Here is a 138752-nt window from a genome sequence, read left to right as displayed (position 1 = left end):
CCAAGAGCAGCCAAAGATTCTATAAGCAAGTGTATAATGTAGTTGAAAGAAAATGGACCTTGGATCCAGTGAGACTTAGGCTCAAGTTTTGACTTCACACCACTCACTGCTGTGTGTTTCTCAGCAAGTTGTTTCAGCACTCTGCGCCTCAGCTTCCTTAACTGTAAAATGGGGGTAACAGGGCCTACACTGCATCAATGCCTGTGAAAACAATGATTTCCCACCTTATAATTAATAACACATTTTTCCCCATTGTACTTCACACTTCAGCTGTTCTTGTGCTCTTTGATAAACTCTTGGTGATAATCTGATTCTCCTTGGTATAAGACCAATACCAGCATGTGAATTTTATATTAAAGGGTATGATATATAAAAACAAAACATAAAAATAAAACTTTGATTAATTAAAAATAAACAGCACTTACCATCGAGAATTATTTTAATGATTCCAGATAAAGAATATAAAATACTCAACATAATGTTTGGTATGTGCTAAGTAAAATATCTTAGCTATTATTATCAGCCATCTCAGGAATGTGAAGATGCTTTAAGATCATTAAAGGGTTCTTCACAAGGCCAGTGATTATGGGGACTGCTGAAGATCAAGTCCAGGGAGCTGAGTGCTAGGCAGGAGAGCAGCCCGAGAGCCCCCACCATCCCCTGACCTCCAGGATGCAGCAATATGGAGAGTATCTAGATGCAGATAGTGCTTTAGTATATTTTCCCCCATTATCTGCTGGGATCCCCGCAGCACCTATGGGGGTTAGGCAGGGAAGATATTATTATCCCTATTTTATAGATGTGGAAACAGAGGCCTTGGGGGAAGGGAACAATTTGCCCATGGTCACATGCTTATAAAAGGTGAGGCCAGGCCTAGAAACCAGGTCTCCTGACTGCAAATGTATATAGAAATTAACAAAGATGGAATTAACAAGGGGTTGAAAGAGCTTAGAGACTCATCTCATGTTTCTCAGGTTTTCTTTTACTTTTCATTCCTTCCCTTAATTGTACAAATATTTTTAGGAATTTCTTGTTTCAAGAAGAATGATTAAATAATTTCTTTTCTTTTTTTTTCTTTTTATTTATTTATTTATTTATTTTTTATTTTTTTATTATACTTCAAGTTTTAGGGTACATGTGCACATTGTGCAGGTTAGTTACATACGTATACATGTGCCATGCTGGTGTGCTGCACCCACTAACTCGTTATCTAGCATTAGGTATATCTCCCAATGCTATCCCTCCCCCCTCCCCCCACCCCACAACAGTCCCCAGAGTGTGATGTTCCCCTTCCTGTGTCCATGTGTTCTCATTGTTCAATTCCCACCTATGAGTGAGAATATGCGGTGTTTGGTTTTTTGTTCTTGCGATAGTTTACTGAGAATGATGGTTTCCAATTTCATCCATGTCCCTACAAAGGACATGAACTCATCATTTTTTATGGCTGCATAGTATTCCATGGTGTATATGTGCCACATTTTCTTAATCCAGTCTATCATTGTTGGACATTTGGGTTGGTTCCAAGTCTTTGCTATTGTGAATAATGCCGCAATAAACATACGTGTGCATGTGTCTTTATAGCAGCATGATTTATAGTCCTTTGGGTATATACCCAGTAATGGGATGGCTGGGTCAAATGGTATTTCTAGTTCTAGATCCCTGAGGAATCGCCACACTGACTTCCACAATGGTTGAACTAGTTTACAGTCCTACCAACAGTGTAAAAGTGTTCCTATTTCTCCACATCCTCTCCAGCACCTGTTGTTTCCTGACTTTTTAATGATTGCCATTCTAACTGGTGTGAGATGGTGTCTCATTGTGGTTTTGATTTGCATTTCTCTGATGGCCAGTGATGGTGAGCATTTTTTCATGTGTTTTTTGGCTGCATAAATGTCTTCTTTTGAGAAGTGTCTGTTCATGTCCTTCACCCACTTTTTGATGGGGTTGTTTGTTTTTTTCTTGTAAATTTGTTTGAGTTCATTGTAGATTCTGGATATTAGCCCTTTGTCAGATGAGTAGGTTGCAAAAATTTTCTCCCATTTTGTAGGTTGCCTGTTCACTCTGATGGTAGTTTCTTTTGCTGTGCAGAAGCTCTTTAGTTTAATTAGATCCCATTTGTCAAAATAATTTATTTTCTAGGACACAGCTGTGAGCCCACAGCTGAAGACCCTAATGCCCAGCGCTATGCAGGGAGGGGTCTGCACTCTTCTCTCTAGCCTGACCACCATCAGCTTCAGCCTCTTTTAAGGAGCTCCTTTTGAGACAGTGGGCAGTGCTGGAGGGCCAGAGTTTCCTTTTCTCCTCAGCAGAAGCTTGCAGTCCTAGAAGAAGCAGGTAACTCTTCAGCCAGAATAAAGATAATGCAGAGAGAGAAGTTGGTTGTGGTGATTGTTAGTTCAGGCTGGAGGAAGGAAGCCCCAAGAAACAGAACATAAAAAAGGAAGTTGGACAGGGTCCAGAGTGTAGAGGTGTGGAGAACAGAATAGACAATGGCTACACAACTGTATCTTCGGTGTTTCATTTCTTTAAAAATGTGATTTAAGTATTTCAAAATACTAGAAATCAAGAGCTAGGGAATGGGTACACTCTCCATATTTTGTTTGCTTAAAATGTTTGTAATAAAAAAATTCACATCAATTCCTCAAAGTAAGTTTTGGAGGAAGTATTTGGGAGTAATATTTTCTGTTTTTGCTTCCTCTTTTTCTCCATTTCTGTAGTTATTTTTATTAATATAAGCTGTCATTTATTGATCATCATATTATAAATTCCTTGTAATTCCCCCAGCAAGCCTCTTGTCCCCATTCACCTGATCAGGAAGCTGAGGCTTAGGGTCACATAGTTAGAAATGAGTCCAGGAAGGATCTGAGCCCAAGTCTGGTGACTGGGACATTTTTCCATTGCACAGTTTAGTCTCTCGCTGATGGGTCTTGAATAAACGAGAGAGGTCGAAGATGTTCTGCTGGTAAACTGGGTGTGGTCTGGGTCCTGGCTGCCCAGGGAATGTTTGATCTTTTCACTTTTCCGGGAAGACACGTTTCTGTTTGTGCTTGCTCATTTGGGTGGGCCCTACTCAGTTTCTTTCAGGAGAAGTTGCCTGTGATGTGTACAGTTCTGCTTGGTTTTTGTGGTTCGTCTGGATTTGAAAAGTGACTGCAGTTTCACCTTACAAGTGTGTGTCATGGTTTCATTTCAGAATCCTGCCCATCATCTTCTTTTCATAGTGTCCTTGTTCTGAATTGCAAACCATAAATGGCCTCCTTCTTATTCTGGTCTCTTCATCTAGGGGCAGTCAGCTTCTCCTGTAAGGGCTTTACACTCTGGGGAAAGCCAGTAAAACACTCAATGACTTTTAATTTCACTGGGCGCAACAGCTTCCGGAGAGATTTGGCAACAAATAAAGAGAGATTGGGAAACCTTCTCCCTACATTCCTGAGGCAGCCACAATGCTCGAACCCCACACTGATGAGTCACGGTGCTTCCTTTCCCAGAGCTGGCCCGGTGATGTGTGATGCCCTGTTAAGGGGGTGTGGAGGTGTTTGCTGTTTTTAACCACTTTCAGCTGTCCTTGAGATACGGGCAGGTGGTGAGAGGTCTTAAGTGGGCTGCTGCTACTGACAAATTCGTCTGCCTTTCTGGACAGTCCTGATCCAAGTGATGCTCCTTAGAGTTATCAAAAGGGGTCTTAGAGGACATGTATTCCAGTCTCCCACCCAAAGAGAGGTATCTCAGAATGCTAAACAGGTGCTTGTAGGCTACCTGTGATAATGAAACATCCTTACCTCCCCACAAGACAACCCATTCCAGTCCCAAGCAGCTTTACTAAGAAGTTCATCATAATTAAGGAAATTCAGTGCCTCTGTAATTTTCACAAACTGATCTAAATTTCTACTCTTGGAGCAAGAAAGAGTAAGTAATGTTCCCCTTTCACTCCTTGATTCCTCAGGAATTTGAAGCCAGTTCTCCTATCCCCAGACTTTCCCCTTTCCTGCTCTCTCCCTGCCTCTTCCATTGCCTTTCTCTAGTGGAACGTCCCTATCCCGTCATCCTTCCTCCTGTGCCAGCCTCACACCCTAGGTGGTGGCAAGCACCATCTCCACCAGTGGCCCAGCCCAGCAAATGACATTATGAGAGATACCAGCAGAGGATTCTAGGGAAGCTTTGAGGAGGTTTTACTCCTGTTGTCTTGCCTGTCTACTCCCCTGTCTAGGAAGGCAGGAGTAACCCTAACAGCCCCTTACCTATCTATCAATTTCCTCTTTTCTAGGAACAGATGGTTTCTGGGCAATACTTACAATAAATATCTACACTGTATTGACAGCCTATTACCAGCCAGCAACTCAACATGTGTTTCCTCTATCCCTATAACATCTGAAGGGAGTGGGTTTTGTTATTCTCACTTTACAAATAAGGAAACAGGCAGAAGGGCACTTGTCTAAGAATACACAAATAGTAAATGGAACAGCTGTAATTCACATTCTTTTCTAAACATATTTTAGAGACAGGATCTCTCTCTGTTGCCCAGGCTAGAGTGCAGTGATGCAATCATAGCTCACTACAGCCTCAACTCCTGAGCTCAAGTAATCCTCCCACCTCAGCTTCAAGTAGCTAGGGCTTCAGGTATGTGCCACTGCACCCAGCTCACACTCCTTTTTGCCTGGTTCTGAGAGTATGCATTTTCTGTGACATCATGCTGCTACAGACCATATAAATTTCCTGAACCCAACATGTTTAAAACTCCAGCATGGTAGTATAGAAGTTCACTGGTATACAAGTTCAAGTTATACCCTAACCTCTCTTACTCATGCTGAATCAGAACATCAAAAATGGCCTCTCAAGAGAATCCAAGTAAGGATAAGGCTTTGATTTTATCCAACAACTTACTACCTTTAGATTGTATGGATAGTAAGTTTTGCTATCTTCTCCTTTTGGGAAGACAGACAAGTATTATGGACACTGCAGATGAATACAGTACAGCCTAATGCAGGTGAATTTTGTTTTGTTTTGTTCAAAACAAGAAAGCAGGACAGAACCTTTCAGTCTCCCTGGTAGAAGATGCTCTCCTTAGCTCTTGTGCTGCCCCTCCCACAGACATTAATACCCAAGCTACATCCCTGGCATGGCTTACCCTCCTGCTCCTCCCTGCGCCTGTTCCTGTCCATCTCAAGACATCTCCAGTCACATCGGTCCAGGGCTGAGTGTGCTAAGGGGCTCAACTGCACTCCTACTCTCAGCCGTTATGAGTCACAAGACTCACACCAGGGATGGAAGTAGAGGCGAGGAGGAGTGGGAGAGAGGAAAAGTTCAGAAGTCTAGGAAGAATGAGGCAGGCAGGAAAGAGGAGACTTCATTGTTCTCTAATTCTGGGATGTGTAGGCCCAAGACAAAGGGCAAGAAAGTCCTTGTTGTTCCTCTGACCTTAGTGGGATGTAAGAAAATGGATTAATTTCTTTGGATTCATGTGAGAAGTCCTGGCTCTGTCAGCTGATCTTCAACTAGCATCTTTCAAAGCATGACTGATGGGAAAATGAGGACTGCCCTCAAAAGCTTCTCCGAGATCATGGGAGGCTGCCAATTGGAAGGTACCAGAAACCAACACAACTAAATGGCTCAGCACCCTGAACCTCTTTCCCCACCCACACTAATGATTTTTCATATACTTTCCAGCCTTCTATTCATCCGTCTCTTCAGCCAGGCAGGCAGGCAGGCAGGCATTCTCACCGAGTGCCTCCCAGGTGCCAGGTCTGTATTGGGCTGAGGAGGTACAATGGCAAGTTACACCTAACCCCTGGCTCCATGGAGGTTACAGTGCACACAGCAACTACCACCTAGTGGAGGTTTAGTACATATTTGTTAAATAAATAACATGGAAACATATGAATAACTACAATATGGATTTATAAACCATATCTCCTGTCCTCTCCACTTATACAGATGATTTATATAGTGTTGCAGGATACATCAGTAGAAAAACCTCACTGGCTCTTAAGGTTGTCTGTTTTTCTCATTTTTTAAAGGTAATGAGTATGTAGCAATTTGGAGGTGGGAGCAAATACAATCCAATAGATAACATTTGCATTTTAAAAGGCATCTGAAATAAATAACATTTAGGCAGAAAAGACAACCTAAAGAGATAGCACATGAGGAAAAAAATCCAAATAAATAACATTGAAGAATGTTAAGGCTGGAGATAGCCTTCCAAGAAAGCTAGTCCAGTAGTTCTAATCTGTTTTGAGTCACATAATCAATTTCTGAAGACAGTGATAGATTCTCTCTTCAAATAAATGCAACTGTGCACAAAGACAGTATATTTTGCACAGATTCCAGTGTCACAGACTCCCTGAAATTCATTTCAAGGACCTTCCTGACCTCAGTTTTAAATTTCTGGTGGGACTCATCACCTTCGTCTCACTTAACAGGGACAGTGAAATGACTTGCTCAAGATCATCAGCCAGTTAGTGAAAACATTAGGCAGTTTGGTCTTAAGAAGGAACTCAGAAACCAGTTGCCTGAGTTCAAATTTTGCCTTTGCCATTTACTAGCGATTTGACCTCAATACATCATTTAACCTCCCCCTGCCTCTATTTGCTCATCTGTAAAATGGGGATAATAATAGTTAACCTACTTCACAGGGTTATTGTGAGGACTAGGAATTAATCTATGTTAAAAAAAAAAAAAGTTGGAGCAGGGGTTGGTTAGCAAACTTGTTAGTTAAAGGCTAGATAAACAATTTAGGCTTTGTGTGCTAAGGATCAAAATTCAAGATGAGCCTGGGTGCGGTGGCTCATGCCTGTAATCCCAGCAGTTTGGGAAGCTGAGGCGGGCAGTAGCTTGAACCCAGGAGTTCGAGACCAGCCAGGCAACATGGCAAAACCCAATCTCTACAAAAACTTTAAAATTTAGTCAGGTATGGTTGTATGTGCCTGCGGTCCAAGCTACTTGGGAAGCTGAGGTGGGAGGATCACTTAGGCCCGAGAGGTCGAGGCTACAGTGAGCCGTGTTGGCGCCACTGTGCTCCAGCCTGGGTGACAGAGCAAGACCCTGTCTAAAAAAAAAAAAAAAAAAAAAATTCAAGATAATTATGAAGTACTTATATAATTATTTAACAATGTAAACAACATCTCGGCCAGGCTCGATGGCTCACACTTGTAATCCTAGCACTTTGGGAGGCCAAGGAGGGTGGATCACTTGAGCTCAGGAGTTTGAGAACAGTATGGACAACATGACAAAACCCCATCTTTAAAAAAATCCAAAAATTAGCCCAGCGTCGTGGCATGTGCCTGTAGTCACAGCTACTCGGGTGGTTGAGATGGGAGGTTGGCTTGAGCCCAAGAGGCGGAGGTTGCAGTGAAGTGAGTTGTGATTTTGTCCAGCCGGGTGACACAGCCAGACCCTGTCTCAAAATTTAAAAGTGTCTCAGCCCATGGACCACACAAAAACAGAATTTGGCCAGTGTAGTTTGCTGACCCTTAGCTTAAAGCAGCACCTGGCACACAATAAATGCTCAATAAATGGTAGTTTCTATTATCCAAATCAGGGCTCTTCTGATTGCTCTGAACTGCTTATGCTCCATGTAACATAAATAACAGGAAACAAGGTGCTGGCTGACCAACTTAGCCAACCTGTTTGTTTAGACACAAGCCAAAGTTACCAAGATGTAACAAGTCTCCATGCTCCTCCCTGTATCAGAGCCTTCCTATTCGTGTCCTGCTCCAGTAGGTAAAGCAGCCAATGCTCTAACTGTTCTCAGGGAAGCCTCAAGTCAGGTGCCATATGAAGGCAGGTGGGAGGAGCTGGAATGGTTTCTGGGCAGAGGTAGAGACCGGAGAAGGAGAGAGGGGCCCATCCCACAGCTCTGAGGTGTCCCAGACTCTGGAGCACTGTGCTATCTTCCAACTGTGGCGTCCTGGCCACATCCTGCCTCTTGTACCTGTAGAAGGCCAGTTCTGTCCATCAGCCACCTCCTGCTACTTTAGAGCAGCCCTGCCTGGGGCAGATCCAGACATAAATTCAACCACAGCTCTGAGTTAGAAGGGACCCCATCATCTACTTCCAATCACCCCATTTTACCAATAGGAAAATTAAGGCCTGGGTTGGAGAAGTGACTTGCCTGAGGCCGCATAGCAGGCACAGTTATGCTGGGATTAAAAACCCAGGCTCCTGCCTCCCAGGCCAGTGCTTTTTTCTTGCCTGAATTCCTGCAGGTTTCTCTTTGGCGCATAATGGAAATACCAGCGGAGTTTTCTGGTGCAGTTTTTTATGCTTATCAGAGAGCAGCTGGATTTGACGTAGATACAGCCCTCTTCAGAGGGTATTCTCTTGTTTATCAACATTCCTTGAGCTCCTTCTATGTGCCAGGCTGTGTGCTGAGCACAAAAGATGAAGAGAGCCAGTGTCTTCTTTCAAAGACTCAGTTTACAACTGGATGTGATTATTGTTTCTCATTGGTTGGTTTGCATATTTGTTTGTTCATTCAACAAACATTATTGAGCACATACTTTGTGTCAGGCATGGCAATAAATGCTGGGACTAAGCATTAGTAAAGCCTCTGCCTTTGCAAAAATTATGATCTAGTGAGAGAGATACACAATAAATGAAATAAACACAGAATGGTATGCACATAGGTGTTTGAAAACAAGTTCTCCAGGAGAAAAAAGAAAGTACCCTAATTTGTAGCCTTTGGTGATTTTCAAGTAGCTAGTCAATGGTGAAGTCAGGATTTGAATTCAAGCAACTGGTGTCTGAGTTCCTTCTTAAAACCAAATTGCCTAATGTTTTCATTAACTGGCTGTGTGACCTTGAACCAGCCATTTCACTATCCCTGTTAAGTGAGATGAAGGTGATGAGTTCCATCAGAGATTCTAAATTGAGGGCAGGAGGGGCCTTAGTGTACTCTCCCTGTGACCAATTTCAAGCTGTCAACATGGTGTCACTGAGTGCCAATTTGGGAGTGATTCACACAGCTGGCTCTTGCAGCCCCATATTGCATGGGCCCTAGACAGATGACAAGTGCTCTGAAGGAAAAGAAGCAGGTTACAGGGTGGGAGAGGGAGGGAGGCTGTGCTATCTTAGATTGGCTGGTCAGGCAGGTCTTTCTGAGAGGCAAGATTTGAACAGAGACCTGAATGAAGTAAGGAAGCCAGATATTTAGTGAATATTTAGGAAATGAGCATCCCAGGCAGAGGGAACAACACGTGCAAAGGCCCTGAGTCAGGACTGTGCTTGGCCCTTTGAGGAACGGCGAGACCAGTCTGCAGTGAACACAGGATTTAGGGGAGCACACAGAGGGGGAATTTGAATTCAACAGGTATGCGCAGCAGTAGTGAGGGCAAGAGTTGTTAGCTGGACAAAGGGATGATATTTGCAGGGTATCTTAAAACACGAGGACAGGTTTAACCAGAAGGGTTGGAGTGTGGGCAGAAGTGGAAAGAGAAGAGAGCTCTGGAAAGAAAGAATGGTGTGAGCAAAGGTGCCAAAGGTTGGAACAGAGTAATATGGCTGGGGGATTGGGAGCATATGGCCAGTCAAACCTGCACGGGTAAGTGAGAGCCACATTGTGAAGCTAGTGATAGTTTTTCACCCGGGATAGACATATAGGCAGGCATTTGTGGAGGATAAATTTGACAGGGAGACACAAAAGGCAAAGAGGCTACTCTGGAGGCTACTGGTACAGGATAGAAAGGATGGATGAGTGCTTGATTTAGGGAAGAGAGAAAAGGATGGACGTGGAACAATAACCTCATGTCTCTGTAATGATTTACACTAAGGGCTTTCATGCATGCCATTGCTTCTCACCTTCACAACAGCCCTGCGAGGTACATGGGATATGTGGTGTGGTGGGTTCAAGATGGTGACAAATCTTTGACACTCCTCCCTTCACTTCCCCTTGAATCTGGGCTGGGCCCATATCTCATTTATAGCTAATAGAATGTAGCAGAAGTGACACAAAGGGACTTCCAAGGCTAGGTCACAGGTAACCATTTTGTTTCTGCCTTGGCGTCTTGGCATGCATGCTCTATGGGAAGCCAGCTGCCTTGTGAGAAGTCTGACTACTCTAAGAAGAAGTCCCAGCTAGAGATGACACATGGCAAGAGAGGTGTCCAACCAGCGTCCAGACTTTCAGCCTTCCCAGCCCAGGTGAGTAAAAAAGCCACCTTGGACATCAAGCCCAGTCAAGCCTTTGGATAAGTCCAGCCCCAGGGGCCTCTGACTGCAGCTGCGCTAGACCCCAAGCAAGAACCACCCAGCTGAGTCCAGTCAACACGAACCCTGAGAGGTAATAATTGTTGTAAGCCATTAAGGTTTAGGGTGGTTTGTGATGCCACAATAGATAATCACAAGACACCTGATATTATCCCCATTTTAGATGGGGAACTGAGGCTCAGGGAGATCACGAGGGCTTGTCCAAAGTCATATGGCTAATAAATACTAGAGCCAGAGCCAAAATCCAGATGTGCTGACATTTATAACTGTTGTTTGGACTCCTTTCTGCTCTGTCATTACCATCCTCTCCCATGCCCTGGGCCCAGAAAGGTTGAGGAGGGAGGGAGCCAGCCATCTGAGTCTTTTGGCCAGCCCAAAGGAGAGGTCTACTCATGCCATTTATAGCAGCCCAGTTCTCAGGGGGGTTAGAGAAGTGTGTCCCCTCCAGCATCCTGATGCCCAAAGGGTACTCCCTTCTGGCATGTCCTCATGTTCTTCCTCTCTCTATTCAAGTCCTTCTGTCAACCAGCTGTCCCCTTGGGAACGAAGAAACGCACATTTACTGAGCATCATCTGCCTAAGCATTTTTACTTGATGTTAGCTCATATAATCCATATGGCATGAATACCAAGTAGATACTGCCACAATTGGTGGGAAACTGAGGCTCAGAGGGGAAGATCTTTGCCCAGACTCACACAGCAAGTGAGTTTCAGAGCCTGGATTCCAACCCAGATTTCTCTATTCTACCATCTGCATTCCTTCCACTGGAAGATGGGGCTAATGTTACGCAGACATGCCACCAGAGCATCTGATGTGACACAGGTTCTCAGTGTATGCCACATTCCCTTGCTTTTCCCTCCCTCTATTTCTGCTCCATCCCAGAGAAATTCAGAACCTGCCAAAAGGCAAGAGAAGTCCTTGAGTAGAAAAATAAGACTCAACAATTATTGAACTCTCTGTGATATAGGCTCAAGGATTATCTTTTTCTCACAAATACACTGTGAATTTAGGTGCTGTTATTAGCTCCACTTTCCATCTGATGAAGTCAAGGCTTAGACAGATAAGAAACTTGCCCAAGATCCTACAGCTAGTAAGGGATGGATTCAAGATCGAAACCCTGGTGTTTTTGTCTCTGAAGTTCATGCTCTTAAACAGCAAAGCCTACCTCAGCCCCTGAACTGGGATCTCCCATGCCAGCTGCATGCCTGGCAGCCTGCCTGATAGAGCAGGACTGGGCAGGCTGATTAATGAGGGGAACGACCTGGGGAAGGAATGAGGTCACATTCCAGGAGGCTGAGGCAAGGCTGTTCACGAATCACTTCAAAATACTCACTCTCTTGGAAAAATACTAGCAGGGTTGGATACTCATGCCAAATAAGAAAACTAGATATACAAAATGGATATTAGGACTGAGCATAGTATTCAACCTTCCAGGGCCATAGGCCTAAAGGGGACCAATTGCTCAGCCATGGGTCATAGCCTTCCAAGGACTCGTTCATGTCCTGCCCCCTTCCCATACCTATCCCTGGTCTCCAGAAGATCAGATGGCCTTCCCTCTGACTTCCACCCCTCTTTGTATGTGACTTAAGCACATAACATGTGCTTGAATTATTAATAAATTCATTGGCTTTAAAGATATTTTTTGGGCACCGACTTGATGTCAGGCACTGTGCTAGGAGTAGTGAATATGACATGTTAGTTACCCCCTTGGCCCTTACAATCTAGTGAGGAAGGTAGACATTAAACTGGAGATGAACATTTTGATAGGATAGGGTGCTATAGGAACTAACATTCTTCCTTTCTTCTTTCCCTTCCCCATTCCTCCCTTCTTTCCCTTCCCCATTCCTCCCTTTTTCTATTATCTCCTTCCTTCCAGAAATACTTATTAAGAACCTACTATGTGCTAGTATCAGTCGAGGTGCTAGAGAAGAAAGCAGTGAACAACAGAGATGCTTGCCCCCTTGGAGCTTATATCCCAGTGATGACTGGGGAATTTGACTTGGGATAGGAACAACTTGTGAAGGAACTTGTGAGCCATGCCAGAGTTTGAACTTTACCTGGTTGGTAAAAGAGAACCTAAAATTGAATTTAGGCAAGGGAATAGTCTGAGCAGATTTGTGTTTCAGAAAAATCGCAGGAAAACTATATGGAGGATGAGTGGCAGGAGGTGAGACTGGAAGCAGCAAGATCAGATTGGAGGTTGCTGGGAGACCATGAGAGAGACGGGTTGGTGCTCTAGACCAAGTGGGCTATTGAGAAAGGAAGAGAGCCCCATAACTCACTCCCACAGGGTGAGTAGTGACAGTGGCACCTTGGACAGGATGGCAGAGTAGCACCTCTTCAAACTGATACTTAAAAAAATCATGGACACATCTATTTGGTGGGCATAGAGAGAAACAAATGACTTGTTATTAAAAATTGCATGCCCATTGCTTTATGTTAATTATGTGTACTGAAGATGACATTTCAAATCATTTGAATTATCTTTCATTTCACAATTTCTCTGTCACTCATAGGAGGGTAGCAAACTGAGGCACCATGGGATGAGTCCATCTTCCCCACTGGAGAGACCACATGGAGAGGGGGAGGGGTCCAGCTGAGCCCAGCCCAGTCTCCTGCTGTCCCCAGCGGGGTGCCAGGCATGTGAGTGATGACATCCAGGATCCTCAGACCAGACCAGATGCCACCTGAATACCACTGAGTAGCCCCAGTCAAAGCTCTATGAAGCCTAAGTGTCTCCAGGCTAAGCCCTGCCTGAATTTATGACCCATAAATGGTGAGATATAGTAAAATGTTAGTATGTTCAAGCCAGTTTTGTTGTTTGCTGCTCAGCAATTAATAAACAGAACAGCCCCATTTGTTGACAGTCAAGCAACATCGAAGTTGACAAGCCCCTGCACCACCTGGAAGCCTTGTCATGTGATCCCCACAGAGGCCACTGTGGCTGAGTCTCCAGTGTCCATTACATCCCAGCTGATTGCTCTAAGTAAACCTTGCTAACATCATTCTCCTTGACAGGTGGATATGGGGAGGCTTGAGACAATGTAAGCCCCTGTGTCATCAGGGGAGGCTCCTAAACACTCTAGTAAAAGATTTTTCGTGGGTATCAGCTCTCTTTCTCTCCTTCACTGGATGTGAAAAAAGACATATATCCCAATTGCCATTAGCAGCCACCATCTGATTACAGGGGGAACTAGACTTGGGAAGAAGCCAGTGTTATTGAGGGCAGAGGGGAGAGATGGAAAGAACCTAAGACCACAATGGTATCAATGAATCACTGAATCAACCAACCCTGAAGCCCACCCTACAGTTGGACAGGTGCTATGTGAACCAATTCTTAAGTTTCCAGCTTAAGCTAATTTGTGCAGGATTTTTTGCTTGCTACTCAAGGCAACCTACTTAATTTAATGCTATGGTTCCTTTCTGTGGAATATGGATATTTAGTTGGTAAATTCAATTTCTTAATTTCTAGCTTATCCTGAACTCAACCTATTCTCACTTGCTGTAGTTAAAGCCCTAGAATGGAGAATGAGAGAGAAATATTCTTGAGCCAGCTATCATTTAAACCATAATTTTGACTTACTACACAAAATCCATGAAAGCAGTGCCTCTAAACAGTAAGAGTGCTACCAATGAATATTAATAGCAATAATTATAAGAAGGATAACAAATATCATGGAGGAGTCGCAATATGCCAAACATTGTTTTAAATACCATATGGATTACCTCATTTAATTCCCATAACACTTCCATGTGGTTAGAGATATTTTAATCTCCATTTTACAGAGCAGAATCTGAGACAGGAAAAAATTAAGTTAATTTTTTTCTAGGTCACACAGCAGCAAGTGGTGGAATTGGAATTTAAACTGAGAAAGTCTGACTCCTGAGCTCTGTCTCTTAACAACTATTATAAACCAAGGTAGTAGTAACAAGGAAAGTAGTAGCACCAATAAGATAAATAAGAAGTATTATAGATTTGTTAGTAAGAAAGGACGACTCGACCAGGCGCGGTGGCTCATGCCTGTAATCCTAGCACTTTGGGAGGCTGAGATGGGTGGATCACAAGGTCAGGAGATCGAGACCATCCTGGCCAACATGGTAAAACCCCGTCTCTACTAAAAAAAAAAAATACAAAAATTAGCTGGATGTGGTGGTGCGTGCCTGTAATCCCAGCTACTCAGGAGGCTGAGGCAGGAGAATCGCTTGAACCAGGGAGTCGGAGGTTGCAGTGAGCTGAGATCGCGCCACAGCACTCCAGTCTGGTGACGGAGCAAGACGCCGTCTCAAAAAAAAAAAAAAAAAGAAAAGAAAAGAAAGGACGACTCATGGGGGATGTGGAGGATTTGGGAGTGAATGAATCAATTATGAGGTACAAGTGGACCCTCAATATTTTACACATGCCCATGAACACTACTTATTGATGTTTTATAAATAGCTACATTATTACATATTCATATACACATATATATACTATGGATTTATTGTGTGTTTGTGTGTTTTTTTTTAGACAGAGTCTCGCTCTATCACCCAGGCTGGAGTGAGTGTAGTGGTGCAATCTCAGCTCACTGCAACCTCTGCCTCCCAGCTTCAAGTGATTCTCGTGTTTCAGCCTCTGGAGTAGCGGGATTACAGGTGCATGCCACCATGCCCCGCTAATTTTTAGTAGAGATGGGGTTTCACCATGTTGGCCAGGCTGGTCTTGAACTCCCGACCTCAAGTGATCCAGCCACCTCAGCCTCCCAAAGTACTGGGACTACAGGCATGAGCCACTGTGCTCAGATGATTTACTGTTAATGTTTCTTTTCTATGTGACCTTTCAAACTTTAGTTTTATTAATCATGGTAACGTATTTTGGGAGAAAGCTGTGACCCTAGACAACAGGTGTCAAAACCAAGCCCCATAGCAGTGGTTTTCCCTTGATCAGCCCCAGTTGCTCCCTCTGGCTTCACTCCCTCCTGGCTGCCTCTGAACTCACCGTGCTAACACTTCCAACTGTAGTCAGGTCACTGGGGCAAAATGCAGAGGAGCTGGATATCCCAAAATGAGTTCTGCATCTGTTTGAGATAAGACCTTCATTCCTCCAATGTCACTGGTATGTCTGCTTAGAGGAAAGGAGCTCCTGACTGGCTGATTTTACCACCAATTTTGCCAGAGCCTAGGCATTGCTGAGTCACACATGTACCTGCTCTTCAGGCTCTTTCTTCTGAAAAGTAAAACTCTTCAGTATCGTGGCTAGGCTTCCATACAGACCCAGCCTTCACAAACAAACAAGCTGTCAGGTCAAATCCTTGGAGAAGTGAGTCTGTATTCAAACCAGAGCCCTCCAAGGGCTGCATGGGAAATGTTCCCTCTCTGGGATTCAGTCTGTTCTGAGGACTGGGCAGCGGGCAACCTCTGAACAAAGACAATTCCTGCATTTTGAGGCTCTTGAGCATCTCGTTGATCTTACGAAGTGGCCAGGCACGCGCCAGCCTCCTCAGAGGCAAATACTCCAGGGAACAACGTTCCTTATTGACAACAGACGCCTGTGAGTGGGAAGCATCATTCCCTTCCGAGAATTTGATTCCATTCAAGGCTGCTGAAGAAAATTTGTTTTTTAAAACATGACAGATTTTTTCCAGATGATATCCAGGTTTGCTAGCAATTTAAGAGACCTGCTATATTTTATACTGAGTGTATCCACTCCCTGCAAAAAACAGATCACAGAGATTGCAACCCTCCCCATGTTGAAAGAACTTTTCTCCAACTGATGTCATTATCGCCTTATTTCAAGCTGTTCCCACAAAATTCACCCTGATCTTCTCCTTTGTGCCTTCATTTATTTATACATTCAACACATGCTTTCATTTCACATGAAGAGATTGTCACATTCCAGGCACTGGGCAAGCTATTGAGAATACTGGGGTGTACAAGATAGATACACTTCCTGCCATGATGGAGTTTAGCAGGGAGGGCTGACCAGTTCTTAGAGGGTGGTGAGCATAATCACAGGGCGATAGGTGGGTATTCTCAGCAGGTACTGGGGATGAGGTGGGGCATCTAGACAGGCTGTGAGGCAGGGAACATCTTCTTAAGCAAGTGGAGTGTAACCCAAGACCTTAGGATGAGTAGTACTGGGCCAGGGGAAGAGGTAGAACAGAGTGTTCCAGGCTATGCAGATGTCGTCCACTGGCACTCAATATCTACTCCAACCTTCTTCTACCGTGTTAGTCTGGAAAGCTAAAAGCCACATTTTCTGGGTTTCTTTGTAGTACGCGTTCTGAATGTGAATTAGCTCCATCAGTCAGTGCATTCTTGTGGGGTTTGGAAGATGGGGGTGCTGCAGTGGCCTCACCTCCCTGCTTCTGTGGCTTCTGCTGGTTGGTAAGCTCCTCATGGACGGAAGTCTGGCTGCCACAAGGCACTTCTTGATTTTGGTGGCTTCCTGGGTATTTCAGTTTCTAGGTTGTGGCTGTTTGCTGGTTTTGGTGGGTTTTTGATCCTGGCAGAGAGCTGCTGCAGGGGCAGCTTCCCAATTTGGCTGCCAGCTCCCTGATGGCAGAAGAGACAAAAGCCCCCGAGGTGGCCAGACCTGCCTGCAGCTCTTGGGGTCTTAGAGTCTCATTTTCCCGGCTTGCCATTGCTTCTGGAACCATGTAATATCCTGCAATAAATAAATCCCTTACTACTTAATCTAACTAGAATCGCTTCTCATTCCTATAACTGATCCCTAAACAACTTACAGACCATAGGAACTACATATGTGAATGTCCACTAGGAAGAAAGCTGGTAGCATTCCAAGGATGCCCCCATGTGTTCTGGGACAGAGCCATTTAAGGGAAGAAGGACTGGAGGGACAAGAAAGTGCTAAATCATGGAGTGTCTTATTAAGCAGGCTAAAAATCTCTATTGAAAGGGCAACTGAAGGTTTTCAAGCAATTTGATCCCAGAACCAGATTTGTACTTTTCAAACACACTGCCCACTAAGTGGAGAAGAGATGGAAGGCGGGGACTGAACACAGGAACACCAGTTGGAATCTATTGTGTTAGTCCTGGATGCAGAATATGCCTCATGTATCAATACTCAATTCCATGTTGAAAACAGGGAGTTAAGAGATTCTCAAGTTTATTTGTGTAAAAAATTAGATCTTTCTTTCTTCATCTTCTATCTTATTCCAAATAGAGTGTGACCACCATTCTTTTCTTTCTTTTTTTTTAAGATGGAGTTTCGCTCTTGTCGCCCAGGCTGGAGTGCAATGGGGCAATCTTGGCTCACTGCAACCTCTGCCTCCTGGGTTTGAGTGATTCTCCTGCCTCAGCCTCCCAAGTAGCTGGGATTACAGGTGCCTGCCACCATGCCTGGCTAATTCTTTTTTCTTTTTCTGTATTTTTAAGAGAGACAAGGTTTCGCCATGCTGGCCAGGCTGGTCTTGAACTCCTGACCTCAGATGATCTACCTGCCTTGGCCTCCCAAAGTGCTGGGATTACAGGCGTAGGCCACGTGCCCAGCCGAGAGTGACCACCATTCTAACCATCAGTGTGCAATATTTTTTGGCAACCTTGTTGTGTCCTTCAACCCAAGGTCACAGCCACCGTAAGGAGGCCCTCTCCATGGCTTTTGTTCTCTCTTTTCCTTCCTTCCCTCTCTCTCTCCCTATGTATCCTCTGTTACAGTAACTACTCCTCCCCTGTTCCTTTTTCCCTAAAATGGCAATGTCTCGTGAGTTGTAATTAGCTCTGGGATCCTGTGCTATCTCTTTTTGCCTTGTGGTTTCCCTATATCCCACCCAAATCTTTCTTAGTAGTCCTTTTACTAAGCCCTTCTCAAATTACCTAATTTGAATGTGCCATCTGTTTCTTGCTGGGACCTTGATGGATACACTGGGTCATTTGTCATGTAGAATTCTCCTACATTTTGGGTTTGGCTAATTGTCTCTTTGTCATATCATTCAATACATTTCTTTATCCTCTAGATTTCCTGTCAACTGGTAGGTAGACCTAGAGACTTGAAGAGATCCAGATTCAAGGTGTTTTTGGCAGGTGGGGCGGGAACAACAATATTTCATAGGCGGCTTCTTTATACCTCTATAGCATCTCATTAGAACCCACATAAAATCTGATTGTCTAATTTTTTTTTTTCTGGCAGAAAGCTTGTTGTCAGCTTTCTTTTTTAATTATTTTTTAATTTTATTTTTATTTCAATAGTTTTTGGGGAACAGGTGGTTTTTTGTTACATGGATAAGTGCTTTAGTGGTAATTTCTGAGATTTTGGTGCACCTATCATCCAAGCAGTGTACACTGTACCCAATGTGTAGTCTTATCCCTCATGCTCCTCCTCCCGAGTCCCCAAAGTCCCCATCATTCCTATGCCTTTGTGTCCTCATAGCTTAGCTCCCACTTATAAGTGAGAACATATGATATTTGGTTTTCCATTCCTGTTTTACTTCACTTAGAATAATGGTCTCCAATTCCATCCAGGTTGCTGCAAATGCCATTATTTCATTCCTTTTTATGGCTGCATAATATTCCACAGTGTATATATATACCACATTTTCTTTGTCCACCCATTGGTCGATGGGCATTTAGGCTGGTTCCATGTATTTACAGTTGCAAATTGTGCTGCTACAAACGTGTGTGCAAGTGTCTTTTTCATATAATGACTTCTTTTCCTCTGAGTAGATACCCAGTAGTGAGATTACTGGATCCAGTGGTAGTTCTACTTTTAGTTCTTTAAGGAATCTCCACACTGTTTTCCATAGCAGTAATACTAGTTTACATTCCCACCAGCATTGTAAAAGTGTTCCCTTTTCACCACATTCATGCCAACATCTATTATTTTTTGATTTTTTAATTATGGCCATTCTTGCAGGAGTAAGGTGGTATCTCATTGTGGTTTTAATTTTCATTTCCCTGATAATTAAAGATGTTGATCATTTTTTCCTGTTTGTTGGCCATTTGTATATTTTCTTTTGAGAACTGTCTATTCATGTCTTTTGTCCACTTTTTGATGGGGTTGTTTTTGTTTTTCTTTCTTGCTGATTTGTTTGAGTTCCCTGTAGATTCTGGATATTAGTCCTTTGTTGGATGTATAGTTTGCAAATATTTTCCCCCATTCAGTGGGTTGTCTGTTTGCTGATTATTTCTTTTGCTGTGCAGAAGCTTTTTAGTTTAATTAGATCCTATCTATTTATTTTTGTTTTTGTTTCATTTGCTTTTGCATTCTTGGTCATGATCTCTTTGCCAAGCCAACATCCGGAAGAGTTTTACCAATGCCATCTTCATCATTTTTATGGTTTCAGGTCTTAGATTTAAGTCTTCAATCCATCTTGAGCTGATTTTTGTATAAGGTGAGAAATGAGGATCCAGTTTTATTATTCTGCATGTGGCTTGCCAATTATCCCAGCACCATTTGTTGAATAGGGTGCCCTTTCCCCATTTTATGTTTCTGTTTGCTTTGTCAAAGATCAGTTGGCTGTAAGCATTTGGCTTGATTTCTGCATTCTGTATTCTGTTCCAATGGTCTATATACCCATTTTTATACCAGTACCATACTGTTTTGGTAACTACAGCCTTGTAGTATAGCTTGAAGTCCAGCAATGTGATGCCTCCAGATTTTTTCCTTTTGCTCAGTCTTGCTTTGGCTATGTCGGGTCTTTCTTTTGGTTCCATATGAAATTTCAGATTGTTTTTCCTAGCTCTGTGAAGAATGATGATGGTACTTTGATGGGAATTGTATTGAATCTGTAGATTGCTTTTGTCAGTATGGTCATTTTCACAATATTGATTCTTCCCATCCATGAGCATGGGACGTGTTTCCATTTGCTTGTGTCATTGATGATTTCTTTCAGCAGCGTTTTGTAGATTTCCTTGTAGAGATCTTCCACCTCCTTGGTTAGGTATATTCCTAAGTGTTTTATTTTATTTTTTGCAGCTGTTGTAAAAGGGAATTAGTTCTTTATTTGTTCCTGAGCTTGGTTGTTGTTGGTGTATAGCAGTGCTACTGATTTGTGTACATTGATTTTGTATCCTGAAACTTTACTAAATTCATATATCAGATCTAGGAGCATTTTGGACGAGTTTTTAGGGTTTTCCAGGTATACATCATATCATCGGTGAACGGCGACAGTTTGACTTCCTCTTTACCAATCTGGATGCCCTTTATTTCTTTCTCTTGTCTGATTGCTCTGGCTAGGACTTTCAGTACTATGCTGAATAGAAGTGGTAAAAGTGGGCAATCTTGTCTTGTTCCAGTTTTCAGTTTCAGTTTTCCATTTGTCCCCATTCAGTATAATGTTGGCTGTGGGTTTTTCACAGATGGCTTTTATTATTTTGAGGTAAGTCCCTTCTATGCCAGTTTTGCTGAGGGCTTTAATCATAAAGGGATGCTAGCTTTTGTCAAATACTTTTTCAGCATCTATTGAAATGATCATATGGTATTTGTTTTTAGTTCTGTTTATGTGATATATCACATTTATTGACTTGCATGTGTTAAACTATCCCTGCATCCCTGGTATGAAACCCACTTGATCATAGTGTATTTTTTTTTTTTTTTGACATGCTGCTAGATTCAGTTAGTTAGTACTTCGTTGAGGATTTTTGCATCTATGTTTATCAGGGATATTGGTCTGTAGTTTTCTTTTTTTGTTATGTCCTTTCCTGATTTTGGAATTATGGTGATACTGGCTTCATCAAATGATTTAGGGAGGATTTCCTCTTTATCTTTTGGAATAGTAAGATTGGTATCAATTCTTTGAATGTCTGATGGAATTCAGCTGTGAATCCATCTGATCCTAGACTTTTTTTGTTGGCAATTTTTAAATTACTGTTTCAATCTTGCTACTTGTTATTGGTCTGTTCAGAGTTTCTGTTTCTCCTGATTTAATCTGGGAGCATTGTATATTTCCAGGAATTTATCCATCTCCTCTACATTTTCTAGTTTGTGTATGTAAAGGTATTCATAGTAGCCTGGAATGACCTAGTACTTCTGTGGTATTAGTCGTAATATCTCCTGTTTCCTTTCTAATTGAGCTTACTTGGATCTTCTCTCTTCTTTTCTTGGTTAATCTCACTAGGTCCAACAATTTTGTTTATTTTTTTAAAGAACCAGCTTTTTGTTTCATTTATCCTTTGTATTTCTGTTTGCTTGTTTGCTTCAATTTCATTTAGTTTTGCTCCGATCTTTATTTTTTTCTTCTGCTGGGCTTGGGTTTGGTTTGGTCTTGTTTCTCTAATTCCTTGAGATATGACCTTAGATTGTCGATTTGTGCTCTTTCAGACTTTTTGATGTAGGCATTTAATGCTATGGACTTTCCTCTTAGCACTGCTTTTGCTATATCCCAGAGGTTTTGATAAGTTGTGTCACTATTATCGTTCAGCTTAAATAATGGTTATTTTTTATTTTATTTATTTATTTATTTATTTTTTTGAGACAGTCTTGCTCCGTCGCCCAGGCTGGAGTACAGTGGCACAATGTTAGCTCACTGCAAGCTCCGCTTCCCAGGTTCACGCCATTCTCCTGCCTCAGCTTCCAGAGTAGCTGGGACTACAGGCGCCCACCTCCACACCCAGCTAATTTTTTGTATTTTTTAGCAGAGACAGAGTTTCACTGTGTTAGCCAGGATGGTCTCGATCTCCTGACCTCATGATCTGCCCACCTCGGCCTCCATAATTGTTTAATTTTTATCTTGATTTTATTGTTTATCCAAAGATCATTCAAGAGCAGATTATTTAATTTCCATGTATTTGTATAGTTTTGAGGATTCCTTTTGGAGTTAATTTCTGGTTTTATTCCACTGTGGTCTGAGAGGATACTTGATATACTTTTGATATTCTTAAATTTATTAAGACTTGTTTGTGGCCTATCATATGGTCTATCTGTGAGAATGTTACAGTGCTGAAGAAAAGAATGTATATTCTGCAGTTGTTGGGTAGAATGTTCTATAGATATCTTTTAAGTCCATTTATTCTAGAGTACAGTTTAAACCCATTGTTTCTTTATTGACCTTCTGTCTTGATGACCTATCTAGTGCTGCCAGTGGAGTATTGAATTCCCCCACTATTACTGTGTTGCTGTCTATCTCATTTCTTAGGTCTAGCAGTAATTGTTTTATAAATTTGGGAGCTCCAGTATTAGGTGCATATATATTTATGATTGTGACATTTTCCTCTTGGACTAGTTCTTTTATCATTACATAATGTCACTCTTTATCTATTTTTACTGTTGTTGCTTTAAAGTCTGTTTTGTCTGATGTAAGAATAGGTACTCCTGCCCACTTTTGGTTTCCATTTGTGTGGAATATCTTTTTCCAACCCTTTACCTTAAGTTTGAGTCCTTATGTGTTAGGTGAGTCTCTTGAAGACAGTGGATACTTGGTTGGTGGATTTTTACCAATTCTGCCATCCTCTCTCTCTTAAGTGGAGCATTTAGGTCATTTATATTCAACGTTAGTATTGAGATGTGAGGTACTTTTCTATTCATCATGTTCGTTGTTGCCTTGATACCTTGTTTTTTTCCCCTTTTTGTTATTGTTTTATAGGCCCTGTGAGACTTACACTTTAAGGGAGTTCTATTTTGGTGTATTTCAAGGTTTTGTTTCAAGATTTAGGACTCCTTTAAGCATTTCTTGTAGAGCTGGCTTAGTAATGGTGAATTCTCTCAGCATTTGTTTGTCTGAAAAAGACTCTCTCTCCTTCATTTATGAAGCTTACTTTTGCTGAATACAAAAATCTTGGTTGACAATTATTTTGTTTCAGGAGGCTAGAGATGGGACCCCAGTTGCTTCTGACTTGTAAGGTTTCTGCTGAGAAGTCTGCTATTAATCTGATAGGTTTTCCTTTCTAGATTATCTGATGCTTTTGTCTCACAGCCCTTAAGATTCTTCCCTTCACCTTGACTTTAGATAACCTGATGATTATGTGCCTGGGTGATAATCTTTTTGTGATGAATTTCCCAGGTGTTCTTTGAGCTTCTTGTATTTGAATGTCTAGATTTCTAGCAAGGCCAGGAAAGTTTTCCTTAATTTTTCCTTCAAATAAGTTTTCCAAACTTTTAGATTTCTCTTCTTCATCAGGAACAGCAATTATTCTTTGGTTTGGCTGCTTAACATAATCCCAAATTTCTTGAAGGCTTTGTTGATTTTTTTAATTCTTTTTTCTTTGTCTTTGTTTGATTGGGTTAATTTGAAAGCCTTGTCTTTGAACTCTGAAGTTCTTTTTTCTACTTGTTCTAGTCTATTGTTGAAACTTTCCAGTGCATTCTGTATTTCTCTAAATGTGTCTTTCATTTCCAGAAGTTTGTAATTGTTTTTTTCTTTATGATATCTGTTTCTCTGGAGAATTTTTCATCCACATCCTGTATTTTTAAAAATTTCTTTAAGTTGGTTTTCACCTTTCTCTGGTATCTCCTTGAGTAGCTCAATAATCAATCTTCTGAATTCTGTATCTGGCAATTCAGAGATTTATTCTTGGTTTGGATCCATTGCTAGGGAGCTGGTGTGACCTTTTGGGGGTGTTACAGAACCCTGTTTTGTCATATAATCAGAATTACTTTTCTGATTCCTTCTCATTTGGGGAGACTATTTCAGTGGAGAGGTCTGAAACTCAAGGTCTGCTGTTCAGATTCTCTTCTCCCATGGGATGATCCCTTGATATGGTGCTCTCTTCCTCCCCCAAGGGATGGAGCTTTCTGAGAGCTGGACTGCAGTGATTGTTATTGCTCTTCTGCGTCTGTTATTGCTCTTCTGGGTCTAGCCACCACATGGATCTAGTGATTGTTTTTGCTCTTCTGGGTCTGGCCACCATGTGGGGCTATGAGGCTCTGAGCTGGTGGTCTGAAAAAAGTCCTGTGATGTGATCTGACTTCAGGTCTACAGCCATGGATACCAGCACCTGTTCCAGTGGAGGTGGCAGGGGAGTGAAATAAGACTCTGTGAGAATCCTTGGTTGTAGATATGTTTAGTGCACTTGCTGAAGTGGCATTGTTGTCTGGGGTAAATACACAAGGTTTGTTGCCTCATGCCAAGGAAATCAAGGACATGAACACATGTGGAGTGAGGTTAAGAGCATAGGTTTAATAGGCAAAAAAAAAGCGAAAGGAAAACAGCTCTCTCTCCTGTGAGACAGAGGGGTGCCTGAGTGGGACTTCAGGCCTGCGTCAGTGCACCGGATTTTATAGACAGGCTTGAGGAGGCAGTGTCTGATTTACACAGGGGCCAAAGATTGGTTGGACCAGGTGCGCACATTTATTTACATAGCGCATGGGGAAGCTGGCCCCCCACCCTAATCTTATTATGCTAATGGGGTCTTTACTTTATTATGCAAATGGAGCCACGTTGTCTGTTCCTTACTGTAGACATGGTTGATAAGGAAAGGGGAAGATGGAGCCACCACGTTGGATATGCCTAGCCCTCAGGTAGCCTTTTCCTAATGGCACAGCTGCCAGCATTCACTCATGCAAGCTTCCAGCTTGCTTGTCTATGTCTGCAGCTCAATTTTACAGGCTGCTCTTTGTTAGAAAAGAAGATTATTTTGGATCTGCTTTTCATTAAAAGGAAAACCTTACCAAAGACTCTCTTACCCTCGCTATCTGCCTAAATAATTTCTTCTTAACTCCTATATCGTCACTTTCTTGAATTCTGGTTCTATTAGCAGTGAAGTTGTCACATGGACACACTCAAAACCTCTGGTTACCCAAGATGTTGCAGGCAGTGGAATTAGGTGTTGTCTTCTCCTTTCTGGGATCAGGGTTATTCTGTCATGAGTTGCTGTAATAACCTGAGTTGGTTGGCCTCCAGCCAATAGGTGGCACTTCCAAGAGAACACCAGCTATGATAGTGGTAGGGAGCTCTAAACTTGCCCTAAGATGGCCAGGGTAAGTATTTTGGTTTCTCAGGTAATGGGTGGGGCCATAAAGCTCCAAAGAATGATTATGTTTTGTGTTCAGCTACCAAGGTGAATAGGGAAATACCATCAGGTGGGGACAGGGTTAGACAGGTCTGCACTCAGATTCTCCTTGGGTAGGGCTTGCTACTACCCAAGGCCATTGTGGTGGGTGGGTGGTGGTTCTCAGGCCAATGGGACTACGTTCCAGAGGGGATTATGGCTGCCTCTGCTGTGTCCAGGGAAGTGGTGGATAGCTGGTAGTGAGACGCTTCATCCAGCTCCCACGCACTTGGAGAGATTGGTCTTCCACTACAGTGCCCTGCTCAGACCTTGCCCCCAGCCATGAGCTACCCAGCTGAGAGTCAGCACAGCTTCCAGACCTCATCCCTCCCCATCTGCTCACTCCATTGGTGGCAGCTCCTGTGCTCACTCATACCAGCAGCACCTGATCATCCCCCAGACTCCACTCAAGAAATTTGTGCCCAGTCCACTACCAATTTCAGTTGGGACCTTTCTTCATCCCACAACACCTTCCCAATTCCACTGACTGCCTTCCCCAAGGGCCCCAGTGAGATATAGTCAGGGATGGCTTCCCTGGGCTCAAGCTGGATACTGGGAATATGTGCAAGGTACTTCCCACTGCCACTTCCACTTTTATATTTCATGCAACCCCCTAAATCTGTTTCATCTCTAGGTAAAGTTAAATCCTTCTCCTGTTATCTGGATTTTCAGATTTCCCAGTGGGGATGTGTGTTTGGAGGTAGGTTTGCCTCCTCTCACACTTTGGGAACTCACAGTTTTTTTGCCTGTTTCATGGAATTTGCAGCAGTGTGCAACTTCTTTCAAAAAATCTGTGAATTCCTTTGGTTTTCCCGGTACGTTCCTGTGGTAGTTCTTGGAGCAAAAGATCATGGTGTGAGTCTGCACACACTGTTCTGTCCATCCATGTGGGAGCTGCACATTAGCCCTGTCTCCTATTCATTATCTTCCCCCGTTCTTGTCCTGATTATCCAATTTTGAGTGCTGTTGAGGTTGATCTGTGGGTTCAGGTGTTTCAGCTGTACTGATGGCATTATAAAGTTACTCATCAATTTTCACCTAATGATTTTTTTGCAGTCACTGATGATTGCTGACTACATCCACTATTTCATTAAAGATTTGCAAAATAGTGATTTTCTAATTCTACCCTTCATTCTGCACCTATTAGCTGGGTTTTTCAATAAAGAAGAACTTTCTCTCATCAACCAAAAAGCTTCTTGCAAGGTTTTCTTTTTGGTTTACTGTGGGTTCATTAAGATGTGACAGATACGACTAGATGCAGGGACTTCAGAATGCTTTCCACCGTTGCTCCCTCACCTATATACTCTTGTCATCATGTACTTTTATTCTACATATTATTATTGTTGTTTCATTTCAATGTTTCACTCCAATGTTCATTTATACAATCAGTGAAAAATATTCCCCATAAATTAATCTTTCTTTCTTTCCTCTTCTTCTTCTTTTTTTTTTTTTTTGACAGGGTCTCACTCTGCCATCCAGGCTGGAGTGCAGTGGCACACTCATGACTCAATGCAGCCTTGATCTCCTGGGTTCAAGCGATCTTCCCACTTCTCACCTCAACCTCCACAAGTAGCTTGGACCAGAGGTGCATGCTACCATGTTTGGCTAATTTTTTTTTTTTATTTTTTGCAGAAATGGTGTCTCCCTGTATTGCCCATGCCCTGTATTACCTCAAACTCTTGGGCTCAAGTGATACTCCCACCTAGGCCTCCCAAAGTGCTGGGATTGCAGGCATGAGTCACTGTGCCTGGACAAATTAATCTTTTTCTTTTCTGCATTCTTTTCTGTGTCTCTTCATTCTTTTCTGCATCTCTGACTTCCAATCTGGAATCTGGTTTCCAGCCCTAAATTTCCTGGCTTCAGCACTGGCAAATTCTATTTTCCCAGGGAGGGCAAAAAAAGTACCTGACCAGGCCCAAAGACTTCATTTATTTTCTTCATTATTTTATTTACCTCTATAGGGGCTTTTTCCAAGTCACCCTCAATGGGATTTCCTTTACTCTATCTTCTGTAACAGCCAGAGCACATCAAATACATAGAAGCTGGCATTCTAGGCCATAATAATTGTTCAGTAGGTACTTTATCTTGTTTACTTTGTTGGATAGCCTTTCTTAACAAACTTTCTCTGATATCTCAGTCTCAGATACAAGTCTCCCTGCCTTTAACCATTGTATCAGTTAGGACTTGCATTAACTGCAAACAAGTAAAAACTCAACCACATTTTACAGTTAGGCATTACACATATGCACACATGTATGTATACACAGAGAGAGAGAGAGACAGAGAGAGAAGTCTAGAACTTCTAGTCCCATGGCTTAAAAGTGTCAGGACCACTGACTCCACATTTTTCCAGGCACCTTCCTAATGCCTGTGAGTCAGCTAGTATTGCTTCAGCCATGACATCTATATTCCAGACAAGAAGTAGAAGGAAGAAGAAGAAAGGAAATGTCTCTACCTGTATCAGGTATATCAACCAGACTGAGAAATCCCCACTAATCCGTTGCTTACACCTCATTGGTCACAACTCAGTCAAATGGCTACCTCAATCTGAATGAGAGGCTAGAAAATGTGTATATATGTGTTAGTTGTGCACTTCGCTATCCTAAACAAAACTGCGGTTCTGGCAAGGAAACATTGACTTTGGGTTGACAATCAACAGTTTGCCCTCTCCCTACTCTTCCCTTGGCATAGGATGCCCTTCCCTCCTCCCCACCTACCGAAATCTTATTAGAATGTCACCTCTTCCAGGAAGTCTTTTCAGGTTATCTCAGTAGGAATTTTCTTTTAGTTCTTCAGTTTAATAAGCAATATCTTGTTTGCCTAGTAACTGCAAGGCGCTACTAAGATACTATAGATGGAGATAAGTAAAATAGCGTTACTGTCCTGATGGAGCTCAGTTTACTTTTAGTATCTAAAAATCAGGCTCCAATTATTATTTAATGATTACAGAGTTTCTATTTGAGGTGATGAAAAGGTTTTGGAAGCAGATCATGAGGATGGTAGCACAACAGTGTGAATGTACAACTGACCCTTAAGCAACATGGGTTTGAATTGCATGGGTCTATTTATAGAAAGATTTTTTCCAACCAAATGCAGATTGAAAACACAGTATTTGCAGAATGTGAACCCAAGTGTAAAGAGGGCCAACTTTTCATGTATATAGGTTCCACAGAGCTGACTACAGGACTTGAGTATACAGGATTTGGATATATGTTGGGGGCAGAGGAGTTCTAGAATTAATCCCACTTGTATACTGAGGGGTGTCTATAATTAACACCACTGAATTGTACACTTCAAAATGATTACAATAGCAAATTCTGTGTTATATATATTTTATCACAGACAGGCAAATCGGACTCCGAATCCAAAAATGCCAGCATGGTGTGAAAATACAGACAGAAAGGAGGGATGGGTGTTGGGGTGCATAGAAAAGTCATTTAAATTACCTAGGCATTGGATCCTGCTCTGATGCTGTCTATTAGTTCGTCTTCACACTGCCATAAAGACATATTCAAGACTGGGTAATTTATGAAGAAAAGAGGTTTTATTGACTCACAGTTCTGCATGGCTGGGGAGGTCTCAGGAAACTTACAATCATGGTGGAAGGGAAAGAGGCATGTCTTACATGGAAGCAGATGAAAGAGAGTGAGCAAGAGCAGGGAAAACTGCCCCATAAAACCATCAGATCTCTTGAGAACTCACTCATTATCATGAGAACAGCATGGGGGCAAGTGCCCCCATGATTCAATCACCTCCCACCTTGTCCCTCCCTTGACACATGGGGATTGTGGGGATTACAATTCAAGATGAGATTTGGGTGGGGACACAGAGCCAAACCACATCACACTGCTAGTTCTGTCTACTGAGAAGCAGATGCTGAGATGCAGTTAGGACAAAGAGGCATATTTGGGTAAACTTGTGAAAGGAATTTCTTCTACTTTCACAAGAAACTTCTTTTCTTAGAAGCAGGACTGGTCAGAGGAAGCCATTAAACCGTGAAGTATATCAAGTAGAAAAAGCCTCTCTGCCTAAAGGGGAGCTCTAGAGGAAAGAGCCCATTACAGGAATCCTACTTTGGGTGGAAGTGCCTAAACCTTGCTCAGTCATTGGCTGGGGCTGCACTGGGAAGAACTGAAGGAGACCAGAAAGAACAAGTGGAAGCTGTCAGCCCACCACCTTCTCACAGCTAGGCAAGGCATCCTTTCTTGCAAGGGAATAAGTACAGCCCACCTCTGTCTGCCACAGCTGCTACTAGCTATGTGATCTTATGGCATTTGAGCTTTCTGCGCCTCAGTTTTTTCATTTGCAAAATAAATATAATAATAAAAATAGCAACCCAATCTGGTTATTGGAACAACTACATGAGCTAATGAATGAATAGTGCTTAGAATAGTGTCTGTTTAATTATAGGTGCTCATTAAATGTGGGCTATCATTATCAATATTGCCAAGCAGAATGTACATTATGAAATAAACACAAAACTAAATTACATATATATGATACAGTAAATATAAATCAAAGTTCTGATATCTTCTGGACCTTGATTGGTTTTGTTCTATTTTTAGACTTCTGGTTTGGGCAAGAAATGACAGTGACTGCAGGTAAGATGGTGGCAGTAGATCTAGTAAGATGTGAACAGATTCAAAATGCACTTTAAAGTTTTAGAATATGCAGTGAAGTGGTCAAGGGGAGTGAAGTAGAATCAAGCCTGACTCTCAGGCTTTTGGCTTGATCAGCTGTGTGGATGCTGCTGTCAATAAGGTGAGAAAGACTGGAGGACAAAGGGCAGATGGGGGCCAGTCAAGACTTTCATTTGAACCCATGAAGCCTGAGTTATCTGTGAGGTAGTGGAAGCCAACAAGGCAGGTGGCCATGAGAACTAAGAGATGCAATCTGAGCTGGAAATAGAAGTTTGGGAGTAATTACCATAAGGATGGTATTTAAGTCCACAGGAATGGACAAGATAACTGCGAGAGTGAAGAAAACCAGTCTCTACCTGCTTCCTCACCCTCCAAATCCAATCAAGCTTTGGCTCTACCTCACTGTCTTTTGGCTCCACCCCTCTTTTTTATCCTCTGTTTTGCTGCACCTGCTCAGTCAATACTGCTCATGACACTGTCCTTATAAACCATATAAAATTAATCAGGGAGTAAGGGAGGAGGAGAAGCAAAAATAAGCCAATCTTGCAGCACATTTAGTGTTAATCACTAGGCCAGTTTGCTCTCTGACATGCTTCCTCATAGTTGTTTAGTGCCTATTGCCTCAGAATCACGTAGACCCTGTTACAGGTTATAGTTCCCCCTAACTGCTCTATACATAACAACTTGAACATTATACAGTGTTACGTTTTCTATATGAGATCATCTTTTAAGTCCTGCATGCCAGTGAAACTATGGACACCAGCTGGTCTGAAGGACTCCACAAGAAGCTGACTCACAATGCAATTTCCACATCCTTATGGTTTTATACCCCTTACTCCAAGCACTTAATGACCCCAATTTTCCAGTCTCCCACCCTCCATGATCCCCTTGTGGATCCAGAAGTCCTTGTGGAGATGTATTTGAGAGTCTCCTTCCATCTCCTTGCTCAGCTTCCTGAGATCATTAAACTCTTTCTCTGCTGCAAACTTTGCTGTCACAGTGTATTGGACTATTACTGTGCCATGGGACTACAAACCTGTTGGTCCGGTAAAAAATTTTGGCGAGTCAAGCCTAGAGCCCCTTGTGGGCATTTGTCCATGGCTCAGTGCCCCCGCACAATTGGGACAGGCCCAGAGACAAGCCCACGTAGCCACTAGGTTCTATTGTACTAGGAGCTGTTGACAGGGCAGTGCCAACCTTCAGCACATAAGTTGCTTGCACCAAAGGAACAGTTTCCAGATTTGAAAGACATCTTTAGTGAGTTTTCTCTGTGCAACTGGCACATTTAATTGGCTGAAAGTCTCTTGGCTCTAAGTCCCTTGGCCATAGGGTCCCACTGAGGGACAAGATGGACCCAAGGCAGGTAGCCAGACCACTTTGGCAACAACATGGGACAGAATAAAAGCTTGGCCATCAATGCAGCTTCTGGCATATCTTGACCAAAAAAGGGAATGTAAATTAAAAATAAAATTCTAAGCCCCTACCAACTGGACAGACTCTGCTTATAGCCAATGGAAACCCAGAAAGACCTTATAACCTGAGTTCCTAGCCATGATGGAATGGGTAGTCAGACATGTCTCATTATACTGTCTCCCTCTCAGCATCTAGACACAGCGACTGGCCAGCATTAATGTTAAAATGCAGGTCATGATATTCAGAGAAGGACTGTGTGGTAGATAGAGCTCCCGCTCCCTCTCCCCTCTCCCCTCTCCCCTCCCCCCTCCCCTCTCCCCTCTCCCCTCTCCCCTCTCCCCTCTCCCCTCTTTCCACGGTCTCCCTCTGATGCCGAGCCGAAGCTGGACGGTACTGCTGCCATCTCAGCTCACTGCAACCTCCCTGCCCGATTCTCCTGCCTCAGCCTGCCGAGTGCCTGCGATTGCAGGCGTGCGCCGCCACGCCTGACTGGTTTTCGTATTTTTTTGGTGGAGACGGGGTTTCGATGTGTCGGCTGGGCTGGTCTCCAGCTCCTAACTGCGAGTGATCCGCCAGCCTCAGCCTCCCGAGGTGCCGGGATTGCAGACGGAGTCTCGTTAACTCAGTGCTCAATGGCACCCAGGCTGGAGTGCAGTGGCATGATCTCGGCTCGCTACAACCACCTCCCAGCCGCCTGCCTTGGCCTCCCTAAGTGCCGAGATTGCAGCCTCTGCCTGGCAGCCACCCCGTCTGGGAAGTGAGGAGCGTCTCCGCCTGACTGCCCATCGTCTGGGATGTGAGGAGCCCCTCTGCCTGGCTGCCCAGTCTGGAAAGTGAGGAGCGTCTCTGCCCGGCCGCCATCCCATCTAGGAAGTGAGGAGCGCCTCTTCCCGGCCGCCATCACATCTGGGAAGTGAGGAGCGTCTCTGCCCGGCCGCCCATCGTCTGAGATGTGGGGAGCACCTCTGCCCTGCCGCCCCGTCCGGGATGTGAGGAGTGTCTCTGCCCGGCCGCCCTGTCTGAGAAGTGAGGAGACCCTCTGCCTGGCAACCGCCCCGTCTGAGAAGTGAGGAGCCCCTCCGCCCGGCAGCCACCCCGTCTAAGAAGTGAGGAGCGTCCTCCCTCCTCGTCCGGGAGGGAGGTGGGGGGGTCAGCCCCCCGCCCGGCCAGCCGCCCCGTCCGGGAGGTGAGGGGCACCTCTGCCCGGCCGCCCCTACCGGGAAGTGAGGAGCCCCTCTGCCCGGCCAGCCGCCTCGTCTGGGAGGGAGGTGGGGGGGTCAGCCCCCCGCCTGGCCAGCCGCCCCGTCCGGGAGGCGAGGGGTGCCTCTGCCCGGCCACCCCTACTGGGAAGTGAGGAGCCCCTCTGCCCGGCCAGCCGCCCCATCCGGGAGGGAGGTGGGGGGGGTCAGCCCCCCGCCCGGCCAGCCGCCCCGTCCGGGAGGGAGGTGGGGGGATCAGCCCCCCGCCTGGCCAGCCGCCCCGTCCGGGAGGGAGGTGGGGGGATCAGCCCCCTGCCCGGCCAGCCGCCCTGTCCAGGAGGTGGGGGGGGCGCCTCTGCCCGGCCGCCCCTACTGGGAAGTGAGGAGCCCCTCTGCCCGGCCAGCCGCTCTGTCTGGGAGGGAGGTGGGGGGGTCAGCCCCCGGCCCGGCCAGCCGCCCCGTCCGGGAGGTGAGGGGCGCCTCTGCCCGGCCGCCCCTTCTGGGAAGTGAGGAGCCCCTCTGCCCGGCCAGCCGCCCCGTCCGGGAGGGAGGTGGGGGGGTCAGCCCCCCGCCCGGCCAGCCGCCCCATCCGGGAGGGAGGTGGGGGGGTCAGCCCCCCGCCCGGCCAGCCGCCCCGTCCGGGAGGGAGGTGGGGGGGTCAGCCCCCCGCCCGGCCAGCCGCCCCGTCCGGGAGGGAGGTGGGGGGGTCAGCCCCCCGCCCGGCCAGCCGCCCCGTCCGGGAGGGAGGTGGGGGGGTCAGCCCCCCGCCCGGCCAGCCGCCCCGTCCGGGAGGGAGGTGGGGGGGTCAGCCCCCCGCCCGGCCAGCCGCCCCGTCCGGGAGGGAGGTGGGGGGGTCAGCCCCCCGCCCGGCCAGCCGCCCCGTCCGGGAGGGAGGTGGGGGGGTCAGCCCCCCGCCCGGCCAGCCGCCCCGTCCGGGAGGGAGGTGGGGGGGTCAGCCCCCCGCCGGGCCAGCCGCCCCGTCGGGGAAGTGAGGGGCGCCTCTGCCTGGCCGCCCCTACTGGGAAGTGAGGAGCCCCACTGCCCGGCCAGCCGCCCTGTCCGGGAGGGAGGTAGGGGGTCAGCCCCCCGCCCGGCCAGCCACCCCCTCCGGGAGGGAGGTGGGGGGGTCAGCCCCCCGCCGGGCCAGCCGCCCCGTCGGGGAAGTGAGGGGCGCCTCTGCCTGGCCGCCCCTACTGGGAAGTGAGGAGCCCCACTGCCCGGCCAGCCGCCCTGTCCGGGAGGGAGGTAGGGGGTCAGCCCCCCGCCCGGCCAGCCGCCCCGTCCGGGAGGGAGGTGGGGGAGTCAGCCCCCTGCCCGGCCAGCCGCCCCGTCCGGGAGGTGAGGGGCGCTTCTGCCCGGCCGCCCCTACTGGGAAGTGAGGAGCTCCTCTGCCCGGCCACCACCCCATCTGGGAGGTGTACTCAACAGCTCATTGAGAACGGGCCATGAAGACAATGGCGGTTTTGTGGAATAGAAAGGGGGGAAAGGTGGGGAAAAGATTGAGAAATCGGATGGTTGCTGTGTCTGTGTAGAAAGAGGTAGACATGGGAGACTTTTCATTTTGTTCTGTACTAAGAAAAATTCTTCTGCCTTGGGATCCTGTTGATCTGTGACCTTACCCCCAACCCTGTGCTCTCTGAAACATGTGCTGTATCCACTCAGGGTTGAATGGATTAAGGGCGGTGCAAGATGTGCTTTGTTAAACAGATGCTTGAAGGCAGCATGTTCGTTAAGAGTCATCACCACTCCTTAATCTCAAGTACCCAGGGACACAAACACTGCGGAAGGCCGCAGGGTCCTCTGCCTAGGAAAACCAGAGAACTTTGTTCACTTGTTTATCTGCTGACCTTCCCTCCACTATTGTCCTGTGACCCTGCCAAATCCCCCTCTGCGAGAAACACCCAAGAATGATCAATAAAAAAGAAAAAAAAAAAAAAAAAAGACTACTTTAAAAAAAAAAAAAATGCAGGTCATAACACTGACAGAACAGACTCTTTGTGTCAGTAAGATCTCATGAGTATTCCAGGGTTTTCAGTCTTATTTTGCAAGGACTTTTGAAATTTGAGCTCACAGCTCTGATAATAATTAATTGCACACCAGATTATAAGATAATAATTTATAGATAAATATAAATTTATTTATAAATATGCATTTATCTAAGATGTATAGATAATTGAATTATCTGTAAGTTATATGCATTGAACTATCAGCTGTTTAGGCTTCTGTATACCTGTCCTTGATTTGAAAGGTCTGAATTAATTTTATCCCTTGAAACTGGCCCTTACAATCTTATGTGCCCACATCTTTTGTCATGGTCCCTGGGCCTAGAGAGAGGATGTTTGATATTGCATAATTTTAGCAGCAGTGCGTTGGCAATGGAAAACAGATTGTCCCAGTGAGATTGAATAGTTTCGGATTCTGGCCCTGTGTTTCATGAAATATTATCAGAGACTAAAAGATAAATTATTATCTTATAGTCTGGTGTGCATTGAAATGCTGTGCTAAGACAGTGGATTGGAGCACTAATGTGTTTGTACTGCACCCCTGAGATCCCCAACTGAGTACTTGTAAATACTTACAGGTTACTCCAAGGCAGTTTCATTCCTCTGATCCTGACTCTTACCTCAACTGTGCCCCTTGCCAACAGGAAGAAGCTAGGGTCATCTTCCCCCAGTTCCCACCATATTAGCTCTCACTTCAGGATTGAAGTATGACCAAGCCCACAGAGGGACAGAAACCATCCTTATAAATAGTATAAAATTAATCAAGGAAGAAGGGAGGAGGTGAAATAAAAATAAGCCAATCTTGCAGCACATTCAGCATTAAGCACTAGGTCAGCTTGCTCTCAGACCTGCTTCCTCATAGCTGTTTGGTGCCTATTTCCTCGGAATCACGTAGACCCTGTTACAGGTCATAGTTCCCCTTAACTTCTCCTTAACAACTTAACTTCTCCCCTTAACAACTTGAACGTTGTACAATGTTACGTTTTCTATTTGAGATCATCTTTCAAGTCCTGCATGCCAATGAAACTACGGACATCAGTTGGTCTGAAGGACCCCATGAGAAGCTGACTCACAAAAGAATGCAATTTTGACATCCTTATGATTTTATACCCCTCAATCTAACCAATCAGTGACCCCAATTTTCCAGCCCCTCACCCTCCAGGATCTCCTTAAAAACCCCAGCCAAGAGCTTCCTGGGGAGGATTTGAGGGTGTCTTTCCATCTCATTGTGGGTGGCCTGTGATCATTAAGCTCTTTACTGCAAACCCTGCTATCTCAGTGCATTGGACTATCACTGTGCAGCAGGCATTCAGACCAGTCCATCCTGTAACAGTCACCTGGATGAGGACACCATCTTGCCTGATTGGTTTCCCATGCCCTTATTTTGCTTCCTCTCTCATATCCTATTTCCTTATTCTTCTAATCCGTCTTCCAAAATGGCCACAAATCATTTTTCCAAAACCCCAATCTGCTCATGTCAATTGAATACTTGTTTCCTTAAAATCTTTCAGTTACTTCCATTGCACTCAGAATAAATCTCAACTTTCTCAGCTTAGAGCTCTTTCTTGGCTAGGCCTTTCATGTTCAGCCTCCAGCTTGCTTTTCTACTGATTTTTCTATGATCTCTAGTGTGAACTTCACAGGAAAATCATATCGGACTATTTGTATGTTTCTCAATGCTTCCAATTATCTCATGCCTTGCTACCTCAATGGCCTCAAGGAATCCTCAGACTCACAATAAAATCCAGACTCCTAATCATGGCTTGCAAGGCTCTGTCTAAACTGGATACCAATTCAACCTCATTCCCTACCTCTCTTTCCCTCCCTCCCTGCTGTAGCCATTGACCTCCTAGATATTCCTTCTCTTTTTTCTTTTCTTTCTTTCTTTCTTTTTTTCTTTTTTTCTTTTTTTTTTTTTTGACAGAGTCTGACTCTGTCACCCAGGCTGGAGTGCAGTAGCATGATCTCGGCTAACTGCAACCTCTGCCTCCAGGGTTCAAGCGATTCTCCTGCCTCAGTCTCCCGAGTAGCTGGGACCACAGGTGCACACTACCACGCCCGGCTACATTTTTTGTATTTTTAGTAGAGATGCGGTTTTGCCATGTTGGCCAGGCTGGTCTCGAACTCCTGACATCAAGTGATTAGCCCACTTGGGCCTCCCAAAGTGCTGGGATTATAGGCATGAGCCACCGTGCTCGGCCTTCTCTTTTCTTTTGACTTAATTTTTTTTTAGGGCAGTTTTAGGTTCACAGTAAAATTGGGAGGAAAGTATTGAAATTGCCCATATATTCCCTGCCCTAACACATGCGCAACCTCCCCTAATACCAATATCCCCTGTCAGAGTGGTATATTTGTTACAATTGATGAATCTATATTGACACATCTATCACCCAAAGTCCATAATTTACATTGGGGTTTACTCTTGGTGTTGTATTTTCTATAGGCTTGGACAAATGTAAAATGACATGTATCCACCACTACAGTATCATACAGATTATTGTAAGAATAATCCTAAAAATTCTCTGTGCTCCAACATCCTAGCTGTTTCTTGAACTTGCCAAAAAATTTCCAGACTCAGAGATTTTACATGTGCTGTTCCCTTTATCTTGACCTCTAGATGGTCAAATGTGTTAGTCTCTCATTTCAAACGAATTTCCACTTATATCTTTCCTCATCAACACCTCCCCTCTCCACTCTATGCATAACAACTATGGCCCCTTTCGTACCTCCCCCTATTGTCTCCTGTATCTCCTTCATCAACTTCATTGCACTTTTCCCTATCTGATGTTATATTACATATTTCTTCTGTTGTTTGCTTACTATCTCTCTCCTCATTCTAGAATACAAAATGCACAAAGGCAGAGATTTTTCTTTTGTTCACTGCTGTATCCCCATTGCTTATATCAATTTCTGTATTTATTTATAGGTTATTTATTTATTTCTGTATTTATAGTAGGTATCTAACAAATACTAGTTAAGTGAATTAATGAATGAATAAACACAGGAATAAATGCCACCACTTCTGACTGTCTTTTTCCACTTGGTTAACTCCTACTCATCCTAAAGACTCAGGGTAGGCACCAACTCCTCCAGCAAGTCTTCCCTGACCGTCCGCCCAGGCTGGGATGAGGGCCCTTTGTTGTTCCTCTGGGCTCTCTCAGCCACCTGGACTGGCACCTCTATTGCAACACTTCTTATCTTGTGCCTCCTAACCCAATCTCTAAGCTTCTCTAGGGCAGAAAAATCTTATGCATCTCCCCCTCTCTCCAACGCCTGGAAGAAAGTAAGTGCTCTGTAAATGTTCATGAAATGAATAGAAGAACGAATAAGTGAAAGAATTATAGCAGAATTTAAAATGTGCAAACTCTGATGTGCAAAATAACACAATTTTCTTTGTCATTAACTGATCTACTTTGCTCTTGCATCTCCATTCCTACTGACGGTGAAAAATAATACTTAAATTTGCCAATTAAAGGCAATTCAGTTTGCTTTGCAACTGAATTCAGTCTGAATTCAGTCATGTTGGAGTTGATTATTGAAAAAATATCAATACCATTTCTCCCCTCATTCAAAAGACTCCTCCTCTTCTTCTTTGCCAAGATTGTATCTGGGTACAAGTGTGTATTTCTGCATCTCCATGGTCAAGAAGGTGGTGGGGAAGAGAGTACAGGTGAAGGTGGAACCCCTGGTCTGAGTTCCCTTAGTTCTCAGTGAATTCCAGAGGGTTGGTGGGTTTAACATGGTCCCTGGGCACTCTGAGTGGATGTCTACTGAGAGATGCATAATACCTGTGGTCTTCTGGGTGTCATCCATCTATCCATAGCCCCTGATGCTGAAGACTTCATCCTACTTTACCCTCTAGTTGTGAGGTTCCTGCTGTCTGTGGCTTCTAGCTCCTGTTCCCAGGACTGGAGCTTGCAGGAATGTTCTGTTTCTCTGCCCAAACTAGTGTGCAGCCTCTACGCTGTTGCCTTTAAGCACCTCCTTACTATGTCTGTACTGTGTTGGACATGATGCCATGCTGAACCTGAGAGTTGGGATTTTTTTCAGAGCTAGATCCTAAGAAATAAGAAACAGATGATTCTGCCCTGTTATCCCCACATCTCACTCATAAAACCTCCTGCTTCAGAGAGCTCAGCCCTTAGGTTGGGCTTTCTTCTCCCTCTGTCTCCACTGCCCTAAACCCCAGTACAAAAGGAGCTTTCTGTTACCCATTCCTGTCTGATAGATGCCCCTTTATTTCTTACCTTCCTTCTTTTGTGCTCTATAGATTTCTATGTTCCAGGTGGTTTCCTCTGTTATCACACTTGGGCAATAAGTACCATATGGTGTAGAGATGCTAGAGATTCAAGAAAAAGGAAACTACCCTGGAGATAGTCTATTCAGATGAGAGGCAGGTGGGTGGATGGATGGATGGTTATTAGATGACTTGTCCCATATCATCAGGTCCTTATGTAAAGAGCCCAGGACTCCAAGCCAGATCTTCTGATCACTCTTTCCATTGTATCTTTTGGATTGAAAATCCAGTTCTCCAACTTCCCAACTTTCCCAAATGCCATTCATCCTGGAAAGCTTTCTCGGAGGGTAATTATGTGCTTGAGGACTCTGAGCTGTTCAGATGTGAGGACATGCGTCCCAAGATGCGCACAGCAGTAATTTGCCTTGTGGGTTTCCCAGTGCCCGGTGCTCTGTAGAGCCAGCTAATTAAAGGCCATATCACAATTATGGAAAATCACAAGGCAGCAGTTTAATTAGATTTTCATGTGGAACTCTGTTTCATTCCCCTCATTTTTGCCTAAGATGTCTGAGAGTAGAATTGAGTCTAATGGCCATTAAAGTAGGGTTTATTTTTATATTTAATTTCCTCTTCTCCAAAATCTTGATGCCTGAACCCTAAATGCCCAAGCAACGCTTAGATGTCTACTCAGCATTTCAAACTTAGTATCCAAAATGAACTCCTGATTTCAACCCTATCTCTGTTCTTTCCCTATCTTCCCCATCTGGCAACACATTCTACTAAATCTTGGAATTAACTCTCCTCTTTTTCTAATTCCTCACATTCATTCCGTCAGACTTCATCACTTGTCTCTTCGCAATATTTTCAGAGCCTGAGCTTCTCATCACCTCCAAAGCTACTATCTTTTTCCAAGCCACCATCATCTTTGCCTGCACTATTTCAAAAGCTTCTGACTGGTTCCTCTGCTGCCACTTTTGTCCACAGAATTAAATGGTCTATGTGTGCCTGTGAGTGCACACATACAGCTTAGTCACTCTAACAGAGACCCAAATAAACAGTGGCTTAAACAAGACAGGAATTTGTTTCTCACTCATGTAGCAACCCGTGTGGAAGCAGTCCAGGACTTGTGTGTCAGCCACCCTGTTTTCATGGTTCCGCCCTCCTTAGGGTATTTCCCTTGCTCATACGATCCAGTATTACTCACCTCCATGTCTGCTTTCCGTCCAGTAGGGAGGAAGCCCCGGAGAAGAGGAAGGCATGCCCACTTCCTTTAACTGCCTGGCCCACAAATTGTGCCCACCACTTCCACCTGTCTGCCAATGGTCAGAATTTTGGCTAACAGCCACATCTAGCTACCTGGGAGGCTGGAAAATGCAGGCTATTTCTGCGCATCTAGGAGTCCAGCTAAGAATCACAGCTCTGTTGCTACAGAAAATGTGTTGAATGGATATTGAGGTTTCTGTCCTACTCATTCCCCCTGGTCTGTTTTCCCTACAGTGGCCAAAGAGAATAGCATAGAGATCAGGACATGTCACTCAGTAAATGACAGGATGGCACTCAACAAATATTTTTCTTGTGCCCCATTTAATAAATTCCAAGTCACAAGAATCAGGCCTCAATTCTAGTCTGCACTAGCTGGAAGAGACCCCAGAGAATATTTAGCGCATGGTTTTCAAAATGATTTTAGGCTATATATGTATATATATTTAGAGAAACTTTAATAAGGAAGCCTACTATGTTAAATGGGGAACAAGCTGGCTGCTATTTTTGAAGTCAAGGGCAACATGGATTCATTTGCTTTTTCTTTTCTGCTTTAACTCAAAGCTGGTTTAGATTCAAAGTCCCACTTCCGGAGGTGTTTGGACCACAGATTGAAACAATGAACTCCAGCAGAACATCTTCATTTTCCCTATGGGGAAACTGATGCCCAGGGAACAACAGGAGTTGTAGCTTACTAAGCTCAGTGCCTCACATGCTTGAGCTAACTTTCCCAAAGCGGGGATCCCGGCCATGGAAGAAAGCCTGCCTCGTGACTGGCCACTCTCCCAGAAGCACCAGGCTATGTGCCCACCAGAGGGAATCCCAGCAGATTGATTCCTGCAATAACTTCATGCTCTCTGAAAAAAAAAAAAGTACCATACTCATGTTTCAGTACCTCCAAACTGGCAGTGGGGTTTCCTTTGTGGGGGAGGGGTAAGGAAGGAAACACTGGGAGGAGCCCTTCACTTCAGCTAAACCAGCTCTGAAAACTTGGCCAAGTCTCTCATTTACTTTGGTAACCATATCTGCTTGGAAGTGTTGCTGTAAAGATCAGAAAGAGATGAGGTCTACAGGCAACAATAGAGAGATGTAAGGGATTGTTTTTTCTGTGTGGGCCATACACTATCCCACACTCTCATACCCTTGAGGGGCTCACCAGATGAAGTGGAGACAGGACAAGAAGGGAAGCCAAGAATCTCAGGTGCCTGGCGCAGAATCAAAGGAGCAGTGGGAATTGTGCATGCTGCAGGAGGGACCAGGGCTAAAGTGGTGAGGACAGGGACACACCCTCCAGTGCTGGGTGGAAGAGAACCTGAGGGATAACATAGAGGTGGTGAAGGACAGGGCTCCCCACCTGGGGATCTTGTTAAAATGAAGATTCTGGCCAAGATGACTGGGGAGAGGCCTGAGATTACCCATTTTTAACAAACTTTCTGGGCATGCTGAAGCTGCTGCTCCTGGTAACGCCTTTAGTAACAAGATAGAAAAAGAGACCCCACTGGTGCAGGGATCAGGCCAGCCTGAACTCCAGCCTCTCTTCTACCACCCAACAGTTGTGGACCTCAGGCAGCCTCGGGCCTTTTACCTTATAAGTGGGCACACTATTAGCAACTTTATACCAGAACCACCAGCTTTCAGAATCCACTTCTCTCCTGTGCGGACAGAGATGTGGACACATCTAGTGTAGAATGAGCCATCTGCAGTGACTCTCTCACTCTGTTTCTAGTCCTCCGCCAGCCCTCAATCCTACACACTTCCTCCCACCGCCTGTTTGTTTTGTTTTGTTTGATTTCATTATCTTCACTTCTCTGAAAAACAGAGGTAATACTGGCCTTTCAGGTTTGTTGGGAGGATTAGGTGAGCTCTTGTGTTCTCAGAAGCAATTAGACCCGCCCCCAACCGCTCTCATTGCCCTGCCCCTCCCCAGCCTAAGGTTTGTCCTTCACTTTCTATCACACGACCCCAGTGTCATCCCTAAGGCAGGGAACCTCTGCATCCTTTCCAGTCTTAGACATGGGCAAGACACCTGGGGCAGCCTCGCTGGACCAAAACTAACACCCAGAGAGGAACCCACCCTCCAGGGGAACAAGAGGATCTCTTGCTTCCTGCCTGAGACTCTGAGACCTGAGAGGTCAACCCACCAAATCCTTTAACCTCTTCAAGTGGTGTTTTTGTTTGTTTTTTGAGACGGAGTCTCACTCTGTCACCCAGGCCTGGAGTGCAGTGGCATGATCTCGGCTCACTGCAACCTCCGCCTCCTGAGTAGCTGGGATTACAGGCATGTGCCACAATGTCTGGCTAATTTTTGTAGTTTTAGTAGGAAAGGGGTCTCACCATGTTGGCGAGGCTGGTCTCAAACTCCTGACCTCAGGTGACCTGCCTGCCTCAGCCTCCCAAAGTGTTGAGATTACAGGCATGAGCCACCACGCCCAGCCTCCTCAAGTGATTTTTAGTGAAGAAGCATATTCGCTCATTTTCCTGTCAGTCAATCTCTGTGAGGGAACTGTTATTTCCCCTTGGTAGGTGAGTAAACAGAGGACTCACTCTTCTGAATCCCACAGCTGACAAGTGACAAGATTCAAGCCCAGGCTTTGGAGATTTTATCTCTGTTCTAGAAATGAGCTTTTTGTCTTAGAGGATCCAAAGATGTCCAGTGGTTGGGTGTAGTTTGTTCATTTGCTGATGCTTTAGCCGAGGCAGGGATGATAAGAGAATCAGGAGGCAAGGGGGAGGTGTTTGAAAATCAAGGCTGTGGAGAGGATAGATCCTCCCTGAGCTGTGCGAGCTTGGCCTAAATTGCCCCATCTCCAAAATGAAATAATAATAACCACGACCTACCTCATAGGGTTGTTGTGAGGATTAAATGTGGTAATGTTATCCCCATGCCTAGCACACAGTAAGCACCTAAATACATCTCAACCATAATTATTTCCGCTCCCCCCCGACCACAATCCTTGGCTTAGGATTAACTATAATTATTAATGACACAACTGAACCAGGCTCTACCACTTCCTCAATTTGTAATCTCAGAAAAGTTCCTTACCCATTGTGAACCTTGGCTTCCTCTTCTGTAGAATGGGAATGATACTCACCTCTCTCTGCTTTAGGAAAGATTAAGCAATCTGATATGGAGTCTAGCACAGTGCTTGGCACAACACAGTCAATAATAGGGAACATTTCTTGCTGATGCCTGATGTTTCTGTTCTGTGAAGGAACCATCTTGCTCTTGGGGGTAAGCCTGCCCACGGGGAGTGTACACTGCTGATTCTCCCTCCCAGTGTCCCCTCACCTGGGTGGGCATCTGCTTAATGCCATGGTTCCCTGGCAGACCCACTTGGCCTTCAAACTAAGCTACATCCTCTGACATAGCGTCTATCAGTAGTAAAAGTGCTATCTGGCTTGCGTCTTCATCGACTTATTTCTCAAATTATTCAGAAGTGTTATTCATGGGTACCCTCCTCGGAAGGACTTAATAAAGAAAATGTATTCAATTAGTCTTTTATTTAGCTTTTATTTAATCTACTATGTACTAGGAACCAAGCTAGGGATTAAGGCATAAATAAGACAATCCTGCCCCTCAGGGGCCCACCATTTACTGTGGCGAAGACAGGTGTGTAAACAGATGGTAATGCAGTATGCAGGGTGTTCTGGGACAGACATGTCAGGATGTGAATGGAATACACAGGAGAGTACATAGCCCAGCGTGGAGAATCTGGAGAGACTTCCTGGAGGGAGGTGACGTCTAAATTGAATTTTAAAAATGATTATTCAAGTCTGTAAAATATATAACCCAGCATCACAGTTTAGTGTCATGTCCACCTGTTCCCTGCTTTGAGCCAAGTGCCTGATCCATAGTAGGCACTTAATAAATCATGAAATTACAAATAGGAGAGGGTATGGAGTAAAAGGAGCAAGAAGAGAGAGCTGGAGAGTAATTAGAGGGAGTGGGCGCTGCCATCGGGTCTGGGATTTGCTGCTCCCACCCCTGCTGCAAGTTCCCGAAAGACATGGAAGGTGGATTAAGAGATACATGGCAAGGGGGTGCTGTGATCTTTCCAGGCCCAGGACAGAATAGAGGTTGAAAAGAGAGCTGCAGGCTTCACAGGAATTCATGACATCAATGTGGCAAGAGGGCGGAAGACATGAGCGAGTCTCCAAAGGGAGCACAAATCGTTGAGGAGGCAGCTGAGGGTGAGCCCCTTGACAGCAGGGCGTGATGGGTCTCCTACTCATCCTTATCCAGCCTCCACAAGAGGAGAGCTTTGCACTTGATATGACATCAGAGTTGAGCATGAATAGGATTTCTCTGGTTTTGTTCATATTTGAAAATTCCATTAAATTTTCTTAACAAAAAGTTAAAAATCTTTTGGAAAAAAGATTTTTTTTTTTTTTTTGAGACAGAGTCTCGCTCTGTCACCCAGGCTAGAGTGCAGTGGCCGATCTTGGCTCACTGCAATCTCCACCTTCCAAGTTCAAGTGATTCTCCTGCCTCAGCCTCCAGAGTAGCTGGGATTACAGGTGCTTGCCACCATGCCTGGCTAATTTTCGTGTTTTTAGTAGAGACGGGATTTCACCATTTTGGCCAGGCTGGTCTTGAACTCCTGACCTCAGGTGATCTGCCTTCCTCGACCTCCCAAAGTGCTGGTGAGAGGTGACAGCGTGCTGGCAGTCCTCACAGCCCTCGCTCGCTCTGGGCGCCTCCTCTGCCTGGGCTCCCACTTTGGCGGCACTTGAGGAGCCCTTCAGCCCGCTGCTGTACTGTGGGGGCCCCTTTCTGGGCTGGCCAAGGCCAGAGCCGGCTCCCTCAGCTTGCGGGGAGGTGTAGTGGGAGAGGCGCGGGTGGGAACCGAGGCTGCACGGGGCGCTTGCCGGCCAGCTGGAGTTCCGGGTGGGCGTCAGCTTGGCGGGCCCCGCACTCGGAGCAGCCGGCCGGCCCTGCCGGCCCAGGGCAATGAGGGGCTTAGCACCCAGGCCAGCGGCTGTGGAGGGTGTACTGGGTCCCCCAGCAGTGCCAGCCCACCGGCGCTGAGCTCGATTTCTCACCAGGCCTTAGCTGCCTTTCCGCGGGGCAGGGCTCGAGACCTGCAGCCCGCCATGCCTGAGCCTCCCACCCCCTCCATGGGCTCCTGTGCGGCCCAAGCCTCCCCAATGAGCGCCGCCCCCTGCTCCACGGCGCCCAGTCCCATCGACCACCCAAGGGCTGAGGAATGCGGGCGCACGGCGCGGGACTGGCAGGCAGCTCCACCTGCAGCCCAGTGCCGCATCCACTGGGTGAAGCCAGCTGGGCTCCTGAGTCTGGTGGGGACGTGGAGAACCTTTATGTCTAGCTCAGGGATTGTAAATACACCAATCGGCACTCTGTATCTAGCTCAAAGTTTGTAAACACACCAATCAGCACCCTGTGTCTAGCTCAGGGTTTGTGAATGCACCAATCGACACTGTATCTAGCTACTCTGGTGGGACCTTGGAGAACCTTTATGTCTAGCTCAAGGATTGTAAATACACCAATCGGCACTCTGTATCTAGCTCAAGGTTTGTAAACACACCAATCAGCACCCTGTGTCTAGCTCAGGGTTTGTGAATGCACCAATCGACACTCTGTATCTAGCTACTCTGGTGGGGCCTTGGAGAACCTTTGTGTCGACACTCTGTATCTAGCTAATCTGGTGGGGACGAGGAGAGCCTTTGTGTCTAGCTCAGGGATTGTAAATGCACCAATCTGCGCCCTGTCAAAACAGACCACTGGGCTCTACCAATCAGCAGGATGTGGGTGGTGCCAGATAAGAGAATAAAAGCAGGCTGCCTCAGCCAGCAGTGGCAACCCGCTGGGGTCCGCTTCCTCATCGTGGGAGCTTTGTTCTTTTGCTCTTTGCAATAAATCTTGCTACTGCTCACTCTTTGGGTCCACACTGCTTTTATGAGCTGTAACACTCACCGTGAAGATCTGCAGCTTCACCCCTGAAGCCAGCGAGACCACGAGCCCACCGGGAGGAACGAACAACTCCAGACGCAGTGCATTAAGAGCTGTAACACTCACCGCGAAGGTCTGCAGCTTCACTCCTGAGCCAGCGAGACCACGAACCCACCAGAAGAAAGAAACTCCGAACACATCCGAACATCAGAAGGAACAAACTCCAGACGCGCCACCTTAAGAGCTGTAGCACTCACCGTGAGGGTCCGCGGCTTCATTCTTGAAGTCAGTGAGACCAAGAACCCACCAATTCCGGACACACTGGGATTACAGGCATCAGTCACTGTGCCCGGCAGGAAAAAATATTCTTTTAAATAAACAAAATTAAGGTTTTAAAAATAATTAGATTATACTATTAACTAAAAGTTGTTGAAAATTAAGTAATCTAGCCAAGATGCCGTTAAGGGAGCAACTACCCAGTGGGAGAAGAATATCATAACAGCATAGTTTGGAAGCAACTCCTAGGAAAAAAAAAAAAAAAATCATGTTTATGCCCGACTAACTGGACTCCCCCTAAAACAGTTACACATGGAGTTTCTATGAGATGAGAAATAAAGAAGCAAAGAAAAAAGATTGGTAAATAGAAATATAAAATAAGATGTTAGAAAGAAGTCCAAATACCTCAGTATTCACAAGAAATGTAATAGATTTAAATACTCTGTTAAAAGGAGTAGCACTTGGCACAGTATTATAAAATACTTTCTTTTCTTGGTTCTCGCTCCCTACCCTCTCCTAGTTTTCTCCTACCTCACTGGCCGCTACTCCTCAATCTCCTTCTGTGGATGTGTCTCCTCTTCCAGGAGGAGCTACAAGCATTAGAAGAGGATGCATTTCTTCTTCCAGGAGGAACTACAGTCATTAGCAGAGGAAGACGCACATCCTCTCCTAAGGATTGTAGCTCCCCTATGTCTCAATCCTCTCATGTCTTCTCACCATACCCTCTCCAGCCTCATGGCTTTAAATAACATTTGATAACTCCAAATTCACATCTTCAGCCTGCAGCTTCTTCCTTGAGCTTCAGCTTACTTATCCAACATCCTACTTGATGCCTGTACTAGGTTATCTAATAAACCCATCAAAATTGGTGGAAGTAGAACTCTTAAAAATGTGCATCCTGTTCCCATTCTTCCTGAATCTTCCCCACCCAATAGACGGCACCACCATTTTGTTAATTGCTCAGTCCAAAACGCATGTAGTCATCCTTAATATCTTCTTTTTCTCATATAATCTTGTTACAGGCCTACATTTTAAACTCCTCTCCTGGGATTCTTTCCCTTGCTAAACCTGTTTTAGTCACACTTGTCTTTGTTTGTTATTCATAGAACACACCAAGGTTGTCAGGACCTTGGCGTCTGCTTTTTTCTCTGTTAAAATGGTATTCTGCCTGGTCTTCCCCCTTATTTCATCAATTCCTACTAGAATAGTACCCCTCAAAGGCTTCTTGCCTGACCCCACTTAAAAAAATGGAGCTGTCCCTCCAGGCCACTCTCTATTCCTTTACCCAACTTCATTTCTCTGAATAGCACTTTCTACTGCCTCAGATTATATTTCCTATGTGTTTGTTAGCCAGTTTTTTAGTCATCCCCCCCAACTACAACGTAAGTTTTGTAAAAGCAGGGGTGTTATCTTGTTCACCGCCACATCCCCAGTCACTAGAAATATGCCTGGCGCAGAGGATACTTTATTAAATGAATTTCAGATTGATGAATGAATGAATGCATGAATATATTAATGAATAAAAGGAGGTAGACCTCTTAGGAGCTGAAGAAATAGTCCAGGTGAGAAATAATGAAAGACTGAACTAGATGTCATGGTTAATTTAATGTGTCAACTTGGCTAGGCCACAGTGCCCAGACATTTGGTTAAACATTATTCTAGATGTTTCTGTAACAGGACTGTTGGATGAGACTGACATTTACATTGGTAGACTTTGAGTAAAGAGATTCACCTCCATAATTTGGGTGAGCCTCATTTGATCAGTTGAAGGCCTGAGTAGAACCAAAGACTGACCTTCCCTGAGCAAGGGAGAATTCTCCAGCATGTAGCCTTTGGACTTGAACTGATATATTAGCATTTCTCTGTGTCTCCAGCATACTGGCCCACTCTGTAGATTTTGGGCTTGCCAGCCACTATAATCATGAATCAATTCCTTAAATAAATCTCTCTGTATATACACATCCTATTGGTTTTGTATGTCTAGAGAACCCCAACTAGTACACTAGGCCAGGTAGATGGGATGGAGAAGTGAAATAAGATATGGGAAATTAAGAAGACCTGGGAGGAATCATCAAATGAAGGCATTTGGCTTGGGAGACTGGGAACCTGTGGAAGCCATGCACCAACACAGAAAAGGCAAAAAACAGGTAACCCCAGCAATAATCTTGCAAGCAGTTGGGTTAATTCATTTGTTCGTTTGGAGGAATCATCAAATTAAGGTATCTTAATTATCTTAGTCTCTCCTAGGCTTGAGAGGCCAAGAACTTGTGGGTGCCATACACCAAGACAAAAAACAAGTATCCCCAGCAATGGTCTTGCAAGCAATTGTGTTCATTCATTTACTTGTTTATATATTCATCGGGTCCAAGTACCTGCTCCACATGTAAGGTTCCTAAAAGCCAGGGAGATTACAGGATTTTCATAGATTGCACAACAAGTTTCTTTGGTTTGAGGGTTCTTTTTATTATTGTTATTATTACATCTCTGATAGGGAGTCCAGTTTTCTTGATTTTGCGATAGCCAATAATAATTGAGGGAGTTTTATAATGATTCAGCATGGGAAAATCAGAGTTAAGAAACTGCCCAGAGGTTCCCTGCAATTCCTGGTTGTGGCCTTTCATTGTTACTGTTCACAGACTCAATCTTTGTCATCCTGCTGGAAGTGAGGCCACCCCTTCTCCCTCAGGGTTTGCTGCTGCTGCCTGAGCTGTTTCCTCCCTAGCAGCCAATGGGCTAGTGAGGCTGTGGGTATGGTATGATGCAGATCTAAGTAATGATGGCCCGGAACTTTAAAAAAGCAAAAAGCTCAGTGAATTATTATTATTAGTCCTTCTTCAGAAGTACAGAGAAAGGGATCCTATCGCATTGGAGAAGTGTGGGCTGCACCAGTTAGATTGTCAGAAATGATGAGGCAAGCCCTATATGGAAGAGATCATTAACGAATAAAAATTCTAACATTTCTTTACTATGAAGTTTATGAAATGTTTTAAGACGTATTGTGCATTGGAGCTTCACGGCTATACTTTGAAGCAGATATTTTTATTACTCCAAGTTTCCAAAAATAGAAACTATCAAAGATATTAAATGACTTTCTAAAATTCCATACTTAGTAATTTCCAAAGTAGAATTCAAGCTCATGTCTTTTGGTTTCCAATCTTCGGAATTTTTCTAGAGGTTAGCTGGTTTTAGGCATCAGAGATGGGCTAACTAAATTGGAATAAATCACTTGCAGTTTGTTAAAAATGCAGATTTCTGGGCTCCACCCCCAAAAGGTTCTGATTCAATAGGTTTTGAAGCCCCCAGATCTATATATTTATAAAATGCACTATAAAAATCTCCTGAGCAGCCAGGATGTTAACTAAGCTCCTGCTATGCTTAGTAAAATATGCTCAATATAAAAGCTCTAACAAAGGACAAAATAATAGTTTTTATTTTATCATTCAAAAAAATTGACATAGTTTCTATCCTTATAGAAATTTTAGTCTCTTAGGTGAGATAACATATACAATGATCATACAAATAAATAGATATTTTGAAATAGATAAACAGAGAAGGAGTAAGAGGGGATGACTTGAAATTTAAAATATCTGATTTAGATAGGGGCAACAGGGAAACTTAAGCAGAGACCTGAAAGAATGAGATGGGTTAGCTAGACCAAGGGGGAGGCTGGGGTTGTTCAAGGCAGAGAGAAGAGCATGAACCCATGGCCTGAGGCAGGAAGAACTTAGTGTGTTCCAGAAATTGAGGAAGGCCCATGTCACTGAAGGCTGATGAGCAAAGAGGATAAAACAAGGCAATTATGACGGGTGGTGGCCCGGTGATCTGGGGCCTATGGACCATGGTAAGAGATTTAGATTTTAAGTACAACAGGAATCCTCTTTCATGAAAGAAAAAAAAAAAGTCAATGAGATTTGCATTTTTTTAAAGATTTGGATGAAGAACCAGAAATGGATGAAGAGTAATAGGGGATTCAGGGAGGCTTCTCAGGTGGTTATAGCACAAATCGAGGTGAGAGATGATGGTTTAGACCAGTGTGGTTAAAGTGGAGGTAGAAGGAAGTGGATAAAATTAAGAAGTATTTTGATGGGAGAATGAATGTGGTTTGGGCAAGAAATGAGGAATTCTCAAAAATGGCCCTGAGTTTCTGTCGTAAGTAATTGCAGTACCTGAGTGAAATAAGAGACATTTGTTGATCTGAGTCAGTGTGGAGAAGGAACTTATTTAGGGACATAAAAAGATTAAGAGTTTAGTTGCTGACATACTAACTTTGAGATGTCCATTAGACATTCAAGTAGATGTGTCAGATCTTGGCTGGAGATAAAATTTTTGGAATTTTCAGCATAGCCACAGAAGTGGATGAGATTCCTTGAGGAGAGAGTGCATGTTGATAACAGGAGCACTATGAGAGAGCCCTGAGGAATGGGATTGATGTATAAGGTCAATAAGTGGCTCCTCAGATTGGGGTGCATTATTTCTTGATCTATAGGAGGTCACTGTAAAGAGAAGGGCGCTTGTCACCCTGCAGTTAGGTATCTGCTTATTTGTCTTAATTGCTCAATAGGTTGTAAGTCCTTCAAAGGTGAAGGATAAGAGTGTAACTCAATTATCCTGAAAACACAACACCTAACACACTGGGCATCTAAATGAATCATGCACACTGTTAACAGCTTTACATTTATCACATAATGTAGTGCTCCAAAATTATATTATTCTCATTTTACAGAAGAGGAAACCTAAATTCAGAGATGTTAAATTCTTTGACCAAGGTCACATATTTTGTAAATGGGAAGGTTACATTTAGAATCAAAGTCTATCAGATTGACAAATATGGCTTTCAAATTCCAGTGGATGAGAAATTTTAGACAACATCCTATGATAGATAAGTGTTGCTATGGTTTGAATGTGTTCCCTCGAAAGTTCATCTGTTGGAAACTTAATCCCTAAAGCAATAGTGGTGTGTGCGTGTGTGCCGGGGTGGCGGGGTGGGGGCACTACTAAAAGGTGATTGGGTCATGAGGGCAGAGCCTTCTTGAGCGGATTAATTTTGTTACTGTGGGAGTGGCTTAGTTATCATAAGCAAGTTGTTATAAAGCAAGTCCTAACCCTTGTGCCTCTCTTTCGGTCTTATTTTCTCACTTCCACCTTTGTCCTTCTCACCATGGGATGACCCTTGCCAAATGTTGGTGCTATGCTCTTGGACTTCCCAGCCTCAAGAACCATGAGTTAAATAAATTTCTGTTCATTATAAATTATTCAGTCTCAGTTATCCTTTTGTAGCAACACACAATGAATCAAGAGAGGCAATGTGTACCAAGAAGGGGGGATTGTTGCTATAAAAATATCTGAAATTGTGAAAGCAGCTTGGTACTGGGTAATTGGTAGAGGCTGGAAGAATTTGGAAGAGCAGGTTAGTAAAAGCTTGTGTTGCTATAAACAGAGCATTAAGGGTGATTCTGGTGAGGGCTCAGAAGAGCTGACTTGGGAAAGTCTGAATCTTCTTACAGATTACTTAAGTAGTTGTGACCAAAATGTTGATGCAACTATGGACAGTAAAGGCCATTCTGATGAGGTCTTCAATGGAACTGAGGAACAAGGTATTGGAAGATAGATCAAAGGCCATCCTTGTTATAGAATAGCAAAGAACTTGCCTGAACTGTGTCCGTGCACAAGGGCTTTATGGAAGGTGGCATTTAAGAACAATGAATTAGATCATTTGGCAGAAGAAGTATCTAAACAGCAAAGCACTCAGGCTACTGCCCAGCTACTTTTAACCACTTATAGTAATATACTACAAGAAAGCAATGGTTTAAAGACAGAATTTATCATTAAAAGGGAAGGAGAGCAGAAAGATTTGGAAAATTTGCAGCCTGGTCATGTAAAGAAAAAAAAAAGTGTGCAAGGGTGAAATCAAACAACCTTTTGCTAAAGAGATTACCATGGATAGAAGGAAGACAGCTCTGTTCATCAAGACAATGGTAGAAAGACCCAGAAGTCATTTTAGAAATCTTCAAGGGTTCCTCTGCTATCACAAGCCAAGAGCTCTAGGAAGGCAGAATGGTTCTGGGGGATGGGCCTAGGGTTCCCTTCATGGGCTCACTGCCCATGGCTGCCTTGGGTCTCTGCATCCTGCATCTTGCTTGGGCAGTGCTCTTGGCTGCCCCAACTATGGCTCAAACAACTACAGGTGTGGCTTGACCCACTGCTCTGGAAGGTAGAAGTGGCAAATCTTGGCAATGTCCACATACTGCTAGGTCTGCAGGCACACAGAATGCAAGAGTGGTGGGGGCATGGCTTCCTGCACCAAGATTTTAAAGTATATCACAGAGAACTGGGGGCCCAGGCAGGGACTTGTCACAGTAATGGAGCTACTATAGAAAAGCCCCCACTAGGACAAGCTGAATGGAGCCATGGAAGCAAAGCCACCACAGAGTCACCACTAGGATAATGCCTAGTGAAGCCATGGGTGCAGGACTACCTGAGAACTGTAGAGCTACCAGTGTAAGCCCAGAAATGCCATGGGGCTGGGGTTGCCATAGGTCTTGGGGGTTTAACCCCTACTCTAGTGTGCCTAGGATGCAGGACATGAAGTCAAAGGAGATTATTCTCCATCTTTAAGCCTTAATGTTATTTCAGGTTGGGTTTTGGACTTACTTGGGGACTTTGGCTTTTTTGTTCTCGCCTATTTTACCCTTTTAGAATGGGAATATCTGTTCTATGCCTGTCCCATCATTATAGTTTGGAAACAGATAATTTGTTTAATTTCACAGGCAAACAGCTAGAAGGAATTAACCTCAGGGTGAATCACGCCTTGAGTTTCACCCATATCTGATTTAGATGAGACTTTGGACTTTTGAGTTGATGCTGGAATGAGTTAAGGCTTTTGAGATCATGGGGATGGAATAAATGTATTTTTCATTCTGAGAATATAAATTTGTGTTGGGGGGGAGGGGTGGAATGCTATGGTTTCATGTATCCCCTAAAAGTTAATATGTTAGAAAAAATCCATAATGCCACAGTGCTGGGAGGTGGGACCTAATAAGAGGTGATTTGGTCATAAATGGTTTAATGTTGTCATCGTGGGAGCAGGTTAGTTATCATGAGACTGGGTTGTTATAAAGCGAGTCTGGCCCCTGGTGCCTCTCTCTCTGTCCTTTGTGCTCACTTGTACCTTCTGCCCTTCTACCATGGGATGACCCTTGCCAGATGCTGGCACTATGCTCCTGGACTTCCCAGCCTCCCAAACTGTGAGCTAAATAAATTTTTGTTCATTAAAAATTACCCAGTGTCAGCTATTGTGTTATAGTAACAGAAAATGGACTAAGACAAGTACTTTGGTGTCTTGTACCAAATTTTGCATTTGATAGTTTTATTTTATCAATCTTTATGATTTATGCATTATGTCCTATTTTAGTAATCTTTTCCTACTCTAATCTCATAAATATATTGTCTTCAAAAAGTTTTATAGGTTATTTTCTTTACTCTATTTGTAATTTATTTTTACAAATGAGGTAAAGTAGAGAATTAATTTTGTTTATTTACTTGTATGTGTATGAATAATACACTGTCCTAGGACCATTTATTAATGTTTTTCCCCCACTGATTTATAATACCACATCAGACCTTCATTCATTCAATAACTATGTATTAAAGAGCCAACTATATGCCAGGCTCAGTTCAAGTCACTGGAGAAAGTATTGACACTCAGAAGATTAGGAAGATCTAGGCACAGTTGCTGGCCCTGAAAAGATTTTCTTATGTGATAAGCATTTTGCAACATATCTTAGATTCATGTTGTAACAAGATAATATATACATAAATAAGCAGTTTCATTCTTTAGGCCCAACTTAGGCCGTCACAATTCTAGGAAGTCTTCTATGAGCTCCTCAAGCTGAGTTAAGTCCTTTTTTTGGTGCTCTTTCATTATCTTACAAAGTTTTCACTATAATATTGACCACATTATATCAATGCCTGTTTACATATTTTTTTCCCAGCAACAATAAAAATTTTCAGAACAGAGACTCTCCCTTATTTATTTCAGAATCTTGTACAGGGCTTTGGTTCCAATCATATTTGATAAATAAATAAATTACTATGTAACACTTTGGTTATAACTGTTTGACTTCAGGAGTGTGAAGTACATTACCAAGAAGAAAGCAATGTTGCTATTGGCCAATTGCAAACATATATGAAATCCAGAGGATAATGCAAACAGAAAACACACACACACACACACACACACACACACACAATGATATGGTTTGGCTCTGTGTCCCCACCCAAATCTCATCTGGAATTGTACTCCCATAATTCCCATGTGTTGTGTGAGGGACCGGTGGGAGATAATTTGAATCATGGGGGCAGTTTCCCCCATACTGTTCTCCTGGTAGTGAATAATTCTCACAAGATCTGATGGTTTTATCAAGAGTTTCCGCTTTTGCATCCTTCTCATTTTCTCTTGCCTTCACCATGTAAGAAGTGCCTTTTGCCTCCCGCCATGATTCTGAGGCCTCCCCAGCCATGTGGAACTGTAAGTCCAATTAAACCTCTTTATCTTCCCAGTCTCGGGAATGTCTTTATCAGCAGCATGAAAATGGACTAATACAGTAAATTGGTACTGGTAGAGTGGGGCATTGCTGAAAAGATACCCAAAAATGTGGAAGTGACTTTGGAACTGGGTAACAGGCAGAGATTAGAAAAGTTTGAAGGGCTCAGAAGAAGACAGGGAAGTATGGGAAAATTTGGAACTTCCTAGAGACTTGTTGAGTGGCTTTACCCAAAATGCTGATAGCAATATGAACAAGAAGGTCCAGGCTGAGGTGGTCTCAGATGGAGATGAGGAACCAGTTGGGAAGGTGACTCTTGTTATGTTTTAGTAAAGAAACTGGCGGCATTTTGCCCCTGCCCTAGAGATTTGTGGAACTTCGAACTTGAGAGAGATGATTTAGAGTATCTGGTGGAAGAAATTTCTAAGCATCAAAGCATTCAAGAGGTAACTTGGGTGCTGTTAAAGGCATCTAGTTTTATAAGGGAAGCAGAGCATAAAAGTTTGGAAAATTTGCAGCCTGACTATGCAATAGAAAAGAAAACCCCATTCTCTGGGGAGAAATACAAGTCAGCTACAGAAACTTGCATAAGTTGCAAGGAGGCTAATGTTAATCCCCAAGACCATGGGGAAAATGTCACCAGGCCATGTCAGAGACCTTCACGGCAGCCCCTCCCATCACAGGTCTGGAGGCCCAGGAGGAAAAAGTGGTTTTGTGGGCCAGGCCCAGGGTCCCCCTGCTGTGTGTAGTCTAAGGGCTTGGTGCCCTGTGTCCCAGATGCTCCAGCCATGGCTGAAAGGGGCAAATGTACAGCTCGGGCTATGACTTCAGAGGGTGCAAGCCGCAAACCTTGGCACCTTCCACATGGTGTTGAGCCTGAGAGTGCACAGAAGTCAACAACTGAGGTTTGGGAACCTCTGCCTAGATTTCAGAAGATGTGTGGAAATGCCTGGATGCCCAGGCAAAATTTGCTGCAGGGGTGAGGCCCTCATGGAGAAAATCTGCTAGGGCAGTGCTGACGGGAAATATGGGGTCAGAGCCCCACACAGAGTCCCTATTGGGGCACTGACTAGTAGAGTTGTGAGAAGAGAATCACCGTCCTCCAGACCCCAGAAAGGTAGATCCACCAACAGCTTGCACCGTGCACCTGGGAAAGCCACAGACACTCAATGCCAGCACATGAAAGCAGACAGAAGGGGGCTATACCCTGCAAAGCCACAAGGGTGGAACTGCCCCAAGACTATGGGAACCTACCTCTTGCATCAGCGTGACCTGGATGTGAGACATGGAATCAAAGGAGATCATTTTGGAGCATTAAAATTTGACTGCTCCTCTGAATTTCAGACTTGCATGGGCCCTATAACCCCTTTGTTCTGGCCAATTTCTCCCCTTTGGAATGGCTGTATTTACCCAATACCTGTACCCCATTGTATCTAGGAAGTAACTAGCTTGCTTTTGATTTTACAGGCTCATAGGCAGAAGGGACTTGCCTTGTCTCAGATGAGGCTTTGGACTGTGGACTTGTGGGTTAATGCTGAAATGAGTTAAGACTTTGGGGGACTGTTTGGAAGGTATGATTGGTTTTGAAATGTGAGGACATGAGATTTGGAGGGGCCAGGGGTGGAGTGATATGGTTTGGCTCTGTGTCCCCACCCAAATCTCATCTTAAATTGTACTCCCATAATTCCCATGTGTTGTGGGAGGGACCCAGTGGGAGATAATTTGAATCCTGATGGTGGTTTACTCCATACTATTCTCGTGGTAGTGAATAAGTCTCACGAGATCTGATGGTTTTTATCAGGGGTTTCCACTTTTGCATCCTTCTCATTTTCTCTTGCCACCACCATGTAAGAAGTGCCTGTTGCCTCCTGCCATGATTCTGAGGCCTCCCCAGCCATGTGGAACTGTAAGTCCAATTAAACCTCTTTGTCTTCCCAGTCTTGGGGATGTATTTATCAGCAGTACGAAAAAGGACTAACACACAGTCCCATCTTCTTTTTAAAGGGTATACTCCAGCAAAACTAGGGAAAGAAAAAGACATGAAATCCAGGCAATAGAGGATGCTACCCAGGAGGGTAATAAAGAGAATTCCCCAAATGGCAGCTGTGCAATAGGCATAGAGAGCAGCCTGCCTAGTCTATAGCAGGTGGACAGAGCTCCTGGAGAGATGTCTCCATGTTGAAACAAAAAGAGAAGGTAATGAGACAAATAGAGTCTGATATGAGAGTTTTGGAAAACAATAATCAAAGCATAGGTAGATGGCAGATCTGATGAGCAGTCTGAGCAAAATTGAATAACTATATTTACATAGTCATTATTATATAAACCCTAATTTCCAATTAAATTTAACAAATGATATGGGGCAGGTGGGGGATGGGAGATTGTGTAAGAATGCTAAAGGCATGGATTATCACAGAAATATAATAGATGACATCTAATTTTGACAAAATAGGAAATATTAAAAGAAGCACATTTGTTTAGAAATATGAGATAACTGGTGAGATAGCTCAAGGAGTGAACTGAGGTTTCCTTTAGAGTGTGAAACTGGGTTTCATTATAAGTCTCATGACATTTTTTTTAAGCTATGTGTATGTATAAATTGATGAAAAAAATTTTTTAACTTTTAAGTTCAGGGGTACTAATGCAGGTTTTGTGTCATGGGGGTTTGTTGTAAAGACTATTTCATCACCCAGGTATTAAGCCTTGTGCCAATTGGTTATTTTTCCTGATCCTTGCCCTTCTCCCACTCTTTGAAAGGCCCCAGTGTGTGTTGTTCCCCTCTATGTGTCCATGTGTTCTTATCATTTAGCTTCCACTTGTAAGTAAGAACATGTGGTATTTGGTTTTCTGTTCCTGTGATAATTTGCTAAGGATAATGGCCTCCAGCTCCATTCATGTCCGTGCAAAGGACATGATCTCATTCTTTTTATAGCTGCATAGTATTCCATCATGTATATATATATTTTCTTTATCTAGTCTATCACTGATGGGCATTTAGGTTGATCTATATCTTTGCTATTGTGAATAGTGCTGCAATGAACATATGTGTGCATGTGTCTTTAAAATACAATGATTTATATTCCTTTGGATATATATCCAGTAATGGGATTGCTTGGTCAAATGGTTCTGTCTTTAGGTCTTTGAGTAATTGCCACACTGTCTTCCACAATGGCTGAACTAATTTATACTCTCACCAACAGTGTATTAACTGTTCTTTTTCCCTACAACCTTGCCAGCATCTGTTATTTTTTGACTTTTTATAATGAAAAATGTTGAAAAACTAAGTGAACCACTGTTTTACCAGGAGTTCTAGGTGAATTGACTGCTCCTCTATCTATGTGGAAGCATACAGAAATCTTGCTCATTTGGAGAGTTGATTCATCCTGGAGTGTTTATGTTGAGCCAGGGAAGCTGTTCTTCTGACTCCTTGCTCCTTGTTGAGAAGGGGAAGAAATGCCAAGTGGCCCCGTAGGGCTAATGACAGTGTCCCCTGTGAACATGTGTCAGAAGCAATCATATCTAATCTTGACAGCAGGTCTTTAAAGTGAGTATTATCATGCCCCATTTAAACGATAAAGAAACTGGGATTCAGAGACATTGACTTGCCCAAGCTGCTCCACTAAATGGAGCTATTATATATTTAGTGGTGGAGGAGGGATCTGAACTCATGTATGCTGACTCCAGAACACAAGCAAGCCTGGATAGCAAATTATCTCTACAGTCCTGCCCAAACTTGTTTTCTGTACTGCCATGCACTGTTCACATCTGCTGCAACCCCTTCTATGCCCATCTTCTCCCATCCGACAAGCCTAGTTCCAACCCTACCTCTACTCCAGCTCTGCCTGCCTCTCCCAGCACCCCAGCTAACTCCTGCACCCATAGTCAACACTGGTTTATGTCTTTCCATTTATCTTTTTATATAGATACAAATAGATCTCTTTTAAAGATAAATGCCATCATAGGGTACATAGTGTTGTATTCTTCATTTTTCTCATATGTCTTGTCTTTCCACATCACTTCAGGTTGTTCAAGATCATTTTTTTCCATACATGATCTGTACTATTCTGCAGTATATATTTCCTTAATTCATTTATCTCCTTTATTTTTCTCTAGGGTCATTTGTCAACATTTTATCATTCTAACCCTCCTAGCAACCCTTTTGACAGAGGTATTATTATTCTAGCATGTAAAGATGGAGAGTGGAGGCTTAGACAGTTAATTCTTTGGCACTAGCTAACAACTCTACAATAAAGGCTTGACAGGGACTATCCACCATCCAGAAACAACTCCAAAGACTTCAAAACGTGTTCCTTACTGGGCACTGCCTTTGGCCAGAGGGAGCTGTCTCACTCTCTCCCAGCAACGGCAAGGGATCACCACCTGGCTGATGCCCGGATATAAAGACCCTGCCGTTTCTGCCTCAATTTGGACAGCTCTGAAGGATCCTCTCAACTGCAGGGCCCACTGTAGGATGGGCTGAGGGCTCAGTTGCAATTATATTGCAGTTCAGCTTCTCCCTCTGTCCAATCCTGCTCTCTTCACTTCCTTAGAGTTAAATATCCTGAGAGCACCTCCCAATAAACCTGCATGCAATCTCAGGCTCAGAGCGTGTCTCCAAGGTACCTAGTCTGAGATATTTAGTTACATAGCTATATATCTGTTCTTTTTTTTTGAGCCGGAGTCTCACTCTGCCACCCAGGCTGCAGTGCCGTGGCGTGATCTCAGCTCGCTGCAACCTCCGCCTCCCAGGTTCATGCAATTCTCCTGCCCCAGCCTCCAGAGTAGCTGGGATTACAGGCATGCACTCTTTGTATTTTTGTATTTTACAGGCCCGGCTAATCTTTGTATTTTTGGTAGACACAGGGTTTCACCATGTTGGCCAGGCTGGTCTCGAACTCCTGACCGGATCTGCCTGCCTCGACCTCCCAAAATGCTGGGATTACAGGCATGAGCCACCACACCCAGCCTGTATATCTACTCTTAAAATAGTGCTGTCTGTCATACTCTCTACCTTTGTTCATAGCACTTTCCAGTACCTGATACATGATATATTTATTGGTTTATTCGTTATCTGTTTTCCTGTCTTCAGAATGTATGCTCCGTGCAAACAGGGACTTTATTTTATTCTCTATTGTATCCCCAGCACCTAAAATAGTGCCTGACGCTAATTAACAATAAGAAAATTGTTAAACTGATTGAATAAATGAATCCTTTGAAAATTGTGGAGGCAGCATAGACAAGTGGATAAAATCATGCTCCTTGATAGCAGACAGGTCTGAGATAGAGTTCTAGTTCAGCCCCATTCCCAGGGGTGAGCAAGTTTCTTAATCCATTTGAGCCTCAGTATCCTCACCTATAGAATAAGGTAAATAATAGGACCTACCTCATGGGGGTTTTGTGATAACTAAAGGAGGTAATGCATACAAAGCCTTCAGAATACAGCATACCCATTGTAAGCTCTCAAAACTGTTAGATGATGATGATTATAATACTGAACAGATCCCTTGAAAAAAGTTATTATAAAAATTACATTTCAAAATTATTTTTCTAAACCATTGGGTTAAAATACTGGAGAAAATACAATTAGACAGTGATTATCTCTTCAACTTGCTGCAGGAATATTTTCTCTAATTGCAATGAAGATTTCATTAGCTGGGTCTGCAACATGCAGTCCAGGACACAAAAAGCCTACTTGACAAATTACCTCCTGTACTCACTGGGCATGGAGCCTTCCATCTGAGCAACTGGGGCTTTAGGGCATGTAGCTATTACCTGTGGCAGCCTGCAATGGCAGGTGTAATTTGGTAAACTAGGGAGGTTGGAGAACTGATTTTAAAGCTAGGTGATACAGAATTAAGAATATGGAAAGAAGGCTTGCCTTTGGGTCCTTGTCACTCCTTCTGCTGGCCATGGCATCCTAAACAGATCACCCATCAATCCATCCATGTATCCATCCATCCATCCATATATCCATTCATTCATGTACCCATCCATCCATCCATCCATCCATCCATCCATCCATCCAACATTTACTATGCATTTACTATATGACAGATGCTGTGCTAGACCCTGGAGATAGAGATGAGCCATTTCAGCCCTCAAGGAGCACCCCCTTTTGTGAAAAAGAGAAAAAACAACAATTTCACATTTAAGAAGTAAGCAGTGGCAACAAGTCCAATGTTGCTGGGGCTTAGTCCTGTGCTGGGAAATGGGAAGTCAGGGGAAACTTGTTGGAGAAGTTGATGATAACTGAGTCAGTCAGGAAGACAGAGCAGGGATAAAATGCCAGACAGAGCAAACAACACATAAATAGAGATGAAGTCTTGAGTGCCATGCTTTTTGTATTTTTATGATTTCTGTTGATTTTGCTGTTTAAAGTGACCCCCAAATAGAGGCTGAAGTGCTGCCTAGTGTTCCTAAATACAAGAAGGCTGTGATGTGCCTTATGGAAAAAATATGCATGTTAAATATGTTTCGTGAAAGCATGAGTTATATTGTTGTTGACCATGAGTTTAATATTAATGAATTAACAATATATATTAAATAAGGTGCCTTTAAACAAAAACACACATAAGATGAGGTTATGTTTTGATAGACTGAGAAAAATTTTGTGACTAGAGGCTCACAGGAGCCTAATTCTGTATATCCTGTAGGAGCAAATTTTCATAATTCTGTGTTCATAGTGATTTTATAGAATGGAAGTACTGTGAATAATGAGAATCACCTATATCTGTTATCTTCCACAAGACATAAACCAAGTCCCTTTCCTCAATTTCTTTCCCTGGAGAGAAGCTCTCACGTGTGAGGCAGTGTATAAGTGGGTAGCGATGTTTTCCCAGATTCCCTGAAGGTCTAAGTGAACCAAACCACACATGTATTTCTTACCTTTTAAATATGGGCCTCATCCTTATTTCTCTAAGCCTCCCTCTATGTTGCCCCCTTGTCTACTTCCCACTAGACAAGGTTTATAGTGTTCTGCACAAGTATTGAGACTCTATGACACCAGGGAGTTTTGCCTCCTAAGACTGCCACCTCCACATCCCTACTCTCCATTCCTGATCTACTTTGCTCCATGCTCCAAGTAAGTTAGAATGAGAGGTTCTCACTATATGTGTGGGAGCACGTGCCTGTCCTCTGCTTCACAAGGCCCATCTACATTAGAGTATGTATTTGAATGTCCTTCTATGGACATTAGGCTCATTTTATAAAGCAGCTCCATTCCCTTTGCCCCATTCCCCTTAGGGGATGCCTAGCTGGTTCTTCCTGATGTCTAGCTGCTTCTCTCTACTGGCTGAGTCTGGTGTCTTTACAGGCACAGCATGGGAGCTGGGCAGCCTGTAGGTAGTTTTGGAAAAGGCAACATTTGATTGGTAAGAGGACATTATTCAGAAAGAACAAATCGGGAGAGAGTGGGCACACAGGGATGGAAGTTCTCACTTTGGGCTGCAGGTTTCAGGTGAAACTTGTCAAGCTGATTCTAAAATTAACATGATTTATTAGAGGGCCAATATTAGCAAAGACAAGTTTGAAAAAAAAAAAAAAGGAGGAGAACTTGCTGCATCACCTATCAGGACTTATCATAAAGCTCTAGAAACTAAAGTGGTGAGGAATTGTCACAGAAATTGACAGACTAAGGGAACAGAATAGTGAGCCCCAAACAGCCAGGCATCTATTGGAATTTGACACTTGCTAGAGGTGGCATTAAAAATCAGTGAAAAAAGGATAGGCTATTCAACAAATGAAATGAGACAATTAGTACACACATGGGGAAAAATAATACATAAAAATAACATTATGGGCCTTAGTATAGGAAATTAGACCTTCCCACCTAAAATCCCATATGTCATAATGTAAATAATAAAAATATTTTCAGCTTTCTCAAAATTTAAAAGTTATATATGTAAAATAAAGTCTGAGAAAATTAACAGAGAAGCTGCAGACAGGGAGATAATTTGGCAATGCATATGAACAACCAAAGATCTCTAACTCAAATATAAAAAACTGCTGCAAATCTATGAGAAAAGCCAAACAACCTAATATAATGAGCAAGAAAAATGAACAAGTAATTCCCAGGAGAGGAATACACCATCACCCTCCACAAAAATGAAAAGATGCCCAAGCTCCCCAATCACCCAAGAAGTTAGAATTAAAACAATAATCTAATACCATTTCCCTCCCATCAGACTGGCAAGCATTTAAAAGTCCGACGATACCAAGTGACACTCTGATGCAAGGGTAACAGGAGTGTCTATGAATAATACAACTTCAAAGAGAAATTTGGCAATCTCGGTAAACTTGGAGTTGCAGATACCTTTTGGCTTTGCAGTTCCATCTCTAGGTATACATCTCAGAGAAACTCACACACATGCTCATGGAGAGATGCAAAAACGTATTAACAGCAGCACAGTTTGTGACATCACAAATATTGGAAATGACCTACATTTTCATTAAAAGGGAAGAATAACTAAACTGTAGTATATTTATATAATGGGATGCCATTAAGATGAATGAAACAAATTGACACATATCACTATGGAAAAAATCTATAAACCATCAACAGTAGAGTTTCATAGTTCAGGTTCCCAGACAGACTCTGATACTCTGGTGAGATTTGCAAGAGTTTTTTGGGAAGTACTCTTGGCAACAACACTTGTCTGGGGTGAGGGAGGCAGGATTGTTTGGACACAGGAAAAGCTGAACAGAGGCCATCGCCAATCCCATGAGCATCTCTGGAGCTGGCATGTCTCTACTGAGTTGTCCTATTGAGGCAAGGACTCCAGGTATTTGTACTCCTATAGTTACCAGTCATTGGATAACTAATCACTGGATACCAGCTTCTTTCTGTAGAGGTACAAGACTCAGCTGCCTTGGCAGCTGGAGAGACTGGCCCCCTGACCCTGAAGGACAATCTGGCCATGCACCTCAGTATCCACCACAGAGAGAAAATCAGGCAACGCATCAAGAAGATACATTACTAAGAGAGTTAAGATATTAATAGAGGGTTTCCAGGTAGGCTAGAGGGGAAATGCTCTTGACAGAAGATAGAGCACGTACAACACACCAGTCTATGGAAAAGCATGTAGGTGACCTGCTGCCATTGAATGTTTCAATCTTGTTGTCTTTAAGGGGCTTTTTATGTATTATGGATCTTAATTGTTTAATTTTTTTTTACCATGAAGGGAAAAATATTTTTCCCTTGTGGCTTCTGATTTTTGTGCATTGCTTGAAAGGCAAGTATTATAAGAATATTCTCCAGTATATTCTTAAGTGATATATTTCTACTCACAACATAGGCCCAACTTCATGCTGAAGGCCAAGACAGCTATTAGAGCCCCCTGTCTGTTGTTATCTGATCTAAGACACCCTTCCCTTCCCCAGAGAACCTAAATCAGGAACGATTCCTCCTTCAGGTACTCTACTGTCCTCTGTCTATAGAGGGTACGCCTTCCACCTAGCAGGACCTTCGCATGCAGCTGCCTCCTTTGGACTGTGTGAATCGACTCTCCACCTGTATTCCAGGTCCTTCCTCTAGCTGGAATGGTTAGAAAACTAACCATTTCAAGTCCCAGAATATCAGAGTTCTGCATGCTGATTGGGTTCTGCCATTTAGATGTTCAGGAGATGTAAAAGGGCAGCGAGGGGGACGCTAGCAAGTGGGACTGTGGAGATGTGAGTTTTCTGGAGAACTGCTTTGTAGGGCCCCTTCATTCACTGGTGGCAAGGGCTGCTTGCTTGGCTTCCTGATCCCTGGGTAGTCAGAGCCACAGCTTCCCAGTGTTCAGAGGCAGCAGAAATAGTAGTGGTCACTGCAGCAGTGGTAAATTCTTAATTCTAGCAGGCCCTAATGGTGGCCTCAGAGGTTCTAGTTCCCTCAGTTGGACAGTAAGAATCATCTGGTGGTCATTTCTGGCAGCCTTGAGTAGAACCCAGAGCTGCACCCATTTCCAACAGTTTTATAAGCATCCAATTTCCTGTGTTAAATCCCCTCTTGTATAAAATATTTACATGGTTTCTATTTCCCACACTGAAACTTTGCTGATATGATATCCAAATAAGAAGAGTGGCCGGGCGCGGTGGCTCACGCCTGTAATCCCAGAATTTTGGGAGACCAAGGCAGGCAGATCACTTGAGGTCAGGAATTCAAGAGCAGCCTGGCCAACATGGCAAAACCCTGAATCTACTAAAAATACAAAAATTAGCCAGGCATGGTGGCACGGGCCTGTAATTCCAGCTACTTGGGAGGCTGAGGCATGAGAATTGCTTGAATCCAGGAGGCAGAGGTTGCGGTGAACCGAGATCACGCCACTGCACTCCAGGCTGGGTGACAGAGTAAGACTCTATCTCTGAAAAATAATAAATAAATAAATAAATATATAAATAAGAATATAAACAACACCACTAGTAATAATAATAATAAATGCAACACTAATAGTAGCTAACATTTATTGAGTACTTGCTCCATTCCAGGCACTGTTCTATATATTTCCATGTATGAACTCATTTAATCCTTGCAACAACCTTGCAAGTTAGGTACTATCAGTGACCCCGTATACATATGAAGAAACTGAGAAACTGAAAGATTTCCCAAGGTCACACATCTAGCAGTCGCAGAGGTGGGTTAAACCTGGGCAATCCTGACGTAAATACCATAAGAATAACAATGGCCAAGAAGGTGTCTTTCTTACATGTCTTCTCTGTTTCTCCCACTAGACTCAGGACTCCCTAGTCCCTCATCACTTTAACATTATAAAAGTACTTTATTAATTATTCATACAGAACCAATATAGGTGGGACACGGTGGCTCACACCTGTAATCCCAGAACTCTGAAAGGCCGAGACAGGAAGATCGCTTCAGCCCAGGAGTTCGAGACCAGCCTGGGCAACATGGCAAAACCCCATCTCTACAGAAAGTGCAAAAATTAGTCAGGCATAGTGGCATATGCCTGTAGTCCCAGCTACTTGGGGGGCTAAGGCAGGAGGATCCCTTGAGCCCAGGAGGTTGAGGCTGCAGTGAGCCGTGATTGTGCCACTGTACTCCAGCCTGAGTGACAGAGGGAGACCCTGTCTCAAAAAACAAAACAAAACAAAACAAATCTGATTAGAGAAAATGCAATCTTACTTATTATGGCTGATATTCAATCTCTTCTCAGAATCTACATTGCAAAACCAGCTCAGCAAGCTCTAGACTATGCCTTCCCTAAATCAGATCTAAATCGGTGACAGAAAACTATATCTATTGACATAAGGAAGAAATCATCAGGCTTTTATGTGCTCCAGAGAGCTCCAGAAAGACAGGTCAGATCTGGGCTTAACCTTCAGGTTGAAATTAATTTAGGAGTAATTCTGGAGCAGTCGTCTCCAGTAAGAAATGTTTCCTTCTCTTACCCCTGAGTCATCAGCCCAGGTCTTCCAGGGTGAAGTGAAGATGATGTTGGCTATTCTAACTGCCTTTGTTGATCACGAATGTGCCTGGATAAAGCAGGACTTTGGCTCTGGATGCGCAGGGCTCTGGAGAAACTTGACAAGGCCTGTTAGAGAGGACTGGCAACAGGTCACAGGGAAGAGCTTGGGTTCTGGCTTAGATTTCAGGTCCTGGTGGGAGGCCCCAGGGGCAGGAAACAACATGTGGACTTGGAGATGTGTCTGGTAGACAGGGGCTAGAATTGGGGTTTAGGTGGGGCCTTATCCACCAGATGGTTATTAGGATTGGGGTGGGAGTTCTAGAACAGTCCCCAACCTTTTTGGCACTAAGGACTGGTTTCGTGGAAGATAATTTTTCCATGGACCCGGGATTAGGGGACGGTTTGGGGTTGAAACTGTTCTACCTTAGATCATCAGGCATTAGATTCTCATAAGGAGTGCACAACCTTGCATGCACACGTCACAATGTGCTCCTGAGAATCTGATGCCACCACTGATGTGATAGGAGGTGGAACTCAGGCGGTAATGCTCACCGCTGCTCACTTCCTGCTGTGTAGCCCAGCTCCTAACAGGCCACGGACTAGTACCAGTTCACGGCCTGGGGTTTGGGAGAACCCCTGTTTTAGAGGAATCTGTGGCTGGGATGACTAGATACTAAAGACTCCAGAGCCCAAGATGTTCTATGTCTCACTCCTTCCCTACTAAAGTCAAAATGGATCCCAGAATATCCAGAAGGGCTGAGTCTGAGTAGGAGGGTGAAAGGTGCCAAGTGGTTCCAGTTTTCAAGGCCAGTGGGCATTTGGTCATTGGGTCAGGCCCTCAGTTATACTGCATGCCCACTTGGACACTCTGGAAAGTTGGTCTTTCCCCACGTGCCCTGTGGTCATGGCTTGAAGACGAATCCCTTCCCCCAAGAGCAGAGCAACTTCCACTCTGGCTGATCACCCCCTGGCCTGTTTCTGGAATCTGACTCCACATCTCTGCTAATGGCACCTCATCTCCCATCTCTCTGAGTCTTGTCAATTCCTGCCTGGCCGTCGCTCCTGCTTGCAGGCAGGATCCAGGGTCTTTCCAATCCACCTCCAAAATCTCTATCTGTCTCCCTCTCATTGCTTTTTCTTTTCTGATTATAAAAATAATGTGGCCAGGCACAGTGGTTGATGCCTATAATCTCAACACTTTGGGAGGCTGAGGCAAGATGATCACTTTAGGAATTCAAGACCAGTCTGGGCCACATAGTGACATCCTGTCCTACAGAAAAATTAAAAATTAGCCAGGAATGGTGGTGCAAGCCTTTAGTCACTGCTACTTGGGAGGTTGAGGTGGGAGGACCGCCTGAGCCCAGGAGTTCAAGGCTGTGGTGAACTATGGTGACACCACTGCACTGCAGCCTGGGCAACAGAGTGAGACCCTGTCTCTTAAAAAATAATAATAATATATGCTAATCAAAGGGAATGTAGAAACTATAGAAAAGCATGCTGGATTTGGGTTAACGGATTGGTCACGCACAATGAAATTCCATGCCCTCCTGAAACATCACTCAAGCACAGCAAGGTAGTAGGGGGGCTTTGTTTTGAGAGACGTGACAATAATGAATCAATGGATGGGGTCTGACTTAGCAGGTCTGGAGAGTGGGAGAAGCAGACCCTCAAGAAGTAACCTGATTTACCTTGTGGAACCCCCAAAGCTCAAGAATTTGTAGCACCAGGGACATCTGGAATTGGGGATGCCAGTGGGGCTAGAATGATGACAGCTGGTAGAAGGTGGGTTGTGGGTTTAAGGCTAGGCACGGTGGCTCACGCCTGTAATCCCAGCACTTTGGGAGGCTGCCGGGGGAGGATCACTTGAGGTCAGGAGTTGGAGACCAGCCTGGCCAACATGGTGAAACCCCATCTCTACTAAAAATAGAAAAATTAGCCAGGTGTGGTGGTGAATGCCTGTAATCCCAGCTACTCAGGAGGCTGAGGCAGGAGAATCGCTTGAACCTGGGAGACGGAGGTTGCAGTGAGCCGAAATCACACCACTGCACTCCAGCCTGGGTGGCACAGTGAGACTGTCTCAAACACACACACACACACACACACACACACATACACACACACACACACACACACACACACAGAAAGTGGGTTTAAGATGTAGTTATCCCTTAGTGGCTTCCTGCTTCCTTAGCAGGCTACTGACCATCTCACCCCCAAGAGGGTAGTCGCTGCCTGGTCAGTCTCTGGAGAAAGTGAAGCAGAACCTTTCTGGAGTGGGGGAAAATTGGAGGATTAGGTGAAAGTTTACATGCTCAATTTTGAGGTGTCTATATCTTTTCTCCTACTTGGCTCCCCAGGGATCTGGAAGCCAAGCTTAAAACTTGGGTGAGAGATTGGGCAGACATTGGAAATAAACAGGGCCAACCATAAGGGCCACTGTACTTCCCAGTGCCTCCTCCCTTCAGCCAAATCGGCTCTGCTTGGTTCCTTCCTTCCTTCCCTCTCTCCCTCCATCTCTCTCTCTCTTTCTAGATGTAATTCATAGATCATCAAGTTCACCATTTTTAAGTGTGGTTTTTAGTATCCGGAGTGGTTTTTAGTATATTCACAAGGTTGTACAACCGTCACCATCACCACTAATTCCAGAACATGTCATCACCCCAAAAAGACATCCTGTATCCATTAGCAGTCACTCCCCAATCCCTTCTTCCCACCTGAGACTCTGGCAACTTCTAATCTACTTTTTCTATCTATGATTTGCTTATTCTGGACATTTTCTAGAAATGGAATAATACAATATGTGGTCATTTATGTCTGACTTCTTCACTGAGCATAATGTTTTCAAGGCTCATTAATGTTGTAATATATGTCAGTGCTTTATTTCTCTTTGTGGCTGAATAATAATTCCATTGTATGGATAGACCACGTTTAATTTATCCATTTGTCAGTTGATATCCAGTTGGGTTTTTTCTATTTTTTGGTTATTACTTGTTTTATATGCTTGGTTTTAATGCAAGATTTGTTTTCAACAGCGATTTCTAACTAAATAAAAGTCTGAATACTACTGGCTTAGAGAAACCTTTTCATTTTAGGATTTGAAGATGTTGGCTGTTGATTGCCTGAATCTCTTTCCATGAGGAACATGAATGCAACCCTCTCTAAAATAGCACTGGACACCCTGGGGGACCTGACCCCATGTCCACATCCCCTTCTGTGGCCCCCGACTCCTAGCCACACACGATGCACACCAGCCTCATGGAAATCTACACTTCTTGGCACTGTGCCACCTCTTCCGGGGCACCTTCTGCCTAGAGTGCCTTTTCTCTCTTCTCTTCCTGTCCAGATCTGGCTATTTCACCAAGAAAGCTTTTGACCAGAAATCCAGGGCTCCTATTGTACAGCCCTGTCTCTCTACAAAACCAGAAGGAACTTCATGCCGCATAGAGCCCTGCAGGTCCCACAGCTTGTCCCAGGTCCCTGGATCAGGAGGGAGGGCTCTTGAACGCGTAAACCCCAGGGGCATGGCAAAATCCTTTCCTTCTCCTTTTGCAGCAACAAAAGGCCCCCAAGCCCTCCAAATGTCTGCTTTTTAGCGTTGCTATTTTGGTTCTATTGTTGTTCTCCCTCCTAAGGAGGAGACGGTAACTAACTGCATTCTGGGTCTGCCCAGAGTATGATATATCGTCCTCCACTGGGCCCTGGGCAGAGAAGCTGGGCTGCATTGATTTCCTGGGTGAAATGGAAGTGCAATTCAAAGGTATCTTTCAAAGTGGAGAAAGGTCCTGGGTGTGGGCTGGAGCTGGACCTGTCTCTCCTAGCTCCCCTCAGCCAGGGCTGTGGATGATGCACCTAGTCCTGTTTGCCTGACAGAAAAATCACTTGCCCAGAAAATGCAGAACCCATCCCACTGCTGGACCTCAAATCCAGCATGACTAAGGCACCTTAGTCATCTTTAAATGGATTCTACCCTTTGCCTGTTTTTTCTGTTTTTTGTTTTTTGTTTTTCATTTTGTTTTCCATGTATGAACCCCACAGAAGAGAACACAAGGTGATGGATGAAAATGTTTGAGCAGTTGCTACCCAACTCGCAGTGATAAAAATACTCAGGATATAAAGTGGTAACACCGCTGACGCCTCATAATTACCCAAGTTACGTTGCACTTTTGATTAGAAAATGCAATTATGTTTATAGTGTTATAATCTCACCTGCCTTTGTGTTTTTGAGAAAATTGCAAGAGAATACCTCTCCTGGAGTAGGCTGCCCTTGCTAATCAGTTGATTCATGTCTCTTGAAGTGCTCATTGCACTTAAGATAATAAAGAGATGCGGCTTCTCCGGGGCTCTCAGCTCCCACCTAGACTCTGGGGCTTGTTTTTCAGAACAAACAGCTTTGTCTCAGTTATTTTCTACTCCTCACAGGAAATCTAGCAACTGATTGTCATAGAACTGATTTTTCCCCAAAAATCCGCCTTCCATTCTTTCTTTTTGCTTTCTTTCACTTATTCAATTATTTATCCATTCATCAAGCTGCCATCAATTAAGTGCCTTCCTAATCTATGCTAGGTATTATACTAGGCATTGGGGATATGAAGTGTGAGAAGGCAAGGTCCAAGCCCTTCAGAAGCTCCGTCTCATAGAAGTAGTAGGAAAGAAAAGAGCCAAGCAGAAGGCAGTGTGACTGGGGCCGAGATAAGAACAGGGTGTGAGAGGGGCCCAGTCAACCCCATCTGGAGTGAATGAAGACTCAAGGCAGGCAGGCTTCCAGGTGGAAGTGATGTTTGAGCTGAATTTTGAAGAAGGTTGGGACCAGGAAGGGTGTTGTTCAAGCAGGGGGAAAGGGGTGAGCCTGCAGGGGTGAAGCTGCCCATTTTGGATTTGTCTAATCCAAGATGGGCAGTTGAAATGGGTTGAGTGGCTAGGGCAAAAAGCACAGGCAGGAGTGTGTGTGTGCGTGTGTGTGTATTTGAAGGCAGGAGTGGCAGGAGGTTAGGCTAGAGAGGGGTGCATCGTAAGTAAGGGTCTTCTGCGCTTCCGCGTCAGGAGTGGTGCAGAAAATTCGCAAAGCCATTAAAAAGCTTTTAGCAGCTGGGCACGGTGGCTCACACCTGTAATCCCAGCACTTTGGGAGTCCAAGGCGGGTGGATCACGAGGTCAGGGGTTCAAGACCAGCCTGGCCAACATGGTAAAACCCCATCTCTACTCAAAATACAAAAATTAACTGGGCATGGTGGCACACGGCTGTAATCCCCGCTACTCAGGAGGCTGAAGCAGGAGAATGGCTTAAACCCGGGAGGCGGAGGTTGTGGTGAGCCAAAGATCACACTACTGCACTCCAGCCTGGGTAACAGAGCAAGACTCCATCTCAAAAAAAAAAAAAAAAAAAAAAGCTTTAAGCACAGAAATGATGTGCTCAGATTTATGCTTCGTGAAGAAAAAAAAAAAATCCCTCTGGCTTCAGTGTAGAGGATGGAGGGGGACCTGTTGGCAGCAGGAGGATTAATTACCTGTGACAATGCAAGAGGCTCTTATGAAATAGAGAACCATGTCAGAGCAAAATTTCTATCCATAAGGTCCATTCCTTCTGTTGTCTGGGTAACAAAGACAATCCCTTGGTATCATCTACTATGTTTGGGTAAAGCATGGCACAGGACCTACGAGCACAGGATTTCTTTTGTTGCTCAGAGAAGGCAAGAATTGCCATGAGGCGTGACCCAAGATCACAGGATAAGGAATGCACACACTTTGACTTCCCAATCTGGCTTTGACTGGGTCTGTGACTTGGACTTGGGTATCAGTTCTCCCATCTCAAAGTGAGGAGACTAAACTAAATTGTTCCTTAAGTTTCTTCCAGCTCTGAAATCAATAACGTAATAGCTTAATGAGCTGGCTTTAGAATTATATATGAATCTGAATTCTCTCTGCCACTTCTGGCTGCATGACGTTGGGCAAGTGACTTAAACACTCTATGGCTAAGTTTAAAATGGGGGTAGTAAGATTCTTCTTGCAAGGTTGTTGTGGAAACTAAATGTGACACTGTTATGTAAAGCATTTTAAGCACTGTATCTATGTATAATAGATGGCTGTTACTATTATAAACAAAAGTGAAGATAGTTAACCTGGATACTATGAAACAAGGAAACTCATCCCTAGATCATACTATGTCAAGGAACTAGAAAAGTGAATGTATTAGTGCTTACAAATTCAGCTACACGTGCAGTCTTTTCTGCCTCTTAGGCTAGCCAACAGTACTGGGCTGAGATGGTAGTGCTGACACGTTGTGACAGAGCACCCTCTAGTGGCCGTAAACATTAACATTTTCATTACAATTATTGAAGAACATGGCTTTGTGGACATGCATGCAAACATCGAGGATTTGGGTTTGTTACTCTTAGATAATGCCAATAAAGCGAATAAATTCTCACTAATTATAGCACTTCTAATAGTAATTCCTTAGTCAACTGTTCCACAAAAATCATGTTCTGGGCATTGATAAGATCTTGCAGTTCTAAAAGAGACAATTACATTTTAAATTAAAACGTATTAACATTTGAATCTCACATAAAATACTAAGTAGTTCTTTATGAGATTGAAAAATAATGTGACATCACTCAAAAGGATGGTGCAGTAGCACTTGGGTTAGGTGGCAGAGCTGGGGTCTTTCTAGGGGCGCTCTTGCTACAAACTTGGCTGTGACTTTGGGCAACCTGCTTCATTTTGGGCAACCTGTTTCCTATTAAAATATAGAACTGTAAGCCTGAACAATCCTTTTTCCAGCTTTAAAATTCTCTGAATTAAGGGGGATAGGTTATCCATTTTAATATAGAGCTCTGGTTTCAAAGAAATTTGATGTCAACTTTTCTTTATGAACATGGGGTCTCAAGTACAGTAGTTTAAAGGCCATGCAAAGACAAGTTTATACTATTTTAGAAAATCAATCCAAGCCATCTGTAGCAGAGATAGCTAGTCACTAACAAAGATTCATATTTCCTTTCCATAGTGTAGAATTTTGCAGAAGTACCTGTCCAATCAGGACTCCATTTAGCGGCTCCCTTTGCATTCAGGTGGGACCGTATGTTTAGTTCTTCCCAAAGGAATAGCAAAAACCATGTGTATTTCCAAGTAGTTAAGTACCAGGTGTGTAACCCTCCACTCTTCCTCGTTCCCCTTGTCCTCCAAGGGATAACACTAATGTGAAAGGAATCTATTGAAGATGAGCTGCCCAGGAGGGCCACCCAATCAGAAATACCTGCATTGGATTTACTATTTCTTGTACTTTGCCACCTAAATTATTATCATTTAGGTGCCTGAGTTCAAACTGGTTCTATAACAAGACAGAATATGCCTGTACTACTCTAAGGAAAATTAGCTTATAGGAATAAAAATTTTTCTGCAGATACTAACAAAATTTAAAGGGTGCATAGTTGATCTAGCAACTAAGGTTCTATGACTCTTCTGAGAAGTATTAACTGTGTAAAAGAAAAAATATATTTTTAATAGAAAAATGGAAACAACCTGAAGTTCAACTGAAAACAGATCAAATAAATTAAGACAAATATATACTGCAGAATACTATGTACTTACTGTAAAGGATGAATAGACTTTAGGCACCAAGATGGAAAGATGTCCTCAATGAGAATTATAGAAGTTAAAGATATACAGTATGATTCTGTTGGGTTTTTAAAAAAAATTTATAGGTTTTGCATAAAGACTGGAAAGTTGAAGATCAATAAATGAGGGAATACTGCTTTTAAGGTAGATTTTCACTTCCTTTACACCTTCTACAGCCTTTAGTTGACACAATGTGTATTGCTTTCATAATGAACATCTTCATATACTCTACCCTTTAACCAAAACTCTCGCCATTCTCACTCCTTACCTCCACACCTATGCTAAACACCTCTCTGAAGCATCCTCCCACAAATGCTATTTAACCAAATCTGATTAGGCCGCTTCTCTTCCCCAGAAATTGATCTCACTGCTCATATTCCAGAGAATTTTCTCTCATTTGTTTAACCATCCATTACCCTGGAAGTCTTCTTTTGGCATCTCAGTGTCTTAGCTATTCATGTTGGGCTTTATCATCTGTTTTCCCACTTACAAGGCTTCTTGTGGGAAGAAATTAAGATTTCCTCATCTTTGCTTCCCCTACAGTGTTCTATATAACAGATGCTCAACAAATCTTTGATAAATTAAAATGTGGCATTTTTTTGCAATTCAATGTGTATATTGCTAATAATTTAGAAAGAATCCAAATGATCACTTTATTTTCAAAATTTTATTTTTATGGAATTTTCAGCATGTTTAAACTTAATTTTTAGAACAAAATCCAAAAGCTTAAAATCAGGTATCTTATAATGTGTCACAATTAAGTATGGAGAGTTCTGTCATTTTTGAGGAAAATCTTTCATAATTCTTAAAATGCAGATCTTTACAATATTTTTAAATACAGACATATACAACATGGCATATTTAAATGTACAAAATAGTTGAAATTATATTTTATTACAGAACATTCCAAAATTCAAACTAATTTTTAAAAGTCCACAAACACTGATAGCATTTGGAAAAAAATAGCAACAAGTTTATCAATAACCATGCAGTATGTTTAGTAACTAACTTATACACAACACATAATTTACATGTCAAATCCACAAATCTAAAGATACATGACTAATCTATTTAACTCACGCTAGAATCTAAATACTATTTTATAATTCATAGGTTTAAACACATGTTTCACAGTAATCTATGAAACAGGAATATAAACTATGAAAACATATTTAACTGACTTCTTAAGAGACGAGGAAATGTCAAAAATAGCAAATCAGGCATTTTTTCCCCTGAAATTAAAGTTCTTATGAATACCTTCATAAACACCAAAGGAAGAAAATAAAAACAACTCAGATACTATAACTTAATTTTTACCTTCTCAAACTTCTGTTTAGAGCTCTTGGCATAATCACAGCTCCCCTGGGATATTTTTATTTTTTCCTGATTTAGTGGAGACAACTATTTATTCCCTCCCTTGTTCCAGGAAAAATGTAAGGTGGCTTAGAAGATAGACTCAGAATATACTAGAAAGTATAATTATAGGTTAAATAAAAAAGAAAATAGAGAAAGCAGAATTTGGGGGAATAGCACATGAAGCCATTTAAGAAAAGGTCAAGAAATATATCCTAAAGTATATTACATTATTCTCCCACAGTGATTTTCTGGAAATATTGCAAAATACATTAATTTGTAAGAAAACTAATATTAAAGTACTGGTAAACTAGAGATGCTGATCAAATTTGTTAAATTATTTATTTACCCTGATGAAGCAGATGATTATAAAAATGTGTGTGCTTTTCTTTGTGCTTGGATAAAAGAAGTTTTCCTAAATACCATATATTGGTAGAGTATCGGTGAAAAAAAAAATAAAATTTGGGCACCCTTACTGAATTTCTACTGAGAATTCCATCAACTGCTGTCTGCTGACTTGCGACTGGATGGCTTCAACTCAGGTGCTCATGTGTTACATGGCTGTTTTGTGAGCACAAAACAGAGCAACATCAATTCCAGGGCATCCTGACTATTGGTTTCTCCAGCTCACCTCATCAGGACCCAGCAAGAGAAATGGGAGGAACGTAATGCAGAGGAGACCTGCTCAGGTTGGCATGTTGAAGCCACAGTCTCCTCTGTTGGGTTGAGAGCTGCAGAGGTTCTGACTGTGCTTTCAGTCTGCATGTCACAGACCTCAACCCCACTCCTAGGGGCAGGGAAGGAATGGTATGGACAGAAGACTGGAAGCAGCATTAAATAGCTTCATGGAAACATGCATGGTCTGTCCATCTCTATTTTACAGGCCTAGCTTTCAATAAATAATAGAAAGAAGGGTCTTGTATCTATATGCTGAGAAGTAAGAATGCAGGGAGTGATGATGAAGGAAAGGGTTTGTGGGAAATGGAGAGGAAAGAAAGGTAGTAGGATGTTTCCCTTTCAAGTGTGGCACGAGTTTCAAAACTACAGATTAGGGACTGACCAGAACAAAAATATCTGAAGACTAAAACAAACCACTGCCTCCTATCTTTTTTGAGGATGAATGGTCCCAAGTAATCCTTGTGAGTTTGGTTAGGTTGGGAAGGAAGTAAGTTCAAGTCTATAGATCTATAACCGTGGAAACTGCGGTGCTCTTGGATGGAGTGGCAAAGACTTCTCCAAGGACTGTGGTGGTGGGAGAAGGGGACAGAATAATGACTGCTATTTTTCCAATGATGCCCTTCAGAATACAGTCAATGCCAACTTATCCATTAGGCACAGTACCTAAGGCCCACAGTTTTTTAGAAGCCCACAAAAATGTTTTAATTTTTTTTAGCCTCATAAGAAAAAACTGAACTTCTAAACAAAATGTTTTAATCTAAAATATTAATACATTCATTTCATACAGATACAATTGTAAAATATCACTTTTAATTTTGTATGGAAGAAGGGGTCTAAGATGGCAAAACTATCTAGGGCCCACAAGAATCATAATGCAGTTCTGAATACAGGGTCAAACAAACTGTAACTGAAGCAATATAACTTGAACTGGAAACTGAAGATAATTTAAAAGGATTAGAGAAGAATGGTCAAGGCTAAAATAACGGAGATGGAGAGTCTGAGCTTACTGATCCTGTTCCACTGGTTTTTCTTTTCTTGAATGTTACTTTGGAATTAGATTAAGTCTAATATTGGGGAAGCGCTAGTGTCGATTTCCATTAGCCAAGCCAGAAAAAAAAAAAATTAGGTCATTATTTTATAGTCATTGTGCAATAACAAAGACAGAATCAGGATGAAGACACCTGCATGTCTTTAAGTCCTTTAGTCCTTTCTCCACTTCTGTAAACATTATTAAAGGCAGGTGTTCCTTTGAGACTCTGCCTCCTGAACTTCCTGTATCATAGGCCCCCTCAGTTATAGACTTCCTCTGTGCTTCTACAAGGCCCTGGCTCCATTAACCTCGGTAGTAGCCTAAGGCTGGTAGTGCCAGCAATGTGGGTACCTGTGGTTGCAAAATTGTTTTAAGAATATGACAAAAGAAAAAGGAAGCAGGGAAAATGATGGAGGAAGAGAGAAAGAAGTAACCAAGTTTAAAAAACTAAAATTATACTGTCAAAAAAATGGGGAAGGATTTATATACTAATTGTGTTTTTTTAAATAGTAGCACTGAGATATTTGTACTTCACACTTCTCTGTATTTTAAAATATACTTTACAAGACAAATGTACTCTATAGTCAGAAAATATTAAGTATTATTTTGAAAACTGTGCTCTCAAGGCCCCAAACTCTTGACAAGTATCATCCTTGAGATGCTCACAATATGGCTTAGATTAGCAAATATGGTTAAACATTGGCACACAGGGCAAGGAGACTCAGATTTGAGAGCAGAACTTTTAACAATTTCCATTACTTTCCATCACCCAAATTCATCAGTATTATAGGGAAATGTCAATCAAGAAAGCTAGTATAAAACACTTTTTAGTATTTGTTCCCCAATATATCATGAGGAAACAGGTCAAAAGGAAGATGAGTACAAAGGAATCAATCACTGCCTTTCACAGAATCACGCAACTTCGGAGCTTGGAAGGGAATACTAAGCCATAAAATTCAGGCCCTTGATTTACTGGTGAGGAGCATGGGGTCCAGGTTATGTGTTTTGATTAAGGTCACACAGCAAAGTTGGTAACAGAGTTAGGGTAAGAGCTCAGGTTTCCTGACTTTTGGTATAGTTCCTCTTACACGCTCAGCCCTCAAACTAATTGTTTTATAAGCTATACTTCATTGTTTATCCTAAGTGCACACAGAGAAATGGAAAAATACTACCCTTTTTTTAAAAATGTATGTTAATTTGGAAACTGTATTAACTCAGAATATAAACTTCACATGAGTAGTCCAACGATTAGAATGAACAATAAAATTTTAGTTCTGGAAGGACATTAAGAAGTTAAGTTAGACTTTAGTTACACAAGAATTAAGGCTCAGGGAAAGTAAACTATATCTCCCCAAATCACAAAGTTGAGACAAGAACCAGGTCACCTAAAGCTGGCTCACTGCTTCTTCCAATACTCCTTATTCTTCATTGGCTACTGATTACAAACAAAGCAAAATATAGAATCAATCTGATTTAGATATAAGGAAACATTAGTAAGAATGTTTGGTGAATAGGTATAAATCAATTCTCTGACTACTAAGAAATAAACTAAAATCTACTGAATTTCAATAAATGAGGCAGCATGACTGCTTATTTTATTTTAAAATTGGCTTAAATGCAGATCATAATTCTGAGTTTTGGTGTCATTTGAAGACGACGTAAAGCTTAACAAATGTAAAACAAAATTCTAATGTTTAAAATTCTCTAGATCAGGGGTTGGAGAATAATAGCCAACAGCCTATGTTTTATGAGGCCTGTGAGTTAACAATGGTTTTTAACGTTTTAAAGGGCTGTAAAAAACACACACAAAGAAGAATGTCTCATAGACATCATATGTGGCCTGAAAAGCCAAAATTATTTACAAACTGGCCCTTTACATTAAAAAAGTTCACTGACCTCCATTATAGATTCAGAAAGCATATGAAACTGGGCTGAATATGTAATATGTCCTGAAAGGCTTGTTTTAAAAATTAAATCTCTGATTTATTCCAGCTTTATTATCATTTGCCTCTTTCTCCTAGTAGTAGGCAGTAGAAAAAAAGTTTGAGTTATGATTACCTACGTTCCAGTTAAATGAGGTTTTATCACACCTACTAATGTAAGTGGACTCACAATTGAAGCTAATTATTTTATGTGTGTAAAATTGGTTAAAAATTTTCAGATAGCTGAGAAAATGGCATATCTTATGATACTGTTGCTATACAATGAAATGGAAGCTAGTATCTATGATTAGAAACTGGTAATTTAGTTCTCTCCTTTGGGTTTTTCCTGTTTTTAAGATTTTCTTGTCATGCCTCTCCTGGCCTCCTGTTAGATTTACTAATCAGTAGTTCTAAACCATATTAATTATCTCAGTGACCACCCATCCATATCTCATTTATAGCCATAAACAAATCTCAGCAGAACATATGGAAAGAATGGAAGTGCTTTTAAATGAAATATGAGATACCACAATGGAACATAAATGACTAGTTCAGGGAAGAAATGACTTAGAGACATAGTCCAAATCCCAAGCTGAACACAACAGTAAAGCCGACCAGGTTGCTAAGTTTCACAGCCTACAGCATTGCTCAGTAAAGGACTAGAACACCGTGGTGGACCCTGGTTTGCAGAACACTCTGATAAACACTGTATGAAAACAAATCTGTATCTCTTCCTTTTCACATGATTTATGTGGCAAAGTTTGGATTTTGTGAAATAGAGAAAAAATACCAAAGCTGTGCCAATGTTAACTACAATCACTTTAAGTTTATAACTTTGAAAGTAAGATCTACTGTGTCAAGATTAAAAGTCTTAACTTTAAAATAATCACATTAACAATTCCTTTGTACAGTTCTCTTCGGTTACTCCATTCTCTTGGTTGCTTTTATAATTGGAAAGGAACAAATTTTCTATTTCAGTCAAGAATTCTTCAGCCATAAAGCAATTGGTCACTTTGCTCAGAGTCTTCCTCATACACTCCAAAAGCTAGTTGAAAAGAAAAGTTTTATATTTAAATACAGAAAAAGTATGAGGGTTTGCATTACTATCACTATTTCGTCCCTTTCCAGACCTCACATTTCCTAATGCTCAAATGAGAAACACTCTCCTTAAAAATGGTTGAAGATTAACTTGTGTTTAATAGTCACAGAGCTGGAATGTAGGAAATTGCTGCTGAGGAACACTCAGCTTAGTACTTTTATGATTTTACATAAGGAGACAAACCTGAGATTGTTTATGTGATGCTTTCTACTTTGGACGTATTTGTGACTTTTCTCCATTTGTAGTTACACTTACAAAGCAAAATAATCCTGAGTATACACACACACAAAAATCTAGGTACATAAAAACATAGGATTCTGCATTTCAAAATGAGGATGCTAGCTGGAGTCTATTTCCTTGGAAATGTGCACATACTTTTTCAACAACACACAAAAAACTGGATATAACAGAAAGGAGTAAAACATATTAAAAAGAAACTTAATGTTTAAATTTTCTATCCCCAATTGCTATTTAAAAAGACAAATGTTGCAGATCTACTAGCCTTCAATCATTACAGAAGCAAAACCTAGACGTGAACTGACAGAATTCAAAACTCTTATTTCCTATTAGAAAGTTAAATAAAATGACTATTTAAATTTAATCGTTGGATTTATACCATCATTCTTAAAAATGACCAATTGTTAAGGCTAAAATGGAAACATGGCACTTTCAAATTTAATAAAATAAGAAAAATGTTCTCCATTGTGTATAATAATAATCTGCTAAAATCAGCCGACACTGACAAATTTATTCTAAAATAGAATTTTTTCTATGTGCAAGCTTGGGCAACAAAACAGGTTACTAATTATCTCCTAGAAATTAATTTTCCAAAGGAAAAAGTAATAAAAGAAATATACAGAAAATTATCCACAAAGTATTAGGCATCATGGGAAAACACATTGAGATGAATAGCTTCAGAATCTGTGAACAATGGAACCAATTAAAATGAAGACAGCTTACTTTCTGCAAACAAGTCAGGTCAGAATCCCGGCGAAAGATTTTATCCATGGGGACGCTGCTGTAGGAAGAAATATGAAAACAAACTGGTGAAACGAATACTATAAACTAATCAGTTTCATAATAAACTATCACGGATGCCATACATCACAATTTTATATTTAACTTGGGTTTTCTCTGAAACATAATTTAATGAGCAACACTGCAGATGTGCAACCATCTCAAACCACAGTACATACCTATGGGAGAGCCTGTATTTTTCTATTATCCATCTTGTCTTTTCAAATACTAATCCCCACTGAGGTTCTTCTAACATCTGCTGTACTTCAAATTTGTAAGGTAAGCCTAGAAAAGCATAAAGAAGCACATTTTCATCAACTATTTCTTAACTCTCCAATCTCCTTTTAATTATACTTAAAATTCCCTTCGGTGTTTTTACAACCATAGCTTTGCAGATCAGCTGAACAGCACTTTAAACATAGTGGGCATTCATTAAATATTTATTGCCTGATTGTACTTGGTCCACTAAGCATATTAATGCCAAGCTATTAATAATAATAATGAGTAAAAGTGCCATTTACATGACAATTCTACGCATGGCACTATGATGGGATGATCACGTAATTTATCACCTAAACCAAGAGACTTTTTGAATGAAAGAAGGTACTATTAATAATTATGCCTGAACCACAGGTTTAAAGTGGGATTATCCTAGACAAACTAAGACATATTGCCATCCTAGTGATAATTAAAAATCTATATATATACAGGTTATTAAGCTTACAACAATGCCGTAAGGTTTTTTTTTTTTTTAACAGGTGAGAAAACTGAAGCTGAGACACATTAAAAAACATATTTAGGCTAGCAAAGTGGCAGGACATAGATGTTAAAACCCAGCAGGTTTGCCTCACTTCTGAGCCCAAACTCATTCCACCTCCCTAGAAGAGCTAATCTAAGACTAGACAAGAGGATAGGATGAACTCTGGGGAGGCAGCAACTGCTTTGAGTCAAAGTTGTTATACTAAACTCTGGAGGAAAGAAAGAAGCCCAAGGGGTGAACATCATATATTCATCTAGAAAGGAAAAAATACCAAACGATGAGTTATCTTAGCAATTTTTCACATATCCTTCAAGACCCCCATGCAAATGCATCTATAGCATTTTTTTTAAAAGCTCAGCTGATTCACTAGCAAAGGCTGATACCATCATAGTAACACTTATAATGCATACTATGTGCCACCTAAAACTTAATGTGAAATCACTTAAATGAAGTAGCTGCCATTATTCACCCCCTACCTTTTTTTTTTTTTTTTCGATAAGGACACTACGTCATAGAAAGGTTAACCTGCTCATGATCAGATATAAAAGGCATTGGCAGGATTTGAACCCAGGCAGTCAGGCTCGAGAGTTCTGCTTTTAACTTATACATAATACTGCCTCTCAACTGGGTTTCTACCATGGTAAGGAATAAATAAAATGCCAGCAAATCAGAAGGCATGGGAAAAAAAAAGGGGAAAAATACAATTATTTCCTCACAATGAAATAAAGCATAGCTTAACTGTCAATATGCTCTAAAAAGGCATTTTTTCAGGTGTTTGGAAGGAAAGGGGACAGCAAGCCTGATGATGATGACTGATCTTTTTTATTTAATTCCTCAATTTTCCTCTTCTCCAAAAACTTAAGAAGAGTGACACATTATAGTACACGGGGTATTAAGCAAACTCCTTATGGTGATAACAGTCATTTACTTGACATGCTTTGATTACTTACTAAACATGGATACCATCTATATAATGATAACCACCCACTGAAAACCTATTATTTGCTAAACACTTTACATATATTACTGACACACCTTACAACCATATACCTACTGTAAGCAAGGTAGTAATTTTTTCTCATTTTACAGCTGTAGCAAAGGAGAATGAGGGAGTAGACTGCCCAAGGTAAAATAAGCAATAAATGTCAGAGCTGGGATCTGAATCCAATAGAGTGACTCCTACTCTCAGTGAAAGTTGAAGATGAAAATAAAGAGAGGTAAATAATGCATTTTCAATCTATGCTGATGCAAAAACATGAAAACATACACACAAATTATATACAGGTCTATTTGGTATTTTTAAGAATATTTTTTAAGTTAAAAAAAGGTACTTTTAAAGTCAATAAAAGTTTCCTTTTATAGAGAATATTTTTATCCACTAAAATATCAGAAGAAAACTGATCACTAAATATATTTCCTGCCTGTCACAAGTAAAGAAAACATTAAACCATTAGAGATATTGTAAAGATATGACCTGAGTTAAAAGTACTGTAGCACAAGGTATCCCATGGCTTCTAGAAAACCTTAATTCTTGCACCAGAGGATTTCTAAGGGCAAAGCAAAAGACCTAGGATTAAGATCTAATACGCAGTGTTAAGCATGGACAAGTCATTTACAAGACAGCTCTGTCCAATGGTAGCTCATGGGAGCATCATGGATAGTTCCCTCTAATGCTTTCAAGTGGTTCTTTCCCATCTGGGCTAGTTTATTCACATGCATGTGCTGATCTGTAGTTTGCTAAATACTCCAGGGATAGTCTTCTACAAATCTCCAGAGTTCACTCTCCATTCTGCTTTCTGTTCTCTTGGGGCTCTGTCTCACAAACTCAGCTGTCTTGGTCTCCTTATCTCCATCACCTTAATTGAGTCTGCCTGGCTCTGGGTGGGTTTCTCCTTCTTGTGCCATATCTGAAAACCCTCTTAAGCAGTAAGCTAGGGTAATGTGGGGCTCTTTTCATTTGTTTCCCATCTCTTAGCAATCGTATTCCTTTGCTGCTCAATGTTGTGTTTAAATACCATTATTTTACATATTTTGTCCAGTTTTTTGGTGGTTTCAGACAAGTTCTTGTTACTTCATTTTGGCCAGAGTAGAATTCCATGAACTAAATTTTAAATTTCATGTAATTCTAATCAACTTACATTTAAAGTCACATGTACTGCTATTGTACTGGATAGCACCAGAATTGAGGTTCATTACCAAAACCTAGCAGTCTGTGAGATTACAAAATCAAGTCAGATGATGATTTAAAGATGGTTTTAAAATGATTTAAAGAGAGAACAATTGCGATTCTTTCTACAAAACTGTACTGAGCTGAAGAATAATGTGTATTATGTGCTATGCTCAAAATGGACATTCCAGACTAAAAGCTAATACCAATATTATTAATTCAATAAAAACCCATAGTGTTGACCACCTCCTAGATGCAAAGCAATTTATTAGGTGCTACTTGAGAAAAAAGACAAATAAGACACAGTCCCTGCTCTTTGGGCATACAATTTATTAGGACTTGCTAAATAGATAAATTGCATTAAAAGACAAAGTGACCATGAAGGCAGGAATAAAGTGTTGCAGATACATAAAGAATAAAGCAACTAATAGTAAATAACATGGGGGCAGTGCTGGTAAATCTATATCAAATATAGGGCATCCAAGTGAGATCATTAAGAATGAAGAGAAATTAATTATTAAACAAATATTCATTTAGTATCTACTTTATGCCAGGCCTCATGCTAGAAACAGGATAGAAAAAATGGGTACAATACAGTATTTATTCTCAAAGAGCTCATAATCTAATGGGGAAGAGTACAATGTGGGGTAACTGTAGTGGCAGTGTCCAGGGGACCTGACCTATAGCAGTGGTAGTAATGACAGAATAAATATCCTAGAGTTATTTAGCCTACTGTTTCCTCTGATTATTTGCTTTCTAGCCACACTCCCTTCCTTTTCCTAGTCTGCTATACTAATTCCCTATCCGCCCAGAAATGTTTGGACTACAAGTGGACATAAACCTCAGAGGAATCAAGTCAGACGATGGTCTATGCCAACCAAATTCTTTCCTGAGATAGAATGGGAACAAAGAGAGATACAAATTGAGTTAATCATTGTTAACCCTAAACTGGGAGGTGACAGAGAGCTGGTGGTCATTTTTTTTCATTTGCATGCCATCACAGAGAAAGCCAGTCTGCATTTATAAAAAAATTTTCATGAGAACAGAGACTGTTTTGTTTACTGCAACATCTCCAGTGCCTAGCATACACACTGCCTGGCCATAACTTTTCTCCATATTTCAATCCTTTTGCCCAGTGGCCATGGTAACAAAAGTGGGGACTTGAATATAGCAGGAGATTAAGAAACGGAAGAGGGTGGCTGCACTAGGGTGGCACCCAAATAATGATTCCCTAGTTGAGGGCACAAACTCTTGCATTAAATAATTTTGCACAGTTGCAAATCTTTTGATTTGTATGAGTCAAAGAAATAAGAGTAGAAATAGGATAAAGTTATTTTTGTTGAAAACTTACGATAAGAGCCATCTGGGCTAATTTCCTCACTTATAACCAGGCAGGTAATCTGAGAATATGGTAAGGGATTATTTCGATTATAGGGACTAACAATCATCCCAATGAACTTTGCACCTCCTCTGGAGAAGTAACTCTACAATTACAAGAAAAATATAATTAGTTTCAACTATATAAATTCAAAAGCCAATATTTATCCATACTAACATTTTAAACATCTAATGGGGAAAAGCAGGAACAAAAAGGTGCATTAAAAAGTTCACATCTGGCCCAGCACAGTGGCCCACGCCTGTAATCCCAGCACTTTGGGAGACTGAGGCAGGCGGACTGCTTGAGGTCAGGTCAGCCTGATCAGGCTTGAGACCAGCCTGGCCAACATGGTGAAACCCCGTCTCTACCAAAAATACAAAAATTAGCCAGGTGTGGTGGCACGTGCCTGTAACCCCAGCTACTCAGGAGGCTGAGGCAGCAGAATCCCTTAAACCTGGGAGACAGAGGTTGCAGTGAGTCGAGATCCCACCACTGCACTCTAGCCTGGGTGACAGAGTAAGATTATGTCTCTAAAAAAAAAAAGTTCACATCCAAACTGCAACTAAATCAAATGCCTTCGATATTCATCTCACACAGTACATTTTTCAGGCAAAAATGTGTTCAACCAAATCCGAAATGACCCTTAAAAATAAAAAATGGCCTACACAATCTGTATTTGCCATGAATGTATTTATTAATTATATTCACCACCCTACATCCGTAATTCTTATCAATACAGTAATAATTTACAAATACCCTACAGCAAACCCAGTCACATATCAAGTGTAAAATCCCAGAATAAAACTTTTTCTTCAGCTATAAAAAATACATTATGTTTCTTATTACTTCAGTTGTATCTAGTCCCTGTCCTAGTTGTTCCCATCAATTTTTAAAGGCTCTGGGAGTATTTACCAGTGATACATTCATGGCTTGTTTGTACTTAATAAAATAACTGACTTTCTAAATAAACAATTATCAATCTTGCAATCAGAAAAAAAAAATGCATGTTCTTTTAAAACCCCCAGTATAAGTATTTTTTTTCTTTTTTTTTTTGTGGCTGGGTGTGGTGGCTCATGCCTACAATCCCAGCACTTTTGGAGGCCGAGGCGGGCCAATCACCTGAGTTCAGGAGTTTGAGACCAGCCTGGCTAACATGGTGAAACCCTGTTTCTACTAAAACTACAAACAATTAGCTAGGCGTGGTGGTGCACGCCTGTAATCCCAGCTACTTGGGAGGCTGAGGCAGGAGAATCACTTGAACCTAAGAGGCAGAGGTTGCAGTGAGCCAAGATCGTGCCATTGCACTCCAGCTTGGGCAACAAGAGTGAAACTCTGTCTCAAAAAAAAAAAAAAAAAAAACAAAAAATAAAAATAAACAAACAAAACCCCCAGTATAAAGAATATTAGAAATGTAATATGAAAAATGTTTAAAGTTTATCTATTTAAAAGGGAGCATTGAGGGGGTGTGCAACCATTTACAGAATATAAATATACATGTAATACCTGGTATTTAGCTTGTGTGTCAATATCTCGTAAGGAAGGATTAGGATCAAAAGCAGGATGAGAATGATACCATCCAATAACACTGAAGCCTCTAACAGCCAAGGTTTCTGAGGCCTGTGTTTGTGATACAGGATCCATCTCACACTGTAGTCCTGTACTCAGACTGTTACATGGTTCTGCTGCACAGACCTATAAACGATTGATCCTCAAATGATTATACTAAAATCCTGTTAATTCTGTTACTCTAATGTTATAATTCTTTCAAAGATACGGAAACTTTTCAAGGCCAAGACTTTTATTTGACAATACCACAGGTGCCTTTAACTTGCAAATGACTTATACTCCAAAAGTCTGATTATATGCTAGGAACTTAGCATGCATTTTTCTACTCAAACAAGGTCATAATAATGGTTAGTTTTCCAGGTCAGCCCACATAATACCTGTACAAAGGTATTCTTTCAATGACTCCTGTTACTTATGACAATAATTTCAATAGAATGATGCATACAAACTTTCAACTAAAGTGTTAGTACCTATTTCTGGCCTCTTAGAAGTTGTAGCTTTTTACTAATAAAGGTAATGAGGCCCCAAGGCCTGGCAATGTTCTCTCGGTGGTAAAAAGAAACAGGTGCTAGGCATATAGAATGTTAAGTCACTTCTGGGAATATATAACTTGCTACATTTGCATATTCTCATATATATCATAGGTAAAGTCTGTATTTTAATTATATTAACTGAATTCTATAAAAATATTTGGTATGGTAGTAGGACTAAATAACTAAAACTTTTTTTAAAAGAGAGAACTTACTTCAACTACTTTATCAACTTCTGAGTATCTTCCTCCTAACAGACCAATCACTTCTGCCATAGAAACATGAGCATGCTAAAAGAAATACAAGACAGACTTAGCCCAAACGCACAAACCCACCTGACAAAGTAACAAAACTCACTTATCATAAGAAAGTCATTTGTAAGTATAGTCATCATGCTTTTATAAAATAAAGTAGCATAGGAGAGGAACTAGATGCTAGGATCAGTGCACAGAAACTAAGATTTCAGGTCTATCTTCACTGCTGGCTGAGAAGCTTTCAACCAAACACTTAAAAATTCTCAGACTCTACTTTTGCAATTACAAAATGAAGATACCATTTACTCTCCCTACTCAAGGGAGGTATTATGTAAGGATACAAAGTAAAAATCACTCTAAATCCTTCTACACAAAGACATCACAAACACAAAAACTGTTGGAGGTATCGGTAGTTTAGTAAAAACAAAAAAACCCTCCAAATTACAGGAGTTGTGCTTTGTTTCAGTGATCTAAAAAGTGGCAGACACATATATTAGAAAGTTAAAATAGGGTTAATGATGGTAAACAGTCTGCAAAAACTCACATTAATTTATTTTCTCTAAAATATGGAAACATGCAATTGTTTGGCTTTTCTCCAAAAGAAAAGACTTATTTTTAGATTCCTTGTAAAATAGGACAGTTAAGATCCAAAATACACGTCTTCCATACTCTGTCTTACGCCTGCAATAAAAATACACAAGAGTAGAAATCAGAATAACTAAGTAAACACAATAGATTATCCTTACCAAATCCATTATTAAAAGTGCTTCTGAAGCCACTTTCACCTGAAATGGCTCCTGAAATATAAAAAACAAAACAAAACGGGGGAGCATAAAAATAGAGATTTTTGTTCTCCCCACCTGGAATGCCCACCCTGTTCTCCTTTATCCACCCCACCAAGTTCTCAGCACTAACCAAAGCTCAGCACAAACTAGAGTTTTAAAACATTATGATTTAAAATTCCAGCAGGGAGAAATTCTCTCTCATTTTCAGTCTTTTTATACATATGCCTTGCACATATGGAAAAAGAGTAAGCATTTCCTGTTTGACAGGGGGAAGTGGGGATTGTCTACTGTCATTCATTAATGCATAAATAGTACCTGCTTTTCTTCACTAAAAAAATTACAAGGTATCAGTTGGAAGGGATCAAACGAGCTGAAAAAGAAAAAAAATTTTCAATACAATCTCAACAAGATTAGGAAAATAACATTTATTTGTAAATCTGAAAGTGTATATCAATAATCTAAACCCAAATTCTGTCTAAATGAGAGAGTTTTGTAGGAAATTCCATAAACCCTTTCAAAAGAAGCACTGTTCTGTTAGATTTAACAAGAACAAAAAAAACCCAGGAACTTCGAGATAAAGTTACTCTGTTGTCTTAATTTCCTTTAACACTCAAAGAGGACACTATAAACTATCAGACATATGTCCCACACTAAAAGCAGATTTCAAAAAGTCCAATGAAAATATAATTAACTGTCATGAGACCCAAAAAAAGGTTCAAGAAAGATGGAAGTTTATCAAAAACACTTGTCAGTTCAATAATGTGCCCACTATAGAATAGGAACTTAAAACATTTTTTGAATCAATGAATGACAAACAGTTCTGGTAAAGATATTAATGTATTACTCCTATCATAAACTCTTAAAGTGAAAAAGTGGCCAGGTGCAGTGGCTCACATCTGTAATTCCAACACTTCAGGAGGCCGAGGTGGGCAGACCCCTTGAGCCTAGGAGTTTGAGACCAGCCTGGATAACATGGTGAAACCCCACCTCTAAAAAAAAATTTCAAAACTAGCTGAGCGTGGTGGCGTGTGCCTGTAGTCCCAGCCACTCGGGAGGCTGAGGTGGGAGGATCACTTAAGCCCAGGAGGTGGAGGCTGCAGTGAGCCATGATTTCGCCACTCTACTACTCCACTCCAGCCTGGGTGACAGAGTGAGACCCTGTCTCCAAAAAAAAAAAAAAAAACAACAACAACAAAAAAGTGAAAAAGTAAAAAGAGGTGAAAAAGAGAGAACCTAAGCAAGGTCAAAAGCACACATAAATCTCAGAAATGTCAGTAAAGAATTGAGGCTTGAGAACTATATTAAGAACAATAAAAAGGTTTTTTAGGCTATCTTCAGGGAAAGAAAAACACACAGGAATACATTCGCATTAACACAACTGGAAGAGAGCAGGGCAATTCCATTCCCATTCAACCACAGATGGTTAGCTTCAAGAGAACATTTTGTTTTGCTTAATAATGTATCCCAAGTGATCAGAACCGTGCCTGACATATACAGTACACATTCAAAGATACTTGTTGAATAAAGAAAGACCTTTAAATTAGAAAGTGTTTAATCAACACAAAAAGAAACTGAAGACCAAGATAGATGAGAAAATAGCACAGAAAGAACATCCTGGAGTACTTAAGAACCACGGATATGGAACCGCTGTCAGTGTTTGTTGAGGAACTGCAGAGAATGGGAAAGTTACTGAAGGACTAGAAATAGACAATTATTGAGCTTGTTTCACAATACAAAAAAGCAGACTACAGAAAAGGAGGAACTAGATGTTGAACAGTAGTAAAATTCTAGAAAAAATTATGAAACAGCTGATTTGTGATCCTTAACCAAGTGAAGAGGTGACTAAGTAAAATAATGAGTTCATGAAAAGTCATGATAAGTAGACCTTATTGTAGACACTATTGATAGGAATAATCTGTTAGAAACTAAAGACTTAAATATATTTTATCTGAAATTAAACAAGACATCTGATATGATTATCCTTCTGTATAAGATGAAGATATATGGGTTAATTGTGGTAATCTATATAGCTGATTGAAGAATGAATGTCTTCGTTGTTTAAATATATACAATGAGGTTTACATTTCTCCAATTCAACATTGCAATCAGTGAGTAATGGCAGGAAAGGCAAGCTTATTGAAATGTTAATGATACAGTGCTACAAAGGCTAAAATGAGAAAAGTGGATCTGGATTCAAAAAGATCCTGAAGACCTTGAAGAATGACTCGAAAATCACAATAAATATAAGTCTCACATATAGAGTTGGAAAATCAATTATCTGGATACTGGATGAGGAGTCCTAGCTTATGGAGGACTATTTTTTACATAGTTTATCTAATTTAGTCTCACGACAACTGTGTTAAGTTTTATTTTTACTTTAGAGAGGTAATATATAATGTAATGATTAGGGGTATGAACTCTTAAGCTTAACACTTGGGTTTAAAATCAACAGCTCCACTACTTGACAGCGTGAGCAAGTTATTAAACCTCTCTATGCCTCTCAGTTTCCTCATCTATAAAATGGGAGTGAGAATATTAACTAATGCACAGGGTTGTCATGAAGACTATATGAGCTAATAAATATAAAGTGCTTAAAATACAGCTAACAGTGTTATTTAAATTATTGTTTAATAAATGAGAACCTAAGGATTACCCAAGGACATTTATCAGGCAAAAATATGATCTAGTGGCATTCCTGGATATCTTCTTTTAAAAGGTACACTGACAAAACTACAGTCTATTCAATGGGGCATCTGCAGGAAGAGGGAATAGAAAATCGGAACATTTAACTTATTTGGTGACCCTTAATTTTAAAAGGCTCAAATTTTAGATTACACATGCATTGGAAAACAATAACAAACCATGCAACAACTTGCTAACAATTAGTACCACCCAAAGAAAACCCAGTCATTTCATGAAGGTTCCTGTCCATAGTGTCTAGAGTTGAATGACCAACCTGTCCTAAACAGGGCCCCTTTACAACATATGTTGGATCATATGTTCAATGAATCTGAACAAATTTAAAACGTTTGTTCAAGGTCTTCCAAATTCATAATCAGTGAAACAAAAAAATCTAAAAAATTGTAGCAGTATTTTTTAAACTTAATGTGAACAATATAATGCAGCTATTGAATATTTTTTCATACATTATCTAGCCATTTGTGATAAATGTTTAAAAACCACATTTATATAACACTACACCTTTTTGTTGGTCTTGGCACTTTTAAAGATTTAACAGGTCTGCCTTTTTCCTCTTCTCTTCTTTTTGCCAACTCCTCAGCAGAGAGATGCTAAAACAAAATGCCAATTGATTAAGAAGTCCATCATCTACTAAGAGGCAGAATAAAAATAGTCCTTTAAAATCAAATTGAAGGGCATGTGAGGACAAGAGAGACTAAATTGATATAGATGGGCTTCCTTTTTGCTACCAACATGTAGAAAGGCTGGACAGTATTTTTTAAAAATTGTTTCAAAAGACACGGCCATCCCAAACAGAAAATTTACTCCTTCTCTTGATTTGCCCATTTCAATCAATGGTACCAATCACCCAGGTTCAAAAACGTAAGAATCACCAGAGTCTTTTATTTCCCATTTCTACTTACCATATTCTACTGTGTTGAGTTTTCTTTCACAACTGAGAGACAGTGCAGAATAATAATTAAGAACAGATTCTGGATCTAGAATGTCTGGCCCAGTTATTTACTAGCTTGGTGACCCTAGGCAAATTCTAAAGCTTTCATGCTTCAGTTACCTCATCTTTAAAAATGGGAACAATGAAAGTAATAATAAAAAGTAAACAATAATACCACTGTCATGGTATTATTGTGAAGATTGAGTTAATGTTTATAAAATACTGACATTTTCTGACACACAGTAAGCCCTTTATAAGTGTTTATAAAATAAAGTAAATCTCTATTCCATTTCTACGACCAACTTACACCCTAGTCCAAATGAACTATGCACCTTTTCCAGAATATATCTAGTATTTTCCCATGTCTCCAGCTTTGTTCCCTCAGCCTAAAGTGTATTCATCTCCATTTTGAGATTCTTCTGCAGATCCTTCAGATCAGATTATACCCCACATACTCTACGAAACCTGCCCTGATCACATCCTTTGGAAGAAACTTACAATTCCTGGGACCAACCTTATTGAACTTACTATAAGTTTTGTCTTTCCTATTAGAAATACAAGCCCCTTATGGGAAGGATGAATTACTAATTACTGTGCCTAGAACAGTACTCAGGTGAGAAGTTGAGGGCAGGGAATGCGGAGGAGGAAAGAGAACTCAAGTTTGAGTACTTTGTGCATGCAAGGCTTACTAAATACCTAGTACTAGCATCTTTACATAGTCTATCTCATTTCTTTCTTACAACAATACTTTGAGGGAGGTATTATTATTATTCACAATTTGTAAGTTAAAAAAGCATGAGATTCTGTGAGATTAAGTAGTTGCTTAAAGTAACAAAGCCAGTACGTACACATTCACACATTCTATCCATTCTACTGCACTAGCTGTTACAAAAAATATATATATTTAGAACATATGTGTGTCTAATGTCTAATGCTTAGAACAATATTTTAATTGGTATATCAGAACCTCTTCCAATAAATGTTTAATGAAATGAATTGGGCATACCAACTTCTTGACACCCTTATCTTGAGTTAGAGACCAGAATACAGAGACAGAGAACCCAAGTTCTGAAATGAGTTAAACTCCTAGTTAACTGCACCACCAATGCCTTCTACTTTGGTGTTTACTGGTGACTTCCAGACAAATTAACATGGGAATGAACACATACATGTTAATGTATGAAACAAGTACAATACATATGACATTAAGATGTACAAATATATATTTAAAAACCAGTTTTCATGGATGAGCCATTTGAAAGGTCAAAGTTACCTCAAACGTTTGTCCTTCTAAGTCCTTTGCATCACACCAGTTTCCCCATGGGTCTCGGACCCTACGTCTCCTTGTACGCTGCGATGAGATTAAAGTAAAGCAAAAGGTAGCAAGATTAATATGGAGAAATCATAGCACATTAATACACAAAATGAAAACAATAATTATCTAAAAGTCAATTAATCTATCAATTTAAATAGTATAACCTCTGGCAATGACTGACTAAACTTTATTAATTTATGTTCAATAGTTAGCACTCTAGTTACAAATATAATAAATCAGTGATGGCGAGGTAAGGGCAGGAGCACCAGTAGCAGGTGGGCAGGGTGTGGGCTGGGTGTTGGCACCAGAGGGCTATTTAAAAAATAAGATCAGTATGATTTTCTGTATTTTGCTAGCATTTCTTCTTAGCTTTTATATTGCCTTTCATCATGTAGGAGCTAAAATACTGTGACAAAATTTTGGGTTTTTTTTGAGACGGAGTCTCACTGTGTCGCCCAGGCTGGAGTGCAGTGGCGCAATCTTGGCTTACTGCAACCTCCCACCTCCCAGTTCGAGTGATTCTCCTGCCTCAGACTCCCGAGTAGGGACAAAAATATTTTTAAGATCAAAAAGAACCATCAAGAAAATGGCTTCCTTTTCAACCACTTGCGGTAGAAAATCTGCAAGAACACACAGCAAGAGGTGTAATATTGAAAACTAGAAGCAAAATAATTATTATTTCCAGCTTTAGAAAGGAGGTGGCCTAGTTGATCAAATAATGAAAAATTACAAAGTTGGTTGACTACATTATTAAAATCCAGTTTTGCAAACCTCAGTAGTGAGGCCTTTAAAATGGACCAGTTGCCAAAGGATAGTGTATGACTAGCACCATATCCAGCAACTCTAATTGATAACATCTTTAAGATAGTAAATCTAGATAGAAATGGTTTATAGCCTAAATACTCTGAGAAAAACAGCTATTTTAGCACCTACACTTTCTTTTTCATATCTTATTTATTACTAATTTAATCCATTAGTAAAACTAACAGGATCATATTATGACTCTGCCTTATAAAGAGTGTTGGATCAGCTGCACACGGTGGCTCACGCCTGTAATCCCAGCACTTCGGGAGGCCAAGGCGGGCGGATCATGAGGTCAGGAGATCGAGACCATCCTGGCTAACAAGGTGAAACCCTGTCTCTACTAAAAATACAAAAAAAATTAGCTTGGTGTGATGGCGGGCGCCTGTAGTCCCAGCTACTCGGGAGGCTGAGGCATGAGAACGGTGTGAACCCAGGAGATGGAGCTTGCAGTGAGCCGAGATGGCACCACCACACTGTAGCCTGGGTGACACAGCAAGACTCTGTCTGAAAAAAAAAAAGAAAAAAAAAAGTGTTGGATCACATTTTTATTTGTTTTTTTTCCCCTCAAGATGTTTCTTTTTCTCCTAGTAGGTCACTTTATTTTTAAAGTATGATTTACGAATTTTAAAATATTATAAAACTGACTCCAAGAATTAAAAAAAAGTCTAGTTATTCCAAAAAGGTGATTCTTAAGGTTAAGAATTTTAAAAGAAAAATAAATGAGAGAAAAAAAACCGGAACTATATATTTTTAAAAGACACATTAGATTTATAAATTAAAACGAAGCATCCCAAGACCACTTTAGGAAAAACATTATGCTTCTGCATCAAGTTTGCTAGTACATTTTAAGGGTTTTTAGGTTTGTTTTTGCCTCAGAAAGCAACATGAAATTGAATGAAACCCAGAAAAGCGAATTGCTAAGGTGAAACACAAGAGGAAACATGTTTTTCTACTAAATGGTCATTTATTAAACAGCTCAAGATAAGTACGTAAACCGCACTAAACAGAGTAAGCAGCAATGTGGAGAGATCACTGAGAGAGATGACTGCTTACCATAGACTGCAGACGCTGGGCAAGTTGGTATGCTTCTACTGCATCTTTTCTGTCTCTGATTCGTACTTTGTCAACTGTTTGTGGCCTATTATACACAGCCTGTTCTATTGGAATTCAGGAAAGATAAAACCATCTATTATTTTGTGAAACTCATTTGTTAAACAGTAAGACACATGTACACTGACTACAGTGGAGCTTCTATGACTCTTATTTCACGATCATACATTTGATGTGCTACTGAGCACCCCTCAAATTAAAAGTAATGCTGTTATAAGAAAATCTTAATAAATGGAATATTTAGAAAATGGGTAGTTTGCTAACTTTGGCAGTCTAATACAGAAAACATGATTTAATTTTTCTTTTGGTGGCTGAGGAAGCGAAAATCCTTTAGTTTTCCTGAAAAGCTAGTCTCAATATTCAAGGCTTTGGGAAAACAAAGACACTGAAATGAAGGACAGATTCCCAGGCAAACTAAATTCTATCTAGCTCAATATAAAAGAAAATCATATCTGACAGAAAATCTTCTTGTTAGTTGTCTCCCTTTCATAGACAAACACAGAATATACTCTTCTTAAACCATGGGTTACAAGGTTTTATGTACCTTATCACTTTGTAGCTATGAATGGTTGTGTCATTTTAATTCAATAAAAGAGTAGAGGTCAGGTGCGGTGGCTCACGCCTGTGATCCCAGCACTTTAGGAGGCTGAGGCGGGCAAATCACGAGGTCAGGAGTTCGAGACCAGCCTGGCCAATATGGTGAAACCCCGTCTCTACTAATCATACAAAAATTAGCCAGGTGTGGTGGCATGCGCCTGTAGTCCCAGCTACTCTGGAGACCGAAGCAAAAGAATCGCTTGAACCCGGGAGGCGGAAGTTGCAGTGAGCAGAGATCACACCACTGCACTTCAGCCTGGGCAACAGAGCCAGAAAAAAAAAAAAAAAAAAGAGTAGAATATATTTTAAAATATGTGTATTCATTAACTTTAAATTTGAAAAAAACTAAGGTACAATTGTCTTCCACAAAAAATATTTTGACGCTTTTATCACATTTAAGTGTAGAGGCTCACAAATTATTTCCTTTATTTAAACATTGCTAGGCAGTATTTCTAGCATGAATACAGTATTTGCAAATTAAATGGGCTATTATTAGACTTTTCATAAAATAATTTTACTTTTATCTGCTAAAGAACTGTATTCTTAAATTATTTCTATTACTTAGATTGAATATTTTACCTTTAAGTTACACTCTCAATTTTCAGTGTAGGTCAAATGAAAACACAGTTTAACCAACAGTAAAATCTTAATAAAACATTTATTAAATAATGTTACAGCACCTCTGAATTCTATATACCTGTAACTACTTGAATTCTAACCATCATAGAAATGAATAAGTGCTGTAAGGATAAAAAATGTCCAGTAAAAGATGTTGTTGGGTTTTTATTTTTACCACATCCAAAATTGATTGCTCCTATCAATTCGAGGTATGTATGAATCCGTCCAATACAATTAACGTCTCCACAGTTCTTCAGGCCAGGACGTACTGAGGTCTTATTTAAGTATTTCGGTTTGCATATCTCCCTAATTAAGAGATAGAAGTACAATTATTTTGGATAATTTTTATAAAAACGTGAAAAAAGATTTCTGGGGAAAACTTTCAATATTTGAAATATCTTTAAATTTTAACCCCTTTCAATGTATAAATGTGTAATAAATACAATACTAATACATAATACCCATGTACTTTTTTTCTGAAATAAAATATCCTTAAATGATACAATAACTTATTAGCATAATTTTTTACAAGCAATATTTCTTCCCCAATGTTAAATTCATAGATTCCAGTTATCCCAGGACCTTGAAGTTAGAGATTTATTTATGTACAGACACAAATTGAATCTTTAAATACAAAGAGCAGTTTGATAATATATAGAAAAGATTTAGTATTAGACGTTTCCAATTTGTAATATATTACTTAGATTCATCTACTCTTATTTTGCTTAACAGTGTCTTTCAATTATCAGCTATCTTACAAATGCTTAAACATTTTATATTTGTTTTTAATTATGATGACAACAAATATTAAGTGCTTACTCTCAGTGGAAAACAGAAACAGACGTTATAAGGGATTCCAAAGGGGAATCAAGAAACTCCCAAAGATTATGAAAGAAATAAGAGGTTTATATAATAAAACACGTATTTATTGAATATACTTAATGTACCTTGCTAGATGGTACAACGTAAAATTCGAGTAATAAAGAACTTAGTAGAAACTAATTACTGAATGCTTAAGCCAGATTATTGTGCTGAGTTACACATCCTTAATCTTTACAACTATACAAGGTAGATTTTATTAATATTATTCTCATTTTGGAAATGAGGAAGCAAGGGGGTCAGAGTAAAGCACTTACTTAAGGAAGGGACATAATCAGGATTCAAGTATAGATATTATAAATTTAGGTATTCAGATATCTCATATAACATGGGTATTTCTCATTCGATCATTATTTTATTCCATGAATATATTGTTCTAAGCACTAGAGATACACAGATAATGTAAAATTTCTAACCTTACAGATCTTACATTCTAATGGGAGGGACTGTCAATAATCAATGAACAATATATATTACACTTTCAGGTAGCAATAGTGCTAAGTAAGAAGGTCAAGGGGATAGAGTGGGACAAACAGGCATAGACTACTTTAGATAGATAGGGTGCTTAGGTTAGGCCTCACTAAGCAGAATAGAGGGTAAAAATAATTTGTGATGTGGGAGGGTACCACAACTTCCATAGAAACGTTGAGATTTCAGTGTGTCTTGCAAGAAAATGAAACAAAATTGTACAAATGAAAGCAATAAAGCAGGCAAGAGTATGGCTACCAAGAAACCAAAGGAGTCTGAAAAAACTAGACTGAGCTAACTGAAGACTACTCAAAGTAAAAGGCTTTAAACAGAACTCAGTAATCTAGCACAGTGCTGAACAAATGGTAAGGACTCTAAAAATATGTTCATGGAATAATGATTCATGTTCAATCTTTTCCCCCTAACAAATAAGAGTACCTTCTATATTCTGAGCATTGTTTAAGAACTAGATTCAACAACAAACAAAACAGATAAAAATCTGCCCTCATGTTGCCTGCATTATCATGGGAGTTGAGGGCAGAAGAGACAGTAACCAAATAAAAATGTAATTATTTATGGTAGTAATAAGTTCTATAAAGAAAATAAAATACAGGGCAAGAGAATGAAAGGGAGGAGATATGTGAGATATTTTAGATAAGCCTCTAATTTCCCTTGACCAGATTTCAAGGAGACAAGAAAGCAACACTTGCCAAAATACGGGGGAAGAACATCCAAAGCAGAGTGAAAAGTCAGGGTCAAGGCCATGAGTTGGAAGTGTGAAAATAATGAGTCAAGACTGCAGACTCCAATATCTCCGTTACCTAGTGTGACCTGGAAAAGTTTTTTATCCTCTGTGAACCTCATTTTTCTTATCTATAAAGTGAGAACGAGGTTGTCAAAAGGATTGGAGATGATTTAAATACAGTACATGGTATTCGGGAGGCATTCAGTAATGGTACTGGTTACTATTTTAATAAAAATATTCCCCTAACCATGGAATCAACTGCATCTGCTTTTATGAAAAGGATCTTTATCTATAAACAAATCTGGCAGGCTTCTTTTTATTTCAAAACTTTAACTCTTCTATTTTTTTTTTAACACCACCTCCAGTGCCTAACCACTCACTCTCTTCTATTTCTGAACAAATGTGAGTTCCTGTTCAAAACAATTTTTGCTTTCACAATGTTCTGCTAAATCACCATAATGAAATAGCAATACCTAACCAGTTTCATGAACCAAGGCAAATGACTTAGGAAACTATTGCCATGTAATTTATAGTACCTATATAAATTAATCTGCCTCATTTGGAATTCAAAATTCAAAGTAACAAATATAGAATTTGATTAAAGTAACAAGAATATAGTGATCATTCATATGGACATTTTTAAGAGACAGGATCTTGCTCTGTTGCCCAGGCTAGTGTACAGTGGCATGATCCCACCTCACTGCAGCCTCGAACTCCTGGGCTCAAGTGATTCTCCTGCTTCAGTCTCCTGAGTAGCTACAACTACAGGCACACAACACCACGCCTAAGTTTAAAAAAATTTTTTTGTAGAGACAGGGTCTTGCTATGTTGCCCAGGCTAGTCTGGAACTCCTGGCCTCAAGTAATCCTCTTGTCTCAGCCTCCAAAAGCACGGGGATGAAAGTTGTGAGCCAGCCGGGCGTGGTGGTTCACACCTGTAATCCCAGCACTTTGGGTGGCCGAGGTGAGTGGATTACCTGAGGTCAGGAGTTCTAGACCAGCCTGGCCAATGTGGTGAAACCCAGTCTCTACTAAAAATACAAAAATTAGCCGGGTGTGGTGGCACGCACCTGTAGTCCCAGCTGCATGGGAGCTGAGGCAGAAGAATCACTTGAACCTGGGAGACAGAGGTTGCAGTGAGCTGAGATCACGCCAAGGCACTCCAGCCTGGGAGAAAGAGTGAGACTCTGTCTCAAAAAAAAAAAAAAAAAAAAAAGGTTGTGAGCCACTACTCCTGACCAATATGGACATTTTTGAGTTAGTTATGATTTCAAGGTCCTTAAATTTTGGCCATTCACCCTCTTATTTCCAAAAACAAAAGTAGATACCAATAGAAATCTAATTTAACTAGTCTTTGTCATTAGTGTGAATTAGGCCATGTAGAATAAAAGAGTGATTTACAGACACATGAAGACTGAAGTCCTTCATGTGTCAGTGACTGGTTGTATAATCAAAGGCAGGTCCCTAAACCTCTCCTGATCTCAGAATCATTCTCTATCAAATAAACATAATACCATCTGCATTATTTTACAGGACTGTTTTAAAAAATCAAGTAAGATGATATAGGAAAGCTCTTTAACAACTATAAAGCACTATGTAAAGTCAGGAGTTGTTCCTTACAAGTATTCTTTACTATGATGCCACCCTGACCCACATGTTGTACTTTCAGCACCTCCACCATCTGTAAGATAACTAAGAGTCAAGAAAAAGAAGAAACCTCCTCCTTTGAGAATACAGCCATCTTTAAAAACCAAAGACTTATATTGTGTGGGTAAAATGAAGGTTACCGATTTATTATAGCAAGTTGTTTTCCTTTGGTAACCCTTCTAGGTTATAGCAGAAAGTTAACTGCAATAGGACAGGAAGGCTTTCGATACAAAAGAGAACAAAGGACAAAGCAGAACCCCTGCTCAAGGAACTAGGAAGCTCTCTTTAAAGATGGCCCTATACAATTTGATAGCTTCTGAAACAGAATTAGCAATTATGATTTTTAAAAATAAATTTTTTTTTTTTTTTGAGATGAAGTCTCGCTCTGTCGCCCAGGCTGGAGTGCAGTGGCATGATCTCGGCTCACTGCAACCTCTGCCTCCCAGGTTCAAGAGATTCTCCTGCCTCAGCATCCTGAGTAGCTGGGATTACAGACACCTGCCACAATGCCCAGCTAATATATATATATAGTTATTTTTAGAAGGGACAGGGTTTCACCACGTGGGCCAGGCTGGTCTCAAACTCCTGACCTCAAATGATCTGCCTGCCTCGGCCTCCCAAAGTGCTGGGATTACAGGCATGAGCCACCGTGCCCAGCCAGCAATTATAAATGTTTAATGATGGTTTAATTAAGCTGTTTTAAAAAATTCAAATTAGGCTAGTAAGGTGGGAAATTTTGGGGTTTGTTCCCTAACCTTCATTAAATAATTCAAATAAACGGTACTGACAATCTAGAGAATAAGCTTCATCTATCAGAAAACTGTATCCTGATAAAGCTGGATGAAGAAATTAATAGCACATTATTGTCACAAGTTCAAAGTTAAAAGTATTTAAGATCACTATTTACAAGTGTTTCTGCAATCTGGCCACATTTAATACTATTGCTGTCATCAAATTTTTCTTTGTACTCAAAGTACATGATAAACCGGAAAGAATTATTTCCCTTTACCCGTGCAGTGGTGTTCTTTCTATATCTTCCTAACGCTGTCCTAGGAGACTGCTTCATAAAGCAATCGTCTATCCCTTTTATTCCAGGCCCACAATCTAATGAATAGGCAAAAAGATGGGTTATGAGAGTTATAGGTGATAATGTTTACCAAAGCTTTTTTTCATTACAAGAAATCTTAAATCTTCCCTACTGTAGTGATCTCTAGATTTACTAGCAAAATTCTAAATTCTGTATAGGCCTAATTAAAATACTTCAGAATATCATGTTTTAAAACAACATCTATAATGTAATTCATTCTTACCATTGATCCAAAATATAATTTCTAATTTTCAAATAGCGTTCTGGTGTTTTAGCTTGGCGCCCCTCAAAAAACTCAGGAATTGCTTGTTTTTCTTCTTCTTGAATAATATTTCTATCTATTTCTATTTCCTGTTCTGGTGGCTTAAGCTCTTCTTCCTCATGGCTTTCCTCTACCATTTGGCAAGAATGAAAAAGCATTTCATTATCATTCAAATTTTTCTGAATTTCACAAGGCTCTGGAGAAGGCAACTGCCTGGCATCAACTATTATTCCCCTTCCATCATGCTTGTTGCAGTTTTTAATCAATTCATTAAATTTCTGGTCATTTAATTCAATTGATTTTTTGTCACCATTGCTCTGTTTCTCAGTCCACAGTGTAATTTCTGAGCTTGAAAGTGTTTCATCTTGCTTTTCATTTTGAAGACAATCCCTGGAAGACTTAGAAAAGAGAGCTTCCTGGCTGTCAGAAGCAATGAATTCTCCTTGATTGGTTTCATGAATTTTACTATTAGGAAAGTCTAACAAGAGATCACTGCTAGAATTCTTCTGGGGTGTTTGAGAAGACAACTCATCCACCTCATCTGTGATGTCTACTTCTTCATCATCAGATAACTTTTCAATTTTTACAGCATTCAAGTTGGGATCAGCACGTCCCCTTAAACATGATGGTGTCCATGCCTTTGTCCCTTTATCTTCATTTTTAACTTGAAGATTATGGCCAGTCTTCTGATTTGGTGTTTCTTTATCCAGACCGCATTTGACCTTATTAAAAATCAAAATAAAATCCCCATAATATTAAGATTTAAAAATTTAATCACTGGTACACACAAAAAAGGATAAATATACAGTGTTATTAAACTGAGTACATGTAAATGGTACATTATACCTCTAATGCGCTTTTCTTTTTTTTCTTTTCTTTTTTTTTTTTTTGAGACGGAGTCTCGCTGTCACCCAGGCTGGAGTGCAGTGGCGCAATCCCAGGCCACTGCAAGCTCCGGCTCCCGGGTTCACGCCATTCTCCTGCCTCAGCCTCCCGAATAGCTGGGACTACAGGTGCCTGCCACCACGCCCGGCTAATTTTTTGTATTTTTAGTAGAGATGGGGTTTCACCATGTTAGCCAGGATGGTCTCGATCTCCTGACCTTGTGATCCACCTGCCTCGGCCTCCCAAAGTGCTGGGATTACAGGCAATGTGTTTTTCTTTAAAGGGTTTATAATAACTGCATTTTAGACAAGATTGGGCACGTTCATGGTGGTAGGACCATAGACTACAACTGCATTTCAAATGTAAAGGATCACCATTTAAAATTTCTATAAATATATAACTAATTCATGGGTCTGGTGATTTTTATTAATCAAATAATCATGACCTATATTTACTACTTATTTTTCAATATTAAGTTGAAAACAGCAGCCTGGCTCAGATCAACTGTATGGAATAAACCAACAACTATCATACTAAGGTATCGTATAATATATTGAAATATTTTTAAAGGCTTCTCAGACTATCTGATACTGTAGCTGATTATTTCTTATAATGCTAAAATAATCCTTAATCTATCTGACATCTTCACTGAGTACATTAAAACTACCTTTCATTTAAATAAGGGACAACAGAAACAAACTGTCTTTTGCAGGCTCATTTAATGAGCTTATATTATAGAGATTATATTTTAATGTGATACTTGAAAAAAAAAAAGAGATTATATTTTAAGCCATAAAAGTATCTCCCATACCTGCTACTACAGACATAAATATCTGGTAATGTAAAAACAAAAAAAAAAGATAATGAAAGTGAATGAGCAAATATAACATGAAATAAAATCCTTACCTATGAAGTTTTTAAAAAGTCTTATAAATGACTAACATACATAAGGGATATGACAGCTCTCAGAAACAGGTTATTTATAGATCCTGTATCACACAGAATTCCAGGATTAAATATTTGAGGTTAACTGGCTTACTATGTAGAGAATAAAAGGGTAGCAGGAGGGAAAGAGATTTGGACATATTGCCTGAAACAGCTTTTAACATCCCTGCTATTTATTTTAAGTATCCTGTCTATAATTTTAAAAATTCAGATGAAATTTTGCATTGATTTCATAATATACTAGTCTCTGTTACAATATGAAAAATGTATCCTTCTACCCTAGGTCTTTGAGTAAAACTGGCACTCCAAGATACATAGCATGTATCTTGGAAGCCTAAGAGTAAGAATAACCAAGTTAAGTTTTATTCTGTTCTGAGGTATTAACTAAAGCCTGGTGAGCTGCCTTGAAAATGCTTCTGTTTGGTTGAAAGATGGAGCATACAATCGATGTATGATGAATCCATTCCATTAGTTACCACCTATGTCTAGACAACACCGAAACAAATCTTACATACAGGGTAGAACTCATTATCTACGTGAAGAGATAATATCAAATTTCACTCAAGACACTTACCAATTTTATATAATTATGTTCCTAGGCTTCAAAGAGGATATATTAAAAAATTCTAGGCCGGGCACGGTGGCTCACGCCTGTAATCCCAGCACTTTGGGAGGCCAAGGCGGGTGGATCACGAGGTCAGGAGATCCAGACCATCCTGGCTGACACGGTGAAACCCTATCTCTACTAAAAATACAAAAAATTGGCCAGGTGTGGTGGCGGGCACCTGTAGTCCCAGCTACTCAGGAGGCTGAGGCAGGAGAATGGCGTGAACCTGGGAGGCCGAGCTTGCAGTAAGCCGAGATCATGCCACTGCACTCCAGCCTGGGCGACAGAGCAAGACTCGGTCTCAAAAAAAAAAAAAAAAAAGAAAAAAAAAATTCTAAATATCAAAATGACATGGTTGCATATAGCACAAATTACTTGAAAGATTAAGAAACCAGATCACAATTAAACTTTTCTTAACACTGCAGTTTATTAAAGTTTCAGACAATTTTTCATAACAATTGTAAAAATTTCATAGCTATTTAACAGATTTCAGAGTCAGGATAGCATTTACCTCCTGTAAGCTCTAATAATTCTTAAAAGTTTCTACAACACAAGTATTTTAAAAGGAAAAGTTATTTTCTAGAGGAAACAATAAGATAAGATCTCTAAGGTTTTCTCTTTGAAATACAATTTGCTTTATAGTATATTTTTGAGCAATTACTATTTTGTCCATATAGAGTAACATGATACCTATTTAATGGCAATACTCAAAACACTGAAGATATGCTCTGAGGTTTTGTATAGTACTATGTGGGTATAAAACACTTTAAAAACTTTTACCAGTAAGACTTTAATGCCTGAATTAAAGAAATACTTCTGCTTAGTTTTTTCTAAATATTATCATTATTAACTAGGATACTGATATTCTGCTTACCTTATTTTTAAAATACTGTCTTGCATAACTCTTCACTTGTAAAACAGTGCGGCTTCCAATTAGCTTTGAAATTTTGGTCCATCTTCGGCCAAATTTAGCCTGTATTATTAAAATGGAAAAAAAAATTGCTTTTGATTAATTTACTTAAGAATAGTCCAAGCCACTACCACATTAAAAAAAAAAAAACTTAAAAAAAAATACATCTTTATTTTCTGAAGCACACAATAAAGTCTTCTATATAGACTATGCTCTTAAAATCAAAGCCTACATTCATTCTTTTGGAATCTGAACTACTGAAAACCGATGGAAATGATTTAGAAACTCCTTTTTAAAAAGAATAGCTATTTAAATGAAGATATTGCCTAACTGAATGAATTCATATTGTAAGTTATAATGTTCCATATCTAAAATAACTTTTTAAAATAAATAAGTGCCTGAAAGGGGTACAGGTTACATTTTCCATTTATACGATCAACTGAACATGTTCTGTGCTAATTTCAACACTTTTTTTAATTCAGATTCCCTATTTTGCAATATCCATTAGGTATCTCACAGCAGAGACTTTTACTCTATCAGATATCACAGTGAACTGACCTAAAAGATTAAATCGATTAAATCACAAATGAGGAAGTCCTGCAACAAATGTCTTCTTTGTTAAGATGCTATAAGCTCCAAGTTCTAACTACCCGTTTCATTACTCATCAGAGTTTCTCTTGCATATGTATATGCTGCACACATCAACAAACTCTGGTTTTCTCCTGTTAATGTCGTTGTCAGTTTTTATTTCATTTTTGAGACAGGGTCTCACTCTGTTACCCAGGCTGAGCACAGTGGTGTGATCACGGCTCATGCAGCCTCAACCTCCTGGGCTTAAGCAATCCTCCCACCTCAGCCTTCCCAGTAGCTCTTCCCAGTAGCTGGGACTACAGGTATGCACCACTTTGCCGGGCTAACTTTTTATTTTTTGTAGAGACGGGGTCTCACTATGTTGCCTACCCTCCAACTAATGCCTTCTGACACCTCCCACATCCCGGTGTCAAAGGCTGTGCACATCATAACACTGAAGCTGTGGAGGGAAAAAAAAAATGACAACTTGAGGGAGCTCCTGTGTGTTCTCAAGTACAGAAAGGAACACATAATTTGACAGCTAAAAGGGACTGTTAGGTATCAAGTCTAACTATAATTTAATACGTAAATCCTCTTTGCAATATCCCCAACATAAGATATTCTCTACTTCCTAAGGTAGCTAAATAATTCTAAATTTTTAGAATTCTTAAAACTATGAAAAAAACAAAAAACTAGCCACAACTTAGGAAAAGTTGTGTCAGATTTACAGGCCAGGCAGTCATGCCTTACGGTAGCAAATCATTTTCAAAGATCTCACCCAAGCGATAAACCTTAATTTAAGTAAATTTCTGATACTCATTAGAAAATATGACATATGGACAATTTCTTAAACTCAAAGTGCTTCTGAAAATTATTAGTAAATATAAATTAATTATTTAAGATTGCTCTTAACACCTAGCTGAGATCAACTTACTGAAAAACTACTTATCTTTATTGTGGGATGAAGACAAATAGATAACATTGGTAGGTAGCATGGAGCATTTGTGGAGATAGGACAGATCTGGATTAAGATATGATTAGAAGAGTAGGGACTTGGGCACTAGAAAAATTGGGGAAAGAACACGAACAAGAGGAGCAAAGAAGCCAGGCACGATGGCACATGTCTGTGGTCCTAGCTACTCAGGAGACTGAGGCAAGGGGATCATCTGAACTCAGGAGTTCAAAGCCTGGGCAGCATAACGAGACCTTGTTTCTTAAAAAAAAAAAGAAGATAAAAAAAGGAGCAAAGAAAATATTCACCAGTTTCAAAATAGAGCAAAGGGAGAGTCCCATGCCCAAAAAAGGGAAGGAAAAAAGCCTTTCTTCATCATTCAGTACCACCCAATTCCCTACTCCCAAGCCTGAGAGAATTCAGTCTATAAGCAAACTTTATCAATGGTTTAAAAAAAAGCTGAAAATACAACTAATAATTCCATGCTTGTTGTGTAGGAAAACATTCCAAGTTTAAAATCTCCCTTAATGTAAACAGACAGAGGTCTACATATCTCTATATAAATAAATACATATTTACTTATATATGGACAAATATCTCTGGAAGAAAACACAAAGAAGACACTGGTTACCCCAGGCAAAGCGAACTGAAAGCTAAGATGAGAGTGAGAAGACTTAATACCCTATAACTTTAGGAACCTTTTGAATTTTAAACCATGCAAATGTAGTCCCCATAAGTACCACCAACATAAAAAATAACAACCCAAAAATGAACCTTAAATTCAATCTATTTGCATATGTATGTATATATGTTAGTACAAACTGCACCATGTTGTAAGCTCCCTGCTATTTTGCAGACCTTTGTCGAAGTGAAACATTTCACAGGGGTTCAGGCCATGAGAAGTATCCTGCCTAACCACCTGACTACAAGACAAATAAAGGCTCAACTAAAGAAATATCCCTATCCTATCTTGCTTGACAAAGGTCCAAAAAACACCCGAACACCACAACGACATCCCGCCAGAACAAGGGCCAGAACTGCCTCATCATGGGAACATCTTATCAATGTCCTGCTGGGCAGCAAGCTATACTGCCCAGACCTCTTCTGCCCATACCTATAAATTGCCCCAGGCTATAAGCAGCAGCGGGCTCTGGCATTAGGTTGGTCCCCCACTTCTGTAGGTTTTATGCTGGACATAAAGCCTGCATTTGCTGCTGAGCTGCCCTCCTTCTGTGTGTGTGTGTGTGTGTGTCTTTCTTTAACCCTCACCTCCTCTTTAAGACCTAACATTATGTATCTGGTCTTTGATAAGGGGCAAAACACCAAAGTTGTTAGGAATCTTAAATAAATGATTAATTAAAGTTAGATCATATAAATGATAATCATACAACACACTGAAATATCAATATAAAAAAAAAATCACCAGTATAGGAACAAGTCTTGAAGAGATAAAAACCTCAACATCATTTATATATTTATATAAGAATATCATACAGTATATAGATGTCATGGTGTTGACTAAAATACAAACACAAACATTTTATTCTCATCATCTGTAGAAATGTTAATGATACTTCAATTAGCATACATAAATTTTATATACACAAATATTCTATATATGTAATGTATAAATATACATAATTTCAAAATTACTTAGAACATTACTAGGTATCATGCAACTTAAAGGAAAAGATATAAACTAATCTTGATAGTAAAAAAACTAAAAAAAAAATCCTAAGTATTTTTTTTTAAAGTTTCTTCATATTAAGGGGTATTTTCAGAATTAGAAACCAGAATACGTATCTTTTCCATTATGCAACTTGTGAACATTTAAATAGATTTCAATGTAATAGACATTCACGCAAAAAAAAATGTTTCTGGTCTTCATTTAGAGGCGCTGAAATATTTAGACAGTGTATACAATGCCAAATTATCTGAATAAAAACTCTGCTGATCACCCCAACAGTTTCAAATATACAAGTTTTTATTTTGTTTCAAAAAAAAAAAAGAGATTACTAAATAATTTTGCCTTTTAATCCAGGTAGTTGGTGTCATGTATACAGATATACCTCAATTTCTTGGATTTTGATAATACCACAAGAATGTGAAAACTACAGATCTAAATCTATTTTAGTATTTTAGTACCTTAGATCTAAGTTAAAAGGAATTCTCTTGCACTACACTATAAACATCATTACTCTAACTACAGAAGAACTAAAGGTGTTAAAACTGTAATTAAAAAGAAAATTCAGGTCTCTATAAATTAATTTAACCTTATAACTTTACCAATATTTGCTTCTAGAATTATTTTACTAAAAATTTAAAATTGCTCTATTTACCAGCCCTTGTTCAAACAGCTCTTTTTCTTCTATCGTCCACTTTACTGAGTAACTGGCTGGTTTTGTAGGAGAGTGTACCCTGAGGGGAAAAAAAGGAATTGCAAAAAAAATTTCTGAAATGGAACATTCCATATTTATGTAACTAAAGGTTATAGATAGCCATGGGCTAAATTCAATACTTTGAGTCTAGGAATTAAAAATAAACAAACAAACAAAACAAGAAGGCTACAGCCTCTACCTGGGGGCAGAGATTTACCCTGTCACGTGTCTCTAGCTCAGGATGATGGGAGCCCCAAAAGACATAATCCTTGGGTCTGAGTGAGGGTAACACTAAAAGACATCAAAGGAAGTCAATGTGATAACAAACAAATAGGCTCCCTTAGACTGGATACAAAGCAGCAGGTGTTAATACATTCCCAAATCCTGAAAGGCATGTAAGAGTTTAAACTGGTTCCACAAATACTATCTCTTTAGTTCTTTCATGTAAATCCATGTAAATATTTAGAAAAGAAGTCAAAAACTACAGCATTGTATTTATTGCTTTTAAAATTCATTATCTCAAGGAATTAAAAATAAAACTGATGAAGCTCACTAATTTAAGCAACCCATTAATCCTTTTGTTAACTTCATTTCATTGTTTATTCAGCAAAATACAAAAGCAAAAGGCTGCTCAGTACTCAACCTCTTGGGCAATTGCAAAGACGTAAACCACCCTTTAAAGGACCATAAACTTCCAAAGTCATAAATGCTAAATAACGTTTTTTCAATTATAGGGAAAGGATATTTTTAAAATAGTTAATTTCTCCAGATGATTTTTGAAAGCCACAAATCCAAATGAAAATTTTGTTGAAAATAAGTGAAAATTAACTGACAGAGTAAAAGAAATCAAGTCAATTCTAACATATTACATAACAGCTTCTCAAAATTTCCCCATAAACCCCTGGACAACCATATTTTTCACAATCTGAAAGAACTGCCTATGTAGGGCCATGAAAGAAATTCTGGCAAGTAAATAACACCATAAAATTATACTTGTGCCACTCCAACATCTTTATTAAAAAAACTTTTTATATCTACTTTAAGGTCAAGAGGGCTTTTCCACAGGCCAACTATAATTTAAAAAAAATTCTTTCATAATTTTTAACTAATGAAAACAGATTTAGAAATATAAAATATAAGTACATACATGATTTTTGCTGTTTTCTGCAGACTGCATCACATGAAAAAAGAAAATAAGGAAGCGTGTGAGGTTTCTAAAAATACAATCCAGACTTTTAGAAATATTATAAACTGATTTTACCTCTTCATGTATTTTTTATCATCTTCCTTTTGATCAAGCCAGACTTTTTCCGGTAGTGATTTTTTAGATAAATAATATCTGTGTAACTATCAAGGAAACTTTTTAAACAATATTACAGTCATGTAATTTTTACATTACTTATACAAAACGTGTGCTACATAAATGTTATTAATAGTTCTCTTGTCTTCCCAATTAGAAGTGACTACAAGAAACAGCCTCCATGTTTAAATCAAGCTTGTCCAATCCGCTGCCTGCAGGCTACATGTGGCCCAGGACGGCTTCAAATGTGGCCCAACACAAATTCGTAAACTTTCTTAAAACACCATGAGATTATTTTGTGATTTTTTTTTTTTTTTTTTGGCTCATCAGCTATCATTAGTGTATTTTATGTGGGGCCCAAGAAAATTCTTCTTCCAGTGTGGCCCAGGGAAGCCAAAAGATTGGACACCCTGGTTTAAATATTTTCTTCCAAAACATATGGAGAATGTAATAGGTAAACTTGGTTGGTTGTCCAAGGCAATTCGGGAATAATTTTCCACATTTCTAAAGCCAACAGAGAAGAATCCAAGGATCTCCCCTACCTTAATAAAAATTGCAAACATTTAGATCAAATCTACCAGAGAACTTCCCTCTTAAAGTTATTAGAACTAGCCTGATGAGGCCAGGCACGGTGGCTCACGCCTGTAATCCCAGCACTTTGGAAGGCCGAGGCAGGCGGATCACAAGGTTAGGAGATCGAGACCATCCTGGCTAACACGGTGAAACCCCATCTCTACTAAAAAATAGAAAAAATTAGCCAGGCGTGGTAGCGGGCGCCTGTAGTCCCAGCTACTCAGGAGGCTGAGGCAGGAGAATGGAGTGAACCTGGGAGGCGGAGCTTGCAGTGAGCCAAGTTTGTGCCACTGCACTCCAGCCTGGGCGACAGAGCGAGACTCCATCTCAAAAAAAAACAAAAACAAAACAAAAAAAAAAACTAGCCTGATGAAATACTTTAAGATTAGCCTGAGATATTCTTCACTTAACAAGTATTTATTGGCTATCTACTGCATATGTCAGGTACTATGCTAGGTATAGATGCTGAGAACAAAGATACTCTCATTATTTGTTTCCATATCTAGAAGTGAACCACTGACTACTTAAGTGTTTTATCTAGACAGTGGCCACCAACCACATGTGCATCGCTGGTTTCTGACCAGTGGAAACACTATTTGCATGAACTAGGATGTACTCTAAGTATAAAACACAGCGGATTTTGGCCGGGCGCAGTGGCTCACACCTGTAATCCCAGCACTTTGGGAGGCCGAAGCAGGTGGATCCAGAGGTCAGGAGTTCAAGACCAGCCTGGCCAACATGGTGAAACCCCATCTCTACTAAAGATACAAAAAATCAGCCAGGTGTGGTGGTGTGCGCCCATAATCCCAGCTACTCAGGAGGCTGAGGCAGGAGAATCGCTTGAACCAGGGAGGCAGAGGTTGCAGTGAGCCAAGATCGCACCATTGCACTCCAGCCTGGGTGACAGGGCAAGATTCCGTCGCAAAAAACAAACAAAACAAAACACAGTGGATTTCAAAGACTTAGTACAAAAATGTAAAATTATCTCATTAATGTTTTTATCTTGATTAAATGTTAAAATGAGAATATTTTAAATATTTTAGGTTATATAATATATAGTTAAAATTAATTTCCTTTGTGTTAAATGAGGATATCGGAAAATTTTAAATTATATGTGACTTTCTCTGAATACCAATAATCTAGGCTATAACTGCAATGTCTGGGGAGAATTAGAGAATAAGAAAGCCTAAATGGGGTTAACCTATGATAATTAAAGGTACACAGACACTCTAAAATCAACATGGCAATAAGTGGAAATAGTGGGAACAGAGAAATTCTGGCTTAGTAAGGAGAAATCCATAAAATGAAGATGAAAGAGATTAATAAACCACTACTTATTAGACTATGACTAGCTATCTTTATAAATCATAAAATCAGAAATCATTTCGTTCAATCCTCTCCTTTTACATGTACGAAAACTGAGCTATAAATAAGGATCCACAAATGTAGGGAAAACATCTTCATTCTATAGTATTTGTTTTGTGCTTTTTATTGAGATTCCTCCCACGTAACACCTGTAAATTATGAACTTTTACATGTTCCAACTCTGTGTCCTTGGAAAATTAACATCTCTGGGTTTCAGCTTATATAACTTAAAAATGCAAGCTTGGACTTAAGGTTCAAAATGACTTAAATATTCTATCATTTCTACTCAATATTCAGATATCATAAACAGTTGGCTAGTGACAGAAACTCAAAATATGCAATCAGATCTCAGATGTTACAGTAAAACAGAACCTGAGGAATAAAATGCTGCTTTTTGCATACATAGGTAACATGAAATTATATAATAGCAGTCTGGGGCTGTATAAAATCCATCTAGTAAACAGTGGCCTCTTGTAAATTTTGCATTTATAGATTTTTTCACCCTGAAACCTGTACTTTCCTCATAATCATTAAAGGATACTCTTCTTCCAACAACATTTTCTCAATAACAGCTCTGTTCTCTTCACTGATGGTGTTATCCAAGGTCCAAGGCTATTAAAAAAGAGAATATATTTGTCTTTTTATTTATTGCTTTTTGAAATTATCTTGTTTTGGTAAAGAAAAATACATGTTATAATGATTACAAATGACAGTCACCATTTACTGAGCACACAGACATATTTTTGATTACCACAGTAACATTGAGATAGGCATTAATACTTTACAGAAGCAACCACAGCACTACTAGCATTTTAAGTGGAAGAGCAGAGACTTTACACCTGAGTCTGTTGGATTCCCAGGCTCATGCTCCTGCCCAGGATGAGGTAATAATCGCCATTCAAAAAAGGAATCGTTTTTTAGGCATCAGACACTCTGTTAAGACACTTAACCTCTTTCCAAAACTCACCACTAACTCTCCTTTTTCCTCAGTTACAATCTCCATGATCCCACTCATTTTCAACGCTCCAAGTTAAGTATTTTCAGCTCATATCTCTTCTTCAAGCTCTAGTCCATGATACCCAACAGCCCATCCAAGATTTCTACTTGGATATCTAATTGGCTTCTAGAACTTAACATATCTAAAACAGAACTCACCATCACTTATCTCCACCTGCTTCTCCCTCTGCATTCCCAACTCTACGAAAGGCACTATTACTAAGTTATTCCATGTAGAAATTCAGGAATCATTGTGGATTCTTTCCTTTTCCTTTGATGCCCATATCCAATCTATCAACCAGTTCTACCTCCAAAATATAATTCAAATCTATCTATTCTATCTCTTCTGCTACTACCTCAGGCCAAGTCCCAATCATCAAATCTTGCTTCCATTACCGTGAATGTTTCCTAACTGGTCCCTTTAACTCCACTCTTACTTCCCTCCAATCTTTACCACAGTACCCAAAATTAATTTTATAAAAATAAATTTGCTAATCTCTATTAAATCTATATGAAATGTTTCAATGATGTCCCAGTTCCTTTAAAACAAAATGTAAACCCTTTAGCATAATCCGACTCATAAGTCCTGCATGACAGAACTCTAGCCTGCCTCTCCAACCTTGCCACATGCTGCCACTCCTCCCTTTCCCAGCATATTCTAGACACTGGCCTTCAACCAGAGCTTCTGTAGTTGCTGTTCCTTCTGCATATAATTTTATTTTAACTGTTCACATATCTACCCTTTTTCCCATCATTTTCAACTTAAATCTCACCTCCTCTGAGATTCCCTCACTGACAATTTAATCTAAACTAGGTTTCCCACTCTGGTACTCTCATTCAGCATCTTGCTTATTTCCTTCAAAATCTATTATTAGTTTGTCTACCTGTTTATTATCTAACTCCCTCTTAGAAAATAAACTTCTTGAGAGCAGGAACACGTCTGTCTTCATTGTAGTCGTATTCTCCAAGCCTGACCTACTGACTGGCACAGAATAAGTACTCAATAAATAACTACTACATGGCCGGGCGCGGTGGCTCACGCCTGTAATCCCACCACTTTGGGAGGCTGAGGCGGGCGGATCATGAGGTCAAGAGATCAAGGTCAGCTTGGCCAACATGGTGAAACCCCGATTCTATGAAAAATACAAAAATTAGCTGGGCGGGGTGGCACACGCCTGTAGTCCCAGCTACTCGGGAGGCTGAGGCAGGAGAATCACTTGAATGCGGGAGGCAGAGGTTGCAGTGAGCCGAGATCACGAAACTGCAGTCCAGCCTGGTGACAAAGAGACTCCATCTCAAAAAAAAAAAAAAAGTAACTACTACATCAAGAAATAAGCCCTGTGACAATCCCATTTTTTTTTTCTCTTTGAGACCGGGTCTCATTCTGTTGCCCAGGTTGGAGAGCAGTGGCACAATCAGAGCTCACTGCAATCTCAAACTCCTGGGCTCAAGGAATTCTCCTGCCTTGGCTTCTCAAAGCACTGGGATTATAGGCAGGAGCCACCTTGCCCACCTACCACTTTTTTAGGTGTAAAGAAACTGAAGTTCACAAATTTGAGAAGTGGTAGAGCAAAGACCTGTACCTAAATCTAGCTGGCTCCAAACCTGTTTCTCAACAGGCCATTTTTCAATGTCAAAAGAAAGAGGTTTCTATTTTTAAAGTAAAAAAAAAAATCTAAATTTCTAAAAAAGAAAAATATTACATCTGTGATAGTTGAGAACTAGCACTAAGTTTAAAAAAAAAAAAAGAAGAAGCACTCTAGGCAATAAATAACAGCTTAATGCACCTGATATTTTTATAAAATACTTACAATAAGGCCATTCTCTGTTCTCCAAGATGAATCAAGATAGTGATCTTTTTGTAAAACTGATGCTGTGTTTTCACCACTTCTGTAATAATTAAGAAAATGAGTATATAAGTGAAAATCATATTAGTTAATGAATGTAACTTACACAGCACAGAAGCCAGCAGGTAGTAAGGGAACTAAGCAAATACTTAGTTCCCTTCTCCCCTTAACAAACAGATGTAACATTGTGGAAATGCCTGCTCTACCTCTTTGGCCTGTGAAACACATGGTAGTGCTAAGCTACCCCATCTCAATTGTGAAACATCAAGTCTGACTGCTCACTTCTTTTGGTTCTCGAGAATAAACAATCTCATGAGGAAAACAATACCCCAAAGCAGCAATCACAACATGCTCTGTGACTTGAACCAACAATGCAGTTTCAGCTGATTAGTACCAGTACCCATGTGTATACAGGAATTCAACTTTGTGATTAAACCTTTTAGCTGTATCTAAATTATAAAAACCACCATCAATAGCACCACCTATAAAATGAAAGAAAAAAAAAAAACTAGATGAGAGAACCAAAACAGAAAATACTCAAAGGACAGCACAGTGAATAGATAAGAAAAATGTGGTTTTAATAACAACTCATATAATTTAAAAAATTAATTTGATTTGGACGCTTTTCAACGTCCATGGGAGATCAAACTTTTTAAATTATCTCACTCTTTTCATTAAGCTCCTAAGAGCTCTTTAAAGTTACATTGTTTACCCCATATTTGAAAAGGCTGAGTAAGTTTTGGGGGGCTCAATCCATGATATAAATTTAATATTTTGCTTAGTTATTGACTTTTTCTAGACCTCGTCTAGTGATAAGAATTTTCCATCTCTAACACTGCAAAAACCTTTCAACAGGCTTATAAATCTGAATCTTTAATTAGGCAGTAGTTATAATAAATTGTGGGGCTAATGAACTATTCTCTAAAAGCAATCATTTCTCTCAACTGTTGATGGTAAATAGATTTAATCTTAAATGTCAACTATGATCTGGAAGAGGCTACCAGGAAGGGTAAATAAAGGATTCTGAGACTTTTATCAGCTCAAAGAAACCTTTGCTCAAATGACTAGGTCTGCCAAGAGTTCAGAAAATAGAACCACTATCATTTCAAGTTCACTGTAGAAATCTTTTTATTCCTCAATAAGAAGAATCAGCAACACTCATACTCTGGTAGCTACTTCTGGATCTCTACCTGAATCTCCATAGGTACCACATATTAGCATGTTTAAAGCTTGAAATCACCTTTCCTCCCAAATCTGCTACTCTTCCATTGTTCACCATCTCACTCAGTGACACCACCATCTCAGTAGTCATCCAAGCCAGAAATCCAAGCCTGCCCATTTTCTTCACAACCCCCATTTAATCTGCCCTAATTCTGTTGTTTCTCCCATTTTCCAAATCCAGTCCTTCCAGTATTTTCATACTACCTCTGAGGTCCTGTAGTTTCCAATCTTATATAATTTTCCTGCATAAATGTAAAAGATAAAGCTGACAAACCATTCACCTCCCCTCCTTTATCTTTCTCCACCCATCTCCATCTGACATATATACAGGATTGCTGTCTATGTCATCTAACAAGAATGTTCTATGAGAGCACAGACTTGGTTTTGATACACTGTTGTATATCAGTGCATGGCATGTAGAAGGTAGTCAATCAAAATTTGTTGGACTAAATGAACAAGGTAGGTAGGGCGTGGATCACTCAGATCTCTGGTAGTTAAAGAATGAGGATTTTATCAAAAAACCAACTGGGGAGTAAAGAGAATAACATGATCAGATCTGGATATAAGAAAGATTACTCTGACTTCAGACTAGAACAGAATGGGGCCAAGGAGACAAGGAGCAGTTAAGAGGGAGAGATTTTAAAAATATAGAGAAAGGTGACAATAACTTATAGCTACAGGACAATGTGAACAGGAAGAAGTGAATACAGTTGAGAAGATATTTAGACAGAATCAACAGCCCTAAATAACTGATAGGGTAGAGGAGTAGAAGGAGGGAGGTAAGGAATGATGAAGTTTAGGTCTGTGCTTTGGGTGACTGGGTGTGTGTAGGTGCCATTTACTAAACTAGGGTACAGTGAAGAGGCAGATCTGATGGGGAAAATTTATAAGGTGAAACTGAGGTGCTTGTGAGACATCCAAGTACAGATAGATTCAGAGAACTGGATAAATGGATCTGTCACTTAAGAGAGAGATCTGGGTTGGTAACAGATTCGGGAAACATCAGCTGGCAGGTCAAAAATGGTTTAACACTGGTAAAATTTCATATGGTTCAACCTAACAAAGAGAAGTTGAAGTCTTAAGAGGGACAGTGTGGTCAGTGAATCAAAGTCCAATGAGAAAACTCCTTGCAACACTAGGAGTAAAGAACATAAGAAAAGGAGAATGAGAAAGAATGGTAGAAGTAGAAGAGAAACCAAAAAAAATATTTTTTTTTTTGAGACGGAGTTTCGCTCTTGTTGCCCAGGCTGGAGGGCAATGGCGTGATCTCAGCTCACTGCAACCTTCGCCTCCCAGGGTCAAGCAATTCTCCTGCCTCAGCCTCCCTAGTAGCTGCAATTACAGGCACGTGCCACCACGCCTGGCTAAGTTTGTATTTTTAGTAGAGATGGGGTTTCTCCATGTTGGTCAGGCTGATCTCGAACTCCCAACCTCAGGTGATCCGCCCGCCTTGGCCTCCCAAAGTGCTGGGATTACAGGCATGAGCCACCGCGCCCAGCCAACCCAAAAGTTTCAATACCATCTTCTAACTTTGACATCTAGCACTTACCAAGTGCTTAAAAGTGTCTATTAAATTAATTCTCAACAGTTTCACAGATGCTATAATATCAACTGTAACTACATACTTCAGAGAGTACCATCACACTAAATTCCATATGGTTGGAGCTCCAACACCACTGGACACTATTTATCAGACTATATATATATATATATATGTATATTTTTTTTTTTTTTTTTTTTTTTTGAGACAGAGTCTCGCTCTGTTGCCCAGGCTGGAGTGCGGTGGCGTGATCTCCGCTCACTGCAAGCTCTGCCTCCCGGGTTCACGCCATTCTCCTGCCTCAGCCTCCCAAGTACCTGGGACTACAGGCGCCCACCACCACGCCCAGCTAATTTTTTGTATTTTTAGTAGAGATGGGGTTTCACTGTGTTAGCAAGGATGGTCTCGATCTCCTGACCTCGTGATCTGCCCGCCTCGGTCTCCCAAAGTGCTGGGATTACAGGCGTGAGCCACCACGCCTGGCCCAGAATATAATATTAATGATACTCCTTGGGGTTGTATAAGACAATAATTGTAACCATCATCAGGAACCAATAACCTTTGTAATCCTGCTTGTTACCACAAGTGCCACCAGTAGACCTAGGCCTCAACTAAAATAGGAAGAAAGAGAAAAGGGGGAAAAATGAAACACAATCAGAAAAATTAAGATAAATCTATGGAAGAAGCATACATCCAATGCCCTCAGGTGACCAATCTTCAGTGTTTCCAAGGCCAGCTCATTTCTTTCTAGACTGCAGATAAGTATCCCTGCCAACCTATTTCATTAACTTGCTGCGAAAAGTAAATTAAATCAAACATGCAAAAGCACTTGGTCAAGATTTAAACACTAAATGAATGTCAACAAGTATTGTTATTCAGGGCTCCCTACTCATCTGCAAAGCTTTGAGGGACAATGACCATATAAGTTTAATTACCCCTCACGTCTTTATAGGGCTTTAGAGTTCATGATACACTTCTAAACACACTATCTTAGTGCCTCAAGTGCTGGGTTAGTACTTCTCCCCAGTTCACAGAGGCCCTAATATTAGGCTGAACTACATGAAATTGCCGCTTTATAGAACAAAAATGGTCTAAATATTAGCAATTTCATATGGTTCAAGCTAATACAGTTCTAAGGAAATTGTACATAATTATAAACAACATAGCTGGCTGACTTTAGAACTCAGACTTTCTGATTCCTGGCTAGTCTAGGACTCTTCATGACTAAAAGGAGACTCATTTTTGATTCAGAAAGCAAGGAGTCAAAGGAGGTTCTGTGTCAAATCACACTGGGCTGTTTGTTCTGCTGGAACAGGTATTTTTAAAAATGTGATCCCTTACTGGATTCTCACAGTACTGTCCCCGAGGGTAACAGGATGGTAAAGAATACATTCAGAGGGCACCTACCGTATGCTAAAGCATATCTCATAATCATTTCATTTGATCCTCCCAATTTCATGAAGTACATATCATGACTCTCAGTTTAAATATGAGCAGTCTGAGGCTCAGACAAGTTAAGTGTCTTGCCCAAGGTCACATTGCTATTAACTGGTAGGGCGAGCAAATGCAGAAGGAAAACCCAGAACTGTCCAACTCTAAAACCTGGCCCATTTAAGTCAACCTGCTTCTCGGGAAGTTTTACAACTATCCCCATGTGGAAGAAGGGATGAAACGACTCGCCCAAGGTCACACGGCTAGCGAGCCATAGAACAAGAGTCCCTGACCTCAGGTCTCGTCCGTAGCCGCTCTTGTTCTAGTTACTGTCGATGAGATCCTGAAAAGGAGGGAACGGAAGAAGGAATCTAAATGTAAATCAAACGCAATGTGGTAGGCGAAATCGGTGCCCTCACAGCATCCGGCAAAAGGTGAAAGCGACACAGGAGTACCTGAGCTCCAGGTAACCGCCCTGCACGCTGGGCTTGGGACAAGCCGGCGGGCGCGGTGCCTCCCAGGCCAACAAGAGACCCTGGCCCAGGGGACAGTCTTCTGTTCCCTTTTCCCTTGCCGGACCTGCAGCTTTCCCAGGGCCCACTCCTTCAATCCACTCCCCTCTCCGCCCCAGAGAGATCCGGTCTCTAAGCCTCACCCTGGCTGTGCCCCCGCCGCCGCTACCACGTCCCCTTCGATATCCACATCCGCCTCTTCAGCCGCCATGATGGGACCTGACCCCGTCCGTCCTCCCGAGAGATCCCGCGAGACGAAGATGGCCCGGGGGCAGGGCCTAACGCGTCACGGGGCGGGATTGAAGCGTCGTCCGGCCCCTCCCGTGCCGGGAGGCGGGGTTTCCAGAGCAAAGGCGCCCCCAGAGGCCTGGGGCTTGGTCCTTTCTAACCTGTTGACATGTAGAGACCTTGGGAAGTGGCCCATGCCTGAGCTTTTTTTTTTTTGAGACGGAGTTTCACTCTTGTTGCCCAGGCTTGGGTGCAATGGCGCGATCTCAGCTCACTGCAACCTCCACCTCCCGGGTTCAAGCGATTCTCCTGCCTCAGCCTCCCAAGTAGCTGGGATTACAGGCATGCGCCACCACGCCCGGCTAATTTTTGTATTTTTAGTAGATACAGGGTTTCACCATGTTGCCCAGCTGGTCTCGAACTCCCGACCTCAGGTGATCCGCCCGCCTCGGCCTCCCAAAGCTCTGAGATTACAGGCGTGAGCCACCGCGCCCGGGCCCTCCTGAGCTTTTAAGAGCTTCTGTTCTTGCACACATTCTTTGGGACCTCACTGCTCTCACTGATAAAATGGAGATAACAGCAATATCTTTCTGGACTGATGAAAAAGTCAAGCTAGACCCACTTTGTGAACTGAAGGTTGCATACCTGCTGGTTATTTAAGTCTCTCTCCTTGTTTTTTAAAGAAAAGGGTCGTGCAGCACTTACGTGAAGTCGTTCAGCATTTCACCTAAGTGCTGAACAACTTTTATTTTAAAATTCAACAAATATTTAAGAATATAACTTATGATTGTGTAATTTATTTTGTAGACGTCTTTGCAATTTAAAAATCACGCTCATGACCATTAATCCTTACAGTATCCCAGTGAGGTAGGCAGAGCTAATATCACCAGTTATACTTTACAGGTGAGGTAACTGAGGCCTGAAGAGCTGAAATGACTGTCCAAGGACAGGTATCTTCAAAGACAGAGCCAGGAATAGAATCCAGGCTTTGTTGACTCTCTACTGAGTGCTCACCATGTAACAATCATGTTGTTAGAAATTGAAGGATAAACACCACTTCTGTCTAGTTTATAGTTTCTCAAGAAATTAGATACTGACAGCCAGATGCGGTGGCTCACACCTGTAATCCCAGCACTTTGGGAGGCCAGGGAGGGTGGATCACAAGGTCAGGAGTTCGAGACCAGCCTGACCAACATGGTGAAACCCCGTTTCTACTAAAAATACAAAAATTAGCTGGGCGTAGTGGTGGGCACCTGTATTCCCAGCTACTCAGGAGGCTGAGGCGCAAGAATCACTTGAACCCAGGAGGCAGAGGTTGCAGTGAGCCGAGATCACACCATTGCATTCCAGCCTGGGTGACAGAGCGGGACTCCATCTCAAAAAAAAAAAGAAAAAAAAAAAACCCTTCTGCATTCCCCTGCCTTAGCAGTTATCACTCACACCTTGTAATTTTTCATCCGTCTGCCTTCTGCACTGGACTGTGAATTCCTTAAGGACAAAGACCACGTCTGCTAGTCCTTACACTACCAATATTCAGCATAGTGACACATAGCAGGTGCTCAATAAATATTGAACAGAGGAATGAATGAATGAATTAATTAATTAAATGACCTCACTTCTCACACTATTCCCAATTTGTCCCATCTCACCTTTGTTCTCAGGCTGCACTCTGAATATGATGGCAAAAGATGGAGAGAAAGAATTGTAAAGAGGGAGAGCCCAGTTCAGAAACCAAACACTGCTAGGGCCCATTCTCAGGCCACCATAGGAGTGCTGCTTCTGTTGTCAGTGGGCTTATCCAGTAACCAGTCCCACTGGTAACACCATGCCTGGAACAGAGTAGGCCCTTAAAGATGTCTGTTGAATTTAATTTAGAGCAAAATTAGGGTTTCTTAAAAAGATGTAATGGGCTGGCCGGGTGCGGTGGCTCACACCTGTAATCCCAGCACTTTGGGAGGCCAAGGCGGGTGGATTACCAGGTCAGGAGATTGAGACCATCCTGGCTAACACAGTGAAACCCCGTCTGTACTAAAAATACAAAAGATTAGCTGGGCGTGTTGGTGGGCACCTGTAGTCCCAAGTACTCGGGAGGCTGAGGCAGGAGAATGGCGTGAACCCAGGAGGCGGAGCTTGCAGTGAGCGGAGATCGCGCCACCACACTCCAGCCTGGGCGACAGAGCCAGAATCCGTCTCAAAAAAAAAAAAAAAAAGATGTAATGGGCTAAATCATCAAAACAAATGTAAAATGGTATGCTTTTCACTGATTTTACATAGCAGGCAGGGATGGGGACCCTGGCAGGGCTGTCTGGATATACATGATATCAAATGAGAATGGTGCTTTCTAGAGCATAATGCAGAATACCATGTGAACAGCATCTCTGGCAATGCAGAAGCAAAAATGTTTCTGGTCCAGTGCCAGATATCAGTAGGCATTAAAATATATGTGGAAGGAAAGGCCTGTAGAGAATTCAGACTTGCCCAATTCGTCTCAAAACCCCCATGAACAGAGACACTAGCATAAAGCTTTCCCGTACACACCCCACACCCTGCACTGGGTCCACTGGCTTTATGTGAAACTGGCTCGTAAGGGTCTAGGTCTAACTCCTTCCAACAGGATAGAGCTATGAGCTCACATGCAGATGAACTCCAGAGGCCTGGTCTACTATTTAAAATTCCCTCTAATCCTGCAACCCTAGGACTTGTTGAAAGACTCATTTCTCACCAAGTAGTTTGAAAGCAGAATGAATAATTTGGAATTAGTGTTTCATGAAACTTGTAGCATTCCTACTGTGCTTGGTACTGATGCATTGAATGGGATTGACTCAGTGTCTGCCCTCATAAAATCAATCAAATGTGCAATTTCAGGCCAGGCACTGTGGCTTATTCCTACAATCTCAACAGTTTGGAAGGCTGAGGTGGGAGGATTGCTTGAGCCCAGGAGTTTAAGTCCAGCCTGAGCAGCATAGTGACACCCTGTTTCTATAAAAAAATAAAATGAAACAATTAGCCGGGTGCAGTGGTGCATGCTAGTAGTCCCAGCTACTCAGGGTGGGGTGTGGGAAGGCTGAGGTAGGAAGATCACTTGAGCCTAAGAAGTAAAGCTCTCTAGCACAGGCAAGAGTGAGACCCTGTCTTAAAAAAAAAAAAAAAAAGGGGCCGGGCGCGGTGGCTCACGCCTATAATCCCAACACTTTGGGAGGCCGAGGCGGGCAGATCACGAGGTCAAGAGATCAAGACCATCCTGGCCAACATGGTGAAACCCTGTCTCTATTAAAAGTATAAAAATTAGCTGGGCGTGGTGGCGGGTGCCTGTAGTCCCAGCTACTCGGGAGGCTGAGGCAGGAGAATTGCTTGAACCCGGGAGGCGGAGGTTGCAGTGAGCCAAGATCACGCCATTGCACTCTAGCCTGGGCGACAGAGCGAGACACCATCTCAAAAAAAAAAAAAAAAAAGGCAATTTCACAACAATGTAACAAGCTCCATGTCCATGTCTGCATGTCTACATGTCCCTGTAGCTCCACGTCTGCTACAGATGTGTGCTAAAACAGTAATAATCATAATAATAAGCTTCATGATAGAGAACCTACAAACTGCTGTGGGATCTCCGAAGAGGGGCACTTAGCCCAGGATGAACCCTCTCCTTTACTGTACTTCTGAGGAAAACGTGGGTCAGTCAAAATTTGAAAGTACTGTCAGGCCTCTGAGCCCAAGCTAAGCTATCATATCCCCTGTGACCTGCACGCATACATCCAGATGGCCTGAAGCAACTGAAGAGCCACAGAAGAAGTGAAAATAGCCTTAACTGATGACATTCCACCATCGTGATTTATTTCTACCCCAACTGATCAACGTACTTTGTAATCTCCCCCACCGTTAAGAAGGTTCTTTATAATCTCCCCCACACTTAAGAAGGTTCTTTGTAATTCTCCCCACCCTTGAAAATGTACTTTGTGAGATCCAACCCCTGCCCCCAAAACATTGCTCTTAACTCCACCGCCTATCCCAAAACCTAAAAGAACTAATGATAATCCCACCACCCTTTGCTGACTCTCTTTTCGGACTCAGCCCGCCTGCACCCAGGTGAAATAAACAGCCTTGTTGCTGACACAAAGTCTGTTTGGTGGTCTCTTCACACGGACGCGTCAGACAAGTACCACTTTAGACCGTGGGAAATACAAAATAAAAACCCCTGTTTCTAACTTAAAGAAAGAAGCAATGGAAAAATACTAGAGGGCATAGTGCAATGCTGGGCACTCACACAGAGCCAGGAATAGTGTCTGCTCCCACTGGCCAGACTGAAAAAACCTCATGATTCGGGTAGACAATCTGAAGGGTGTGAAAGGAAAATAAACCTCGGTACCCCAAAATCACTAAGCCCAGGAAAAAGTCAAGCTGGGAACTATGTCAGGCAAACCTGCCTCCCACTTTATTCCTAAGTAAGATAGCTGCAAAGATTTTAAAAAAAAAAAAAAGAGCTACATATCTCCTTCACAATTTGCGCACAAGGAAATTCCTTGTGGACCTCAAGATCTTTACCCAAAACAGTTCTGTTGAATTTCACCCTGGCAATGTAAATTGATAGCTCATCTTCATAGGTGGGACAGAAAGTCACCCTCTGCTCACCTGAGACAAAGGTATATCTGATTGCTTCCTCTGCCCTATTGTTAATGTAAAAATGCAGATTCACTGAGCCAGTCTATGTAAAAATGCAGATTCATTGAGCCAGTCTAAATTGTGTATTCAGTGAAAGGCTGAGCTCATTTAAAAGTGGGAATTGAGCTCGTTCAAAAGAATGCAATCTTTTGTTTCTTATCTACCTAAGACCTGGAAGACCCCTCCCCCACCATGGCTGTCACAACTTCCAGACACATATTGATTGATGTCTCATGTCTCCCTAAATGTATAAAAGCAAGCTGTACCCCAACCACCTTGGGCACATGTTGTCAGGACATCCTGAGGCTGTGTCACAGGTGCGTCCTTAAACTCAGCAATATAAATTTTCTAAATTGATTGAGACAGATAATGTTGGATTCACAAAGGTATTGCCCAAGTAGTGGAGAATGCTTAGCTCTGGGTGAAGCACTGTTCTGCCACTGCCTAACAAATCTTAAGGACAAGACCTAAAAGGATCAAATTGTTTCCTGGTAACTTCACTGCATACCCCTTTTCTCCTAAAAGTACAAGGATATTTATAGGGATACAAAAATAGCTAGCACTAAACAAGGTAAAATTCACAATGCCTGGCATCCCAATACCAGGCATGCAAAGAAGTAGGAAAATACGACGCATAATGAGGGGAAAAAAAATCCACTGAAACCCACCCAGTAGTGGCACAGATGTTAGAATTACTACACTGGGACATTAAGACAGTTTTTTTTTTTTTTTTTTTTTTTTTTTTTTAGATGGAGTCTCACTCTGTCGCCCAGGCTGGAGTGCAGTGGCGTGATCTTGGCTCACTGCAACCTCTGATTCCGAGGTTCAAGCGATTCTCCTACCTCAGCCTCCCGAGTAGCTGGGATTATAGGTGCCTGCCACCACACCCAGCTAAGTTTTCTATTTTTAGTAGAGATGGGGTTTCACTGTGTTGGCCAGGCTGGTCTTGAACTCCTGACCTCAGGTGATCCGCCCACCTCAGACTCCCAAAGTGCTAGGATTACAGGCATAAGCCACCTTGCCCGGCCTAAAATACTTACTATAACTGTGTTCTATATGTTCAAAAAGTTAAATAGAGACATGGAAAATACAAAAAGAATGAAATTGTTCTTCTAGAGATGAAAACTACAATGCCTGAGATGAAAATACACTGGATGGGACTAATGGCAGAGTAGACGTTGTGGAAGAAAGGATTCGTGAACTTGAACACGTAACAAAATTAACAATCCAAAATTAAACACATGGAGAAATAAATAATATTAAAAATAAACAGAGAATCTCTGATCTATAGGATAAATTCAGGCTTCCTCGTATATATGCAATTGGAGTCTCTGAAAAGCAGAGGGTGGGGAGGTCAGGAAAAATGTTTAAAGAAATGACTAAAAAAATTTTCAAATTTGAGGAAAACTACAAACTCATAGATCCTGAAAACTCAAGGAACCCCAAGCAGGAAAAAAATAAAAATGAAGAAAGAAAACCATACTATGGCCTATCATAATCAAATTCTCAAAACCAGTAACAAAGAGAAAACCTTACCAGAGGAAAAAAGGTAGCCAGGAGCGGTGGCTCACGCCTGTAATCCCAGCACTTTGGGAGACCGAGGCAGGCAGACCACGAGGTCAAGAGATTGAGACCATTCTGGCCAACGTGGTAAAACTCTGTCTCTACTGAAAATACAAAAATTAGCCAGGCGTGGTGGTGCGTGCCTGTAGTCCCAGCTACTCGGGAGGCTGAGGCAGGAGAATGGCGTGAACCCGGGAGGTGGAGGTTGCAGTGAGCTGAGATCACGCCACCACACTCCAGCCTGGGCGACAGAGCCAGACTCCGTCTCAAAAAAAAAAAAAAAAAAGAAAGAAAGAAAGAAAGAAAGAAAAAAAGGCACATTACCTATAGAGGGAAAAAGATAAGAGTGACAGCAAATTTCATGTTGAGGAGAATGGAAGCAAGAAGAGGGTAAAGCAACATCTTTAAAGTACTGAAAGGAAAAAACAAATCAGCCACATGTGAATTCTATACCTCATTAAAAATATCTTTCAAAAATGAAGACAAAGTAAGGGCTTTTTAAAGATATGCAACATCTGAAAGAGTTCATTCTCAATCTACCTATACTACAAGAAATGTTGAAGGACATCTTTCAGGCAGAAGGAAATGTTATGAGATGGAAATCTAGATCTACATAAAAGAAGAGAATAGGGAATTAGGTAACTACATGAGTACATATATAAGATTTTTTTCCTAATATTTAAATCTCTTTAAAAGAGAATTGACTGTTTAAACATAAATAACATAGTGTGAGATTTATAACATATATATGTCATAAATTATATATATACTTATATGGACTGTTCATACTGATGTGAGCTTTGTGGCAGTTAAGATTCTAAAAGCAAGGAACAATTTGACTGTATGCAACAGTAATGTGAGGTCCAGGAAGGAAGAAATTGCAAGGAAGAAATTACAATGCTATATTGTAAAGTTCGCATACTATACAAGTAGTGATATAATATAACTTAAATGAGCTATTATTGTGATATGTTAAAAATATGTAGTATAGCCAGGTGCGGTGGCTCATGCCTGTACTCTCAGCACTTTGGGAGGCTGAGACAGGTGGATCACAAGGTCAGGAGATCGAGACCATCCTGGCTAACCGGGTGAAACCCTGTCTCTACTAAAAATACAAAAAATTAGCCAGGCGTGGTGGCTGGTGCCTGTAGTCCCAGCTACTGGGGAGGCTGAGGCAGGAGAATGGCATGAACTCGGGAGGTGGAGCTTGCAGTGAGCCAAGATCGCGCCACTGCACTCCAGCCTGGGCGACAGAGCGAGACTCCAGCTCAAAAAAAAAAAAAAAAAAAAAGTAGTATAAACACTAATACAATCAGTAAAATAAAACAAAGTTTGAATGTTAACCATAAAAACATATTAATATATTAATTACTTCTATTGTTATTTTTTAAAGCAATAAAAAGGGGTTCGGAGGGGTTGCTAACTTGCTAAAGGACATAGAACTAGGAATCAATGGAGCAGGAATTCAAACCAAAGCCAATTTCAAAGCATAAAAACATATTAATATATTACTTCTATTATTATTTTTTAAAGCAATAAAAAGGGGTTGGGAGGGGTTGCTAACTTGCTAAAGGACATAGAACTAGGAATTAATGGAGCAGGAGTTCAAACCAAAGCCAATTTCAAAGCTAATGTTATTTTTTCCCACACCAGACTGTCGTGTGTGTGTGTGTGTGTGTGTGTGTGTGTATGTATGTGTGTGTGTGTCCGTGTGTGTGTGTGTGTGTATAAACAATTTTTCGGCTCTTAGGTCTGTAGAGAGTTGACCCTCAGAACTTGTGAATACAAAACAACAGATTGTCTTCAGAGTTAAAAGGTGAGATCACCTCATCAGAGCAGAGCTATCCAAGTAAACAAATAAACGGAAAGACATTCAGGCCCAAATGAATTCACACGTCTAAGTTCACAGTGGTAAATGCTGTCAATGCACTTCCAAGCAATGTCCAAGGAGTAGGAAGCTGTAGTGTTACAAATTTCTGGTTCTAGTGTGGAGGAAGATTCTAATATTTTCCATCCCATTAGCCAGACCACCTATACTATGACAAGATAAACTCTGTGAAAGGATGGACTTTGTTTTGTTTATTTCTTCATTCCTACGGTCCACAGCAGTGCTGGCTGTATAGTGGGCACTCAATAAATATTTGTTGAATAAATGGTTCCAGAACGCCATGACTAATAGCATGAATCCATTACACTGGAAATATACATTATTGTTAACTATAGCTACCTACTCTGATATTGAACATTAGAGTTTATTCCCTCTGTCTAACTGGATGTTTGTACCTATTGACCAACCTCTCTTCATCTCCCTGCCCCACATACCTGTCTATAGGCTTTTTAAGTATGCTCCAGGCAACCTTCCCACTTTATACCTAGTCACATCACTTTTTACTAATTTTGTACACAGAACCAAGGGCAAAATGCCAAATCCAAGTGAGGTACCTCCACAGTTTAACATTATGTTAAAAGGAACGTTTTCAGATGATCATACATTTTTCTCATCAAAATGAACTTTTTATTCCTAGTCCCCTTAAAAAGAGAATTGTATATTTAAAAATACATAACACTTACATAGGAAAGAACATTTTTATGCTTTATGGTACTCTGCTTTCCTGCAAACTGAATTAATGTCAGAATAATTTTAGACTGGAAGAGGAGGAAGAAGAGTTATAAACAGAAAGGGAGGGTCAGGGCTAATATGATCACCTGTCCTATCCCAGATATTGTGTAAGGCAGAATCTTCCTTGGACCTCCCAGGAATCCTGCCAAGTAAGTAGTATTGCCCCCATTTTAGAGGTGAGGATAACAAGATTCAGAGAGTTACCACAGCTGGTAACTATCAGAGCTGGGACTCCTACCCAAGTCTTTCTGACTCTACATTTACTGTATTATATTTTCATACTACAACGGAAAGAATATGGTATTTTGCAATATTATGTGAGCTGGTATTTTCTCATTTTGTTTAAGAATAAATTATAAGTGGACAATTTTCTGATTTGTTCAAGGTGCTTCATCTAGAAATAAGTAGAAAGTATATTTTAAAGGTTGGAACTTTGTCTTCAGTTTTACAAGTTCCTTTTCTGCCACCATCAATACATTCTATTTCCTTTGTTGATCCTAAAACAAAATTAACAGGAGATGTCATACTGTAAATCCTCATGGATGTTGTTAGAGGAACATTCAGTCAATAAAGGGTCTGTCTCATATTTCTACTACATTATGTTTGAATCCATTGGGAAGGCCGCCTATTTATTTCTTGTTTTCTCCCATTTTGAGTAAAAAAAAAAAAAGATCACTGTATTTTTATTGAAAAAGCAAAGTATAATTGCAATATTAATCCATAAAAAGCTGGCATGTTAGCATTCATGCTAATTAGCTCAGATTTGCAACATGCTTTCAAAGCAGGAAGTGTCATAAAACTGCTCCTAATGTTATTATTATGTTATGATCCAAACTGTCAGCTAAATGATTGCCAGGGATTCAAAGAGTTTTCATTTTAAAAATACAATAGCTAGTGGGCAGGGAGGAAAACCACTTTATCTATATAGAGGTGAGATAATAGATGGATGCAGACATAAACTTATGGGTTACACTTGGCAGGCATTGGGTATGGCTTGAATTGTTCCAGGAAAGCAAGCTGCATTTTATTTTATTTTCCCTCCCCAATTCCCTGAAATCACATAAGGTAGCTACTGAAAAAGCTGTTCTCAATATGTTGTAAGGAAAGTCTGCCAATGCACTTCTTACATTTTAATTACAGTAATGCTATATCCATCTGACATTATCTGAAAGGGAAAGAAGGAATGCCAGCATTAATGAGCTCCTACTGTGTGCCAGGCATTTTACATACATTATTTCTTTCCAGCCAGACAACAGCCCTTTGAAGTAGATATTGTTATTTCCGTTTACAGATGTGGTAACCGAGGCTCAGAATAGTTAAGCAATTTACCCAAGGTAATGTAACTTATCATCTTTTCAATTACATCATGCAGTCTTAGGTTAGGTACCAACAGCATCATTCAGACTTACATCTTTTCTTCTCAGCAACCCCCGTGGAAAAATTATACCTCTTTCCCAATAGCTCCAGGTGGTTGGGTATGGTTGACCAGGCCTGGATCTCATGCCATTCCTGATGCCAGATGGACTCAGTTCCACGAGGGCCACATGAAAAAAGAAGGAATGGTAGCTTCCTAAGCAAAATAAGAGGGCTATTTTCAGAGAGGAGAAAAGGATGTCAGGCAGGCAGAATGACAGATGCCCACTACACTGTTCTGTGTTGTATAATTCCCCTGTGTTCCCCCAAGCCTTTAGTACAATCTGTTAACCACTGCAGACTCATGTTAGTGTTACATCGGGCAAATTACTCAACCTCTTTAGACTTCTGGTGGTTAAATGACCTATAAAATTATCTCTTCCAGGAGTAAAATTCTTTGGTCATGTTTTCATTCATTTCACAGACATTTATTGAACATTGTTATAGGCAAAACAGAAGAATGGGTGTGTGGGAATGCACATGGGTTTATGTATGGTTGGCTGGTTAGTTAAGCATGAACTACCATCAAAATATACCCTCTGCCTGACATCCCTACCACTTCCCCTACTCGCAGCCCATCCCCATTCACGGGGCTTCCTCCCTCCTGCTAAAAGTGCTGGTTCTGACTCAGCTCTGGCCTACTGTTGCCATTCTGGAACTCTGGCTCAGAGTTGCTGGATCTTCTGAGTTTTTTAAGAGAAGTCAGAAATAAAGATTAATTTGTGAAAACCAGTTTAAATTTTTTAAAGACACTGTTGAATCAAACAAACACTTAAATGGGCTACATCTGACCTGCAGTTTGTGCCGATTGGTCTGTGTCCTTCTCTCATTCCACAGGTAATGCTTCAGTGTTCTTATTTTCTGATAGATCTGTCTGGCCCACAGTTACCAGCTTCTTTTTTTTTTTTTTTTTTTGAGACAGTCTCACTGTGTCACTCAGGCTGGAATGCAGTGGTGCAATCTTGACTCAGTGCAAACTCCACCTCCCATGTTCAAGTGATTCTCCTGTCTCGGCCTCCCAAGTAGCTGGGTTACAGGTGCCTGCCACCAAGCCCAGCTAATTTTTGTATTTTTAGTAGAGTCAGAGTTTTGCCATGTTGATCAGGCTGGTCTCAAACTCCTGACCTCAGGTGATCCACCTGCCTCGGCCTCCCAAAGTGTTGGGATTACAGGCGTGAGCCACCACACCCAGCCATGAGCTTCTTAAGGGCAGGGAACACTCCTCTGTTCATTGTATCCACAGCACCTAGCACGACACACAGTAGGCACTTAATAATTGTTTGTTGAATGAGTGAAGGAATCAACTGGAAAGAATAAGGCCAGGATTTTAAAAATTAAAAACAGAAACCTTACTTTATAAACACACAATCAATGGATACTTTAGATCAGAAAAACTATGGATAGATAAGATTTTAAAAGCAACTGACAGCTTACACCCGTTAGAATGGCTACTCTCAAAAAAACAAAACAAAAAAAAGTGTTGGATAGACTGTGAAGAGATTACAACTTTTGTGCATTAGTGGCAATATAAAATAATGCAGCTACTATGGAAAATAGTATCGTGGTTCCTCAAAAAAATTAAAAATAGAATTACCATATAATCCAGCAATTCCACTTCTGGGTATATGTCCAAAAAATTGAAAGCAAGAACTTAAAGAGATATTTGTGCACCAGTGTTCACAGCAGCATTATTCACAATAGCCAAAAGGTGGAAGCAATCCAATTATCTCTTAATGGATGAAGGGATAAACAAAATGTGGCATATACATACGATGGAATATTATTTAGTCTTAAAAGGAAAGGGAATTCTGACATATGCTTCAATGTGAATAAACCCTGAGAACATTGTGCTAAGTGAAACAGCACAATCACAAAAGGGCAAGTAACGTGTGGTTCCACTTATATAAGCTACCTAGTGTTGTCAAACTCCTAGAAACAGAAAACAGAATTATGGTTCAGGGGCAGGAGTAGAGAGAAATGGGGAGTTAGTTTTAATGGTTACAGAGCTTCAGTTTTGTAAGATGAAAAGAATCCTGTGGATGATGGTGATGGTAGCATAACAATCTGACTGTGCTTAATGCCGCTGAACTGTATACTTAAAATGGATAAAGCTGATACATTTTATGTTATGGCTATTTTATCATAGTTAAAAACAAGCAAAAATAAAGACAAGAAATTGGAGCATGATTTTGATAAAAATACAAAACCTCACAGAGAAGGGGAAAATTGTTAACATAAATAGAGTCCCAAAGCCCCTTCCCATTAATGAGGGAGAGATCTATGAAGTTCTAGTGCCTGCTTAGAGTCTCTACTTTTGGGGGAAATGAAGGGCGACAGAAGGCAAATAACTAAGTTTAGGAAAACAGCTCATTCTGTATTGATTCTAAAGGACTTTTGAAGAATATAAACCTGTGCTGTCTCCCATTTCTATAGCTCATGCATGGTAGAATATATGCATATACACACACAAAAAGAATGCATGAGCACAAAACCTAGTCTAGCCCTTCTCTTTATTGTCTAGGTAGTTCCCTTTCTGCAAGAAAAGTCAGCTTTAGAGTAGTCTCCTCACTTAATATCTTTCTAACGAGCCACACCCTCCCTCCTCTGTGACCCTACAGCCACTGTGCATGCTTGTGTTAGAGTGCTCATCGCTCTGAATATCGTCTGTGGCCCTGCCTGAGTCCACACTTGCCTAGGAGCTCCTTGAAAACAAAGACTATGTCTAAGTTATTCATGCTGGCCCTTTGTAGGTGCCCAATCAGTGTTTGGGGAATGGATGACTGACACACCATCTACATTATGAAGCACATTGTTACCTCCAGAGCGTCAAGATACTCAATTCAATTTTGTAAGTGTTTATTGAGCACCCACTATGTGCCAGACACTGTTCTGGAAGTTTGGGATAAACCAATGAATAAAAATGACAAAGTTTCCTACCCTGGTGGAGCTCACATTCCTAGCAGAGGGGAAAGAAAATAAAAAAGAGACATAATAATTTAATTATACATTTATTAGAGGTGATTGAGTGCCAGAAAAAAAAAAAAAAGAAAGAAAAGGAACAGGCTAAGGAGAGAAGGAGTTTGTGGTGGTTGAGGGCTATAGGTTCTAAATAGGGAATTCAGGGTAGGCCTTATTGGAAAGGTGACATAAGGTCAGCCTTGAAAAGGTGAAAGAGTGGCTGGGCACAGTGGCTCATGTCTGTAATCACAGCACTTTGGGAGGCCGAGGTAGGTGGATCACCTGAGGTCAGGAGTTTGTGACCAGCCTGGCCAACGTGATGAAACCTTATGTCTACTAAAAATACAAAAATTAGCTGGGTGTGGTGGCACACACCTGTAGTCCCAGCTACTCGGGAGGCTGAGGCAGGAGAATTGCTTGAACCCAGGAGGCGGAGGTTGCAGTGAGCCAAGATTGCACCACTGCACTCCAGCCTGGACAACGGAGTGAGACTCTGTCACAAAAAAGAAAAGAAAAGGTGAAGGAGTTTGCCAAGCCAATGGAGTGAGACTCTGTCTCAAAGAAGAAAGAAAGAAAAGAAAAGGAAAGAAAGAAAAGAAAAGAAAAGAAAAAGAAGGTGAAGGAGTTTGCCAAGCTGATAATGGAAGAAAGAGCTCCAAGTGAAAAAAAAACAGCCAGTGCAAAGATTCCAAGCTGGAATGTGCCTGGTGGAGGCCAGGGAGGTGGAGAGAAGTGTGCAACAATGGGGGCAGTAGGAGAGGAAGACAGGCAACAGGGTCATATGTGGTGGGGCTTTACTGTCATTGTAAGGACATTAGCTTTTGTTCTGAGTGAATCGGGGAGTTATTGTAGGGATCCAGTGAGATTAAATATAGATTTTAGCAATGTGATTTCACTGAAATTTACTTTGGATTGCTGTATGTATGGAGCGGTCAGTAATATGATATATGTGATTTTGGGAGGAGGTCTGATTTTTTAAGAAAAAAATCCCAGCAACTACAACTGATAATTTTATTAAAATAATTCCTTTTCCCCATGATCACGAATGATCACATCTTTATCAATGTCAACTGTTTTCAGCTGCCTGACTTATTTTCCTTTTATTTATACTGGATTTCTTTCCATTATAAGGTTTCATTTGAACAGTCAATCAACTGCTTGAGAAATAGACTCACTGCTATAACATTACCCATTCATTTAAAACTTGAATTTTCACTCCATTGAGAGATCCTAAGACTGTAGCTGTGTGCTAGTTACTATGCTGGATAGCCACTGAGGTGAACAAGACCCTGTCATCACTGCTAAGGAGTTCATGCTCAATATATAAACTATTTATCATCAATGCAACAAGACAAATGCTGTGTGAGAGAGGTCGGTACTTGGCAGCTTGGAGGTCTTATGGGGCACAGTTAACCCTGTGCATGTTAGGAAAGTGACCTCTTGTGCAACGCCTCTCATCATCTCAGCACACCTTTTACTCCAGCTATTGCCATGGCAACAAGCTTCACACAAGTGCAAACTGACAGCACCGTGCATCTCTCCCTTTCTGCATCAGGGCTCCTCAGGCTCATGCACAACCTGGAAAAACGAAGGTGTTAATGTTCCATGAGGCAACTGATGACCAATGGGGAGCAGGAGCTGGTGAATGAATGTTCCCTTCATCCATCCTGCAGGTAACAGTTCTGAAGTCCATCCTTTGCAGATCCTCAAGTGGTCCATGTTTGGTGGAGCTCCAGTGGCCCACAGAAGGGAACAACTCAGTGTTTATTTTATATTGACTCTCTCCCCTTCACTGTTTCACTCTTTTCCAGTCCTGCTCCATAAGCCTTGGGATCACTTCCTAAATAAATCATGATCTTCAAGCCCTATCTCAGGTTCTGCTTTCCTGGGGAAGTCCCAAATTAAGACAGTAGTGTTTGACCTGGGTTTTGAAAATTAAGCATGAGTTTTGTTTTGTTTTTTTGTTTTTTTTTGTTTTTTGAGACGGAGTCTCGCTCTGTCGGCGGGATCTCGGCTCACTGCAAGCTCCGCCTCCCGGGTTCACGCCATTCTCCTGCCTCAGCCTCCCGAGTAGCTGGGACTACAGGCGCCCGCCACCACGCCTGGCTAATTTTTTGTATTTTTAGTAGAGGCGGGGTTTCACTGTGTTAGCCAGGATGGTCTCGATCTCCTGACCTCATGATCCGCCCGCCTCTGCCTCCCAAAGTGCTGGGATTGCAGGCGTGAGCCACCGCGCCCGGCCGAGCATGAGTTTTTTAAGTGGAGAAATAGAGATAGAGAAAGAACATTCCAGGCAAAGGGAGAAACATGAGCAAAGGTCAGTGGGCATGAACGGTACAGAATGTGTTTAGGGATTAGCAGTAATATACTGTGGCTGAAGCATGGGGTATACAGAGAGTCTGAGGAGGAGATTACTGGTGGGAAGTTTTGTTGGTTGAGAAACACCTATCAGATATACTGAGCTAAGAATACTGGAAAAATGTTCACCCAAAATTATGTTTGTTGTTTGCTTTCCTCTCGAGCTTCTACATTGTTCTTCATCTCTGGGAAATCAGTGACCCATGGACTGGACAATAACTTTGAGCCATGCAGTCAAAATAAAATGGAATATTTAAGGGAAAGATCAGGTTCTGGAAAATAAAACTGCTCGTAGCTGCATATTATCTACCGGTGAGTAAAACAAGTTTACTGCCACCATCTTAGTGTGACTAAAAGAGGGAGATCCTAAAGAATTTCAAGGAAATAAAGAAAAGTAAATGGAAATGGATTGTGTAATATTCGTTATTATTGATTAAATTTATAAAATAGCAGTGCATTTTTATTGTTTTATTAATGCGAACAAAAAATTTTATAAGAGCTTTTGTATAATCATTCCTTACTTCACTACCTTATTTACTCTTAAGGACTTAACTACAAATACTGTCGCAAGGAGGGTGGTGCTTTTGGGTTTGAAAGGGAATTTCAAACCTCTTTACTTTAGCATTGTCTGTCTCTTATCTTATGTAATAACCGCCATATTTAATCAAACTTAAATTGCATTGTAATGGATAGTAAGTGACTCCATTATTTTATGTGCCCCTAAAAGAGAAAAAAGCTCTGCCAATTACGTTTTGACACGGTGTCAATTGTAAGATGCATCCTAGTTCCAGAGATGTGAGAAAATATGTAGCTTAAAGTTATTTCTCCCACCTGATTATGGGTTCTGAAGGCAGGGATCCGACTTGTTCAACTTTGGCTCTTTCTAACACTTGGTACAATTCTTCATACATATATGATTCATATGTGTTCAACAAATATTTGTTGAATTAAACTGAACAGGTCTGTATTAGTCTGCTCTTGCATTGTAATAAAGAGCTACCTGAGACTGGGTAATTTATGAAGAAAAGTGGTTTAATTGGCTCACATTTCCACAGGCAGTATAGGAAGCATGAATGAGGAGGCCTCAGGAAACTTACAATCACGGCGGAAAGTGAAACGGAAGCAGGCACATCTTACATGGCTGCAGTAGGAGGAAGGTGGGGGTGGGAAGGTGCTGCACACTTTTAAACAACCAGATCTCTTGATAATTCAGTCAACAGCCTGAGAACAGCACCCGGGATGGGGGGATGGCATTAAACCATTAGAAACTGCCCCTATGATCCAATCACCTCCCACCAGGCCCCACCTCCAACACTGAGGATTACAATTGAACATGAGATTTGGGTGGGGACACAGACTGCATCCAAGCCACATCAAGGTCTCTATCTTTACCTATTTTGACACAGCTCCTAATATCCTACCTCAGACATAGGACATTTCATAGGATGAGAATCTCATCATCTATTTTAGAACCCTGCATAATATAATAAAATAGACCTACAAAGAGCATCAACAAAAATCTCATATTGCCATCTTTTTGTTTATTCTGACTTGAGGACTTAAAGTATAGAAGGTCTTCCACAATGTGTTTTACGTATAAACTCCATGCCACAGGTTGTTTTCTATCACATTTATGAGAAAGCCAAGAACTGTTTTTAGAAAGTCATTGTTTAGGTAAAATATGATAGTAAAAATAATTTTGAAAGTACAGATATTGTGTTAATTATTTACATATGAGGGTGTGTTTTGAAGGCCACATGCTGTCCCTAACTGTTCTAACCCTTTGAGGGATTTACTTTGGAAGAAAAAACTGGACATCAAGGAATTATTCATATACATTTTCTGTGGTTTTCATTTAAGATGGGAAGGGATTTTTCAAGGTTTTCCACGCTTTTATTTGATTTAATTTCATGCTCACTGAAGCCCATTTCCATCACAGTCACCAACACCTTGAACTTGCTGTGATTTTCCCCTGTTAAGCAGCCCAGATGAGATTCAGTAAGATTCTTGGCTTCTAAGCCTCATGTCTTGGAAACAGACCTCACTGCATCAGTGAAGATTCCAGGGCATTCTTCTTACTGATCCGACTAAGCCTTTGAAAATATAATATGACCACTTGGATTTTTCAGCATTAGCTTGAATCTGGCATAAAAGGAGCCAGAGATGTTGGAAGGCTCTGTCGCCTGGGGGTGCAGTGGTTACACCTCATTAGCCCCAGAGCAAGGGCCCCTTTCCCCTTTTTCCTTGGGCCTCTGTATCTTCCCATCCTGGCCTGGGGCTGAGACTGCCTGGGCCTGGGGGAGGGAGCACAGAGTCATCTGAGGCCCTTCCCAGGAGAGCCTGTAGACCTACACCCACCCTTACACTCTACAGCAGGGATTTCATCTTTATTTCAATTTTGTCTGATCACGGCTTGTTCTAATTTAAGAACTTAGGTGGATTCTCAGAAAGAAAAAGGTGATGTTCACTGGCATGAACAGTGAATGGTGGAGTGGAAAGTGAACAGGCTGGAGCTCTGGCTGTGCCATTTATTAGCCATGTGCCTTTAGAAGGTCCTCATCTTCTCCAGCCTCAGTTTCACCATCTGTAATGGTAGGTAAGAACCTCTACTTCAGAAGGCTGTTGGAAAGATGAAATGATATGAGACAAAATGAAATAATGACATCCTAAGTGGAAAGGGCTCGCCTGGGGTCTGGTGCATGGTAGGCACTTAACAAGTGTCACTGCCTCAGGTAACAGTCTTTCTCAGCAGTGCTGCATACAAACCTCCTCTGGCTTTGACCTTAACAGCCATTGTAGGTCAGTGTTCATAGCAGCCCCGACTCAAGTGAGGGTCCAGTTCTGCAATGAGTTGTGCCTAAGAAGGTCACAGGGGACCAGCCCATGCTGTGTAGCGCAGGGAGGAGGGCTCTGTCATTTCTGGCCATCATGGCCCTTTGCAGTCAGCCTCAGCCTGAGATAAATATCACACTCTTGCGTCTCACTTTATATCTGAGATCATCTGGCCCTGCCCACATCCTCCTCTGCTAAATGAGTAGAACAGACGGACTCTAAAGCTGCAGAATGATTTTAAAAATAAATAAAACCAAATAACAACTTGAGTCTAATGATTTCCCTTCAGGTTGTGCAAGCAGGAAAGTTTAAAATCACATAAGAATGACTTGAGGGAAAAGAACACCCCTTTCTGCTCCCGGTAAACACAATCAGCTTTGCTGGTCTGGGTTTTTTAATGATCTGCATTTACAGGAGTATCCATGACCCAGAGAGAGTATCAGTGTCAAGAATCTGCCAGTGAGAAAGTGATTTGAAGCAGCTCTGGAGTTCAAATGGCCACGGGTGCAAGTGCCTGCTCTGGTGTGCTTTGCCTCTGGAAAGAGGCCAAGTCTTTGAGAATCTTTGCTGCATCAGCCATGCTACATCCTGAGGACTTGGAGGTGAGGAAATCCTGTGTGCACTTGTTTCCTTCCCTTCAAATGATATATCCCAGAAAAATGGCAAGCTCTCTGCTTACTAACTCTTTTCTTTTTCTTTAGTTCCCTTTAGCTTTCTCTCTCGTTTCTTCCGTCTTTCTCTTGCCTCCTTTCATTTTTGGTAAAATCCAAAGCGAAATGTCAA

General features: G+C 41.1%; 1 protein-coding gene across 4 annotated transcripts; it reads right to left on the bottom strand.

Annotated features, from left to right (window-relative positions):
• Nucleotides 1-74259: 74259 nt before the first annotated feature.
• MYSM1 (Myb like, SWIRM and MPN domains 1) lies at nucleotides 74260-119612 on the bottom strand. 4 transcript variants are annotated; one of them, XM_016919456.3, is made up of 20 exons: nucleotides 119488-119612; nucleotides 114605-114683; nucleotides 112339-112409; nucleotides 109821-109898; nucleotides 109707-109730; nucleotides 108521-108599; nucleotides 104624-104722; nucleotides 101274-102034; nucleotides 96305-96531; nucleotides 94954-95057; nucleotides 93055-93132; nucleotides 91352-91440; nucleotides 88466-88520; nucleotides 88112-88162; nucleotides 87327-87401; nucleotides 86519-86707; nucleotides 84989-85121; nucleotides 80890-80995; nucleotides 80654-80711; nucleotides 74260-79639 (listed from the first exon to the last, which is right to left on the bottom strand). In XM_016919456.3, exons 1-20 carry the CDS (start codon nucleotides 119553-119555, stop codon nucleotides 79481-79483), a joined length of 2583 nt encoding a protein of 860 aa, XP_016774945.1. In that variant the 5' UTR covers nucleotides 119556-119612; the 3' UTR covers nucleotides 74260-79480. The 4 variants fall into 4 exon arrangements, with proteins under 4 accessions (XP_016774945.1, XP_513441.2, XP_063657523.1 ...); XM_513441.8 differs by having other exon boundaries at nucleotides 96401-96531; XM_063801453.1 differs by having other exon boundaries at nucleotides 80654-80708; nucleotides 96401-96531.
• Between the last annotated feature and the right edge of the window lie 19140 nt (nucleotides 119613-138752).

This window comes from Pan troglodytes, chromosome 1 (genome assembly GCF_028858775.2).
Source record: "Pan troglodytes isolate AG18354 chromosome 1, NHGRI_mPanTro3-v2.0_pri, whole genome shotgun sequence".
NCBI lineage: Eukaryota > Metazoa > Chordata > Mammalia > Primates > Hominidae > Pan > Pan troglodytes.
Note: the sequence above shows the minus strand (reverse complement) of the source record. Positions and strands in the feature narration are given on the sequence as shown.

Excerpts from the sequence above, each read along its gene's own strand:
- MYSM1 (XM_016919456.3), bottom strand. The coding sequence starts at position 119,555 with ATGGCGGCTGAAGAGGCGGATGTGGATATCGAAGGGGACGTGGTAGCG. Across the intron at positions 102,035-104,623 it reads GACAGTATTTTAAAAATAAG|GTCAAATGCGGTCTGGATAA; the intron begins GTAAGCAGAATA and ends ATTTTTAATAAG. Across the intron at positions 88,521-91,351 it reads GTGCCAAGACCAACAAAAAG|CTCGTTTGATCCCTTCCAAC; the intron begins GTGTAGTGTTAT and ends TTTCTTTTTCAG.